This window comes from Cuculus canorus, chromosome 19, assembly GCF_017976375.1.
Source record: "Cuculus canorus isolate bCucCan1 chromosome 19, bCucCan1.pri, whole genome shotgun sequence".
In the NCBI taxonomy this organism is placed as follows: Eukaryota; Metazoa; Chordata; class Aves; order Cuculiformes; family Cuculidae; genus Cuculus; species Cuculus canorus.
The window spans coordinates 6,341,868-6,443,582 of record NC_071419.1 but is presented as its reverse complement, the minus strand read 5'-3'; the positions used below and the strand labels follow the sequence as shown (position 1 = coordinate 6,443,582).

Genomic DNA, 101,715 nt, shown 5'->3' with positions numbered 1-101,715 from the left:
AGACTGTACCGAGACCTCCGAGGAGGCAGGAGCTAATCCCAGCCACCTTGAGCGAGCCCCATGGAAGGGCAACTTGGAAACAAAGACGAAAAAAGGAGCAGGGAGAATATAGTAATAGTGTGTGACTGGAAGTCAAATGCAAAAGGCAAATTCCTACTTCTTCAAAGCTGTACTTCTGTGTTAATATGGTCTGTATCGTAATACTCATTGCAAAAGACACGCTGCGTATTTTGATAAGAGCGACTTACAGTGCTACTATAAGAATGAACAGAGTCATGGCTGAGGCTGCATGAGCTCTGCCATGACAGGTGGAGAGGAGAGGGGCAAGAGTGGTTACTGGAGCTCGCCTGCTCTCACTGCAGCGGCAGGTGTGACCTTGGAGCTGTGCTCCCACAATAACTGTGTGTGTGGGATGTGACTGACAGAGCCCTATGTCCTCGCCCTGGTGGCAGCGAGCGCAGTGGTTGTGTTCCAGCCCAGGGAACTCTGCACTGAGAGGGGGGTGGCTGTGGCTCCAGAGGAAAAGATCCCCCCTCACCTCAAGAGCCGCTGCAGGCACAGGAGGTGCCAGGGCTGGTTGGGCGGAGCCCTCAGGCATCAGCCAGGGGTCCCTCGGGGGTGGGTGATCCCCAGTGCTGCCTCCCCAGCCACGTTCCTGGGGACCAGCACCACCACACGAGGGCCCTGAGGGTGACACCAAAAATGCTGGCAAATAAAGCCAGCACCCTTTCTCAGGCCTGGGTAACACGAGTGAGTGATCTCCATCAATTGTGTGCAGCGAGACAAGAGCTGGGACAGAATGAATTTCCCAGTTACATGGAAGTGGATAGATCTTCCCAGAAATCTTACGCATGTTCTATAATGTTGTGAACCTCACAACAGTCAAATCTCTTGCTGATTTGGAGCTTTGGCTCCAGCTCTGCCTGACCTTGCCTTTGGGCTGGGGAAAGGCTGCAAACAGGGGATTCCAGCAGACACCTCTGTTCGGCACAGATCACACCGAGCACGAGGCGTTATCATCGCCAAAGGATGAGCAGCATCTGGAAAAACGCTGTTCGAAAGCAACCTGCCCTCGGAGGGACATCCTGCCTGCCTTTCAAAAAACACAACCACTTAGCTAAGACTCTACGTCAACTCAAACCGAAACACCCCTCTTTCCAGCCGCTCCTACTCGCGCCTCGCACCGCCCACGTGCCGCGGGCACGGTGGCGCGCGCGCCGCCCTGCGCCCCCTGCGCGCGCCACCGCCCTTCTCCCGCCTCTCGCGCCGTCCTCTGTGTCTCCGCGCCGCGCCCCGCCCCGCCCGCTCCAAGGGGAGCGAGGCGCGGCCAATGGGCGGCCGGCGGGGGCGGGGCCGGAGGGCAGGTTCTCCGCGGCTGCGCGCGGGCTGCTAGCTGCGTGGGGGCGCGGCCGGCGCCTGCGCGGAGCCGCGCGCCGAAGGGGGGAGGCAGCGGCGCGCACGCGCGTCACGCCGCCCGCCGCCCCGGGCCCCCGAGGGGGGCCCGACGCGCTTGCGCGCTGCGTCCGCCGCGCCCCCCCCGTGCCCCGGAGCGGGGGTGCTGCGCATGCGCGCCGCGCCGCCCGCCCCTCGCCAGCAGCAGAGGAGGAGGCGGCGGCGGTGGTGATTCTGGCCGCGGGGAGCGCGAGGCAGAGCCAGCGCTGCTGCCGCCCGCTGTGATCCGGCAGCACCAGATCCGGGCGGAGGAGGCGGCAGCGCCCCGGCGGCGGCGGGAGCCCGAGTGGCGGAGGCGGCAGCAGCAGCAGCAGCGGCGTCAGGAGGAGCCTGTGCCCGCCCCCCCGCTCAGCCCCGTTACAGCCCCCCCCTCCCCCCTCCGCGCTCCGCAGACTCCAACATGTCGGCGCCGGCGGCCAAAGTCAGTAAGAAGGAGCTCAACTCCAACCACGATGGGGCCGACGAGACCTCAGGTGAGGCCGCGCCGGGGACGGGCAGGGAATGGCGGCCTCCGCCTCGCGGCGCACCGCACCGACCGCCATTTTCCCAGCCGGCCGGGCCGGGCCGGGGGCGGGAAGCGCGCGGGGCCGGCCGGGCGGATGTGCAGGCCGCGGCGGCGGCGGGAGGAGGCCATGTTAGCGCCCTTTTGTCTACGCTTCGCGGCCCGGCCTCCATCCTCGCGGGCGCGGGCGGGGCCGGGCGGGGGGCGCTGCGGCCGCGCCGGAGCCGCGGGGACCCCCGCGCTCCCCCCGCCTCCCGGAGCAGCATCCGCCGCGCCTCATTGTGCGCCGCCGCCGCCATGATGCGCGCCCGGCGCCGCGTGGTGCCGCCCGGCCGCGGAGCGGGGCCCGCCCGCCCCACGTGCGATCGCGGCGCCGCCGGGGGGTTTAAAGGTGCCGGCGGCGCGGGGCCCGCTCGCGCACGTGTGTGGCGGCGGGAGTGGAGCCGAGGCGGCGCGGAGCGGGTTCTGCCGCGGAATGGCCCTCTCGGGCGTTCGGTCCGGTTTCGTAGGCGGCGCGTTTCCAGTTACGCTGCTGCCGTTGGTATTTCTGTTCCCTCTAGGTTTAACCTTCCTTCAAACGCGTTTGTTTTAGCGAACGTGGCTTACGACGTTTTAATTAAATTGTAATTAATTGATTACGACTGGCTTGTCGTTTCAGTCGAGTTGTGAAGCTGCGCAGGGGGCTGTGAGCTGGGATTTCTGGGGTGAAACTTGCCCGCGCTCGGGAAGCGGCCGAAGCTTTCGGGGCTGGTAGCGCTGCCGGCGCTCGGTAGAAGTACTTGGTGCTTCTGACCTAGAGGAGCGGAAAGATGTTGGGCGAACGGCCCGAGTAACTCCTCAGACCGGAGAATGAAGGAATTTTGATGCATTTTCGTTTGTTTTTTTTCAGAAAAAGAGCAGCAGGAAGCAATTGAACACATTGATGAAGTACAGAATGAAATAGACAGGTAAACACGAACAAACTTCTGAGATGTTCTAGGAAAAGTCAAAATGTAACTTCTGAAAATAAATATATTTAATGAAGTAAGCGCTCAGTAGTGGTTCTCACTGTCTCTAAACTCCACCAAGATGTGCTTCTGTTATGATTTGATTAGATTATGTACGATAAAAAAATTGTAGTATCCTGTTTTCTGATTAATTGTGGGTAGTTAAAAAGGTAGAACTTGAATTTAAAGTTCTAAATTAATTGTGATAGTTTTGATAGCAACTCATTTCTTACTGTTTTTTCAAGTTAGTGCGTATCCTACTTTGCAAAATATTTTCATGTTTGTAAGCAGAACCGAAAAACTTGTTCGAGAAGTTAGATTTTGTTATATGTTTTTTTAAAACTATATATTCGTGTGCTTGTAGAATAATATGTAGAAAGTGTCCAGGAAACATTAGTTTCGTATCCCAAAACTTTCTGTGGACTCTGTGCTGGTGTTTGCCTGTGTTTTGTCTCTGTGCACCCTGTCCTACAAAGGCTGCAGGCTCTGCTGAGGCTCTGGCTTTGAGAAGTTGTTGTGGGATCAGGGCTCAGCATTTTTACAAAATCAATTAACTGTTACAACTTAAGATTTCACTTGCGTGGGGCACAAAATTGCTGTGCTGTAGCATGCTTGCTCGCCTGAGTTATGAAGAGCAGGTGACAATGTCGCTATCCATCCTCAGTTCTTGTGCAAGCAAAATGTGTAAGAAGTGAATACTGCCTTACTTTGCATAAATAAGGATCTGTCCCTCCTCTAACGGTGCCAAATGTACAGTGTGTTAGGAACATCTCATTATGATCAGTGCAGTTGTTTCTGGTGGGATGTTTCTTGAGTCGCTACAAGTCTGCACCTCAGTGTTTTGAGATGCCTCATGTGTTGAACGTGGCAGACTGGTCTCACCAGACCCATTCAGCTTGTCCCATAGCTACAGGTGATGCCTCTGTACATACATTTTGGTTCTCTGTGGTTAACATGGCTCTTTCCATCACAGACTGAATGAACAAGCCAGTGAGGAAATTTTGAAAGTAGAACAGAAATACAACAAACTCCGCCAACCATTCTTCCAGAAGAGGTCAGAATTGATCGCCAAAATCCCAAATTTCTGGGTAACAACATTTGTCAACCACCCACAAGGTATAGTCTCAATAACCCCCTTTTCCTGTAAATTCAGTGTTTGCTTGCTTGTTCTGTGAGTGTCTTGCAGCTCTGAGGGTTTGCTGGAATTGTTGCTGGGTACACAGTGGAGCAGAAGCCTGCTTCATGTGCAAACACTTCCTTGTTGGCCTAGAGTGCATTTTATAAGCTTTGTTTCTTGCACTTGTTGACCACAGGAGCATCTTGGTCACTAAAATCCCATGGGGGTTTCCTTTCTGCATTTTAAATGTCAAGTTTCCTACTTTTTTAAGTCAATTGGGTCCTTTAAAGGGGAAAAAATTGGTGTTATTTGTTTGGTTTTAATTGGAGGCGAGCTCTGTAGGGCTCTTGACAATAAACTGTTTGTACAAAACAAGTTTGTAGACTACTTGGGTTGAGCAAACTGCATGCGTGACAGTGTGTTCCAGAGAGAAGGGCGGATGTGCGTGAATAGCTTTTTCTGCTTTTTAATATTGAACTTCAACAAATGCAATGCAGTGTAAATCACGTAAATGCCAATAGTCTGCTGGCTGGTAACTCCGAAAAATGGTCCACGAGAAGTTCGTTGGACCAAAGTGTTGCTTTTCAAGTCTTATTTGCTATCAGTTTCCTGTGTTTCACCTGCATGATGCACGGTTCATAGCTTTGTTAATGTGGGGTTCCTAATTCTGCCTTAGTATCTGCACTGCTCGGAGAAGAAGATGAGGAAGCACTGCATTATTTGACCAGAGTGGAGGTGACAGAGTTTGAAGACATCAAATCAGGTTACAGAATAGATTTTGTAAGTACATTCAATAATTCCTTCTTTTTTGAGTTGTTTGTAATGTAATTGCATACTGGGTTGTAGTTTGCAATTAATCTCCTTATTTACCCATTTAGTACTGGGTTTGGCTTGATCTGTGTATTTGTGTTTTGTGGGTTCTAACTCTTGGCTTTCAACTCTGCAGTATTTTGATGAGAATCCGTACTTTGAAAATAAAGTTCTCTCCAAAGAGTTTCACCTCAATGAAAGTGGAGACCCATCTTCAAAATCAACTGAGATCAAATGGAAATCTGGGAAGGTATGGATCTGTGCCTCTGGGAGAGATGATCACTGCTCAGTGTGGTGCTATCTTTTTAGTTATGTTTCTTTTTATTTTTTTTTTAATTAAAGCTGCCTTGTCATCTTTTAGCTGTTAAATTAGGAATTTCAAGAACAGCAGGGTTTCAGGGCGGTCTGATGAGGTGTGCGATTTTGTTGTTGATTTGTAATTTCCAGACATGTCATCTTTGGAGAAATTGCAGCCATGTAATAATGTGGTCATGTCTTTAATCCAGACAGTGTTCAAACCTAATTAATTTGCTGTAGTTAGTTTCTGTAAAAGTTTGGAGCACTTTCCTGTTACCCTGAAGATCTTGAAATGAGTATTTAACAGCAGAACTGAGGGTTGCAGTTAAGTCACTGCTTGTTTTGTCACCTGCAGACTGTGAAGAAAATAATCTGTTTTCATTGAAAGTAGAACTTTTCTTCTTGTGCAAGAAGTTAATCTGGTACAAACCAGCGGAATGATCTTTACCACATACCGTGAAATGAATGTGAAGTCCAGTATTCTTCATTAAACAGTCCAAACCTATAACTGTTGTGATTCTATCAAGGAAACAAACACTAGAAGTTGGAACTACCATATGATCAGAGAAAGAGTGGATTTAAATACCAGATAGTAATTTTCTTTTCGGACTTAGCATACAGATTGTTGCAAACTTATTAAAATTCTGGGGTGAGGAGGTAAATACAGGACTCCTGTGTTTTCTTGTGACTGTATGTTTTAGCAGTTTGTGTGTTGTTGTTTTTTTTTTTCACCTACTACAAAGAATAGGATGGAGACTTCAAAGCAGGAAATCTTAGGATAAGAAGGCTAGGCGGTTCTTTATCTCCAGTCCAATAAAGATAGATTGTAGAGGTGTGGAGACAAGTGTTTGTTAAATTGCGTGTATGTTGCAGTCTTAGCATTTAGCTACAATTACGACTACTGTTGGAGTAGCATTTAACCGTTGGGAGATCTTTTAAGTTCAGCGTATCAATAAACACTTGTCAAACTTTTGCTTCCCTGTGGTAGGGAAACATAAATTACATGCAAGATGCTGTGAATTCTCGGTATTTCAGTGAAGGTCATTGAAAGGAACAGGTGGTTTCACTGTCCTCATGTTCATGTGAAATGCAGTATCCTTTCCTGTGAGTCGTTTTGGTTCCAAGTGTTTCTTAAAGACTTCTTGTGTTTAGAGAAGTACATTTCTAAATGGTGCTTATTAAATGGAAAAAAAAAAAAGAAAGACTACATAAAGACCACTTGGGGAACTTTTTAACTTTCTTTTCAGGATCTGACAAAACGTTCTAGCCAGACACAGAACAAAGCCAGTAGGAAGAGGCAGCATGAAGAGCCTGAAAGCTTCTTCACCTGGTTCACTGACCACTCTGATGCAGGGGCTGATGAACTAGGAGAAGTCATCAAGGACGACATCTGGCCAAATCCATTACAGTACTACTTGGTGAGCGTAGCTCAGAGCTGTTTGCCGGTACCCACAGTAGCACTGTGCAAGTGGAAGTGAATGTGATCGCTGTAGTTAATGTGGCGTGTGTCTCTTTAAGGTTCCTGATATGGATGACGAAGAAGGGGAGGGAGAGGAGGATGATGATGATGATGAAGAGGAAGAAGGATTGGAGGATATTGATGAAGAAGGAGATGAAGATGAGGGGGAGGAAGATGAAGATGATGATGAGGGAGAGGAAGGAGAGGTGAGTAGTCTCACCCCTTGCCCTTCCTTCTGTGGTGTATGAGAGTTGAAAGAGAGACCTTGTAAGAATCTTGAGCTGTTCATTACAAAGGTAAAACAGTTCTCTGTATGATTGCTGATGAGGTATTTGGAAGGGGGAAGCAGAACCTTAACTTGTGGAGTGCTTTCAAGTGTAGTAATAAGTATGTCTGTGTATGTGAGACAGTACAGAAAAGGTAATTGTACTAAATTTGTACAGGAGGTGTTCTGGAAGAACTAGGGCGTTAGTGTAACAAAATTCTTATTGAACCAGTGTTCTAGCAAGGCTTTACTGGTAAATAACTTGTGTCAATGTATCCCATTCTGTCAACCTCCCACCTGTTGGTTAGTTTCTGCTTATGGCCAGTTCAGACAAGATTGTAGGGGTCAGGAATTAGACATTTCCATTAGTGTCCAGTGGGATTCCAAAGGCAGAATTGAGGCTGTTTGTAACTTAGTTTAGAATGTTTTGGTTTTTGTAATTGGGCGTGTTGCGTCTGAATTTCAGCAGCAATAAATGACTTTGATTGAGATAGGAGGAAAGTTGTGGACGCTGAGTACTGGGCTCTGTTATGGAACCTGGGTTTTAGCATCTCAAAGTTGAAGCATTTTGCTTGTCAGAATTTAAGAGGGGGAAAAAGATGACCCCTTCGCTTTCTAAATGTTAAACTTACGTCAGTATAGTGAATCTTAAATCACGGTAGCTTTTCAGACCTGATATTTTTCATTGGGACACCCAGTTGTTAACAGATCTCTGTTTAGGCAGGTACTTGCAGCGAGTCTAGCCGCTCCTTAGTGAAGAGGGAGCGAGAACTTTGCACAGCATGCCATGTGTAACACTGGATGACAGTAAAACAGTTCTGGTTATTGTATTTAAAAGTTCGTGCTATCTGAAGTTTAGTGATCAGATTTTTTTAATTGTTGCTTGTCTTTCAACAGGAGGATGAAGGAGAAGATGACTAATTGAACACTGATGGATTCCAAACCCCCTTTTTACCTTTTTAATTTTTCTCCAGTCCCTGGGAGCAAGTTGCTGTCTCTTTTTTTCTTGTGCTCAGTCGCCTTGTTCTCTTGAGGTCTCTTTTTCTCTCCTCTACACCATGGTTCACAATTTATTTTGGGGGAAAGACCTTGAGCAGAATATAGTGGAAAAGAATCTACCAGTTTCTGTTTCAAGTTCATTTTTATCCCTTTCTGTCTCAAAACAAAAACTGTTTATGGAATAAACACACCATGTTCTGTGGGAAAAAAGAAAACCTTCTGCTCCCTTCACTCTGCTGGAAGCTGAAGAGTGCTAGGCCCCTGTGTAGTAGTGCATAGAATCTAGCTTTTTTCCTTCTTTCTCTGTATATTGGGCTCAGAGATTACACTGTGTCTCTATGTGAATATGGACAGTTAGCATTTACCAACATGTATCTGTCTACTTTCTCTTGTTTAAAAAAAAAAAGAAAAAAACTGAAAAAAAATGGGGTTATAGAAGGTCAGCCGGGGTGGGTTTCAGATGTTGGGGTGGGTTAAGTGGGCATTTTGACACCATGGCTTCTTCTCCTTTGGCATGTTTAATTGTGATGTTTAACAAACATCCTTGCAGTTTAAGATGACACTTTTAAAATAAAATCTTCTCCTAATGATGACTTTGAGCCCTGCCACTTGATGGAGAATCAGCAGAACCTGTAGGATCTTATTTGGAATTGACATTCTCTATTGTAATTTTGTTCTTGTTTATTTTTAAATTCTTTTTTTTTTTTTTTTTTTGTTTCACTGGAAAGGAAAGAAAGATGCTCAGTTTTAAACGTTAAAGTGTACAAGTTGCTTTGTTACAATAAAACTAAATGTGTACACAAAGGAACTGGTTGGTCTTCACTGAAAGAAACAGTTTTAATGTCCTGTTCTGAACTTGCTTGTAGTTTCTTGGCATTTTTGGGGGCATTTGGTCAGTACTTATGTAGTGCAATGCAACTTTGTGGTTGTGTGGACTGATAACCAGTTCAGCTAGTTTCCACTATTTCAGTACTTGTAGAATGTTTCATTTGGTAGTTAAACTACTGCACACTCCATTTCTTGAATTACCTGACTTTGTAAGACAGGGCTGTTGGAGCATTTGCCTTGTGTGAGAACAGGTTTATATTATTATTGTTTTGAAAAAAGAAAAATCACTTGATTCTTATTTTTTTTTTTAAGTAGTAACTTGCAGTACTGTATCTCCAGTAAACCAGTTTGCATGAAAATACCATGCAAGCTCAGAATAAAAAGACCAAGGGGTCTTATAGGATTTGGATGTTTCTGTAAGTCTTTTCGGTTGAAAATAAATCTTAAGGGCAAGCTAATTCTTGGACTACTTCAAAGAGCAAGATTCTTAGTGAAGCTCATGCGTGTGAAAAGTTGCTCCTTCACTGCTGGCTTTCCTCGGTAGCAGCATGTATATATGCTTTAGATATCCTGTACTCTTTAATATTAAGAGGTTGCATTTGAGTAGCTGTAACAATTTCACGTAGAGGTTGTTGGTACTGGTATTCCACAAAGTGTAATGAAAGTTGTTTTAACATGCTGTGCTTTTGAAATATTTAAAAAAATGTTGTATCAGCTAATCTAAAATTCAAACAGCTTGTTCTCTTTGGATGTGTAGAAAAGACTGTCTTCTGGGAAGACTTGCTGTTATATTCTCTGATTCCTTTTCCTCACAGAATTTGCTATAGTCAAATTCAGCTATTTTTGATGCTTAAGAGTACACTTAGCAGAACAAGATTCATCTCTGTCTGAGACATGCCCAAATAACGTGCGTGGGGGAAACATTCTGTAAGTGTCTGGTCCAGCTTGGATTCAATCCAGTTATTGGAGACAATGCGACATCCAGTCTGCATGTGATCGATGCAAAAATAAGGCAACCCTTTACTTTATTCCATCTCGACAGAAGCTTCTGCCCTGATGTTGCCTGCAGAGCAATGTGAAACGTTAATGGTTTCTTACTGCCTAGGGAGAGAAGGAACGGAGCCTATGAAGTGTATAAATTTTTAGATTTTTTTTCTTCTGATTACTTTTTGTTGTAAAATTGAAAACTGCTTCCTGCTGTGGTAGAGGGTCGATGTGCTATTGCTTGCCCCGATGCCTCATTACTTAATTTTTATGTAGTCCTAATTGATTGTAGTTCTTTAAGGAAAATAAGTTTTTCCTAGTCTTCAATGCTTCAGGAAAAATACTGTGCCATTGTTGTTACACCCCTGTTGGTTACCAGCAGAAAACATATAAAAACTGTTCTGAAAGTAATCAAAGCTTCAGCTCTGTAAAGGCAAATGCCGTGAACAAGAAGTTAGAAGTTTGGAAAATGAAATGCTCCTTCTGAGATGTTTCTTGCACATTCTTTAGGATATTACAGGGTGCCAAAACACTCCTGCTACTGTTCTGATAATATTGAACTTTGGTGAAACTCCTGGCAAGGGCTAAAGAGCAAATGAGCGTGCTGAAAATAATATACCATCTAATCCACTTGTTAAGTGTGATCTTAACTTTTTTCCTAACAATGGAAATGAGTAGGGATTAACATATCTCTCTGCAACAGTGAAGAAATACTACAGATGCCCATCATGTGCTCTGACTGTTCACTTAATGTCTAACTTGGCTGAATTTATGTAATGAGTGTCCATTTTTACTTGATTTGATATGTACATGCATATAAAGAATTTAAAGGTAGACATCCACCGTATATAAGAATGGGAGATTCATTCTTCTTAAATTATGTTTGTATCTCATTAAATTCCCTGTGGCTGACTGAACTCCACCTCCGATTAATCCTGCTGAGTGAAATCTGTCAGCGGTGGATTCAGGTTTTGTGGCCTGGATTTCCCGGGTTAAAGTATGGATTTGGTGGTAGTTTAATGAAGGTGAAGTGACTGTGCTGAGGCTATATGACTTAAATGACTCGGAGGTTAACTGCTATAAAATGCAATCTTTTGTCTGTAATTTCTAGTGCCAAAGGAAGGCAAATACATCCATGTGTGTAAATACAGTTGAAAAGGTTTGGGTTTTTAAACGGTTTCTGTGTGCTTGTTCATAGTTGTCAACATACTTTTTTCCCTGTAAACAAGCATTATCTGAACAGATTTCTCCATCGTTTATGCTATTCATTTGAATCTGTAAGCTTCTCTTTGTACCCCACTAAAACAGGTGCATACCAATAGTGCTCTGTTTATTGGATATTGTTCCTGAAGTTTGAAGCCATGCATTTTTTTTTTTAAGAGACTGAAATCAATTAAATAATTTCTCTGATGTACCTTCAAGATATCCTTCAGTTCGAAGGAATAAAAGTACATTTAACTGTTATCTCACTGTACCCTTTCTAAGAGTCTTTTTCAAAAGAATCAGTTATCAGTCCCAGATTCGGTATTGTTTTTCACGGGTGAGGCCGATAGTGCTTGCTGCTCTTTGACAGATAAGTGCAATAAGAGTGACAGGAGGTCACAAGATGCTTGCATCCTCCGGAGAACAGATTTATGCTCCATCTCTTGCTCTCCTGGATTAAAAATTGAAATTATAAGATTTTTCTCTCCATCATCACCTTCTCGAGTGGAGTGAGTCCCGTTAAGCTCTAACTCCCGCTGCCTGCTCAGTCGCCTTCGCAGAGCCGGTGGGACTCCATTCCCCCATGCCCAGCTCCCCGAGGCTCCGTTACCACCCGGCACGGCGCTACCCCTCCCCAGGAAGGAGCGTGAAACGGGAGATCTGGCCAAGGTGAAGGGCGGCGGGCTTGGGGAAGCGAGGGCATCCTTCCCCTGCGCGTTCCCCTCCCGAGTTTAGCGCTGGTGTAAGCGGCTCTCCTGGAGCTGTAATTCGACTGCCAGCCGATGCCGATCCCGTCCCGGCTCCAGGTTCCGCGGTCTCTCGGTTGAACGGCGGCCGTAACTCTGCATCCGCCCGGGGGTCCCGCTCCCTGTTCCCGTTGGGAGCCGCCCGGCCCCGGGAGTGCCCGCCGTGCCCCACGGGGTTCCGGACAGGCGCGCTCTCAGTTGCGACGCGTTCTCCCGTGGGACAGGGGCTGTGGAGAGGGCAGGAACTGCCGATCCCACGCACCGGCCCCCACTATCCCTGGGGTCCGCGGGGACAGCCGGATCCTGCCCGTGGGATGCCGGAGGCCAGGGGCAGCTCTGACCCGGGGGAGGCTGCAAAGCGCATCCTCCTCGCACTGGGGATCAACCGCGCTCTGATCCCTCCAGGCTGGGAAGTTCTTTGGCTCCGGCTCCCCAGGCTCCTGCACCGCGCCCGCAGCCTCATCTGGAGGATAAAAGACCTGAAGGAAAGGGGGCAAAGGCCCCGCGTGAGCCGAGGGAAGCGGTGAGCAAACCGGCCCCTGCAGCGCTCCAGCTGAGCCGGCCAAGCCCGCATCCCTGTCTGCTGGAATAGGCTGTGTCCACTAAAGGCACGGCAGTGTCCCTGCTCCTCTGAAACTCCACCTACACCGGCTACTTTGACTTTCCAGCATTTCCACTAACTCAACAGCGTAATTAAAAATTGCTCCTTAAACACTAAACAGAGCCTGGACCATGTTACAAATAGCAAAAGGTTCCAGATGGGTTTATATTAATCTAACATACTTGCTTTGTTAACAGCAGCATCTTCAATGGTTTCGTAGAAGTTTAAGGCTTTATCAATTCAACTCAGCTAAGCTAGATTTAAATTTTACATTTACTGGTGATTTCCTTTTACTAATTATTCAGTTGCAGACCATTTACAAAATGTTTATGCCAGAAAAAACCTGTTCTAAATAAAACATTTCTGTTCATTATAGAATCATTTGGCTGGAAAAGATCTTCAAGACCATCGAGTCCAACCATACTTGTGCACTACTAAACCACAACCCTGAGCACCTCATCCACCCATCTTTTAGACACCTCCAGGGATGGGGACTCCACCACTTCCCATTCAAGTGCCTTACAACTCTTTTGGTGAAGAAATTTTCCCTGATATCCAATCTAAACTTCTCCTGCCACAACTTGAGGCCATTCCGTCTTGTCCTATCACTTATTCCTTGGGAGAAGAGACCAACACCCACCTCCCTACACCCTCTTTTAAGGTAGCTGTAGACAGTCATAAGGTCAGTGATAGGTATATTTTTAAATTTGTATGCGGGAATACCACCACCTCTGGATGCCGTCTGACTCCGTGCATTGCTCCAGGACTGAAAATGTGTATTAGTGGACTAATAATATTATGCAGCACTGCTAGGGAGGGATCTTACAGCTGTGATCTTCACCACCTGAAAGCAATGAGTGTCTTTTCCACTTATTTTAAACATCAGCCCCTGACACGGCGTGTATCAGTACCGGTCCCGCACCACGCATTGTGATGCAGCAGCATGGCAGGTTTTCACTCAGTGTAGTCAAGGGATTCTCCCAGTCCTGCCAATGCATTGGGATTGTTTTTTCACTCCAATATTTAGCTGAAACCCCAGATCCTGCATGTAGAGGGGCAATTTTGCAGAGAAAAGGTAAAAAAAAGAGCACTCCAGACAGGCATGGCCTCCTTTCAAGGCAGCATCTTAGGGAGGTGATTCCCCTCCCCTCTATTACTCTCTTGTGAGACCTCATCTGGATTACTGTGTCCAGTTCTGGAATCCTCAACATAAGAAGGGTACGGAACTGTTGGAATGGTTCTAGAGGAGAGCTACAAAGATGATCAGAGGGCTGGAGCACCTTCCATATGAGGACAGGGTGAGAGAGTTGGGGTTGTTCAGCCTGGAGAAGAGAAGGCTCTGAGGAGACCTTACAGTGACTTTCCAGTACCTGAAGGGGCTACAAGAAAGCTGGAGAGGGGCTGTTCACAAAGGTTTGTAGTGATAGGAGGAGGGGCAATGGGTATAAACTGGAGAGGGGCAGATTTAGGCTAGACATAAGGAGGAATTTCTTCACTATGACAGTGATGAGGCACTGGGACAGGTTGCCCAGAGAAGCTGTGGCTGCCCCATCCCTGGAGGTGTTCAAGGCCAAGTAGTCCTGGATCCAGTGGGAGGTGTCCCTGCCCATGGCAGGGGTGGAACTAGATGGGCTTTGAGGTCCTTTCCAACCCAAACTATTCCATGGTTCTATTTTGTTCCCTGTGGGAGAGGCGGAGCTCTCTCGCTCTGCTACCAACAAATGCCGGAGACCCAAACTGCGTTTGACCAAACAGCCTTTGGGGAACTCAAGCGGTTTTGAACTCAACAGTAACCAGGAAACTAACCCCGGCGCCTCAGTCCCGGCGGTTTCTCCTCACAATCTCCCTGAGGGCACCCTCCCCTGACACCCCCCACCCTCCCCTCTACCCGCGGCGGGAGGTACCTCGGGCTTCTCGGCGGCCGGCGGGGCAGCTCCTGGGCTGGGCGGGAAGGGCGGAGTGAGGGGAGAGAGGGGTGTGAAGGGGGGGCGCGGTGTGAGGGGAGAGCGCGTGTGGGGCGCGGCGTGAGGGGGGGCGCGCGCCCAGTGTGTGTGTGTGTGTGGGAAGGGGGGTACGCGCCCAGTGAGAGGGGTCGTGGAGTGAGGGGAGAGTGGTGCGCGCCCACCGGTGTGTGTGTGTGTGGGGGGAAGGTCGGGGCGCGCGCCTAGGGTGAGGGGTGGTGGTGGTGTAGTGTGAGAGGAGTTGGGCGCGCGCCCCCTCCCCTCTCACCGGGGGGGGGCGGTGTGAGGGGAGGGGGCGCGCGCCCAGTACGAGTGGTAGCGCGCGGTGTAAGGGGCGGGGGCGTGCCCAGCAGGGCTGAGCGTGTAGTGTGCGGGGAGGGGGAGCCGCGCGCTCAGCGTGAAGAGGGGCGCACGCAGTGTGTGTGTGTGTGTGTGTCGGGGGTGGGGGGGCAGGACGCGTGCCCAGCGTGAGGGGTTGGGAGGGGGAAGCCGCGCGCGCGCGCCCAGTTGGGGTTGCACGCCGAGAGGAGGGGACGCGCGGTGTGTGTGTGTGGGGGGGGCGGTTTGAGGGGAGGGCAGGGCGCGCGCCGCGCGGCCCGGTCGGGGCGGGGCCCGCGCTCCGGCAGGGGGCGCCGCGCGGTGCCGGTCGCCGCACGGAGCGCGATGGCGGCCGCGACCCCGCAGGTGAGCGCCGCGCTCCGAGGGGCGATTCCCCCTTCCCCCCCTCTGCCGACCCCGCCTCGGCTCCAGTCCCGGCCGGGACGAGGCAGCGGGCTTGGCGGAGTCCGGCGGGCCGGGAGGGGCGGCGGGAGCGGCCCCTCAGGGCAGCGCGGCTCGGGCTCGGGTGGTGCCGCCGAGGGGGTGGGAGGGAGCCGCCCGCGGGGAAATGCATTTGGTTGTGGAATAAACTCCCTGGAGCGGGGGAGATGGTAGAATCGGAGAGCGGTTCGCGTTGGAAAGAACCTTAGAGATGCCCCGCCCGCTCTCTTTGAGGCGTTTCGAGCCTCATCTGGGAAAGAAGGAATGGGGAAAGCGGCACAAAGAGCGCTGGGCTCTCCCCGTCCTGGTTCCTTGCTGCTTCCATCCTTTCCAGGAGGTGGGAAAGGCACTGGCTCCGGGCAGAGTTGTGATTGCCTTTTTTTTCCCAAACCTTGCGGTGCTTTTTTTTTCTTCGTCAGGTGTGCGTGTGGTGAGGCTGAGCCTGCCCCACGCAGCCCCCATCGCACAGCCTCCAGCTGCCGTGGGAGAGGCGATTTGCCATGGCCCAGTGAACGCCTGTGCTCTGCGGCGGGATGGGCTCATCCCGACTCATTAAATTGTACATCACTTTCTGTGCCAGCGGTGAAACTCTGAGGGCCAGGTCTGCTCTGGGTTTGTGCAGGTGAAGCTCGTTGCCAGGCTGTGAATAACTCGGAGGATGGGGTCTCCCTGTGCTGCCATTTAAAGGAGCAACTGCAGCTTAGATACTGCGGAAATTTCTGCTGGTTAGGAAGCGGTTGTTGAATCGCAGAATGGTGGAATAGTTTGAGTTGGAAGGGACCTTAAAGCTCAGTTCTAATCCCCCTGCCATGGGCAGGGACACCTCCCACTGGATCAGGGGCTCCAAGCCTCGTCCAGCCTGGCCTTCAGCACCTCCAGGGATGGGGCAGCCACCACTGCTCTGGGCAACCTGGGCCAGGGCCTCTCTGCCCTCATCGGGAAGAATTTCTTCCTAATGTCTAACCTAAATTGTCACCCTTCTGTTTTAAAGCCTTTAAGTCTAGACACTTTGGTACGACGTGGGTCCAGTGGAAACCTGGGATGAGTTCTGGCAGCCCCACTATAAGTACTGAAATCAAGCTAATTTAAGCTAGCGTGGGTGTTTCTCTACAAGTTCTAAATGTATCTTGAGAAATTGCATTGGAGACATATCCCGAAGGACTGACCTTCCCAGGGAACCCAGGAACAGCTGCAGCACAGGCTGTGGCGATATCCCGGCACCCCACCGAGATTCCCGAGTCAGAATGCAGCACCGATCAACGCAAATGCAAATTCAGCTTCCCCATCCTCCTCCATAGTAGAACATTTTATCTTCCTGGTGCAAACGATGTCAATGTTATGGCACTCTCTGATCCATAAAGAGGAAGGAGGATCCATTAAAACAAACCATGCTTGCATTCTAAATATATTAAGAGAATCGATGCAGTGCATTAACTGGTGTTCAGACTAGCTTTGGCGGAGAGGGATGTGGAGGAAGATTGACCCAAGAGCTGCCCAGACTGTACTTGTTCTCTGAATCAATACCCAGGTCTCTGTATTCAGCGCCCTTTATTGGTATTACTCTCGCACTGTTACTCATCCCATTGCTTTGGGCAGAAGCAAGGGGTGGATTGCTTACAGCCATTTGGATAGAAAATAAATCTGTGTGCTTTTTCTAGTTATTAATTGAGAATTGCAACTAGCAAACTCCTTTTAGTCGCTTTTAGACTGGATAAAAAGCTTTTTGATTTTCAGCTTACAGCTGGTAAAGGTTGCCTGTGACTCAGGAACTCCATGATTCAAAGTTCTTCCTCAAAAAACTTTGGATGTTTTTCAAAGCTCTGGCTTAGTTTGTTCCTGGCTCAACCAATTGGGCGAGAACTTCCTGGAACCAGGATGTTAATCTGAACCTTTTTGTTTTGTTACCAATATGAACAACTCCTATTTTGGCTATTGTGTATCTGCTGCAGACCCAACTTGGTTTTAGGCCAACTTTAAAATAGACTTTTTTCCTCCTTCTTTAACTATTTTGCTGTGAGACTGAAACTGAGCAAAAACTGGTCAAGGATGTTTGGTTTGGTCTTCAATTAAATAACTTTCTGTGTGGTGTAGGCTTTGGATGCACAGCACACTCTTGAAGTCAGCGATGTACACGAGTAACATAAAACCAGTGTGGTTTTGTTGGAAATGTGGTCAACCGATTAAAGAGTGTGAAAGCAGGTTGGGATTCCCGAGTTCTGTCTTGAGTCACTGACATGCAGTGTGACTAAGTCAGTCAGTGTAGTGGAGCTTGACTGCAACCGTTTCTTTTGCTTTTAAGTAGGGAGTGTGATGAGTCGTTTAATATATATTAACTGCTCTGAATGCCTTAAAGACACTCTTCCCATTGTAGAGAGAAACATAACCTCTTGATCGGATTGGTTTGTTACCATCCTGGGTAACATCCTCATGGATAAAGCTTTCCCAGCTCCTAAGTTCAGTGTTTATTTGGTCTGTAAGATGTTCCTGTGCTGCTCCTGCCTGTTGTGTGTGTATGCAGAGCCTGTAAACAGAGCATCTCTGTTGATGAGGCATATATCACTGGAACAAGTAGTATTGAAAAGGATGTAAAACAAAGCCCAGCACAAGCTTGAATGCTACGAATGCAACTCAAAATAGTGTTTTAACGCGGCCTTACTGCCTATAAACCACAGGTAGAGTAGACGTTGAGACAGCAGTCTGCTTACCTTTTCAGGTGAAGCAGAAAGTTAAGTTTACTCTTTTCCCTGCTTATTGGTAGAAACAACTGTAGCGTTTACATTTTTCTTTATCAGTGGTAACAACTGGGAGTTAATGTGTGGTTGTGACATTCCTAAAAAGCTCTAACAGGTTAGATGAGATGTGTCCTTGAGCAGTGAGCACCAAGCCATATTCAGGTAAAAATCTATCTAGTACATCATGCTAATAAAATTTAATGTTGATCAGAATAAGCATAAATATTGACTGGGCTTTGATACTTGGAGAACAAAGATGTGAGTAGACATTAAATAACAGGGAGACAAGTAAGGTGAAGGTTTTTCTCCATTATGGTTTAAAAACAAATTAAGGCACCTTAAGGTCAAAGTTGTGTCCTGTCCTCTGCAATTTAAATGTAAGTCTGGTCTCCTTGAAAAATGGTGAAAAGGTTGTTTCAGAACTCGTGTAAACCAGTTTCTAAATGAAATGGAGTGGAATCTTATGAAGGTGTTGCTATATCCTAAAAATGGGTGACCCATGTAGTCTCTTAAATCCTCTTGCCCAATGCTTGTTTGCAGGGCAGCTGTCTCCTGCAGCTGGGCAATGGTGTGAACTTAATGGATCCAAGCTTCCAGCAAAAACTGGAGGGGGAGAAGGAACTACTTCGTCGTGCTATACAGAAAGAGCTGAAAATTAAAGAGGGAGCAGAAAACCTGCGCAAAGCAACAACAGACAGAAAGAATCTTGTTCATATAGAGCATGTGCTGAAATGTTCCAACCGAAAACTGGAGCAACTGCATTGGGAACTTCAGGAGCTTAATGCAAGGATTGTAATAACAGACAAAGAGGAAAGTAAACCAGGTAGGTCTTAGGTCATGCTTGACAAGAAAATTGTGTTACAGTCCTTCAGTATTTATATATGTTGAATTGATATGTTTTTATGTTGGAGCCTCACAAGCAGTGGAGTTTCCTCTGTTCATATTTAACTGATGACATGTTCTGTGTAGTAAAAAGTTGAGAATGGGGCAATGAAGGTGGAAGTAGGCAACATGAGAGATCAGTGTAGGCAAAAGTCCAGCTGAGAATGCTAGGCGTGGACAATAATCAGGAGCAGGTTATAGGTGGGATTGAAGAAGTTTGAACAGAGCTCCTCAACAGTTGAACATTGAAGTATTTTACAGGATGAATGAGTGTAGAATTGGCAAAGTGCTTGTTAGGGTGGGTTCACTGATAAACTAGGATGGATATGAGTTTGAGCTTCATTTGAAAGTGTTTCTCAGTCAGTTTTGTAAAGAAGACCTTTTTGTATCTTCCTTTATAGCCTAACCTTTTATTGACTCACTCATCTGTAATCCACTGAAATGACACAAGAAAAGATGACTGATGGTGTTGATTTTATTGTTTGTGCAGATGGATCTGTCTCTCCAGATCCTTGTCTCTGGGAAAGAAACTCAGACCCCATGGCAAGGAAAATTGAAGCTCTGAAAAAGCAGCTACATGTTGAAATGAAGGTGAAACAAGGAGCTGAGAATATGATCCAAATGTATTCAGCATCCAAGGTAAACTTATTATGAAGCTTAATTCAGTAAGAACTACAGTGTAGATGGTTGTGTTATTTTGATTTGTTCAAAACCTCTGCTTACGAAGAACTGGAGGCACGGTTAACCAGCAAACAACATGTCTCGGTGACTGCAAGGTTTGGTATTAACTGGACATGTCCTTGACCTACCCTTTCCCTCTACAAACAGAGATCGCGATCTCATAGTCCTTGATCCTCAGCAGTATTTCCTTTACTTCACTGCTTATTTATGCCATTATTTATGCCATTTCAGCATCCCCGTGTGTGAACACATCATTGTAGTGCATTTTTAATCAGCATAGTTCTCTCTCTGCTCTTGCCTTCTTTTTGGCAGGAGCGGAAGCTGCTGGCTACAGCTCAGCAGATGCTTCAGGACAGCAAGACAAAGATTGAAATAATCCGCATGCACATTGTGAAAGTGTCTCAGTCAGCAGGAGGGATGGAAGATACGATGGATCCAGCAGGTAAGGTGTTTTAAGTAACTGATACAGGCTGGAAGACATACTTGGGCCAAAGCCCCAAGATCCAGAATACTCAGTTTTCATCCTCCCCATGTTTCATCTCCAAAATCCAACCTTGTGATTCTGTGATTCTGTGAAAATGGACAGTGCGAATGGGGACCACCATCAGTGCTTTGGAGCTGCGTATTGAGGAGCTGAGACATCACCTACGCATTGAAGCTGCTGTAGCTGAGGGGGCAAAGAATGTGCTGAAGATCCTAGGAGGAAGTCGGGTACAGGATCGCAAGTTTTTGGCCGAGGTAAGCACTTACTCAGGCCTTCTTGAGAGGGTGGTTTCATGCCTCAGCATCAGTGATTTGGCACAAGTGAGCATATTTGACCCATAGTAATTAATTCAGGAAGTTCCTGTCTCTCTGTGAGGACAGACGGACTGGGATCACATTCCCTTCAGGGATAATGTTTCTTGAAATTTCTCAGGAAAATCAGAAGTGACACTGATGGGGTGGTCAGGGTCTATGAGAAAATATTTAATCTTGTTCCTTTGCTAGTAAGATGTTATCTGGTCTTTTTTTGAAGCTTACTCTGTATATTGAAAACTTCTGGGCTGTATATTGAAAACGTCTGCCGGCTTTCTGTTCTACTTCATATCGCTAGGCTCAGGGTCGTTTGCAAGAGTCTTCTCAGAAGATTGACCTGCTGCGCTTGTCCTTGGAACGTCAGCTTAGTGAGCTTTCTCCTAATCACCCCAAAAGAGCACTTATCAAGCAGGAACTAGTGAATACTTCCTCCCTGGGAGCTCGGCATGGCAGCATCCAACCCGCTTCAGTCATCAAACCCACAGCCCTTACAGGTACATAAATCCTGCATGGCCTGTTGTGAAGAGGACAGAGATAAAAATGAGTTCTATTTCTTCTAATTGTAGTAATGCCTCTTGTTATATGGACAGTTGATTTTCTAGGAACTGGACTGATTTCTTCTAGGCCAGACGGTGCTGTCTGATTGTTGAGATTTGCAGTCTGTTAATGTGGGGCAGATTTCAGAAACCACGAATCTGAGAAATTCTTTGACCTCTGTGAGGACAGGCTGGACTGGAATCATTTCATCTTTTACATAATATTATTCTTTACTCTCCTAAAATTCCTCAGGAACGTTGGAAGTGAGACTGATGGGGTGCCAGGATCTACTGGAAAATGTCCCAGGACGTTCCCGAATGACCAGTTCTTCTCCCGTCTGTGGCAGCCCAAGTGATTTGAGGTCTCTTTCCCGAACACGAGTTGGCCTCGGTATTCATGGCCGTAGTGTTGCAGGAAAGTACCTGCGGAATGAAGAACCATGTAGTGAGTATGGAGTTCCCTGTTGAATTGTGAAAGGTGTGTGTGGGCTTCTTATCAAGGTGCTCTGTTAGCCTGGTATGCGTGTAATTATAAGAAACCTGGATTCTGCAAAACTGGGTCTTCCTAGTACTCTCCTGGAAATTACATTTGATTGCAATATTCACTGGAAATTACATTTGATTGCAATATTCACCTACAGCTTGAGAGATTTTCCTTGGTAAAATGTTATCATCAGTGTTTTCTCCTTTGTCCAGATGAGGTCCTTGCTGTGCTCAAAGTGGACAATAAAGTAGTTGGCCAAACAAACTGGGGACCGGTTAATAACCAGGCATGGGACCAGAGCTTTGTCATTGATCTGGACCGAGTGAGTCTGCCACAGATTCCCTGTGTTGTATTTGTTTTTCCATTTCACCAATTTGCTTGTTTAGCTGCCGTTGCACTTGATTTAGCTCTGTATTGCTGCTGTCCACACATCCTTTTATGTGCCAGTTATCCTAGTCTTCCTCTGAAGGCAGTGATTCAGCCTGAACGGCATCTGTTCTCTTCTTTCCTTGTCTGAGCAGTTTTATTCCATCTTGCTAGCAAAGTGGCTCTCTCAGGGGGTTCTGAAACGGGGAGCCACGTCGGCCAATCTCCGAGAGGGTCTGTAGCTAAGAAGATCTGAGAGCACCAGAGAGAGCAGGGAACAGAAGAATTAAATAAGTTTCTTAAGTACATGCTTTAGTTTGCTGATTTTTCACAATGTGTGTGCGTCATTTCTAGCATGTAACTCTTCTGCTTTTTTTCTCCCCACCACTCTCCCATCCCACCAGTCTCGAGAGCTGGAAATTGCAGTTTATTGGAGAGACTGGAGAGAACTGTGTGCTGTGAAGTTTTTACGTTTGGATGATTTCCTCGATAATGAACGTCACGGGATGTGCCTCTCACTCGAACCGCAAGGAGTGCTTTTTGCAGAGGTATAAATGTCAGCTTTCTTTCTGTTTCAGAGAACTCTGTTTATGTTTAGGGTGCCTGCCCTGAAAGCAGTTGTTTAACCCAGAGTACAAGGAATGGAAGTAGCAATAAGTGAGAAGGGTAGAATGACACCTGAAATCCTTTTGCATCAGTATCACATATAAGGAACAGTATGATATAATAGATGTACATATGCCATAGCCTGGAGTGACTCTTCAGCTGTTCTGTTGTAATTATACCTATGTGCTGTGAAATCTGTTGGGTTTTACTTGCTTTCACTGTGACTCATCAGTGACACTTTAATTAAATGTATGACTTAATGGTCAGAATTGAATCACACAGAGTGTGGAATCAGAGATCCAAATTCCCTCTGGGTATGCTTGTTTTATCATCTTTCTGAGGCTAATAATAATTTGAAGCTCCATCAATGAAGAGATCATCTGATAATCCTTTAAAAGCTGCTGTACTTTCTCCTTTGTGTTGTGGTGGAAGCTCCTGTGGTTATCTTCCCAAAAGTAGTAGGATCTTGACCTCATGTACCAAAATTTGCCTCCTCCCTCTGCCTTCTTTTTTGTGGTTTTATTTTGTAGGGTCAGTTTTATTTGTTTTTTGTTACTTCTGTGCCACAGACCACTACTTCTATTTTACCCTACAGGTGGCTGTGTTTTTTATGCATGGCTTTACAAATCAGATTAATTTTGTTTGGGATATGAATTGGTCCTGATTCTGGGGGGGTTTGCATTTCAGGTAGTGGAGAATTCCAGCATCTAATCCCACAGTTGAATTAACAGATGCTTAGAGAAGGAAAATAGAATAACGCAGTCTGGAGTCTATGGGGGTGACTCCTAAGTTACCAGACAGAAACAAACGCAGAACTTGATGAGAGAACAGGCACATGTGAAAGTTTGTTCACAGTGTAAATGAAGGATCCTGACAAATCTCCTTTGCTTCTCTGACAGGTGATGTTCTGTAATCCCGTCATTGAGAGAAAGCCAAAATTGCAGCGGCAGAAACGCATTTTCCCCAAACAGAAAGGTGAGCTGCTGGAGCACTGATTGCTCATTATCTAGGGTGTGGAGGCGAGGGCAGAAGTTTGCACGAGCTGGCTGGCATGCGCTCCCATCCCATTAATTCTGTGAGACATTAAAATGCTTGCTAATTACTGTGTGTAAGTAGGTGGGTTTTATTGGAATGTGAAAGTTTGTTCAGTCACAAAAAGGCAGGCAGCCTGGCTGCGGGCATGGTGTGTAATGTGATATTGTTATGGTGTTTCCATTCACAGTTAACGTTTTTAGGAAGATCTAATTACTAGTTATTTAACAGACAACTTGGCAAGATCCAGGACTGAAGCCCAGGGACTCAATTTAACCAACAGTACTGTTACTGATGAACAGATATTGGAAGGTTTTCTGGAAAACTCTGAATTATACAAGACTGTAGCATGAACAGGCAACTGATAGCGAGATTTTTAGAGCTGGAATCTCAGATTAATAGTTTATGGACTGGAATAACTTGCATACTTTCTTCTTTTTATCTGCAAATGCTTTCTTGTGAAGCTCAATAAGGTAAGATTTTACATACATAAATGAGATTTTATGTTTGTATTCTTCAAGAATACAGTAGAAACAATGAAAACATCCCAAATGTTTTACTTTTTTTAAGACATTTTCAGAAACTTTCTGTTAACAGGCTACGTGGTGAAAATGGAATGTTGAAACAGAAGAAAACGTGACTCAAAATAAATTTGTAATGTCTTATGCAATTTCTACTTGAGGGTTGTTATGATATTATATGGAGCTGAACTTAGGTGAAATAGTAAATCTGTCTCATCATCATTATTAAACTTCCTTCCCTGAAAAAAGCCCATTCTCTCAGGGCTAGGCTCCCTTTTTGAGTACCCCATTAATGTTTGGGTGAAAACAATAATTTAGCTGTATGAAAGATTATAATTTGAGCGTTGCAATCTCACTGGTGTTTTGACTCTGCCTCTTCCAGGGAAGGAATTCCTCCGAGCTCCTCAAATGAACATTAATGTTGCTGCTTGGGGTCGCTTGATGATGAGTTTCCTCCCTCCGTGTAGTTCCGTGAGCACTCTGAGCCCGCCACTTCATGATCCCATTCACACCGACTTCTCTCCAGGTCCTCCACAAAGTCCTGCTGATTCTGTGTCCAAATTGAGCAGGTTAGTCATGTTCTGAGTGCTGCTGAGTGATGCTCTGAAGTGGCTGTAAGATAGATCTTAAAATTCTCTTGCACCTTACTAAGGTGGATGAAGATACTGATGAGAAAAATAAATCTATTTGTGGAATTTAATTCAGGATTTTAGGACAAGCCGATGCTGCCTGAAATGATGTGGTTGTAGTGAGGTGTTTAATACGCCATGGCTGGCTCTAGTTATTGTTAGCAGTTGGATCGGTTTCCAGAATTACTGTCCTAACCAATTGTGTGTTCCAGAGCTAGGGGAACATCAGCAGCTTTCTTTTCCTCTGCAGTGAGGTCTGTGGGCGTAAAAGTGGTGAGAAGTAAACGCTGGCATACAAAAAAACCCCCACAAAAGCAGATGTTCAAAAGTTATTTTATATGCACTAGAAGGTGTACTGTTTTTGTGCTGTAAGGGAAAGAAAATTCCACTCATTAAATGTCTTCACCGGTACAGAGACTGAACTCTGTACAAGGTCACAGTGTGATTGTTGTGGTAAAAATGCACTCTTCTTTCAGGAGGTTACATGGACCAAACCAGTAGCATTGATGTAGCACTTGGAAGGCACAGAGCTAAGCTTTTAAGTGTGCTGCAGAAGAAAATTCCCCCAAAATAATGTTTTTAAATTGTTGTAAATAGTTTTTACAGAATTGGTCATTCTAAAAGTGACTGTTCCCCCTGATTCGCAAGAGCTAGAAAAGAAAAAAAATTGAGTCACAGAATCACATAATGACTAGGTCGGAAAAGACCTCCTGAATCATTGAGGCCAACCATTCCTATCAACCACTAAACCATGCCCCTGAGTATCTCATCCACCTGTCTTTTAAACACCTCCAGGGATGGTGACTCCACCTCCTCCCTGGGCAGCCTCTGCCAGTGCCCAATAACCCTTTCTGTGAAAAAATTTTTTCTGATGTCCAGCCTGACCCTTCCCTGGCGCAGTTTGAGGCCATTCCCTCTTGCCCTGTCCTCTGTCACTTGGGAGAAGAGGCCAGCTCCCTCCTCTGTACAACCTCCTGTCTCCTGTGTTGCTGTTAAAATCAAGACTTCCTTTAAGTTCTTGATGCTAGTGACTTATTTCTACACGCCTATGCTTCCTTTATTTTATAACATGTAAGAGCTAGTGCTGCAATGTGACTCTAACCATTGCCAACTTAATAGCTCGTTTACTTTTCACTCATTTAGGGAAGCATACAACTTGTTGGTACTTCAGTCACACGATGTGAATCGGGGAGTTCTGGTGTCCAGTGTTTGGGGCTGAGCTAAGCTTGGCTCATATAGCAGAGGTGATACTGGGGTGTCTGTGTGCAGTGATCTGCCCTAAGGTGATCTCCTTCAATTTTGTCTTACCAATGCAGTGACTTTCCTGTAGCAAAGCTTACATTTGCTGATGAAGCACCACCCAAGCCTCCGCGCCTTTTTCTTGTGGGCACCTCCAAAGAATCCACACCATCTCCTGCAGATTCTCCGGTAATCCTCTGGGCTAATAGGGAGACTTTTCTTTGTTGGTTGGCATTCTTTCAAGGCCTGGTGGTTCTTATTTGTGTATTACTAGAGAAATTAACTGTACTTAAGGCAGGCACCTCCTTAATAGCTGGCTCATCTCCAGAGATTCAGAATCCAATGAGCTATTTTGACATGGAGTCTTCATGGAAGTGTTGCACCTTTATTTTTTTTTTTCCTTTTTCCTTGTTCCTTTTATCTCCCTTCTCCCTTCTCCCTTTTTTGTTTTCCCTTCTTTTTTTTAATTATTAGTTGCTTTTCTTGGAGAAGCAAAATGAGAGGGAGGCCAGTGTTGGGAATTCAGGGCAAGAGTACAGGACAGATAACTGCCCGGAGAAAATGGGGAAGGAAGGTCAGCAGGTTTTTCAGACCACATTAATTCTTTGTCATTAAAGAAACTGGGCAAAACCAAGAAGAGCTTTACTTTTCTGATAGGGACGAGCAGGAAAATTGTTTTGAGTAGTATAGTGGTTAATGACCTATGTTATGCCACATCTTACCCTTTCTCATTTGGCTTTGGTGGTAAAAGCTGCATTCTTGATCATTGTGACTCTTTCTGGGACACGAGATACCTTTTTTCCTGTAAAGATGTATTTTATCCTAGACTTCTAAAAGTGTTTATTTTAAAGGGTTTGACCCTGTAAAAAGTGTTGTATGTGAGAATAGTTTTGTGTGACCACAGAAAATCTGTTTTCGTGCTGCTTCCCTCCAAGCAGAGGTGAGGACCAAATACAAGAACTTGTCTGTCGTTATGCTGGATCGTGACAGCGGAGGAAATGTGTATGTAGGTGTTCAGGTCTGACTTGTCATTTCCAGAGGCTAACACACTGTAATTTCCTTTCTATTCCTAGTGCCTGAAGAGGCTGCATGTTGAGGAGAAGTCTTGCAGCTCTGCAAGAATAACAGAATTCCCAGTCCGGGCATCTCCAAGGTAACTGAACAGCATAGGTTGTTGGGTCACACATTAAGGAGGTGCTGGGCTGAAATTTTTTAGCTTGCAGTGTAAAATTCTGCCCAAGGTGTGCTTTGGTTTCTCAGCAGCAGACTCCTAAGGCTGGGGCTAGACCAGAAAGGTTTGCTCTGTACTGTACTTGTCTGCTGTGTCTTACCTGCTTACAACACCAATACCTGGCCTATTGACTCTACGCTACAATGTGTAGAGGGTAAAGTCACTTAACTGTCTTCAAGTGCTATCTTGTGTTTGAGGTTTTATGGTGTAGCATATATAGATATGTCTGCACTCTAAATAATACCTTTCAGAAACGCTTGGCATCCCTCAGACTCTTCTATTTCTATTGATATGCAAGTTAAGCTGTCTTTCGTTATGCAGAGAGGCATAAAAGAGCAAGTTGTTTATAGTCTGTGGCAGTTCTATACACACAATTTGTTTGTAACAAGGATACACAGCAGTAGGGGTACTAAAAACAGGACAAGTGGAAAAAAAATTACTACTGCTGAACAAATACTGACTGAACAAGCACAAATAGCAAAATATGTCTAGGCTGATCTTGCAGTTCAGATCATAGAATTATGTTCATAATTTCGTTATCACTTTCGTGGGATCTCATCTTTAAAACCATGTAATCAGGGTACAGCCAGACACCTACCTACCTTCTCTCTGAGAAGGCTGAGGAAGGAGTCAAGTCTTAACATGGGTAGATACTGAGCCCTTCATTTCACTTTCTGGAGGAGTATGGAGTGTCTGCTGCCTTTTAAAGATGATCGTGGACTAAAGTGTTTAGGGTGTGGGTTGGTATTTTTCTCTTTTTAAATTCTTCTCAAGCAATTCTGAAGCCTGAGTTTCCTTGGTAACACCTTCTGGCTGACATAACATTCTGTAGCATCTCTTTATTCAGCTACTTTTTTCCCAGCAACATCTTATGTCTGTTGTCTCACCGTGTTTCATTTCCAATTCCTGTTTGAGAACTTCTTTGTCCTTATCCCTTTTCCTGGTGGCACTTGATATACATGTTCATGGCTGATTAGCACAATTGCTGTTGAGTCTGCTGGCAGAAGTGGAGGTGAAATTGAATTTTACTACCTCAAGGATGGGGGTGGAGAGGAACTAATCCTGTTACGGGGAGTAAGAGAGCGCACCAGCTCTGGTGGGTCAAAATTGTTGTTCCTATTGCCAGTACAGGTAGAATTCAGACTACTGCCACTGGGAGCAGTTTCCTCACCTTATGGTTACCTGTTCCTTTCTTCAGTGGCAGAATCACAGCAGTGAGCCTAAGTTTTTAGGATTTCAACTTAGTCCAGAAGTGGCTGACACAGCTGTTTGATTTCCCTTTTCCTGTACAGCACTTCTGCCCTAACACGAGTTATCCTTTTATATCTGTTTATGCATCTTTTGGGTATTGTCTCAGCCATTCTTCTTTGTTTGTCTGCAGGAAAAAGATGGTTCAGCTTGAGGATTTTCACTGCATTGCTATGCTGGGACGTGGCCACTTTGGGAAGGTAGGAGAGAAGTGTGCACCTTTGGAGAAGGGCAGGGGGGTTGTGGTTCTGAAAATGGTATTCTGCTTCAGAAACTGTCAGCTTCTGGACTGGACAGGTGCACACTCTCCTGAGTTGAAAACTGGTTGGATGGCCAGGCCCAGAGAGTGGTGGTAAATGGAGTTAACTCCAGCTGGAGGCCAGTTAGAAGTGGGGTTCCTCAGGGCTCACTACTGAGTCCAGTCCTGTTCAATGTCTTTATCAATGACCTGAATGAAGGCATTGAGTGCACCCCTAGCAAGTTTGCAGATGACACTAAGCTGGGTGGAAGCGTGGATCTGCTGGAGCGCAGGGAGGCTCTGCAGAGGGATCTGAACAGGCTGGACTGCTGGGCTGAGACCAATGGCATGAGGTTTAACAAGGCCAAATGCCGGGTCCTGCACTTGGGGCACAACAACCCTATGCAGTGCTACAGACTAGAAGAAGTCTGGCTAGAAAGCTGCGTGGAGGAGAAGAACCTGAGGGTGTTGGTTGACAGCCAACTGAACATGAGCCACCAATGTGCCCAGGTGGCCAAGAAGGCCAATGGCATCTTGGCTTGTATCAGAACCAGTGTGACCAGCAGGTCCAGGGAGGTTATTCTCCCTCTGTACTCGGCACTGGTGAGACCGCACCTTGAATACTGTGTTCAGTTCTGGGCCCCTCACCATGAGAAGGATGTTGAGGCTCTGAGGCGTGTCCAGAGAAGAGCAACGAAGCTGGTGAGGGGGCTGGAGAACAAGTCTTATGAAGAGCAGCTGAGAGAGCTGGGGTTGTTTAACCTGGAGAAGAGGAGGCTGAGGGTAGACGTTATTGCTCTCTACAACTACCTGAAAGGAGGTTGTGGAAAGGAGGGAGCTGTCTTCTTCTCCCCAAGTGACAGGGGACAGGACAAGAGGGAAATGGCCTCAAGCTCCACCAGGGGACGTTCAGGCTGGACATCAGGACAAAATTTTTCACGGAGGGGTCATTGGGCACTGGAACAGGCTGCCCAGGGAGTTGGTTGAGTCGCCTTCCCTGGAGGTGTTTAAGGGATGGGTGGATGAGGTGCTGAGGGGCATGGTTTAGAGATTGATAGGAATGGTTGGACTCAATGATCTAGTAGGTCCTTTCCAACCTAGTGATTCTATGAGTCTATGGGCCTCAGAGTCTGAATAGAAATGCTGCAGTGCAGAAGAGCTTTGTTGCAATGCAGATGCACAAAACAGACCCAGCCCAACCGCACAAGCAGCTGGTAACTGTAGTTAACAGTCAAAACTCCTGAAGATTTGTGGCTTTAAAGCCTGGAGAAAACCATCCTGGAAGTGCTGAGTCATTTCATAAAGCATACCATTAACCATTCCTTTCATTATCATGGTGATCACTAGTGGAATAGCTCCATTCCCAAAAACTGTGTGCGTAGTGGTTTGCTGTGAGAGCTCCGAGGTGCTCATAAAGCGCTGGGCCAGCTGTGATACTACTGTTTGTCAAAAGAGTATAACTGGAACTGACATCCTTCTGGACTGCTGCAGCACAAGGAGCAGAAGAGAAGTGCTCCGTTTCTGGAGTTACTTGAGCTTCGTTTTGAGAATGAGTGTCTGGAGTGGATGGAAATATTTTGTGTCAATGGGAGTCAAAGTAATCTGATAAGGAAATAACAGATTGGTTTGAAGTGCAGCTTTCCTGTTGTCTTTCAGGTACTGCTGGCCCAATACAAGCCAACTGGGAAGCTGTATGCTATCAAGGCCTTGAAGAAGAAAGATATTATTAGGAGAGATGAAATTGATAGGTGAGCTTTGTTTAGAGATGGTACTATTGCCAGAGGCTACGTCAGCACACCTGTAATCAAATGTTAGTGGGTATGGTGTGTACTGGTCATGGTAGCTGTTAAGGTTAAATGTGACCTTAAGGCTTGGGGAACTAAAATTAGGAATAAAGAAACTTATAACAGTGCTGCTTCCTGGGTTATGGTGGAATAACACCTGCAGAACCCTCTAAAACTCAAGGCATAGAAGTACATAAGATAAATATTGTATTAGCGCATTTTATTTCTGACTTAAGATGTAAAGATGTTTTTTCTTCATTCTGCCTTTCTCAAAACTGGCTTTTCAGCCAAGTTTTAACATTGACTTCTTTGTTCTTTGAATCCTGGCAGCTTGAATTGTGAGAAACGAATATTTGAAGTAGTCAATTCTTCTGACCATCCATTCCTTGTGAACATGTTTGCGTGTTTCCAGACACCCCATCATGCTTGTTTTGTGATGGAATACACTCCCGGTGGTGATCTTATGATGCGCATACATGAAGATGTCTTTCCAGAGCATATGGCACAGTGAGTTAGAAGTAGTCAAGTTTCCAGGCACTATTAAATTTTAATGTGGTTCTCACTGATATTTCCTGATAACTCTTTCTCTCTTTTAGGTTTTATACAGCCTGTGTAGTCCTGGGGCTCCAGTTCTTGCATGAGAAGAAAATTGTCTATAGGTAATGCAGCAAAGAATCAAATATAAACAGTTCAGCAAGTTAAAGTTTATTTTTCCTGTAGTTGTGTCTGGAGCTCACTATCTTGCTGGGCTTTCTAATCTTTCCATCTGTCTCTATTTTCCCCATCGCCTGTTGCTATCAGCATGTTCATCGTGCTTACAGTAAAGAAAGTCATCTAGAAGCTATTCCTCTGACATGTTGCAAGTGATTCATCCTCTGTGACTTGTCAATACATTCTGGGGGGCACCTGTAAGTCACTGCTTTCTTTTTTCCATGATAGTCAAGCCATTTGTCATGCTGTTGTGGGATGGTCTTTTCGAGATGAATAAGCCTCACCCAGCTCTAAGGTGCTTTGTGAACCTTTCGTTAAAGAGGAATTAAGGGGAATCTTTGAAATAATACCTTATCTAAACCAAATGTAGACTTTACTCAATTTAGATTTTATTCTCTTTATTAACATCTAGTTTCTGCCACTTGCAAAAAAAAATACGTTGATGGCAGCCCTCAGACTTCATCCACCATTTCCTTTCTTCTCCTTTGCCTGCAGGGACCTGAAACTGGATAATCTGCTTTTAGATGCTGAAGGATTTGTGAAAATTGCAGATTTTGGATTGTGTAAGGAAGGTGAGTGACTTTGGTGAAGCCGGAATTGAACCATCAGAACCTGCTTAGGATCTGGGCTTTAGGAATGTGTTCACAAACGCAGGTGCTGAAGTGGGTTGTGTGTTTGTATTCATTGTATTCAATGTATTCATACACTGAATTTGTATTCATCCCCATTGTAAGAATGAAACAAAACTCACCAAAACAAAAAGCTTCACCTGTCTGGCCATGATGGACTTGGAAAGAGTACTTTGTTCTTTAATCTTCAGGAAAGTTATGAATGTGCTTGTTCACTCAGAGAAGCCAGAGTATAGGGTACTGCAAGCTACATACTTGAGTAAATGAGCAATGGAATCTGCAGGAAGTTTCCATGGTTTTGCTGTTTATTTAAGTATTGTCTGTATATTCCTTATTTGGAGTTTTTAGAGGCCCCAGATTTCACACTTATTGGCATTTACAGGCATTGATGAGAGCCCTTGCCCGGTTAACAACATTAGAATGTTAAGCGATAACCTGTGGCTTTCAGGTGAGACTGCGTGTGATCTGTTTAGTAATGTTCTGGGTTTTACAAAAGCATTCTTTTCCTGCAGGAATAGGTTTCGGAGACCGCACAAACACCTTCTGTGGCACCCCTGAATTTCTGGCTCCAGAAGTCCTGACTGACATCTCGTACACTCGGGCAGTAGACTGGTGGGGACTGGGTGTACTCATTTATGAGATGCTTGTTGGTGAGGTAAGGCTGCCTTTCCCCAAGAGAATCTCATTAAGCAGTCTTGGGGAGAGCAGTACCCAACCACCGAATGTAGCCAACTATTTATTAGTACTTAAATTACATTTTTCTTATTCATAGTGCTTGCCAAAGACTAATGAATCCATACAATTCCCTGCTAGTCTCATCCCTATTTAATAGTGAGGCATGGATTAAGTAATATAATATCACAATTGCAGTCACCGTTCCCTGGAGATGATGAGGAAGAAGTCTTTGACAGTATTGTCAACGATGAAGTCCGCTATCCACGATTCCTTTCAGCTGAGGCGCTTGCTATAATCCGTAAGGTAATGGGCTTGATGTGTCTTTGGGAGCCTGAGGAATTTGCATTCACTGTCTAAGTGGATCCAGAGGGACCCTATTAGGACCAGATAGCATCTATATGTGTAATCCGGAGCTGCCTACACAGGCTAAGGAATCGTTTAAAATTTACGTGTTTTTCCTTTCTATTTCTTTACCCACATGCTGCTCTTCTGTCTGAGGATGAATAAACAGGCTTCTTACTGAAGTCTGTTGCTGTTGACTCTGAAATGGAAAAATGTCGATTCAAGGGCAGGAATGTTGGAGTCATTCTGTGGAGGTGGTTGGATTCAGTTTATGAGTGTGACCCAGCAGTCACAGGTGCACAGTTAAGATCAGATGCACCATGCGGTTTATAGCGGGTCTCTTAGGAGCTGGGTCTGAGCTTTTACTGTGCCAATTATGACCTTGCTGCAAAGTGAGAATGAGAAAATACTGAGGGGTCAGACCATTTTGTTTCTACCTCTGAAACACTATTTCTGTCCATTCTTGTCCCCACTGTTTAATTAATTTAAGTGGTGTTTCCTGCAGCTTCTTCGGAAATGTCCAGAACGTAGACTGGGAGCAGGGGAAAAAGATGCAGAAGAGATTAAAATCCAGCCCTTTTTTAAGGTAGGAACTTGTATTATCACCCCCCTGCCCATCTCTTGTGTTTGAGCTGAGAGGGATTTGCCTTCTGTTGGTATTTAGGTTTAGTCCATCAGTTATCAGTGAGATCTTTGCTGCAATTTCTGTTGCACCTCATTGCTCTAGTCAGGAAGATGCGTTGCAGTTCATGTTTGAAATGGCATCTTTTCTGGGACCTGTAAGCTCCAGAGCTTCTGATTTGTGCTGCTTGTGTTTACAAACACACCTGCCTTTTGCGCTATCAACAAATGCCCCTTTTCAAACCAAACTGCAGCAGTCAAAAATGCTGACTAGTGACAACAGTGATTTGCAGTCCATTTCTTTGAGGGCCTTGGGCTGTAAGGAGTCTGTGCTGCCTGGGCCTGTTTGTTTGGGGCCTTTTCTCAGTGTTCTCTCTCTCTCCTTTTTTTTCTTTTCACCATTTATTTAATTTATTAGTAGAAATAAGACACATTGCAAATGATCTGGAAGGGAGCTGCAATCCTCTCTTTTACTTTCACATTGCATAAATAATCTTAACATCAGTCTGGCTTGTTCCCTTCTTTCTCTTACAGGAAATGGATTGGGATGCCCTGTTTGCCAGGACTCTCAAGCCCCCTTTTGTGCCCACTTTGAGAGACCCCGCTGACATCAGCAACTTTGATGAAGAGTTTACATCCCAAAAGCCCATCCTTACTCCTCCAGAGGAGGTTGCTGTCCTAACCCGTAAGGATCAGACTCTCTTCAAGGACTTTGACTTTGTCTCCAGACACCTTTTAAATGTTTGATTCCCGTACTGTAAGGAATATGAACAGATTGTTACCACCTTGAGGACTGTAGAGAGGACTTGACATGGACAGTGGAAAACAGAATCAACAGAATCCTGAAATTGGTAGTGCTGATGGTCCTGGGAAGAGTGTGCCTTGCAAACCAAGTTAACCTTCTGTGGGGTTTTCAGCCTCTTTTGTTGGATAGATACTGGATGTCAATTATCTTTAAGGAGTAATGAATGTTTGACTGCGTGTATCTTCTGCTGCCACTGAAAATAGATGAAAATTTGGAATTTAAGCTGGATTTAATTTAATGAAATCAAATAATCTCTACAACCCAAATTACTCTTTGCAAAACCTGAGTAAGTAGCAGGGCTTTTTAGAGTTGCAGAGTAACGGGGAATGGCTGCTTCTTACCTCTTTTCTAGAAGAGGTATGCAGCGTTTCCTCTTTGTAACGATTTTATACCTGTTCCCACTCATAATTATGTGTGCCAGGGAAGGAATGGATTTTACCACAATGATCCAAGCAATAGATCTTAAGGAGTCTCTTTCTACTTCTTTGAGGATGCTAAGTCTTAGCTATTGTTTTTAATGATATGAAAAAGCCACACTTTTGCACGTGCTTTTTTTTTTCTTTTGAAATAAAGATACCTTTTCTTATAATGAAATCTCAGCTTTTCATCTCCTTTGTGTTAGCTGAGTGTTTCCCAAATACAAATATCGTTTCAGCCTCCTGCTCTGCCTTGCAGTGTAATGGCCATTTAAAGCAGGACACACGCTTTCCTCACTTAACGGGTGGCTTGTGGTGCCCTTGCAGCATTCTGCGATTTTTCTGGAGGTCAGGGCCTCTGTGAAGTGGGAAGTAGAGTGGATCGTGAGCACAGGTGAAACCTAGCACTTGGGTTCAGAGAGAGAGAGACATAAAGAATCAAAACCAATGTATTATTTAATAATTTAATTCATAGTAAAGTAAAAAGACTGTGAATTGCCATCCTGCTGCATTTAGAAAAGAGTTACCAAACAGAGCAAAACTGTGTGTTTTGAGCTGTGGTACCAGCTAACAAACATGTTTGACCGATAGATGAAAAAACCAGAAATTGTGAAGTGGCAGAGGAACCCCGCGACAGCAGGCACTACACTGACACAGACAGACTGCGGAATCCTTTCTGGGTGCTGTGGCTTTGGTATGAAAACAATCCTTAGTGTTCCGATATCCCTTTGATAGGAGTTTCTGTCCTGAACAAAGCAGACTGGACATAGATTACAGATCTGAGTTGGTCAATTAAACAGCTTTTGGACGTCTGGGCAGTATTAGTGACTGCTCTGCCCTTTCATGAGGACACATCAACTGTAAAGCCTAAGTGCATCCTACCAGCTGGCCAGATGCACTCTTGAGCTGATATTAATTCCTGAGCCAACGCAGTTAAGGCACAAAATAATTTAAACTCATCTCTATGGAACAAACAGGACCTAGAATCTTTCCTTTTGCACTGAAACTTTGTCCTCTTATTACAAGGGTGCAGGTACATTGAGGTAGTACTGCCACTGTTACTTGAGCCGAGGAAGGAGCACCCACCTCTGCTACTGGTTCTCTCCCCACAAGTGATAGGAGAGGCCTGACCATGAAGTCACCTGCAGGAATAATTCAGTAGGTAAGCATTACTTTGCTGTTCACAGTAAAGGGGATGGCATCATTCTTTGCTGACTTCATTCAAAAAAGTCTGAATTGTTAACAGCACCATCAGCTTGAAGGAAAAGCTGTTAGGAAGCTGGTCAGGGCATCGCAAAGCACTGGCTAATTATCTCCTAAGCTGAATTTGGTGCCTTACAGCTGTTTCTCATGCACATTAATGCTATTAAGCCTCAAATCCTTGTGAAAACCATGAAGTTTAGGCACATGGTCATCAAAATGAAATTTGCTTTTGACTGTCCAAATATGTACTCAAATATTTCTATTACATGGCCAACACTATTGACAAAAGGCACCATAGGTCTCACAGGAATATTGATCCTGGCTGGATCTGTCTGTATTAGCTGCTGTTCTCTTACAGCAAAAGGAAAGAGAAACTTTGGGGAAGAGAAGGGAACATGGGCCCTCACGCTACTCTGGCATCTCTTCTGGAGAGATGTGGATGCAGGTAACCAAGCAAATTTAGAGAGATACCTTTGCTCAGTCCCCAAATCGGCCCTGCTGGCCTTCCCGGAATCAGTGTCTCCCCTTTATCAGTGTTACTCCCATTTAAAAAATAACCCTGACTATCCTTGATCTATAATTTACAGGTTGTGGAACAGGTTGCATAGTTGCACGTACTGATGTTTTGTGCAAGGAAATGGCAACAATTGCATCAGCAAAGCTTTACCCAGCAACCCACAGCTGTGTGGCCTCCACCAGGCAGGCACAATTGCACCTAGACAGGCTCGCTGTTCCTGTGAAAGTATATTTTCTCCCATGCAGTGAGGCGGCATGAACAGAAGAATCTCCAGAGATTGAGCAGCACCCCCTGGTCAAAGGGATTCTCCAGCTCAGATTGTCGTAGGTAGGAGATGCGATGGTGGGACATGAATTCCCAGGTGGTGGTGTTGCATGAAATCAGATAGAGGTGGGAAATGAGCAGCAGGAGGACAACAATGGTGAATATGACTATGAGGAGGAAAGACCCGAGGAGGAGAGCGTTGTGCTGCAGCCAGTCCCAGGACTGTTCAAAGTGGAGGCCTGACCTTTCAATTCAAAGAGAAATAAATTCACAGTTAAAGATGTAGAACTAGTTACGCACACTAGGCAAGCTTGATGGCACATTTAAGTTTCATTCATAACTAGGGAGCTTCTGATAATCATTTAGTACATGGAGAAATTTGTTAAGAGACTGTAACAGTAGTGACTTGGATTCTAATAAGTTTAAAAGGTGCCAGTTCCCCTGACAGCAGAGAGAGACCATTCTCTCAGTTAACTCCGCTGAGTGGGTGAACAGCTGAAACCCCGCTGGAGCTTCCAGTATTGAAGTTGTAAACAAAGATTGTATTACAGTACCTGGTACAAAATAAGTTAGCTTTTGTACTGTTCTTAATTCTGTTAATTAAAGCTTAAAACAAAGATGACCACTGAAACCCAAATTATCAGATTCTGCACAGCTACTGATCACCTGTGTCATCCCTCAGCAGATTAGGGGACCCAGAACAGTCTGATATCCAGGATGTGAAAGGGTGAAGATACACAACGAACCCAGTCAGTGCTGTGTTCCATTACACAGAAACCCTTCAGTGTGGCTTCAGGAGCACCAAAACCTTTAGCAGTCTCTGCGATCGAAGTGTTGCCTTCAGGCCTTACCAAGCAACGTGACCTCCCCACAGCAGAACGACAAGCTGCACGCTCAGGTAGACAATGAAGAGGGGGTGATTCTTCTCTCCTACGCAGTTCTCGATCCAGGGACAGTGGTGATCGTAACGCCGCACGCAGTGCTGGCACAGCTGGCAATGCCTGGCTCGCATCGGTTGCTGCAAAACAAAAACCACACCCCCCATAGTCCACTCGTTCAACTCCCTGTTTGGTAGAACACCATGCAATATCATCTTCCTCCACAGCAGTACTGCCCCCAAAGCACTCCATTTTGAGATAGCAGCACTACATAAACATGAAGACAGCTAAAGAGGATCGTGATTCCCCTGGTACAGATCCAAGTGAATGATATTCAAATGAAATGACTCCCACACTACTCCCATCTATACATTTATTATCTACCTCTTTATGGGAAGTCTAGTCTGCAGAGAAAGGAGATGGAGCCTGCCTGTTCTGTTCAGGAAAGCACGAGCAGAGTGTTGTGGTGAAAAACTAGGACCACAGTTATTGAAGCAAGTGTGCAGGGATGGGATGTCCTAACGGGAATGCATGGAGGAGGGAAGTGTCTCTGCTTCTGTGCGAATACAGGACGCTTGCACAGGAGAGCAGCTGAAGTACCAGGAACAAGGAAGACAGAAGACCTGGGAGAGGAAAGTAGTGTGAATGTGCCTCCCAGGATTTGTTCCCTGAAGCGTATGTATGTTTTGCCAGCTTTTCCTCTTGCAATAAGCTAGCTTGTCCTGGTAGATATTCCTCAGGAATTTATGGAGGCTGGGATAATGCTTGATTTTATTAAACTGATAAGGATCATGCTGGAAACAGAAGCTTCTAAGCTTTAGGCAAACTGTTTTAAGAGATAATTTAAGAGATAATTTAAGAGATAATTTAAGAGATAATTTAATTGCTCTAATTTTTCTCCATGTTATCTTTTACAACTCAGGGTAATGTTCTGTTGGTTTTAGGTCTCCGAACAAGCTCGCAGCTACCAGCAGCTCCGCTATGTTACGCTCAACTGCTTTTCTGAGTCTCTGTCAAGGTATCCTCAAAACAACCTTTTTGCCGCTACTGTAAGATCTGACTGACATGGGAGTAAGAACGTAGAATACAATTTTCCCATGGCAAAAGAAGATCCTTGTTCCTATGAGCCAGCAAGGACTCGCTTCACCCTTGGAAAACTAGCATACATGCATTGCCATCACTACTACACCTTTAGCTACATGATTTGTTTGGATCACTTTTCAGTTCAGGACTGTATCTGAATTCAATTTGCTAGTCATATTTATTTTTTCTGTGGTTTTTCATCAGGAGGATGACCCTGTGACAGACCTGCCATGCCTCCAAACCATCGGGCAGCAAGCAGCAATGACAGAGCAGAAAAACACTGGCAACAGCAGCTGAACAAAGAGGTTGCTGAAAATATAAGCCTGCAAGGGGGCCATCCCACTCTCTCCCAGTATGGTACAGGTGCCTACCTTCACCATGCAGTAACCGCAACGCCGCATCTGGATGCCACTTGGAACTTGGGGTATCACCATGCTTTGTTCTTCACTCTTGCCTGCCTGCACAGACAGGGAACGGGGAGTGACTAAGGAGACTTTGTGCGCGGCCATGTGAGCTACAGCGGCGATACCACAGCTGGCACAATGAGCTGCCTGGATCCTTTCAGTAACAGTTACACAGTGCTGGCTGTCTCTGTCATTAGGAAAGTCAAAATGCGTCCTCAGAATTCCTGCAGAAGCTGCTATATAAATACCGTGGCATGAAACTCCGCTGCAGACAGTTAAGGTATAGTGAGAGAACAGGCTACCATAGCCATCAAAAGAACATTTGGACAGAGGCAGAAATAACTGTGAACAAGATACCAGGCCATTCCCAGCACTACACAAAAATAAACAAGGTGAGGCTTCACTTCCAAACACAATAACGATGTCTTTTCAGTACAAGCAGTGCTACTTATTTGTAACATAGCCAACGTTTACATCAACGATGGATGATTTAAATGGATAATGCTTTTGTCCTACAGTCTGTAAGGCAGTGAACCTGGAGTAGACGATCTCTCAGCTGCTGAAACTTTGCATTGGCATTTACTTCACTGTAACTTTTTTGTGTACGCATCCTCTGAGAGGGCAACAAATCTATAAACAGATCGATAAATAGAGTTGTAGAGAGCACTTTCTTTCAAGCTTGCCATTCAGTTTGGGCATTTTGCACTTGCACCACACAGCAGTGGTCAGCACAATCTAGGTTACGCATACAATTCCATAGGGAACTGCAGCCTCTGATGCCAGAGAGGACTTCTGCTCAAACAGCACAGTGCATTACAGCTGAAGTGTGGCATAAAAGACACTGTTACAGTCTGTGAGCCCTACTGCAGTTACAGAATAGGAATTGGAGACTGTCTGGACTCATGATCAATGGTCTGTGTGCATTTCCTTTATGTCAAATGCAGCAGAAACTGTTTCAGATTGTTCTTATCTAGCAGAATGGGAAAACGGAAAAAAAAAAAGCCTATAGATTTCATAGCCTCACCCCTGTTTTCCATTCCTGAGGTGATGTACCTTCACTTCCTCGTCATCCTTAACAAATCCCGGATCCATGAGGGACACCTTAAAGTACAGCAGGACAGAGCACAAAACCAGCAGGACGAAGATCAGCGGCTGCAGTAGCTCTCCATGCTCCTCCTCTTGTTCTTGCAGGTCTGAAAGGCACCCCGAAAGAAGAGAACAGAGTTCCTTGAGAAGCGGTTAGGATGATCCCTCTGGCCTTAACACAGGGGTCCTGCATCCAAGGGGTGGAATCGGTCAGTGGGTGAGAAGGGGCAAAGCAGGGAAGGGGTGGGGCACAGAGCCCGCAGCCCCCAAGGTCCTACAGCCACTGGGGCAGCTTCCAGGAGCCCTGCAGCCCCCATGGCAGCCCTCCAGCACCCTGCTGCCCCCACCCTCCCCAGAGGCCTTGCAGCCCCCAGCAGCTCCCAGAGCCCTGCAGCCCCCCACTGCCTCCCAAGAAGCCCAGCAGCCCCCAGAGCAGCCCCCCAAGGTCCCACAGCCCTTAGGGTAGTCCCGCAGCCTCCTGAGCAGCCCCCCAAGGTCCCACAGCCCTTAGGGTAGTCCCGCAGCCTCCTGAGCAGCCCCCAAGGTCCCACAACCCTCAGGGCAGCCCCCCAGGATCCTGCAAACCGCCAGAGCCCTTGCAGGACCCTGCACATCCCAAAAACTCCACAAGCCCCAGGACAGCCCTCCAATATCCTGCAAGCCCCAGGACAGCCCCCCAGGACCCTGCTGCCCCCAGGGCAGCCCTCAAGGTCCCCCAAACCCCACGGCAGCCCTCCAGGACCCTCCTGTCCCCAGGGCAGCCCCCAAGGTCCCACAAACCCCAGGGCAGCTCCCCAGGACCCCGCAGCCCCCCCAGAAGCCCTACAGTTCCCAGAGCAGCCCCCCAGTCATAGAATCAGAGAATAGTTTTGGTTGGAAGGGATCAAAGATCATCTAGATCTTAAAGATCACCCCTCCTGCCATGGGCAGGGACACCTCCCACTGGATCAGGCTGCCCAAGGCCCATCCAACCTGGCCTGGAACACCTCCAGGGATGGGGCAGCCACAGCTTCCCTGGGCAGCCTGGGCCAGGGCCTCACCACTCTCAGAGTGAAGAAATTCCTCCTCACGTCCAGTCTAAATCTGCCCCTCTCCCGTTTATCCCCATTGTCCCTCATCCTATCACCACAACCCTTTGTGAACAGCCCCTCTCCAGCTTTCCTGTAGCCCCTTCAGGTACTGGAAGGTCACTCTAAGGTCTCCTCGGAGCCTTCTCCAGGCTGTGAACAGCCCCCTCACCTCTCTGGAGCCGGAGCAGCCCGAGCGCCAGCCCCGCGCTCAACCCCGTGTGCGCCGCCCGCACCGCCAGCCCGGGCCGGGCCCCCATGGCGTCTCCGCGGGGCGGGGAGAGGGGGCGGGGCAGGAGGGCAGCGGCGGGGTGGAGAGCGGCCCGAGAGGCCGACGGGGCTCGGGGAGGGACTGCGGCGCTCGGGGCCTCCCCGGAACTCTCTGTGGTTCTGGGGTCTCTGCAGCTCATCTGGTCCTGGGGCTCCTCCTGGTTTAAGGGCTCCCTGGAGTTCCTCCTGGTCCTGGAGCTCCCCTGGTTCTGGGATTCCCTTTGGTTCTGGGGTGCCTGGGTTCCCCCTGATTCTGGGGGTCCCTGGAGCTCCCCTGGTTCTGGGGTTCCCTTTGGTTCTGGGGGTCCCTGGAGCTCCCCTGGTTCTGGGGCTCCCTTTGGTTCTGGAGCTCCCCTGGTTCTGTGGCTCTCCTTGGTTCTGGGGTCCCTGGATCTTCTCTGGTTCTGGGACTCCCCCTGTTTCTGGGGTCCCTGGATCTCCCCTGGTTCTGGGACTCCCCTTGGTTCTGGGGTCCCTGGAGCTCCTCTGGTTCTGGGACTCCCCTTGGTTCTGGGGTCCCTGGAGCTCCTCTGGTTCTGGGACTCCCCTTGGTTCTGGGGTCCCTGGAGCTCCTCTGGTTCTGGGACTCCCCTTGGTTCTGGGGTCCCTGTAGCTCCCCTGGTTCTGGGACTCTCCTTGGTTCTGGGGCTCCCCTTGGTTCTGGGGTCCCTGGAGCTCCTCTGGTTCTGGGACTCTCCTTGGTTCTGGGATCCCTGGGGTTCCCCGTGATTCTGGGGCTCCCCTGGTTCTGGGGGCGCTGAGGGAGCTGGAGCTGCTCAGCCTGCAGAAAGGGAGGTGAGGGAAGAGCTCATTGCCCTCTGCAGCTCCTGGATAGGACACTGGGCTGAGGTCGGTGCTGGGCTCTTCTCCCAGGGAATGATAGGACAAGAGGAAACAGCCTCAGGTTGTGCCAGGGCAGGTTGATATTGGATACTAGGAAAATAAAGTCTTCACTGAAGGGTTGTCAAGCCCTGGCAGAGGTTGCCCAGGGCAGTGGTGGAGTCTCCATCCCTGGAGAGGTTCAAAAGATGTGGCTCTTTGTGTCATGGTTTAGCAGGGATGGTGGGGTTGGGCTGGCGGTTGGACTGAATGAGCTTAGAGGTCTTTTCCAAGCTTAATGATTCTCTAAACACAGAGGTTGTTTCTGCCGGGATGTTTTTACACAGCCCTGTTGATGGAAACGGAGCTTGTGAAGTGTCTGGATGCAACATTGGTGGGCGGCTGCCCCATGGGATTTGATCCGATTTCAGATGTCTGCAGCGAAACGCTCGTATCCGAGCGAGGTCGTTGGATTCTCCAGCAGTGTCAGAGGGAATCGGGCACATGGAGAGAATGGCCCTTCTCTTCTGAAAGGGGGCATCTAAGAGTAGTTGAACTGCACTCTAGAAGGGTGTTTATCTTTGACCTCCAATAAATAAAGCCAAGCAGACAAGCTTAGGTATGCATATACACACGTCCATTTAGAGGAGATGAATCTCACCACAGGCCTGCAAAAGTTCTGAAATTGGTGTTTTCTCTTTAAACTCCTTTCAGTTTTAACATAGATGTATCTTGCTGCATTTGTTACCTTCTTTCCCAGTACAAAATTGGAAAGAAAAATCACCTTATCTGCAAATCTATCCTCCAGCACCTAAAAAACAGCTGATTATTTGATGACAAAGGGGGTGTTCTTGATTATTTCAGTCTCTTTTAAGGAGCTGGTGGCCACCTGTGGATTCCAGGAAGGCACCTGGCTGCATGAGTGACTTAAATGGTTTATCTGAAACAGCTGTGTTGGAATGCTAATAAAAATTGCAGCCTACATATCCCACAATCACTAAAATCCTTTTGTTTTCTTCTTTTTATCCTAGGTAAATGCAAACCCTACAGAAGTCCTACCCCAGACACCTCACGCCCAGGGTTTTTGTGCGAGATGGCCCTGCTGCTCTCTGCCTGCTTTAAGTAGCCCGAAAATCTCTCGGCTCTGGAGCTGCAAAGGAAGCCTTTCGATACAGGGGGATGCTCAGGATGGTAACATCTGCATCTGTCTACAAATGGAAAGGAAAGGTGGGCAGTGGCTTTGTATTCTTTGCAGAGAGGTGTAAATGTTAGAGCTTTATGAAAGCGTTTGAGTAGTAACAATAGTACTCTCTTGGAAGTAGAGACGTTTTGATGTTCTAGAATAATCTACCCAAAGGAATGTATGTATTCTTGCCCTCTTTTTGCGATTAATTCTGTGCATGTTGCTCTTTTTATCTCTTCTTACGCTTGGAAAACTCCCCATGCAGAGATCAGAGCTTCTCTCTGTCTCAAGGGTTTTAACCTAAATGACTGGTTGAAATTAGGCTTAGGTCCAGAAAGCCTCTATTAACAAGTTTCTGAGTGGAGAATCTGGATTCTCATGGCATTCCAGCTAGGAATTTCATGCTGCTGGAAGCCTAAGGTCTCTTTCACTTTCAGCTTCCTAGAGGCATTCGATTCTACATGATTCCTCCTCCTATTTCAGCCACCGAGAACCTGATCCTTCACAGTGTTTACAACAACCACTGAATTAACAGGCAGTTGAACCCCTGCAGGACCAGAGTCTTAAGAAGGTGGTCACACTGTTACAGCAGACTGACTCTTTTAAGCTAAGAGTCTTTTCTTAAGCCCTCAGCTTCTGGCCACTTGCAAAGCTTAGGCAGTGGGATGCGTGCCACAGACCTGTTACAGAGCTCAGAGGCAAGTGTACAGTCAAATATTGTTCTGTGTTTTTTTTCCTCCTCTCACATAATTTCAGAACAATGCTCTCTTTCTCCAGGCCTCTTTTCTATTGACAAAAAGTATTGTGTTCCTTGGAGCGATGAAAGGAAAAGCCACTGAACTGCACCATCAATACATGGCAGTTCCTTTCATTTTTAATGTAATTTATGGCTGCAAACGGACCAGTAATGTACCTAAATAAACCACATTCGTAGACCAAAGGAAGGTGACATTGCTAAGCACTAGGTTTAATACACAGTGGGTATCCAATGGATACAACAGGAAAGTTAAGTCATTCAGAATTGTAAGGAAGCAACAGTTGAGCATTGGGTTTTGGGTTTTTTTTGCTTGGTTTCACCATGTACAAACATTTGAACCAGGCTTCTCAACGAGAGGCAGGTGAATGGACAGAGTAAAAGCAGACACTTGCTCTTTATAACAGGTTATTTTCTTTAAGCAAAACATGGAGATACATGTTCGGTTAGCTTAAAAACTTTTTTTTTTTTAAACAAGAAAAGAATTACAGAGAGAATCAGTGACAATTAAATGAAATCAAAATACAGTCTGCTAAAGCAGAAGTGTTTCACTTCAGCAGGAAATCTTCCTCATTCCTTTTTTAAGTGCTGTCTTCTCATCCAGCCCCCTCGTGGCTTTTCATCCATTCCTGACAACCATTACTCTCTGTGCTCCGTACATGTGGTTGTCGTGGAGACCAGCTGTTTCCCTACTTTTAATTCTCCTTTTTTCCAGCACAAGATACCCTCCAACACCTCTGCTGTGGTGGGCTCCTCCCTCAGCAGTCTCTTTCCTCTGGAGTCGTGCCTGAACACAGGGCCCCTGTAGCTCTCTTCCTACTGGTAATTAATTGCGTCCTTCAAGTGATGAGAGGGGAACAGGCTCACAGCTCCAAGACTTTTCTTCCCACTCATCTTCTGCAGAGAGCAGAGTGACTGCAGCAGAAGCCCAACTGGGGCGACAAGCTGCGTAGGATGCAATGCTGAGCAGATATCCTTTCAGCTGGTAGGAAGGTGCAGGGGAATAGCAGCTATGAGGCAGATGAACTATCTGCAATGTTACCAATTGCCACAAATATCAGTGCTAAACTTTCTTGGCTTGATCTAGATAAGAGAGTCTAGTGCTGCTGGCTGTAAAGCACCGTACAAGAGATGCCAATCTGTTCAAGCGATTCCTCCCACAGATCTTGTACGATGGAAGCACTTGGGGAAAGTTGCCTACAATTTGCTCTCTTATCTATTGCAGAGAAGTGGTGGAGAGCTGACACCCTGAGCACCGAGGACTGCTCTGTCATCAACCTGGCTGCTGAACCATCAGGCATTCTCCAGCCAGGAAGGAAACCACATACAGTCAAGGTAGAGGGTTCCTTTGGTGGCATGGGCTCTGCAGAGATCCTCTGAGCTACATTAGTGCTCTACTTGCCGAGCATTTGGATATTAAAGGAAAGGTAGTAGTGGAAGCATGGATGAGTGTGAATGGGACAGTAACTACAGAGTACAAGGAGCCCCTCTGCCGTACTTTTACGCACTAAACTTATTTCCAGTTGGATTTGCATTTGACAGATAGAACCCTGTTCTGGTTTTCTGGGCAGAGTTGGTTGTTTGCTCTATAATTGTGTGTGGAGTTGAAGTCTCCTGGTTCATTCCCTGAGAGGTTTCTCTGTAACAGTCAAGCATTTCAGTGCTTCTGACTTTTCCTTTTACATTAGACCTTTATAAAAAAACAGCCACTTTGCCCTCCCCTCCTGTGCCAAATATTACTACGATGGCTGCAGACAACTACTCTGTTCTGTCTCGAGCACTGGATCTACGACGACAACAACCAATTAACTCCTCCTTGCCTTGAAAGAGAGCCTTCAGGTCACGGTACGTGCTTTATGCCTGGAGTTCAACAACTCCTGGTGTTCCAGTTCTAGAAACCCAGGTACAAGCTACTTTCAAACTTTCAGTTACAGGAATTCCTGGATTACACTCAGGTGTTCAGAGAAGACCTTTTTCTCTTTTGCTCCTCGCTGAAAGTAAATGCTATTTTTTTCAGCTCACAAAGTTTATTGAAGCTTGTAGCCAAAGCTCGTATTACTCTTAACAGGCTATTTCTTTTAAAATACTCTCTCAGTAATTTACCTTGCTGCTGTCCTGACGCAAAATTTTGTGTGTAGTGGGGTTCAGAGCAGTTCTAGTTCCCCCGTCCCCTGGGATCAGTGTCAGGTTTTGGAAAGCTAAGCTTTTCTGGCACGCTGGCCCAAGTCCATTCATCTCCATGTTGCTGGGAATTTTAAACCTGATAATCCTAGTTCAAGCTCAGGTACAGCCGGGTATGAAAGCAGGGAGGATGGAGGTTATCTTTATGTTGTGGAACAGAGGTTTGATGCAGCTTGGATCTTGTTAGTTTGGGATCCCACGGTGCAGCTTGCTGCAGCTGAGAGTTCAGTAACAGCTGGATTTATAGGGACACTGGTTTGAAAACCCCAAACCTTTGGGAACTTGAGGCAGACAGAAGCAAACCCTCAGCTCTTCATGAACCTTGATGTGGCTGTGCCAAGATCTCAACATACAGCCTGATTGGCTCGGATTACAAGGCAAGGCTGTGGTTGCTTTAGCCAAGACAGGTGTCCCTAAGTCCCAGCTGCCTCCCCAGCAGGGCTGCTGCATTCTCATGGGCTCATGGGTTTCTGATCCCTCTCACAATCAGTCGTGCATCCCCTCCTGCTCCACTCCCACTTCACCGACATAGTCAGGATGCTGAGTATTAAATGCTTTTTGCCACACGATTCAAGATTTTAGGGGTAGGAGCTTCTACCATATGAGCATTAGAAGAGAAGGAAGTCTAGCGGGTGGCACTGTCACATGAAACAACCTCAAAAGGACAGCAGCACCGAATGGAAAACTAAATGAGCAAAGCCCGACTACCCCAGCACACCAGGCTGGCCGGCAGTGTTTGCAGCCTCTCTTAGTTTTGCATCTAGAAACAAGATTAGCGAATATTACACAGAAAACAAATCTTGAAATAAGCTTCCCTGTCTCAAAGCTTATAGGGACACAAATTCTTGGGGAACAGGAATAAGAGAGAGAAAAATACATTTCAATCAAACGACTGCAAAAAAAAATGTAATTTGTCAAGTTTTGCAAACCATATGAAAACAATTCAAAAGTGACACAAAAATATATATAAGATTGAAAAATACTTAAAAGAAAAAAAAGTACAGATCTCACAATATCAAAACAAATGACGTATGGTTAAAAAGAAAAAAAAAAGACATTGAATAACACCATATTGGCAGAAAAAGTAAACCTTTGCAGGGTAGCTGTGTTCTGTCATTTAAAGTGTCAGTTTGTGTATCTAGGATCTGTCTATAACGTGCTCAGCAATGACAACATCAACTCTGAGCATTAGAAGAACCTCGTAGCAGCGAGTAAAATCTGAGAGCAAAGTACACAAGGGAAGAGAGCAGCGAGGCTGTGCTCAGAGGCCTGAAATGTCCTAACTCTGTGGCTGTGGTCTCCTCTTACTGCTACCGGACATAAAATATCTTCTAAATCTCTCCTAAAGGAAGATTTTTTTAAAAGAACTGTGGTGGGGAGAGGGCTCTGAGTGTGGACTGCGTGCTGTGCTGTGGAGGGCCTGGCTGCGAGGCAAACCTTGTCCTTTGGCTTCCTGAGCCCCTACAGGTCTGGAGGCCGGCAGGTGAAGCCCACTGCAGCGGAGCTCTCCTCTCTCCAACTCGCTCGCTGCTGGTAAGTGCTAGTGGGGGTCAGAAAAAGAGTAGGGCCTTCCGCTTGCCAGAACAGGATGGAATGAAAGCTGCTGTTTCTTGGGATGGCCCTCCAAAGGGTGCCTGGAGATTCCCCAGTCTCAGAAGAGGACTTTAGCATCTCCAGCTGCAGCATTAGAGTGAGCTTCCTAGAAAGGGAGATTACTTTGCCACTGAGCATGGCTTGCACTGATTAGACTGAAAAGAGCAGCTCTCCAGTCCGTTACCAGGACTCACACAAGTGGCATGAGCTGCTCTGGACTGGGGCCCAGAACAGCTTATTATGCAGAGAGGAAATACGCTCTCTGGCATTTGTAGCCCTTCCCCGTAAAACTACACAACTAAAAAGGTGGTAAAGGACTGGAATGAAGATGTGTAGCCCTTTGTGAACAAACATTGTTCCTTGTTGCACAGGTTCCCTTAGAGAGAAACGCTCTGTGTTGCCAAGAATGTCTAACTTTTGACGGGTCAGCCCTGACCTTATGCAGCTGGGCGGGCTGGCAGCTCCTACGGCATCGCCAGAGGGGACAAAACAGACCCTGGACTTTTATGGGAATGTCTGACTTCCAAACGACCCACATACAGTCAGCAATGCTTCCACTAACATGAATCTTCTATAAAACCCCCTTAAGGGAGTGAATCGACTTAAAAGAGCTTCCTTCCCCACTTACAAATATCACTGAAAAGGTCAATTATTTTGGTCTAACTCTCTGGTATTGTGTCCCCCAGCCTCTCTAACCAAATAAATAACTCGGTGCTGCCTGCAACCCCACAGAGCAGCCAATACCGATTCAGGACTGGTGTTCTTGGAGACATTACAGGACCTCATGCAATACAGCAAAAGGGGATTTTCTAAAAATTGGGAAATAAAAACGTCACACTAGCGATCACACAACTAGGTCTTCAAGCTTAGGATCATGTGAGGCTCTCTGTGTGGTCTAAAGTAAAAAGGTTAAAAGATACATAATGTAGTTGTCTTTGTTTTTTGTTTTCTTTTTATACATAAATCATACACACAGAACTTCAACCTGAAACTTCATAACAAAAAAATTCCACTAATTTTGTTGTGCAAAAAGTCCCTCCCCCCTCCCCTGTTTCACCTTCATCTACTGAGGGTCTCACACACACACATGAAGTTTCCTTCCAACAGGCAAGTTGGTAAGAAAGAGTCCTCCCTATATACAGTGAATTAGAGAGAAGCTGGATACAGTGCTGGCAAGAGGCATTAGCTGATTGCCTCTATCTGGAAGTGTCCATGTTCTCCTCCTTAAAGTTACTGCAGTGCTCTATAACTTTCCTAGGGATAAAACAAGGACAAGGAGAAAGGGTTTAGTGTAAAGCTTATTGCACAATGGTTGTGGGACAGTAACGTAAGAACTGCCTGACGCTCGATCTCTACGTAAACGTCTGCTATTCACAGCAGGCAGTCCCTTCCGAGCTGTGCATCAACTGGTGTTTGTATCGAGACTGCTCACTCTACAAAAGCAGCTTAGAGCTCACAGTTCATCTCCTCAGAATTTCATCACGTAAGCATACATCCAGATCTGTATGTTCATCCATCAACCCCCCTATCCAAATCGCCAAGCAACTCTGAATCCCATCAGGAAACAGAAGCATAGAGAGGTGTCTGCTGTCATCTGCCACTTTTCATTGTCTGTTCCTGCGCTGTCCCATTGCCATACACATGCGTCCCTTGGCTGGGGACTTCAGGCACCCCTGATACTTGGAACCCTTCTGGCCGTGGGCAATACTGCTGCCCACCCACACGCTACGTGTTCCCATCTGATCACCACCTCTCTTTTATATTCCCCCTGCAGGTATCGAATTCTAGCTCTCTGTTTGCCACCGATTAGAAACTGCAGCTGGCTTCTAAAACTCGGAAAGAACAACTCCAAAGGAAGGTCACATAACAGAGTAAGTTGGGGAAGCTCACGAAGGTAAGAAACCCTCTCATTCTAACTGTGCGGTCAGCAATTTTAGCGCCAGGCCGGTAGGATCCTGGACAGGGAGCCCACACAAGTACAGAGAATAGTGATCACTGGAGGCTGTTGGCGTAAGCGATGCAATTAGCAATATGTCCCCTGTCCAAAGAACCACTTCTAATTTGCCTGGCATCCACCAGCCCTCAATGATCAGTGTGTATCGCCCATTTACAAACATCCCCTTGGCTTCTGTTTTCATCATCTTTTTCCTGCTCTTCTCCTGTGTTCACTTCTAACCCCTTACACACAGTACACGCCTTTCTTTGGTTCCCTTATGCGATGCTAAAAACTAAACTAAAGCTTAGCTGGTGTTCAATGACAGTGCAATGGTTTCCTACCGGGCCATTTCCTTGGTCTCTTGCCGTGCCGAGGCCATTTTAATTACGTCCTTCAGCAGAGGAATCCCACCTTCTTTGATCAGCAGTGGGCAGTACTTGTCAGCTGCAGAGAAAAGAATAACACGGGTCCTTGTGAACCTTCACAAGAGTGGTAGAGAGGGTGGCAAGTGGGGAAGGAGAAACCTGTGGCCCGAGAAGCCATAAAATGTTTCTTTTTTATGGAGCCAGCCTGCTACGGGTGCCCTGGCTGTGAAAACAGCAGATGCAAAATGGCTGAGAATGTAAGAGCATGACCAGAAGGATCAAAACATTGAAGGAATTTCCTACGTGCTAAAGTCTCATTGTTTTTTGTTTGGCTCTGCTGCTTGGACATTCCTGCATCATTCAAAGAAAGTTCCTCTACCAACACAGCTACGCTGGAAAGAGTTTTTCACCTGACAAGCTCAGGTCCCCACCCTCACTTTTCCAGTGCCGTGGGTGTGATTTTAAGAGGAGAACTTACGGTAGACTGAGACCAGGTTATAGAGTGCCCAGGTGGCCCAGTGCTGGCTGACCGGGGAGATCCCTTGTGGAAGAAGTCGAAGGATCGGTTCAAACGACCTGCAGGGAAACATCACAGAAGTTGTTAAAAAATCCAAGAGCCACTTCTTTAAGCGCCTTTGCTGCTCAAAGCAATAGAAACTCTGTGCCCACAGACACCACAGCAGTAAATCCACTGGCACACCAAAGCTTCTGGCATCAAAGACCAAGCCTTGGCAATGCCGGCAGGCTCAGAGGCCCCACCACTAACATCGCTTCCCAGAACGCAGCCAAGTCCAGGAACTGGTTTCCATCCTCCGACAGTCATTTCCTCACAGCAGCTGAAACCCAGCAGTGCTGATCTTGCTGTAGAGGAGCCAAAGCAAAATTACACCCAAAGCTGGCTGCTCACGTGCATTGATTGCTGTGTTTCTTCTGACACCAATCACGTGTCTATACTGTAGCTCAGACATTGGAATGCCAGGCACTATGGGAATACAGAGTACCTGATACCCTCTCACACAAAGGGCTCTGGAGGATTCCACGGGTTGTATTAATCCTTGAAGGGACTTCTGGGAACTATGTCTAAATAATCCCCAGAGGACAGCAAGAGCTATAGCAATCCATGTGACTTCCAGAAGCAAAGAGACTTAAGGAGGTGGAAAGGACAGCAGTCTCAGAGGAAAAGGTCCCAGTCAGATTGTGGGTTTCTTGAGCTATGCAATTTCACCAGATGATGCAGGAGAAATTCTGCCGGGGTCCCACACCTCTCCCACAGGAATTACCAGGCAAGGTGTCTGATTTCAGCAGCCTGAGTAACATGTTTCAAAAGAAGATGTAAAACCCTCTCTACAGAATATGTCCCCAAGGATGTTTCTCCTTCCCTCTGAACAGAGCCTCCATGCGGGGCTACACCTCTTCCCTTCTCTCTGTTGGTGCTTGCTTCATGAGACAATCTTGGCTCTGACATGAGCAGGGCGAACTTGTCTGTTCCTCACCTGTAATTGATATTTCTCCTGGAGTTGATATCCCAGCTCTGGATGGCTGCCCACATCCTCTTTACAACTTCCTCTCGGTGAGGCTCACATATACCCCAAGCCTCTGGACCATCAAACATGATATGGGAGAGCACTCCACAGGCATTATAGGACACCTCAATCCCATCTGCTTTGCTCTCCAGCAGGTTGCTGCCAACACAGAAGAGATCATTTAGAGGTGCTGATGCACCACCACATGTTTACGAGCCTCCAGGTGATTGAGGAGCAGAGCTCCAGAGCACTCGCCCTGCCCTGGCCCTGCTGCTCGTTAGCCAGGCACTCACCTGAACACACTGATGAACTGGGAGGTCATGAGCTGTGGGCGGAGCTCCTTCACCTCTGCTACATTGCCCAGGAGGCCCAGCATGTTGCGATGCAGCTCTTGTTTCTCTGGGAACTCCTAAGTGAGCAAAGAACAGGGTTACACAAAAGCAGGGCTGCAGTGAAACTGAGAACAAGGAACTCTGGAGAGAGATTGTACAGCACATCTAGTAGTTTTGGGTAGTCAGCGGTGATTCTTTAGCAGGTGCCAAATGGGATCTCTGGCGTTCAAGATATGAGTGAAATGAGAGATTCAAGGCCAGGGCTGCTGCTCTGTGTAAGGGAGACTGCGTACAAGATGGGGAAAAGATGCGTTAAGTGTAAGTTTTTCTGTTCCTTGACTGCTTGGGTGGATGGATGTGAGAAAGAAGAAAATATGTAAGCTTTTACTTTTCTGTTTGTGCAATGTAGGAAATGCTGCTTATAGACTAGCGTAGCCAGGGGTCCTGCCCCAGGACTGCATGTCTACTGCTAGTGCCAGCAGTCCTCTAGAGGAAACCAGACATACTTACTTTCAAGCACTCCAAGAACAGTTTCATGCCGCTGTAGTTAAGGAACATCTCACAGTTATCAGGCGTTTCATCAGTGATGTTCCAGAGGGCACTCCAGGAGAACTCCATCACCTGATCACACTACAGAGCCAAAGAGAAAGGGACAAAACTAGAGCTTCGCTATTGTGGGGGCCCAGTGCAAACCAACTTCTTGTGTTGCCTCTCTGGTATCACCCTGGATGGCTCCAGAGGTAAGAAAAGCTTGTTATTCACTTTCAACTCGTCAGCAAGTGGGTTTTATTGTTTAATATTTTTGCCTCCCTGGCACACTGCCCTGCTCCCGCCCTGGGACAGGAAATTCTGCAGTGCCAGCTGAGATCTCTTGTGTTCCTCAGAGAAGCTGAGCTGGCTCTAGACTCATCTCCGTGGCCAGGTCAGACTAAAGAGAAAATACCCTGTGTACAGTTTTGGGGGGAAAACACTCACCGTTTTATCAGCCAACTTCTTCTGAATCAACTTGAGCATTGTCTGTGGGCAGAGGAAAGGGAAGAGTGAGAAACAGTTTGAGAATCACAGAGCTAAAACTGACTGCTGTAGTGCTGCAGGGCTGGCTGCACTGTTTGATCCGGTTTGGTATCTCTTTCTCTGAACCAGTAGGATGGACGGGGTTATGGTCAGTGTTGCACGTTTTGACAGAGCTGAACTACATCGCAGTCCAGTTTTGATCTATATGACAAAGTCTGGAATGTGGTGTAGCTGCTCCAAAGCAGTGGTCTTCACAGGTCTTTGAAAAGATGAGAGATATGGGCTGACATGAGCTGGGAAGCTGATGCAAACTCAGACTGATGCAGGAGGAGCTGGTTACAAGATGGTACCAGTTCTGGAAGTAACAGGATGTGGTATAACATTACTGCTTGCTTGCTCTCTGAGATCATGAATTCCCATACTCCAAGCCAGTAAAAGATGCTACATGGAGGGACAGGTTCCAGGGAGGTAGCGGTGCTAGGACACTAGTTCCTCCTTGTGGTACTGTAAGGTTGGATCAGTGGCTGGATGCATTTGGTGGACTGCTGCAAGGGAATTGTGCTAACCTGAGTTAAGGATAAATAGACACCTTGGGACCATACCAACCATGACAAACCCCATCTTGCCCACAGCTTCTTTATGATCGTTGTCCACCTGGCAGACTAAAGCATTACAGAGGTGCACAGCGATGCGCTGGATAGACTCATCCTGCCGGCTCTGGTTGAGGATGTTCAGCAGCAGCTCATTGACCCGGCGGTACTGGAATTCCAGCTCCTCAGGAATGCTGAAGTTGCACAGTGTCAGGCAGCAGTTTCGCTGTACCTGGGTCAAAAAGAAGCAAACGCTGGGCTTGGTGGCTAAAAAGACACGGACTCATCACCTCACATTCCCTTGCTGCTTGGTACTGAAACCATCTTCTTACTTGACTATGACCACTAAAATTTCTGTGACCCTCTGATCTAGCACTGTGCTTTAGCTGCACTATGTCACCCCCCTCTTCTCTCTGGCTGTCACTGCAGCACGGCCACATGATCACTCAATGCCCATTACTTCCCAAGCTAGTGTTTCCCTGCCTGTAAGCTCTCTATGCAGCAATGGCTGTTCTGCAGCCTGGTGGCATTGCAGTGTGGGATGTCAGCCAGCTTCCAGGGCAGTACGGAGGCACGATGTTTCTTTCTGTTGACTCGACATCCCCAGTGCCCGCACCCTTTCACCCCACAGGCAGTGCTGGACGCCTGTGCAGTGTGACTGCTGTCATCAAGTAGGAAGGGGCCTTGCTAGAATAGCTCTCCTCCCCTCATTCTGGAGAATACAGTGTGGATAAGGAGCATCCTGTGTGCGATACCCATCACTGAGTGAAGGGAAGGAGCAGATGTGGGCAATAACTTGTCCGATGTCTATCTTCGCTCATATCCTGGAGTCTTAGAAGACCCAGATGCTAACACCGGGCTAAAGACGTAATACAAGGAAGGACTGTGGGAACGGAAGGACGGACGCAGGGCTGCTCTTACTGTGACTTCCTGGTAGACCTCCATGCCGTTCAGCACCACCTGGATGACCTGGCGCCGCAGCTTTACGCTCTGCTCCATGCGGTACTCGGAGTTGGTCAAGTAGAACAGCGCCGCACTGCCTGTCACCTGGATGTTTTTGTCATCCTTGTGGCACTTGAGGGCCGTGATCACCAGCTGTGGGGAACCAACAGGAAGCTTCAGTGCCACTGACTTGCTGTCAAGTCTTGCAGTGACTGTTACAAAGAACACATGGCCCGGACACTGCAGGAACATGCTTATGAAATGAAGGTAGTCGGTTCTGCTGCACTACTGAGGCTTTCTCCAGAACAGCCTGATCTGGTGTTCTAGGGCGAGGAAACGACTGGGACTGCAAAACTTCCCTTGTCAGGGTGAGGTAAATGCTAGTGTGGGGCTTACCTGGAGGGCTCGCAGCAGCTGGCTGCAGCGTTCAATACGAGCAATGTCAAAAAGGAGGTTGATGGCCCGGGAAGTGATTTCTGGCCGGTGTTCAGTGTAAGCCTCGATAGCATTCAGGACTTGCTCTTCGTTCTTGTCTCCACTCACCTGGCACAGAGGAACAAAAAGAGTCAGCGAAGAAATGATGAAGAAGGAAAACCAGCACAAGAAGGGAATTCTGAGGGTAGATCTGGAAGGTTGAATGGTACAACTTCCCTCCACTCTGCTACTAAGATTAGGCCTAGGATGAGAGCAAAGAGGTTGAGTCCCTCCTCAGCCCAGAGGGCCAAGAAATGGTATTTCTGAGGAAGAAGGATGCTATTCCCAGGATTCCTATTGCCTTAAATACTTTCTTTATAGTCACAGACAACCTGGTCCTTCAGGCAGGCTGATTTTTTTCCATGACCTTCTCTGAAGACATGGTTTTTAACCCTTGTAAAAACCATGTAGGGAACAGGTCTTGCCTTCTGGCAGTTTTCCTTCATTATCAAGCACCTATTGAAAGGTCAGTGCTCAGTTGTCACACTTGAGGCCCTAAGAACTCCACTCTACTGACAGCCAGTAATTTTCATGTTCTTTCAACCTCTACTGAGTACCTGCTGCCAGTGTTGTTGTGCCCTCATTACCTTGTAGGCTGGAATATGTGTCAGGCGGCAGAGAGATGTTTCAAACAGGCCCAAGAACTGGAGCGGTCTTTTCAGACCCCGTAAGGGAGCAATGCTGCTCTTTGCTGGCTCAATGCTGAGAGGGGAAAAAAAAGAGAACTCGTGTTGGTACCATGTTTCTTCAGGTGTCTCCTGCCACAGAGAGCTGTCAGCTCTCCATTGTCTCTGACTGCACTGCTCCGTAACTAGAGGAATTGGGTTGTATGCCAGTCAGCTTCTCTTAAACATAACTTTAAACACTCATCCCAGGTGATCCTGAGTGAAGGGCTATGTGTGTTTAACAGAAACAGCAGTAAGATTTGACAAAGGCAGAACACACCTTTCCCAGGTAGGATTTGTTCTGGCATTTTTCCAGGTAGGGTGAATGTTTCAGGGCTGTGGATTTCATGCAGACTGGACTGCGTGTCATCCGAAAGACTCGCTTGTCTGCTGCTGTGATCATGCCAGGACACCAGTTTTGCTGCCGTGCTCCTTATTGACCAAGTGCCAGTATTTTTTTCACCAGCTCTGGAAAGGAGCCAGTACTGTCACACTTGTTTTGCTCCTGTTCAGTAAGTGCACGGGGAGTAGGAGGGTGGAGTTCTTGGCTGATCTGGGAAACCAGACCTCTAGGAATGCTCCTAGTGAGGCACACCAAGGTTTTCAAAGGCCGATCTGCCCAGTATCCAGCTCCAATCTGAAAATCTGCCTTTAGATCCTAAGTTCCTAAATCACTTGGCCCTCCTATGAACAATGGTGTGTTGACTCAGCGTAGAAATGTTCTGTCTTGGAAAAGCCTGGATTTCACTGAGGGGAAGAATGTTTAGTGTAGAAATACATAAAGGGCTCTGGAATTCTTTGAGAAGAAATATAAACCACTGCAAGAGATCCTGGAAGAATGTGTGCAGAAAAGGAGAACTGAAATACTTCATACTCTACATATGGGAGGCAGATAGGATGAATTCTTTATTACTCTTGGAAGTCCTTACATGTGACACCTACAAGAATCACAGCCAATTCCCATACCAGTCTTTAGCATTAGGAGAAACAAGCAACATTCGCATCCTGCTTCTTAGTATTTATTAGACCTATAGAATTTGGAATCTCAGAAGAGGGAACTGTTCTCAATTAATCTTTGACTACTCTATCAATGCAAGCAGATCTCAGGAACTGCTGTTTCCTTACCTTGTCTGGCCCATCTTCTCCTCCATGCTCGGGATAGTGCAGTTCTCCAGCATGGTGTGCCCTGAGATATCGAGCGAAGTGAGGTTTACCAAGTTTTCCACAAACAGGTTTAGAACCCGCCGGGTCAGCTTGAATTTGTAATAACTTGACAGATGGTCTCGGGAGATATCCAAGTGCCTGCAAATGACAGAGAGGACCTCAGAGCCTGGGAAGCGTTACCTGGGGCTTCTGCCTCTCTACCAGAGGAGGATGACAAGCCAACTGTCATTATCATTATTTATTTAATTATTATTTCCTTCACAAGATACAGCAATGTGGTTCTGTAGGATGGGGCAGCAGGATCTGGCCCTGTGTCTAACCAAAGCACAGGGATATCTGGTCGAGGTCTACTCGGAATGGGGCACAATGAATCATTTGGCCGCACATCACAAAGGATACTGCTCCAGGCTCAGGAACTGCTTTTCCCAAGCTCCATCACAGCAGCCACCTGGGCATTTCTGCCTGGTGACTAAGATGCACCGAGTAGATCTTTGCATCCCCAGAAATAGATGTTGCTTTATCCCACGTATTAAGTTACAACAAGTTTTTGTCTGCTTCCCCAGTCTTGTAACTTTTTCCATACCAGGCTATTTCGCTGTCCTGATTCTATCCAGGTATTTAAATACTTTGGGAAAATCCCAATGCTGGGAGCCGTGGCACAAACTGCCCAGCTGTCGGGTGTGGTGGGGTTCCTGAGAGGCCAGGGGCTGCTCTTGCGAGAGACTTTTCTAAACTGCCTTAGTCAGCAACCAACAATCCCACTCGCTAAAGTGTCTTCTCCCCATTGCAGACCAGGTTTCATTGTGAGTCACTGGGATTTAAAGTACTTGGATTTAGAAAACGTTATCTAGGAGCTTCCCTAGGGCTCTAGGTCGTATGTTAACGTGGTACCCCCTAGTGTCTGCAGTCAGTAGAGATGACGCTAAAGCCACGGCAAAGCTTCCTTCAGGTGGATAGTAAAGCCCTTCTCTTTGGCTTGGAAAGCCTTGGATCCCTTTCCTGACGCTGCTGTGCAGTCTGACTAGCAATTGTTTTGGCTCTGTGTCAGGAAGTCTTTTCACTGTCAATACCTGTTTGTGCTTACACTGCTTGTTCCCCTGGTTGCCCCACCCGTGCACAGAGCGCTTCTACGGAGCACGGCAAGGAGACAGCCTGGGCTGAGATATTGCTAGTTTTATCTCGGAGCCAGGCTTACACTTTGGACGTCCCTGTCTCACAAGTGGTTTGGAGGACTGAGTTTTGCAGTGTGAGTATCACTGTTAGTACGCCTACATAACTGTCGTGATTTTTTTGCCATCTCTCGGGTATTCTACTGTTCTTTGCTGTTTGGCTGGGGGAACGTGGTTGGTTTGGATTTTGGGGTTTTTTTCTATTTTTTGGTGTGTGCGGTTGTGATCTGGGTGTTTGGGTTTTTTTGGGGGGGTATTGGTGGTGGTGTTTGCTTTTCCAAGAGGGAATTTGTTCTGAGTGGTGTCCTTTTGTGAGCAAAATGCAGGCTGGCTTTAGACATGTCAGACGTATATCGAGTGAGACTGGTCAGGGGAAGGTTTATAACTTGCAGCCAGCTGTGGGTGGCTCTCCGGTAGCAGGCGAGCAGACCATTTCTAAGGCCTTTCCCTATCAGTGGGAAAAGGATAAACAAGGAAGAACAGATCTGCTGACCTGAGCTTGCGAAGCTGTGCGATCACCTGGATATGCTCCTCTGAAAGGTCCATGTTGTAAAGCACTAAGGAAATCAGCGTGTCCTTCCACTGGGTCAGAAATCCCACATCATTCAGCTGGATCCCAGAGAGATCAAGAGCTGCGAGGGAGGCCAAAGGCCGAAGCAACGTCTCCACATTTACCCCTTCGATCAAACGGCCCAGGTTCAGGAAGCGCAACCGGCTGAAGCCTTCAAAAGTAAAGTCCTTGACCAAGACCTGGCGAGTGGGGTTCACCAAACAGTCATCTTCACAGCCTCCAGGGTTCTCCTCCTCATAGAAGATATTGCAGCAGCCAAAGAGGCTCAGGGAGATGAGCGTGTGGCTGAAGCTCACCAAGGTTTGCAGACTCTTGGCTGTCAGCTTCTCGCAGTTAGTCAGGTAGAGCTCAACAAGATCCTGGAGGATGGGAAATCAAAGTTAGAAATATCTTGTGTGCCCACTCTGTTTGCTACACCACCTCCCACCGGGACTGCCTGGGACCACCTATGACCGAACTTGACTGGTGTCCCCATCCCACTCCCTCCAGAGACTCTGGGAGCCTAGAAGAGAGAAGCTGAGGTTCTCCCAAAGAAAATTTGACCAGCGGAGGATGGATTCTGGGAGATCTCTGGGTGCCTGGGATTCTAGCTGGTGCTCATGCAGCAGTGCTACTGTGGGAAGTGGCAGCTGGAGGTTCTCAGTGCAAAACCACCTGCTTCCTGATGGCTTCCAGATCCTGGTCCTGCACAATCTGTTCCTGCAAATGGATCCGAGCTAGCCTGGTGCTCCGGGGATCTGAGAACAGCGTGAAGAAGCTTTCGTGGGGTTCAAAGATGCTGTCTGTCTTCACCAACTCCACGTACCTGCATTGAAGCAATGGCATTAGCACAGCATGAAGGAAAGGCTCAGCTCCAGCACCTTTGCTGGTCATGAGAAAACATGACCAAGAGTGTAAGTGCACTTGGGCTCCCTCGTGATCATCCAAAACAACCTTTAGGATAGTGGGAACTGTATTACCTCTTTTTGCACGGAACAAACAATCCTTAAGAAAATCTTGGGCAAAGATTTGTGCAACGTCATGTGTGTGTGTGAGCAAACCAGATCCTGGCAAGCGTGGACTCCTGCGTTTCCCCTTGGCTGTTTATAGCTAGCAGTTTGATTTTTTTTTTTCATTTTCAGAAAATTGGCTGGCCACAGCTCCCTGCCAGACTTCGGGGGCAGTTCAGCCAAGACAGACTGCGCTCGCCAAATTATAAAATCCTGGAAAGAGTTTGCTTTTGTAAAGGTATGGGAACAGCAGCCTCAACATTTAGCATCCGTTAGCACTTGGCACTCTTGTTTCTCTGATTTGAGAGTTGCAGTGCTTCGGTGGTAGGAAATGGGAAGGCTCCTTGTTTGCTTACTAACGTTTTTGGAAGCAGTGACTGCTTCATTCTGAGTTTATCTCTGTGGAAATGGTGATTTCCACAGAATCACCAATGGTGATTGATTGGTGATCACCAATGGTGATTTCCACAGAAACTTGAATGATGTATAGTAGTAAAATGACCCCTGGGGACACCTCCTTCTGAAGTTCATGCAAATCTTATTTCCAATATGAGGATCAATGATAAAAACCTCATCCCTATGAATTCTTCCCCATTTTTTATCCCCCCTTTCCCATCACTCTTTTTGGAGAACTCCCCCTCCCTGAGCTCCCGGCTCCATCCCAAACCAGACAACAGCTCTTCTACAGGCCCGAAACGTACTCGTTGACAAGTTTGTCACAAATCTCGCTTGGCAAGAAGATGTCGGGATGGAGCCGGAGGGTTTCATTGTCCAGCAGGTAGCAGAGAGTCCCTTCCAAGTTGCGAAGGCAGTAATCTGTGCACAGGGTCATTAGTGACTCAGGGCTATCGGATGCCATCTTGAGGGAAGTTCTTGGAAGGGGAACAGCAGAAGGAAGCCTTTGATTTAGTAGATCCTTTCCTCAAATGAAGTTCCAGGATGAATTTACAGGCATATCAGGAGAGCTACAAGCAGAGGGGGGGAAAAAAAGATGCATTTAGAGAAGCACATTGGCAAGTGTCCTGCAAAGCTGTTGCACCAACAGGATGTTGATAGTCTTATTTACAGCCCATTGCTTGCTGACCTCAAAAGAGCCTGCAGTATTTTGGCCTCTCTGGCAGTATGCCCTTAATTCCTCGGTATCTCTATCCCCAGGAGATGCTGTGGAAATGAGTTAATGCGAAACATCCTTGGAAATGAGGCTACACAGCAAGAAACTGTTTAGTCATTACAAGGGTTATCTGTCTGACAAAGGCCCTCTGAAAGGGAAGTGGCAGAAACCGCATTGCTTGGTTTCTTTCAGAGCAGGCTGGATAAACCAACAGAAAACTTACTGTCGGGATGATCAGATCCCCAGTGGGATCTGGGGGCCCCACATCTTGTGCCTCTGTTTCTATTTGCCATCCTTCCAAGTGAAATTTCATGTTCAAGCTGAATGTTTCTCTGCAGCACCAATCCACAAGCTTCCTGCAAGTCCCTGAACCAGACCACGAAGTGGATCAGAAGGCAGAGAGAGACAAAGTGGTTTGGCTTCCCTTTGAGTGCAAGGTTTATGCATGTGCTGGACACGTGTACGTCCAGTTTCCTGCGATGTGCTCACCCAAACTATTCCAAATCTGTCACAGAAGTATGAGTGACTGACCTGGAAAAAGTGAGATACTTTTGTCCTCCTTTGTTTCTAGTACAGGATAAAGAAGGCAGATAATGGGGGGAAGCTATTCCCGTCTAGTTTTGTCTCTGCCGCGCAGTCTGGCTCACTGGCATGGAAGGAGGGCTGGCTGGAGTCCTGGAGGTGCTCAGGGGTGGCTGAAAACCAACAACAGCATTTTGCTTTTAGAGGATAAAATCACATTAGAAACAACCCTGATGATGCTTCTCTACATATCCATGGATGAACAAATTCTGTTGAAATGCTTGTTTCTGAGGCAAAACCCTTCTGTCACTGAAGGAACCTCCCTGCTGGCAGTGAGAACACCCGTGCTGCAGAGTCAATTGTTATTCTCAGTGCCACTGCTGGGGAAGCTATTGCAAAATGTCCTTAACTATATTCCAGTTCTGATCTTTATCCTGCAGCTGCAAAGATCAGAACACTTGTCTGGGTCTCCGATTTTGAAAAAGAAGGTAATCCATAATCCCCAGCCCTACCCTTTGCTGCTAAGTCAGGAGAGAACCAAGGGTGCAACTAGCTGCTGAGTGCGGTGTCACGGGCCATGAGGCCCCGGCAAGCGGAATGCAGGTGGGAGAAAGCCGTCGCGTGCTCTGCACTGTCTGCTTTGGAGACAAATCTGCTTTACCTCCAGAATGAGTCCCTCTTGCAGATTTTGCCTGAAGCTTGCTGGAGAGAATCTTTCCAGAAAGGCAAAGTCCCTGCAGCCAGTGTTCTTCCACTGTTTACTACCAATGGCCAGAGAACTCGAAAACAAATTCCCATTGAACATCTTTCATCACGTGCGGCTGGAAACAGCCAGTGCTTGGGACTTGTCCAAGCAGCTTAGAGCACTAAAGGGCAAGGACTGCCTTCCTGCGCTCTGACAATCCTCTGTTCCCCCTCTGCTGAGACCAGCACAATGCAGCCGGTTGATCCTAGCCCTGGAGAAATCAGCTGCCCTTTAAATCCTGCGCTCCCCGTGATCCACCAACAAAATCCCACGCAGAAGGTTAATATTGGTGATTAAATAAAGTCATTAAATCGTCCCAGTAAAACAACACCACAGCAAAGCGCTCATCCTCCTGATTTATTATGGATGTTTGAGTAGAACTCAGCGCTTCTACTGCGATGTCTGGCACAGGACACAACACAGACCAGAGTCTCCTCCTTGGTCGGCCTCAAGAAATGACATGTGGGCAGGGAGGGTGAAGCAAGTCAATAGCGGCATTATCAATAGTGGCTCTAGTTACAAGCTCAGTGTGTTAATAACAAATGAATGAGAGATGCTGACAAATCATTAGCATTTGCCTAATCATCATCCAGCAGCTCCCCACAGGCACAGCGAGCTGCCTGCCTGGCAGGAGGCTCTCACCAGTGCTTCCCAGTGATGGGCAATCACCTGTCTGTGGTTCTGTCAAAGACAGAAACATGAAAGGTGCTGAAAATCCAAGAGCAGGAATCGAAAGTGACTTAGACCCAAGGCTGCCAATAGCTTTTCCAATTTATTTTTCTAACAGATTTGCTTCTGTCCTAATACCTAAAGGAACGGAGTCCCTCGGAGGCAAAGGAGTACCCTGTACACCCAGCTGCCCTCAAAAGCAGCTGTCTCCGTGCAGTAATGGCACCATTCATGGACCCAAAGAAACCCACAGGACACGCAGCTCAGCACTCCACTGCCACCAGCCTCCCCTGGCCTGCCAGCCCCTCTGGCAACCACCGCTTATTTGCAGGCTGCATCAGTCTCCCTGCAGCATTTCAGGCTGCGCTGGTGCGTGAGGCTCAGGACCGCTCCTGGGCCAATATTCTCTACCTTGGACTTCAGACTGATCTTCTCTCGCAGCCGCTCTCTCCAGGTGGCTGCCCAAAGCCAAGCCTGACTCACTGTGGCTCCACGCCAACTGCAATGTTCAGGCTGTTGCTAAAACATGATTGGCAAAGCTGCCTTTTTCCAGCATCAGGGATTCATCCAAGGAGAGGGCCAACAACCTGCGCTGATGTGAGCCAATTGCGACGACATCTGAGTAACAAATTTAACATCAATGCCAAGTTTGGCACAGGTTGCATTTTGAAGAAAAACTGCTCTGTCATTTTAGCTAGTGTTTCACAGCTGCAAATTCCTTTGTTTTTATTAATTAATTAATGGGTTATTGCAGCTTGTGCAGGGAAACGCCACCCGAAGTGGGAGCAGGGACACCGAGGTGGGAGCAGACTGAACTGTTCTGGCCCAGCAAAGCCTGTGCTTTCCAAACCTGTCAGCCAGACTAGGCTGTGGTGAGCAGACCCGTGCTAGTTGGGAAGCATCCTGATCTCCATACCGGCCTGCGGTGAAGATGCTCTGCTGCCCCACTGAATTATATCACGGATTTTCTCTCTAGAGCCCCCCCCCTGCTCCAGAGGACACCCCACAATCTGCCACCGCCACCGGACTGTGTAGTCTCTGCAGCCCTGTGAGCTGTTCCACCACCCTGCAGGTAGGGCTGGATTCAACCCCAAATCCTCTCTCCCTCCCTGAGGCACTGTTCTGTCACCTCGCCTGGTCCTGGCTGGGCTGCAGTGGCGCGGGGGAGCATGCATGGGGGCTCCTGGGGAGAAATGTGGGCTCTGCTATGGGGTCAGCAGTCAGCGCTGTCCTCCTCACCCTCTCCTCCTTCCCTCTTTTTCCTTCCCTCCCCCTTTTTCCTCCCTTCCCCTCCTCCCTCTTTCTTCCTGTTCCCTTCTTCCTCCCTCTCTCTTTCCTCCTCCTCTCTCTTTCCTCCCTTCCCTTCCTTTCTTCCCTTCCTCTCTTCCTGTTCCCTCCTTCTCCCTTTGTTCCCCCTCCCTCCCTTCCTCTCCCTTCTTCCTCCCTCTGCCTCCTTCCTCCCTTCCCTTCTTCCTCCCTTCCTCCTCCTCTCTCTTTCCTCCCTCTCTCTTTCCTCCTCCCTTCCCCCCTTCCTCCTTCCTTCCTTCCTTCCTTCCCCTCCTTCCCCCCTTTCCCTCCCTCCCTCCCTCCCTCCTCAGTGGGGTCCCCGGTCAGCGCTGCCCCCCCCCCCCCCCCCCCCCGGTTTCCCCGGCGGGCGCTGCCCCGTTGCCGGGGCGGAGGCGTTGGGCACTGACCTGGCCCGGCCCCGGCGGGCCTCGGGGCGGGCAGGGGCTCCGCGTTCTCCCGGGCCCCACTCCCCCCGCCGCGGCCGCCGCTGTCAACAAACCCCGCCGTCACTTCCGCCAGCCGGCCGCGCCGCACCGGAAGCGCCGTCGGCTCTGGTGTCCTCGCAAACACCGGTCGGGACGGAACGCGGGCGCCAAGCCACGCGTGCCGGGCTCTCCCAGCGCCCACCCCCTCAAGTTATGGCCTTATTGCTCTCTACAACTACCTGAAAGGAGGTTGTAGCGAGGAGGGAGCTGGGCTCTTCTCCCAAGTGACAGGGCAAGGAGGAATGGCCTCAAGCTGCACCAGGGGAGGGTCAGACTGGATATCAGGAAAAAGTCTTTCACAGGAAGGGTCTTTGGGCACTGCCAGAGGCTGCCCAGGGAGGGGGGGGAGTCACCATCCCTGGAAGTGTTTAAAAGACGGGTAGATGAGGTGCTGAGGGACATGGTGTAGTGGCAGATGGAATGGCTGGATTCGATGATCCAAGAGGTCTTTTCAAACCTGGTGATTCTGGGATTCTAAGTTGTGCCAGGGAACGTTTAGACAGGATATTAGGAAAAATTTCTTTAACTCAATATTAAGTGGTGAAGCCCTGGCAGAGGCTGCCCAGGGCAGCAGTGGGGTCTCCATCGCTGGTGGAATTCAGTAAATATGCAGATGTGGCACTTTGGGATTTAGTTTAGCAAACACGGTGGGGCTGGGCTGGTGCTTGAACTGGGGGAGCTGAGAGGCCTTTTCCAACCTTAATAATAGACAAGAGGGAATGGCCTCAAGTTGCCCCTGGTGAGGTTTAGAGTGGATATTGGGAAAAAATGTCTTCACTGACAGGGTTCTCAGCACTGGCAGAGGCTGCCCAGGGAGGCAGTTGAGTAGTCCCCTTCCCTGGAGGGATTTAAAGACCAGTAGATCATAAAGTCAATAGAATCATAGAACTGCTTGGTTGGAGGAGACTTTTGAGACCACCGAGTCCAACTGTGCCTGTTCACCACTAAACCACATCCCTGAGCGTCTCCTCTGCCAGTCTTTTAACCCCCTCCAGGGGTGGGGGCTCCACCAGCCTCTGCCAGTGCTGAGATCCCTTCTGGGGAAGATATTTTCCCTGATATCCACTCTAAACCTCCTCTGCCACAACCTGAGGCCATTCCCTCACGTCAAGAGTTAAAACTACCTGGCATAATTTCCATCTTTCAGACTAACCCGGGATCAGTTGCTGGAAGGAGACTTCACTCTGAACATGAGGCTGCTACAGGTTAAGGATTAAATATAGTGGCCAGGTTGGATGGGCCCTTGGGCAGCCTGATCCAGTGGGAGGTGTCCCTGCCCATCGCAGCAGGGGTGGAACTGGATGGCCTTTAAGGTCCCTTCCAACTCAAACCATTCTATGATTCTACGATTCTATTATTAAGGTTGGACATGTCCTCTCAGCTCCCCTAGTCCAAGCACTGTGTTTGCTAAACCACCTCCTAAAGTGCCACATCCACATGCTTTTTGCGCCCCTCCAGCGATGGAGACTCCCCCACTGTCCCGGACAGACTGTTCTGACGCTTCACCACTATTTAGGTAAAGAATTCTTTTCCTAATAGCCAATGTAACCCTCCCCCGGCACCTCCTGAGGCCGCTCCCTCTCAGCTGCCCCCGGTTCCCCGCCCAGCCCCGCCTCGCTGTGCCGTCCCTCCCCGGGGCGGATCCTCCCCCCTCGGGGCCGGTTTCCACCCGGAGCGCTTTGGCGACGGGGCGGGGCGGGGGTGGCGATGTCGCGGCTGCACCGGAGCCGGTGGGGACGGGGAGAGGGGTTGGGGGTGTGTGTGTGGGGGTGTGTGGACACGGGAAACGAGGGGTAACGAGCGCTCTAACGGCTCCGCTTCCTCGCAGGATCGCGGACTTCCAGGAGGTGCTCGGCGAACCCACGGTGGCGCTGGGCAAGCTCCGACACCTCTGCTTCAGCGGTGAGCGCCCGCGGGGCACCGGCCCGGCCCCTGTCCCCCTGCCCCGATCCTTGCCCCTGGCCCGTGTCCCGGTCCCAGCCCCTTTCCAGCTCCCAACCCTGATCTCTGCCCCAGCTCCTGCCCCGATCCTATCCCTGGCGCCGTCCCAACCCCGATCCCAGTCCTAGCCCCGGTCCCTTCCCCCGATCCCAGTCCCTTCCCCCAATCCCGGTCCTCTCCCCCGATCCCGGTCCCTCATCCCGTTTCCTGCCCCCGGTTCCAGTCCGTGCCCCGGTCCCAGTCCCAGCCTCCCGGGCGGGCTCTGGGCACGACCTTGGCACTGGGGTCAGAGTCGGTCCCGGCCGCGAAGCCTCCACCTCCGGGATATGTTGGGAAGCGGGAGATGTTGGGTTTCAGCGCTTCCCGCCCGGCCTTTCAGCACCGCCAGCAACTGCCAGGCAATCCCTTCCTTCCCCCTCTATGAAAGCTTGTGGGTTCCGTTGTTTCTGCCCTGTCCTGTCCACCAGCTTCTGCTTCCAGTGCTGCGCCTGTCCCCACTGAGTCTCACCCCTGTAAAATGATTCCATTGCTTCGGTTCTGCCCTGTCTACCCCTGCACAGCCCCAGCGTCTGCTTCCAGCCCCATACCTGTCCCTGCCATCTCTAATGCCCACGAAACGGTTCCATTGCTTCTGCTGTCCTGTCCACTCCCTGCTCATCCCAGCCTTCTGCTTCCGGCACCCCACCAGTCCCCACTGGGTCTCACCCCCATTTAATGCTTCCACTGCTTCTGCTCTGCCTTGTCCATCCCTGCGTGGCCCCAGCCTTCTGCTTCCACCACCCAGTCTAATTCCAGTGGAGCTCCTTTTCCTGGCGAGTAGAGGTGACTCCCCACCTGTTTGTGTGCCGGCATTCACACTACACAGCGAGGAGACCGGGGCTAACGTGGTGATTTCTCTAACGTGGTGGTTTCTCTGCCTGTTGTTTCCCAGGAATCCCCTTTGACGGTGGGCTGCGCTGCCTCTGCTGGAAGGTGGGTTTTGCTCGGGGTGTTTCTGTGTTTTGCAGATGATGCTTTGGGTTGTGTGTATACTATTTTGGGACACTTCAAACTCTAAACAAAAAATCCAGAGCTTAAAAGCCACTCAGAATTGTCAGCGGTTTGTGGAGATCAGCACTGGCACAATCGCCGTAGTGTTTACTGACACAGGACAAGTGTCGCTTGGGACGATAGAAAGTGGCCTCTACTCTGTGCATGAACAGCTCTCAGTATTGAGCCGGGAGTGCATTTCAGTTAAGTTTGCTATGGATCAATCCTACAAATAGGTCTGTGTTGAAAACCAACCCCTGAAATATCTCTGCCAGTCGCTTGGTGAAGCACTAGGCTCTCTGGAGAAAGCTCCCAGTACTTTCAGAGACAGCTCTAGCCACTGCGTGTGGTTTGCTCGCCTTACAGCTCTAACAGCTCCTTCTCCAGATCCTCATTTGTGTGTTTGTCTCCTGTACAGATACTTCTGAACTACCTCCCTTTAGAGAAAGCCTTATGGAGCTCTTTGCTGAAGAAACAGAGGTGAGGGTGTGGGTGCTTGCTCCTCTATTTCTAACAATGCCTGTGGAGAAGGAGAATAGTTCCTTAAATAATTAAGTACCCTCATAAATTGAATTGTTCTTGTCTGGAATGCGCTGTTCCTTAGACTGCCTCCTGGCTCTGGTGGATTGACCTTCTCAGCCAAACTCAAAAGGAAATCAAATGTGCGTTCTGGCTGAGCAGGGTGGGACAGTGAGATCTGTTTGAACCCAGCTTGGGTGCTTATGTTGAATTTATATTCTGCTTCGTTGTAAGTGCCTCTTTTCTTCCTTAAGGGATCTGTATTCCCAGTTCTTAAAGGAAATGATTATCCAGCCTGGGATCGCCAAAGCCAACCTGGGTGTTTCAAGGGAAGACGTGACCTTAGAAGATCACGTAAGTGCTGTTAAGCCTTTCTGTTGCAGCAAATTTCACGGGGATATAAACTTGTTCTGGATTCTGGACCCCTGGGCTGCTCTTGGCTCAGTTCTTGGTCGGAGAGAACTTTGTCCTCCTAGCAGGAGGGACGGTTCCTAGGTACCAGCCTGGTGCTTATGTCTTAATAATGCGCGCTGAAGGCTACTGGCAAAGCACCAGGAGTTCTGAAGAGAGCTGTTTTCAGCTATGCAAATCCCTTCTCCGTCCTTTGGGGTTGGCTGCCCAGGCTGTGGTTCTCCTAGGGAAAGGGAGAGACTCACAAGAGGTGCTTCTAGCAAAGAGACACACTCCTGGGAGCTCAGGTCCATGGGCGGCTTCAGAGCAGGCTACTCCAAACAAGGGATATAAAAGAAGCAGGAGAGTCAGGTTGGACTGTGGCATGAAAGGCAGGAGACTCACTTATTTCTGGTTCTGCTGCTGGCTTTTTTTTTTTTAATTGATTTATCCTGCATCCCTCTTGGGTTTTTCCTTCTCTGAAAACGCTTTTAAGAGTGTATGTGTTGGGGGAGGGAGTGCAGTAACCGATCAGAAGATGCTGTAAAATGATACAGCTGCTTCCATGACTGGCCCTGGACGTTACTTTCCCTGCTAGTGTGCTCTCATCTGTGCCGCTGTGACCCTGGAGGCCTTGGTGCTGTGATCCAGCGTGTTTATAGCACTTCACACGTTGGCCGTGATCTTTGAATCTTGTGAAACACTAGGGTTGCTTTTTTCTCAGTTAGTTGTTAAGTCTGCATGGATCTTGACCTGGAGAGAGGAAAGTGTGTGTGGAGGGGGAGGGAAGTTTGTTGGATTAGAAAACTGGTCAGATACAGGACAGGCTGTTCCTATCACTGTGTATTTCCTTTTTCCTGGGGAGAACGGTGGAGATTAATCAGCTTCTCGGAGCAGAGATCCAGGGGGATCCTTGCAACTGATAACTGTCGTGCCTGTGGGCTGGTAACTAAGTACAAAGACCGTCTCTGTTGTACAGGTTGGAGCTGCAGTTGCAAATCTTGTTGATATAGGACAGGATATCTGATTTGGGAACAAAGTCATTAAGAGGCAGATGAAAAGGGACTGGAAATGTTGGCTTCTGCCTCTCAAAGTGAACCTGTGTGCTCACTTGTTTCACCCATTCTGGTCTGCTTCCCGCATGCTGTCTGAAGAAATAACACTAAATGTAGCCAGGGAGGGGAAAAAAATTAAACCTGATATGCTGTGAGTGCTGGCACTGGATGCCGGAGGGACAGCAGAAATGTTAAACCAGTGTGTATTTACTGAGGATTTTGATCCATGTGGAACGTGCGTGTTCTGTTTCTGTTGTTTATTTCTTCAGCCTCTCAATCCAAACCCAGACAGTCGATGGAATACTTACTTCAAGGATAATGAAGTGCTTCTCCAGATAGACAAAGACGTCAGGTACGTGAGGCGTAATGACTCGGGTGATTTAGTTAACACTTTGTACCTTGCAAATGCCATTTAATATTAAACCGAGCTTCCCGCTCAACATGGGGCAGGTACTTCCTTCTTCTTCTTCTACCTGATTTCGTTCTGCACCCGCTCTAGGAGGCTGTACCCCGACATGGCATTCTTCCAGCGCCCAACAGACTACCCCTGCCTTTTAATCCTGGACCCCCAAAACGAGTTTGAGACGCTGCGCAAGCGAGTGGAGCAGACCACGCTCAAGTCACAGACGGTGGCGCGAAACCGCAGCGGGGTTACAAATGTGAGATCTGGGGGCTATCCTCGGGGCAAGGCATCTCAGCTGATAAGCAGAAGGGTGTTTATCAGGCTTTTTTCTGGTTCTCTCTGCTTGTCTGGTGGAATTGGGCAAATACCCAGCACAACCTGTGTATTCTGGTGGCTGGACGGCTCTGGGACCTGTTGATGTGCCTGATGGTTGGTAGGGAATTAGAGATGTATTTAGTCTTAAGGGTTATTTTTTCCTGACTTCTGGTGGAAGTTGAACTTGCAGGAAGTTGTATTTTATGCTTGACTTGCATTCCTGTCTGGGAACAAAACACTAAAAGGTTAATTTAATGAAGTCGAATTTTTTACATAGTCTTTCAGAACTGTGACTTATAAACCTGCAGTTAGGAAAAGAGCCAGATATCTGCCAAAATGTGTGTTGTCTTTCCTCTTTCATGAGCAGAAGTGCCCTGTGCTGGTGGGGAAGGTGCCTTCTACCACAGCAGATCCGTACTTTTCCTCATACTACTAAAAAAAGTGGAGCTGTTGTGGTTTTTTACTGCATGGATCGAATGCTTCTGTGACTGAGGGGAACTGTTTGTTGCCGCACAGACTGCTTTGTCCTTCAGGGATAGCCAGCACCAGGGCTTCAGTGCCTTTGTGCTTCCCCAGTTACTTGTCTTGTTTCCAATCATTTGGGAGGCTCTGTGTGTTAAAAGCCAAGCCTGTCGCGTGTACAAAGCTGCCTGTTGCCAGTTGGTTATCCTGGATCAGCCCTAGCCTTGCCTTGCTCTGCAGGTGAGCTCCCCTCTTAAAACAACTCCTAATTCTCTGAACGAGTATGAAGTTCTGCCCAACGGCTGCGAAGCTCACTGGGAGGTGGTGGAGCGGATCCTGTTCATCTATGCCAAGCTGAACCCTGGGATAGCGTACGTTCAGGGGATGAATGAAATTGTGGGGCCTCTGTACTACACTTTTGCTACAGATCCTAACAGCGAATGGAAAGGTGAGGGACTCTTGGCTGCTCAGGAATGGCTGTTGTACTGCATACTCTCTGCATAAAGAACTGTTTTGGGAATGAGACTCATAAATAACTCTGGCTTGACTGTTTGGGGCTAGAAAACAAATACAGGAAGAGATGAGGGGTTTTGGGACAGCAGACTGAGAGAAACTGAATGGGCTGTGAGTGGTGAGGGTGTGGGAAGTGAGGAGTTTTGAGGGGGTTTTGTTTGGTTTGCATGGATCTAAGTTGCACTTTGTGAAACTTAAAACCCCTTTAGAAGCTCTTGTTTGCTCGTACTACATACACCTGGTAAGAAAAGAGTGGAATGGGAGCATTTTGCTTGTTGCTTTTTCATGGGAGCTCCAAGGGCGTGTGGAGAGCAGATGGTGTTCTCGGGCATAGATAAATGGTTTGTGACCCCATGTCATGGAAATCTCACATTGCACACAGGGTCTGTGTTTGCAGTGGCTTTGGAGACATTTCTGTTTCAAAAAAAACGTGTCTTGTCTTGTCCCAGGCCAAGCAAGCCAAGATCTTGTGGGATCCATTGCTTGAATCCAGTGCAGCAATGGGATTAGGGAGCCAGAGCAGTTCCAAGCCTGTGTGCCTCTGCCAGCGATGCTTCCTCTATTCACCCATCATTTTTAATGTTTTGTTTTCCAGAACATGCTGAAGCAGACACTTTTTTCTGCTTTACCAACCTAATGGCTGAAATTCGGGACAACTTCATTAAGAGCCTGGATGATTCTCAGTGTGGTATTACCTACAAAATGGAGAAAGTCTACTCCACTCTGAAGGAAAAAGATGTGGAGCTCTATTTGAAACTGGTGAGGAGCTAGGAGTTTCGGTTGGAATGCGAGGAGTGGAGCTTAATAGTGCATTTAAATGTCAACCGGTTTTGTTAAACTGTTACTGTGCTTGAACAGAAAGGTTTGAGGGAGTCTCTGAAGGGCTTTGCCTGCAGGGCCCGGAGGCTTTGTCATCTGTGAGCTGGAACAATCCCTCCTTGGAGTAAGCCTGGAGTGAGCTTACACAGTGTGGCTTTCCTCCCCTGCCTGACTGTGAAAACAAACAATAGTTGTTGCAAAGCTGCCAGCTGGGAGTCCAAGGTGTCTTGGCCACGTTCCCTGGTCACCTGGCTTGAGACCGGGTTGGAGATGGAGGCTTTAGTCTCTTGTAGTCATCAGGCAAAGCATGGGGTTAGCTGTAGAGTTCTTGGAGTCTGAGGTTACAGGAGTTGTGTAAACAAAAACGATGCCACCCCCAATGCTTCTCTTGCCACTGGATGCCCTGACAGCACTAAAACTGCATGGAGATCATTCCAGCAGTAAACCTGAATCAGGCAAAGTGTCCCATCCCACCAAACCAATTCTTTTCCCTTCATGCAAGGGTCTCACAGTGCCTTGGGTTGCTGTGGGTTTTGTTGAAAACATCTTCAGTCCTTGCAGGCCATTCCATGTGAAAGTCTAAGGAGAGTCGGGGAGGGAAAACTGTTCTTGTTACTCCAACCTTCACCAAATCACACTGGGGGGTTTTGTGTTTAGAGAAATTGGGATACATTACTTTTACAATCCTAAAGATGGTTTGTCAGCACAGTGACACAACCCACGGCACTGGCTGGCGGATGATTCAGTGGGGGAGAACAAACTGCTTACAGTTCAGTGGGCAGGAAGTGGCTTTGGCCACGCAGCAGCCAGTCCTTAAGAATATCAGGAAGATCTTGAGCTTATTTGACCTTGATTAAATTCATGGTCCTTGGATCTAACAGCAGGAAACAAGGAAGCTTCAGGCTAGAAGTGCTTACAGTATGTTTTGCTGATCATCGGCGTGAGCTCTGTTCCATCTTTGTTTCTTTTTGCAAATAGCGAACCTTTTGATAAATTCAAGGCTTCTGGAAGGGAGAGGAAATCCTGACCGACAGCGCCTCCGCTAGAGGGGGAGGGCTGTGGCTTTGCAGATAAAATGCTGCTTAAATGGGAACGTTAAAGCTACTTGGCAAGTTTAACGGAACTAACACAAATAGTGCCTTTAGAAGTAACAGCTTCCTTTGCTCCGTGTTGTGGGCAGAGGATCATTTTCTGGCTTGTTTGTAGGCATGGAGCGCAGCTACGTTTAAAATCTCTCAGCCTAGCCTGAATGTGAGAGGCTTCAAAGGAGGCAGTGGGTTTGCTGATGCTGCCGTGTGAGCTTAGAGTGGTGTCAGGATGGGGATGGGAACTTGGGGCGCATTGGCTGAGAGCATGTGTTCATTCTTTGCCTGGTGCATGTCCGACAGCAAGAACAGAACATCAAACCCCAGTTCTTTGCCTTCCGCTGGCTGACGCTGCTCTTGTCCCAAGAGTTCCTGCTGCCAGACGTCATCCGCATCTGGGACTCCCTCTTTGCTGACGATAAGCGCTTTGATTTTCTCCTGCTCGTCTGTTGTGCCATGTTGACGTAAGTACAGAGCTAGCCTTCCTGTTCTTTTCTTTCCCTAATTTACCTAAATCCATGGGTCCATGAGTCTTCCGTAAGCATGCGTTAGAGCGTCTGAAGCCTCTACAGGGGCACAGTGTAGTCTGGCTTAAAAGTTCCTCTGTAAAGAGTTGAAAGTACCTGGCATAATTTCCATCTTTCAGACTAATCCGGGATCAGTTGCTGGAAGGAGACTTCACTCTGAACATGAGGCTGCTACAGGTGAGGATTAAATATAGTTGCCAGGTTGAATGGGCCCTTGGGCAGCCTGATCCAGTGGGAGGTGTCCCTGCCCATCGCAGCGGGGTGGAACTGGATGATCTTTAAGGTCATTAAAAGAAAAACAACCCTTTTGGAAGGGTATTGAGGGTTGATCGAGTACAAAACTGGTCACTGTTGGCTGTTAAGTGAGTAACTGATCATGGCAGTGTGTTACAGGCCACAAGTGCTGCTGTCAGGGTTTGCTTGGCTTCAGTGGAACAACGTGTAGGAGAAATGCTGGGCAGTCACTTACATCCCTTTGTTTCCTTGACAGGATTATCCTATCTCTGACGTTCATCTGATTCTGAAGAAGGCAAAGGAACTTCAAGATTCCAAGTAGTCCCTGAGCCCAACAGAAGGTGTCAGAGAAACTGTATGGCAGCAGATCCCAGGAGATGCCCCCACGCAGTGGTGAGGCATTAAAGCTCCTCGTGGTCTCTGCAGGGCTTCAGGTTTAGTGTTTGGGCTCCAGGCCACCTTGAAGACTTCCTTCTACTCTATTTATTAGGTCAAGCAAGGACTGATTACTTCCCCATCTTTTTGGGTCCTGCACTCCAGGTTTTTTCAAGTCTCAAATGCCTCTGTGCTGCTAAAAGCAGTTCTTTGTATCTTTTTTTAATGACACTAAGTTTGAGGAGAAAGAAACTGTCTGCATATCCCTGAAGGAATGGACTACTGTATTGTGGAAGTAACCCACGGACTATCTTCTGATGAGGAAGGGACCATCTGAGTCCAAGTGGATTTTGGTGGGCAACTATGGAAGGATCTTCCTCCTGTGAATAGAATGTATCCCAATGAAGTCACACATCCTGCTCTTCAAGTAGTTTCTGGATTCTTCTCCTTCTCTGCACTTTGTCAACCCCCAGGTGTGCAAAGAAGATGATCGGAACAGCTTCTTGTGACCGTCATCTGATATCTGGGAGTTTGGACCCCTTTGCCTGGGAAAAAGACCTTGAGAAGCTGAGACAGGAGTACACGATAACAGCTGGCAGCTTTGTGCACAGAAACTGCCTGAATCCGGAATTGCCTTATCAACAAGGTCTCCTTGGAAGCAAGACTGTGGTGGTTTTAATCAATGAGTGAAGCGCAGTTTGAAGTCAAGTCTTACTACGCACAGCCTTAGAGCAGGAGCTTGTTGCCGCAGGGAGGCCTCGTGCTGCTTTCTCGGCTCTGAACTGGAGCATATCCAGCTACAGTCAGGATGCTGAAATACAAGGAATGGGCATATAGTGATGTGCAATGAAGACCGCTGTGTTTAGGGGTTTATACAGGCACGGCACCAGGATTTCTGCCTCAGTGGCTTGTGTGACACTACCCTGCATAAACTCTGGTCACGGTAACCTCGATGTTGTCTCACAGTCCTTGCTAAGTGAGACTACAAGTGAGAGTTTCTGGTACAATCCAGTGGGCATAAGAACATTTTGGTCATTAGTTGGCTGCTGGGGCTGATCCATTTCTCTGTGTACCGGTTCTGTACCTGAGCTGGAAACTTGTCCCTCCTGAGAGGGAAACAGCTGCATTTCAAACACAGGCTTCGGTGGGCACCGACTGGGACAAACCTCAAAGAGAACTGTTAACCTGCCAGCAGTGTAACGCTGATCGGAAACTGTAATCCTCAGAGGGAGAACTGCCAGCACCCGCGTGCTGCAGAAGCTCTGAACACTAATCCGGCGTGCTTTTCCCTTTCTCTCTGTGCTCTGCTGGCTCCCCTCTGCGTAGCTGTTTGACACTGCAGATTTTGGTATTTATGGGTATTGATTTGTTAAAGGTCAGTTTTCTTTGTAAGAGCTGCTTAAGCTGCTGGTGGCCCAGAATCGCCCTGGCAGGAGGGGGGTTGTCAGCCTTCAGCTTTTTTACTAATGTTTTCTTCCCTGAAGGCCGGTTCTTTACGGGCTACTGAATTCTCGCAAGGGTGGATGGGGAGACCAGAGCACAGATTGATGCGTGACTTTATGTTTCTATTGGCAATCCCAAGCAATTTCTGCCTCTTCAGAAGATGCTCGAGTGACACTGGTGCAGCCAGGCTTTGCTGCTGTGGTGGAGCAAGAGCAACTGATGACTTAAAGCAATCTGTAATTAATACCGGTGGCTGACAGCGTCCCTTTCTGCTGCAATCCTTTCTGGAGGATAGAGTTTTCCCCTAAGAAATGTGGCACCAGGACATCTGTGTGATGGATCATCTTGTCTGCTCTGATCACCGGGCACATGTTCTTCTTGCTGTCCTTAAGCCCTTTTGGGTGGTCCTATGGTCTCAGCTCTTGGGTGCCCTGCCAGTAGTCAGTATGGCCAAATGGCCAATGGGTTGGCACAAAGGTAGAACCAGGGCATCAACCTCTTAGGCAGAATTGGACCTCCTCCAAACACAGCTGCCTCAGAATCGCTCTAAATACTGCTGTAGCGCTCTCACATTCCACGTACAAGCTCTGCTCTCACCTCCCCAAATACCTTGGCTGTCCATTTCAGGTCTCTATTCATTTCAGATCTCCCTGGCAAGTGCAGGGTTGCCTTACGCTGTGTTTTCTCACTGGTAACAGCACCATCCATGAGGGTGGCATCTCCTTAACATCACCTGAGAAGGCAGCAGGCAAATTGGCATTAAAGCATTACTTGTAGATGAACTTTGCTTGTTTTCAGAGTAGCGCTGGGGCCCTGAGGTTGACCTCCTGCTCCAAGTCCGGTGCTTTGGGGACCTTTGTGGCTTTGCCAGTGATGTAGAAGCAAAAGGGTAACAGAGATGGAGTTGGTGGTGGCCACTCAGAACACTGATGGTGAGTTTGTATTTTATGACCTAACCTGGAGTTATTCACAGTTTGACAGTGAGCAGAATGGAGGCTGGAGGTGGCTTTGGGGAGCCTGGGGTGTCTGGGAACACCCAGGCTGGTGGGAGCGGGGACTGTGCTGAGGGGACCTGCAGCGCTGTGGGGCCGAGCCTGCCTCCCTGTTTTGCCCTCACTGAGCTTTTCGCTGTCCCGTTTAATGCTGGTTGATGCCGCTCTCCTGTTAAGACACTGTTCCGTTTGATGCTGTTAAACATGGTTCTCCCATTAAACACAGCTTTCCTATTTAACACTGTTAAACATCGCTCTCCCGTTTAACGCTGACGCTGTTAAACGCAGCTCTCCCATCTCCCGTTAAACACCATTCTCCCGATTGACCCTGTTTAATGCAGCTCTCCTGTCTGATGCCATTGAATGTGGCTTCCCCGTTAAACACCATTCTCCCATTTGACCCCATTTATGGCTCTCCCATTTGATTCTGTTAAACGTGGCTTTCCCCATTAAACACTGCTGTCCCATTTAACCACATTTAATATGACTCCCTTGTTAAACACAGCTCTCACGTTTAACGCAGTCCCCCTGTTTAACACTGCTCTCCCATAAAACGCTGTTTGACGCCACTCCCCGTTTGATGCAGCTCTCCCTTTTAATGCCATTAAACGCAGCTCTCCCGTTAGATGTGGCTCTCCCGTTTGACACCATTTGATGTGACTCTACCGTTTAATGTCATTAAGCGCTGTTCACAGGTTAAACACCGTTCTCCCATTCCACGCTGTTAAATGTGGCTCTTCCATTAGATGCAGCTTTCCTGTTTGACCCTGTTTACACGCAACTTTCCCGTTTAACACCATTAAACACGTCTCTCCCGTTAAACCCCACATAACGTGCCTCTCCCATTTGATGCAGTTAAATGTTAGCTTCCCTGTTAAACACCATTCTCCTATTTTACGCCGTTTAACGGGGCTCCCCTGTTAAACGTGGCCCTCCTGTTTAAATCAGTTCTGCTGGTTAGCGTGGCTCTCCCGTTAAACGCTGTTTGATGCTGCTCCCTGTTTGATGTGGCAGCCGGTAAATGCTGTTCACCTGTTAAAACACTGTTTTCCTGTTTGAAGCTGTTAAACACGGCTCCCCTGTTAAACACCATGCTCCCGTTTGACGTTAAATGCTGCTCCCCCATTAAACAAACGTTTTCTCCTGTTTGACACCATTCTCCTGTTTGACACCATTCTCCCATTTGATGCCATTAAACATGGCTCCCCTTTTTGACGGTGTTAAACGCTGTTCTCCTGTTCGATGCCATTGAACACAGCTCCCCTGTTAAACACGGCTCTGCTGTTAAACACCCTTCTCCCACTAAATACAGTTTAACGTGGCTCCCCCGTTAAATGCTGTTCTCCCGTTTGACGCCGGTGAACGCAGTTCCCCCGTTAAATGCCGTTCTCTCCCATTCGACACTGTGGAACATGGCTCCCCCATTAAATGCTGTTCTCCCGTTTGACACCGTTGAACGCCGTTCTCCCATTAAACACCTTTCTCCCGTTTGACACCGTTCTCCCGTTTGACACCGTTTAACACGGCTCCCCCGTTAAATGCCATTCTCCCATTAAGACACCATTCAATGCCGTTTTACCATTTGACGCCGTTAAACACGTCTCCCTCGTTAAAGGCCTTTCTCTGCTCTTTGACACTCTTCAACGTCCTTCTCCCGTTTGACGCCCTTAAACGCCGTTACCCCGTTAAACGCTGTTCTCCCGTTTGACGCCCTTAAACCCAGCTTCCCCGTTAAACAAATGCTGTTCCCCCGTTTCGTTTGACACCGTTAAATGCCGTTTGCCCGTTTGACGCCCTCCAACGCGCCTTTCCCGCCCAACGCCGCTTCCCCCGCCCGCGGTGGGCCCCACCTACCGCCCCTCCCCACCCCCTTCCAGCGCCTCCGCCCCGCCCCCTCCCCGCTGCGCCGCGCCTGTCCGCAGCTCCCTGCCGCAGCGGCCCCGCCCCCTTAAAGCGGCGCTGCCCCTCCCCCTGTCACCCCCTGCGCCCCCTGCCGGCGAGTCCCTTTAACCCCGCGCGGCCATGGCGCGGTGGGTGCTGCCAGGCGCGGCGCTGGGCGCGGGGCTGGGGTGGGCGCTGGGAGCATGGCAGCGGCCGCAGGAGGCGGAGGGGCTGCTGGCGCGGCTGCCCGTGGTGCCCGCGGTGGCGGCGGCGGCGGCGGCTCCTCCCGCGCTGGGCAGCCCCGGCCGCGCCGAGCTGACCAAGTACGGGCTGCCCGGGTTGGCGCAGGTGCGGAGCCGCGAGTCCTACGTACTGTGCTACGACCCGCGAGCCCGCAGCGCGCTCTGGGTCATCGAGCAGCTCAGCCCGCACGGCCTGAGCGGAGCCTCCGAGCGCGCCCGCTGCGACTTCCAAGAGGATGAGTCGGTGCACGAGTATCACCGAGCCACCAACGGTGACTACCGAGGCAGCGGCTTCGACCGAGGGCACCTGGCGGCCGCCGCCAACCACAAGTGGAGCCAGAAAGCCATGCAGGACACCTTCTACCTCAGCAACGTCGCCCCGCAGGTGGGGTAGACCCGGGGTTCGGGGAGCCGGGAGGGGCTGGGACAAGGGGTTGGGGTGCGAGAGGGCGTTACTGGTGCAAAAAGTGGGATATTTTTGGTCTAAGCTAAAGCAGGGTGAAGTATCATCTAAGCCTGGAGAAGAGAAGGCTCCGAGGAGACCTTAGAGTGACCTTCCAGTGCCTGAAGGGGCTACAGGAAAGCTGGAGAGGGGCTGTTCATAAAGGCCTGTGGGGATAGAATCACAGAATCACCAGGTTGGAAAGGACCCACTGGATCATTGAGTCCAACCATTCCTAACACTCCCTAAACCATGTCCCTCAGCACTTCATCCACCCGTTCCTTAAACACCTCCAGGGAAGGCGACTCGACCACCAACCTGGGCAGCTGTTCCAGTGCCCAATGACTCTTTCTGTGAAGATAGGATGTGGGGCAATGGGTATAAACCAGAGAGGGGCAGATTTAAGCTAGACATAAAGAGGAATTTCTTCACTATAAATGATGAGGCCCTGGCCCAGGTTGCCCAGAGAAGCTGTGGCTGCCCCATCCCTGGTGGTGTTCCAGGCCAGGTTGGATGGGCCTTGGAGCCCCTGATCCAGTGGGAGGTGTCCCTGCCCATGGCAGGGGGTGGAACTGGATGGGTTTTGAGGTCCCTTTCAGCCCAAACCATTCTATGATTCTAAGTAGTTGAGTTCTTTGATAGGCAGAACGTCCCTCTGAGAGCAGGTTTCTTTCAAACAGCGTTTTTCCAGATGCTGCTCATCCTTTGGTGATGATAACGCCTCGTGCTCGATGTGATCTGTGCCAAACAGAGGTGTCTGCTGGAATCCCCTCTGTTTGCAGCCCTTCCCCAGCTCAAAGGTGAGGTCAGGCAGAGCTGGAGCCAAAGCTCCAAATCAGAAAGAGATTTGACTGTTGTGAAGTTCATAACCACACTAAAATGAGTCCCTGGAAAGTAATAGAATATGCATAAGATTTCTGGGACAATTTATCTATGTGAGGGGGAAATCCATCCTGTCCCAGCTCTTATCTCGCTGCACAGGATCGATGGGGATCACTCCCTGTTGCCCAGCCTTGGTAAAGGATGCTCCCTTTCTAACACTTGAAAATGAGCTTTAGAGAGTTTATTTTTCCAGCATTTTTGGTATCACTTGGAGTGATAGGGTGTGAGGGAATGGCTTTAAATTGGAGGGGCAAGATTTAGATTGAATATTAGGAAGAAATTCTTCATGATGAGAGTGGTGAGGCCCTGGCACAGATTCCCAGGGAGGTCACGGTTGCCCCATCCCTGGAGGTGTTCAAGGCCAGGCTGGACGGGGCTTTGAGCAACCGGATCCAGTGGGAGGTGTCCTTGCCCATCGCACTGGGTGGAACTGGATGATCTTTAAGGTCCCTTCCAACCCAAATCATTCTGTGATTCTCTCCTGGGTTCAGTTTTGGACTCCTCAGTGTGAGAAGGACATTGAGGGACTGGAGCACATCCAGAGAAGGGGATGGAGCTGGGGAAGGGGCTGGAGCCCAGGGTTATGGGAGTGGTGAGGGACTTGGGGCTGGTGTTGAGTCTGGCTGAGGGGCAACCTCATCGCTCTCTGCAGCTCCCTGAAAGGAGGATGTAGTGAGGTGGGTGTTGGTCTCTTCTCCCAAGTAACAAGCGATAGGATGAGAAGAAGTAGCCCCAAGTTGCACCAGGCGAGGTTAGGATTGGATATTGGGAAACATTTCTTCACCAAAAAGCTTCTCAAGCACTGGCAGAGGCTGCCCGGGGCAGTGGTGGCATCGCTATCCCTGCAGGAGTTTAAAAGATGTGATGCTCAGGGACATGGTTTAGTGGTGGAGTTGGCAGTGTTGGGTTAAAGGCTGGATTCGATCATCTTAAAGGTCTTTTCCAACCTAAACGATTCTCTGATTCTGTAACAGCAATCCTGCAAACGCAGCTGTCTGCGTGGTTCTCTCAAGCTGTGGGAGACGCTGCTCAGCTCATTGTGGGCACAAAGTTAAACAGGCAAGCAGAGATTTGCAAAAATTATGAGCTGAGGCAAGTGGGTTCTGTTTCTGGGTGTGCAAACCAAGACCCTGCCATACACAGCTTCCAGAGCAGGGGTTACAGCAGGGATCTCCTGTGGGAGGCACCTGGGGCGCTGTGGGATGTATTGGAGAAAAGGCTGGCGTTACTACTGTGAACGGTGAGGGAATTCCCCATGAAGTGATTGCCTGTGTCACGCTGGTTGTCTTTCTAGAATCCTCATTTGAACCAGAATGCCTGGAATAACCTGGAGAAGTACTGCAGAAGCTTGGCGAGGAGCAACAAGAATGTCTATGTCTGCACAGGACCTCTTTTTCTGCCCAGGTAAACATGAGGGCCAAGCTGGGACTGTGTAGAAAGATGCCTTGTGCTGGTTTTCTTGAGCTACAACGTAATCCAGCAGCAGTAGATTGCTGGATTATTCGGTGAACAGAGCAGACTGCAGACCCCTTCCCTGCAAAGCTTCAAGGTTTTATTTCCTGGGCTGTTCTCCACTTTAGAGCATGACTTTATTTGCAAAGATCTTCATGTAGCACCGAAGAGCTTCTGTCTCATGTTGAGAACTCTTCAGCAGCAGGAAATATCTTGCAGAGGCTGTTAAGGAGGGAGAGTGGGGAAGGGATTTGAGGAGAGCAGACCTGACACAGAGCTCAGCCCCATTGTATTTGTTATGTAGCGTCTGTTTCAGGACCATTTTCACAGCCCTACCACAAAAGTTGGGCTGCTCCCTGCCACGCTGAGGTGGTGGTGGAGGGCTGAGGGGGTGGATGTGGCATCAAGCTAGGAGGTAATGTGAGATGCTGCTGTTGGTGCAGGATGGAGGCCGATGGGAAGATGTACGTCAAGTACCAGGTGATTGGGAAGAACAATGTGGCCGTCCCCACCCATTTCTTCAAGGTGCTCATCTTGGAAAAGGAGAGTGGGGAGATTGAGTTGCGCTCATACGTGATGCCCAACAGCCCTGTGGATGAGAAAATCCCCCTGGAACGGTTCCTGGTTCCCATTGAGAGCATCGAGCGAGCCTCAGGACTCCTCTTTGTCCCAAACATCTTGAAGAGAACAAGTAACTTGAAAGCCATCACAGCTGGAAGCAAGAGTTGAACTCCAACTAGACGGATACAGGTACCCCACGGGAAGGGACTTGCAGCAGTTGTCCACAGAATAATAGTTTCTTGTGTGATTTTAGATATGGGAAATAAGAATCAAACCCATGCTTTTCTCTGCCCTTCCCCTCGCTTTGTTACAAGTGAAACACGCACACGGGGCAGGTCTCAAGGGCAGGTCCTGCAGGAGCAAGACCCTGTAGCAGCTCCCTAGAATTTGGGTAGTAGGGATTGTACCCCTATAATTGCTCCCTTTAAGCTGTGTTTGGCTTACTAAGACACAAAGGGAAGTCACTGAATTGCTGCTATTTAGCAGGGAAGGATGGGTGCAAGGGGAGGAGAGGTTCCTGTCTTTCTGTGGCCAAAGGATTTTTGGATTGTTTTGTCTCAGAAGATGGTTTTAGCAGTAAAGTTTTGAACACCCACAGCATTGGTTGTTTCTTATCTGCTCTTACCAAAGCCCAGAATACCTCAGCAGGAGCTGGGAGGACAGAGACAGCTTTTCCAGCTGTTTTCCTGTTTGAGTTTACTGTAGGCAGAGCTTAAGACAACACAGGTGAAGCCAAACTGTAACCAGCTTTGCTCGTGTGGTTTAGCCCTGAGGCCCAACCAAAGCTCCAATTTTTCCCAGGCTCTTGGGAAGGATGAAACCTTGGAGTCAAATGGGGACTGAGGGAGTCAGGCTGAGACAGGAACTGCTTCTTGGAATAAGGACCAAGTTTTGACTTCCTTTAAATCTGAAGGCCTTATGGTACCAGAAGCACTGAGCATGCAAGATCTCTGGACACCGAGTGCGCATCTTCCACAAGACACACAGACACAGCCTTCAGGGCAGCTGAGGTTCTGTACAGCTTTATTCCCCACCTCAGATGTCTGAATTACAGAGTCTGCCGCTGGGCTCATCCCAACTGCCGAGGGGCAGCAACCAGTCCTTGGCTGGATGACAAAGGCAGGAGGGCACAGACACTGGTCCCACAGGCAGCCAGACATTTGTTCAGGCAACACTGCCATCTTCGGTCACGCTTGGCCCCACCAAGCTCTTGGAGTGATTGGCCCCGCACCCCGCGTTTGAACAGCTGCTTATCAAGGCATTCCGCAGCCGATGGCAAGGTCAGTGGTTTTCCTTTCCCTCAGCTGTTGCTGGGTGTCTTCACAGCCTCATTGATGTGAGGTCTCAGTGCAGAGAGAGAGATCAGCAGCGCTTCCTGGAACAGACCCAGGTGGCAGTCAGAGCCGCTGCTCCCCAAGGGGCACTGGGCAAGCCAGATTCCCCGTTCCCTGGGAACGCCAGCCTAGCTGTACGTGGCGCTACCAGAGACAGAATCGCGGCGCTGCGCCGTATTGCACCCACCGCAGCATTAGCCACCCACCCTACCTCAGTCCGGATGGTTCGGCTGCCCTGGCTGGGACAAGTGTTCAGGTAGAAGTCAAACAAGACGCTTGGGTCGGTGACCTCCAGGTTTTGGTCTACGTCAACCCCAGCTTCCAAGCCCTCAAGCCCTCCAAACACGACCAGGGCGTGCCTAGGGGAGAGCAGAGGGGCAGGGTGAGAGGGGAGGCTGGCTCTTAGCCAGGTGCCGAGGCACATGCTACAGGCTTCACGTAGAGAGCCGCTCATGTGCCTTCAACTTTCAAGAACTGGCTTTTCAGAAACAGTTCTTGGCTTGACCTACAAGAAGCAGACTCATTTCTTTTGTTCACGTGTCTGGGTCTGTGTCCAAGCTCTTCTGTGCCACAGAATTGGGAAGCTGTGTCCCTTGCTGACAGTGCAGCTCCCCAGCAAAGCCCCACAGTACTTGGCCAAGGTGACAGGCCTTGCTACAAACTGCATTGGGAGGATCGACTCTAGAGAAGCAGGAAGGAATTTGCCTTGTCCTGGGGCAATTCCCCCAGCATCTGTCAGGCAGAGGAACACGCCTTGTGGGAGAGGGAGCAGCAGAGCGCAGGAGGGAGCCTGCAGGCAAGCCTTGTGCTTGTATCTGGGAGCGTTCTCGCCCAGGAGAACACTGAGGCCTCAGTGCAGCTCTGCTGCCTGCACCAGCCCTCACCGGGGGCTCCAGTGGGGCCAAACAGGCAGGACACGAACCTGAAGGAAGGGAGAGTAGCCTGGTCTACGGAGCTGCCCCGCTCTGAGGTCCCAATAGAGAGATCGTAGCCTTCCTTGAACGGGCACTCCGAAAAGACAGCACCTGGGAAGCAAACAGTCTGGGGTTATTCACATGGTGCCCTCACCCACGCTGTGTGCCTTCTGGACAGGATCAAACGGTCCACAGGTGAGTGAAGAAAGAATTGCTTTTCAGTGCCACCAGTGCATTAAGAGACTGAAGAGTGATCCCTCTTTCCTACGCAATTCCCTTGCTGCAGGAGTCTCTGGCACTCAACTGCACCCATTTTTCTCAAAGCTCAAGGAGGTGCCAGGAGCCATTCCTTGCGCAATGGCTTACAACTTTCCTAGGAGGCTCTCGAGGTCAAATGTCACTGCTGGCCTTGATGTGAGCGAGCAATTATCATGGAAATGGAAAGCACCGACTCGTCTCCTGCCACAACATGGACGACGTTTGGCACAATAGTGTGTGGAAGCACAGGGCAGAGGACTGGTGGTGCCAGGTGATTCACATCCCTGGCTTTAGCCCTTAAATTTGGTAGCCACATGGCTGCATGTGTAAGCTGCCTTTGAGATCAGAGATTTCAAAGAAAAGCAATGTTAATGGGTGCTGCAGATGTACAGGCAGCAGGCCTGAAACTGGTGTGGAAGGCCAGGCAGAGAGCAGAGAACTTGTGCAAATACTTACTCAAGCACGAGGCGAGGCGCACGTTGTAGCCCCAGTACAAGCCCGACACCGTCCGAGGATGGTGTGAGGACACCACGGTGCCTTTCCGCACTTTGGCTTCTGAAAGGGATGCAAAGAGGTTACCAGCCCCTGCGATCAGCTGGGGAGAGGTGGATTTCACCACCCACGTGCGGCGGTTTGTCCCAGGGTAGGACACTGCCCGCTGTACAGCCAAGAACTGCCCTTTGGAGCACATTCTGAAAAGCGTGCAGTTATATTTGGGCTGTTTATTGTTGGCCAAAGAGCTGGTAGTTCTTTTCAGTTAATCAGGGAGCTATGGTAAGGGTCTCACTAAAATTGTGTGTGTAGTGAAGGGCGCGTGCAGAGCTGCTGAGTGCCTTCAAACATCAGTAACCTGAAGGCTCTGATACGGAATAACCAACTCCTGCAGGACTGAGGTGGATGGAGCAGTGTGTTACCTGGCTTCTGGGGTTCCTCCAGGCGCACGGTGACTCGCAGGCCGGGCTTCAGCTGTCTGTCGATCTGCACCTCCTGCAGTGACAGTCACCATCAGCGTTAGACATTCTGGAAGTACTGGGGAAAGTGGGGAAGGAAGGGGACCCTCTGAGGAAACGGCATCTGTTCTGGCCTGGAGTTGGAGCGAGAGGCTCTGTGACCGGGGCCTGTATAGTTCATGCAAGACAGGCTCAGGGTGGCTGGGTCGGCAGTCTGAGACTTAGTTTGCTGCTCAAAGGTTCAACTCCAGCAGTGAAGCAATGATAAGCTAGAATGGGCAGACCTGCCAGGACTTGGGAAGCTACAACCATTACCAAACCAGAAGGGAGAAGACAGCGACAGTATTAGACCCCATGCACGCCTGTGACAGCCTTTAGGAGCTCGGCATTACCCACCCTGTCTGCTTCAGATCCGCCAGAGAGATGGGGGAAATGGTCTGGAATCTGTGGGTAAAAGACATACCTTCCTCATCCCACAGTTCACAAAAGAGCCTTTGCCTGGCTTAGTTGGTCGGTCCAGCACTACCCCTTCTCGGTACTCCGAATCCTCATCCACCCGCATGTGGTGGGGGCTGTCCAGGGGGTTGAGCAGCCCTAGAACAGCACAGGGAACAACACGCTAAGGAGAGGCATAAACGGTGGGAACACCCTCCCTAGCCCAGCATCTCCCCTGTGCTCCCAGTTCAGGGTATCCCATGCAAAACCAGAGCCTGAGCGCAGCGAGGGGGAGCCAACAGCTTGGGACAGAGACAGCGGAAACGTTACCTGCAAACTGCAGATCCTCATGTTTTGGAAAAAAGGATTTCCTCAAGTACCTGTTATCAGAAGGGCAAAACATGAAAGCAGTTGTTTCTATGGCATCCAACCCTCAATTCTAGCCCTGCTCTGACTCAAAGGAGTCGAGTACAGAGAAAAGCTCGCCTGATCTACCTCTATGGTAGATCTACACCTGTATGGTGCAGGTTGTATCCTGCATTCGCTCCTGATCCAGACATGTCAAGAAATTGGATCCTACGTTCCCACATAATTATGTGGTATGAACAGAATGTGCCTCCTGTGCCAACAGCCTCTACCGTGAGATACCCCGAAGTCAGTTCTGATGTGGTGTCTGACTGTGGTGGACTTACTGAGGGCACTCCAAGTACTGCAGGATCCGAGCCAGCTGCACACAAGCCTTCCCTCTCTTCCCAATTCCTTCGAAGTCCCCCTCCACAGTCCTGAAAGAGAAAGAACAGTCTGTGAACTCAGCGTGAGACTGCACAGCCCGAAACAGCCAGGCCTCCCGTAGACCAACTCCTTAATCTGAAAACAGCAGCACCCTCCACCCCTAAGAAATAAATGAGCCACCTTATAGAAGGGCTATTGCAGAGCCTGTTAACAAATCCTCTTTGGGACTCTCTCTGTAAGCCAAGCATCTTTGTGTACTGACACAAACCCACAGATGGATGCAGGTTCAGGTTGAAAAGGTGAAGGACATGCATTCATTTTCCAGAGGGATACAGGTGTGCCCTGCCCTGGACCTACACAGCAAGGTTTGAGAGCACAGGAGAACTTGACCTGCTGCTCTGACATTCCCATGCTGGGATAACCGACCCTGGTTGCCACAGCAGTTAAGTCAACATCTTTGCCCCGTGGCACAGGGTCCCTGTATTCCTGCCCTCTGAGAGAGGCTCAAATGTCTTCAGGTACACACAATTCTTCCCTGGTTTGAGCTTAATAAACGACTGGAGAACCAGAAAGCAGAGAGGAAACGCTTTCTGCAGAACAAGGTGGCTCCTCCTTACTTTACATCTTCCCCTTGCTCGTCAAACACCACGATCTCATCCACGCAGAAGATGGCACAGGCCCGAGCAATCTGCCCAGCGAGGTATGTCCGCAGCTCCAGCGATTGGGCGTTGTTGAGGATAGAGCCCGGCAGGGCTACACTCAGCGTGTAGTGACGACCTGGGGAACAGAGAATGATCAGAAGAGAGCCACAGCAGGATTTTATTTACTTCCCTCTGCACTTGTGGTGGTGGGGAAAAAAGCAACCACTAATCCTGAGATTTTAACCACAGATTTTCTTTTAACCAAGGTCAGCATTGCCAGGCAGTCGAGGGTTTGATTTTCCTGCTTTGCTCTGCTCTGCCCCACCTTGAGCACTGGGTGCAGTTTAGGGCACCAGAGTATAAAAGGATCTAAAGCTACTGGAGAGTGTCCAGAGGAGGCCACAATGTTGGTCTGTTCAGCCTGGAGAAGAGCAGAGTGAGGAGAGACCTCATTGCAGTTTACTGTTTCCTTGCAAGAGGAGGAGGAGCAGACGCTGACCCCTTCTCTGTTTTGACCAATGCCAGGACCCAAGGGAATGGCAGGAAGATGCCAGGGGAGGGTTAGCCTGGACATTAAGAAAAGATTCTTCCACCAGAAAGTGGTGGAGCCCTGGAGCAGCTCCCCAGGGAAGCAGACATGGCACCAAGCCTGACAATATCCCAGAAGCATTCAGACACTGGCCTCAGACACACGGTGTGAGGGTTGGGGTTGTCCTGTGCAGGGACAGGAGCTGGACTTGATGATCCTGGGTCCCTTCAAACTCAGGTTATTCTTTGACCCTGTGGTCTCTGTACAGCGCTGGCTGTGCCGTGTTCGTGCCTGCTGATGCACAGGGGCTGATCCCAAACAGACCAGGACCCTCTGCACCACCTTTTACTGCTGCACAACCTTGCCGGCCCCCAGGGCCAGGCTCCCAGCTCTCCCTGCTTGGGCTGGCACAGCAGCATCACCTGCGTCTTCCTTCTGCTCTTCCTGCTCCTTGGGTTGCTTCTCTGCCAGCTCCTGCAGCCGCTGCTTCTCCAACTTCTTCAGTAGCTTCATTTCCTTCCATTTCTTCTTCTCTGCTTTCCCTGGAAGGCAGAACCACATCTGGCTTTAAACACTGAGCAGCCCCTGGGTGCTCCAGGCCCCTCACCCTGCTCTTCCCGGCCCCTTGATAGCAAAAACACAAGCAAATAAACTCTAAGGCTTGTTTTGGAATTTTAGAAAGCGAGCAGCCTTTATCAGGGCTGTGCATGAGGGAGTGATCCCCATCAATCCCGTGCAGCGAGACCAAAGCTGGGACAGGATGAATTTCCCACTTACATCCACATGTATAAATTTTCCCAGAAATCTTATGAATATTCTGTTCCTTTCCAAGGGCTCATTTTAATCATAGATTCACAGTTTGGGTTGGAAGGGTCCTTAAAGCCCACCCAGTTCCACCCCCTGCCATGAGCAGGGAGATCTCCCACAGGATCAGGGGCTCCATCCAACCTGGCCTTGAACACCTCCAGGGATGGGGCAGCCACCACTTTCCTGGGCAACCTGGGCCAGGGCCTCCCCACCCTCATAGTGAAGAAATTCCTCCTTATGTCCAGTCTAAATCTGCCCCTCTCCAGTTTATCCCCATTGCCCCTATCGTATCCCACAGGCCTTTGTGAACAGCCCCTCCCCAGCTTTCCTGTAGCCCCTTCAGCTACCGGAAGGTGGCTCTAAGAGATCCTTCTCCCTGCCCGCCCTTACTCTCCTGCTTCCATCGCCGCCAGTCCACCTTCCTATCCTCGACCTGCGGGAGACAGCGACCGTTAGGGCCGGGTTCCCCTCAGGGCACCGGGGGAGCCCCCTGCCCTGCCCCAGCCCGGCCCGGCCCAGCCCCACGCACCCCACGCGGCCGCTTCGCTGCACCGCCCTCCGCCATCTTCCGCCGCCACAGACCACGCCCCCAGCTACAAACCACGCCCATAACGCTAAACCGCGCCTATTATGAGATCACACAACTACAAAGCCACGCCCCTCCGTGTGAGGCCACCTCCCAACTGAAAACCACACCCCAGCCACAAAGCCACGCCCCTACAGCAAAACCCCCAATCAGACCACGTCTTCTTCCAAAGCCACGCCCCCACTGACAGGCACGCTGCAAGCCACGCCCCAAACTAAACCACGCCCATAGACAGACAGACCACGCCCCCAGCGCCTCCGTCACGGCCCCGCCCGCGCTGCTGATAGGGGAAGAGGCTCACGGCAAAGGCGCCAATCGCCAGTCAGGGGCGGGGGCGCTGTGAGAGCCGAACGTGGAGGCGCTGAAGTTGTGTGGGGGCTGCTGCGCTTTGCGAGAGGATGGGAGACCTGGGGGAGGTTGTGGGTGTAGCTCAGCCTCTCCGGGGGAGTTGGGTAAAACCTCCTGAGGGTCAAGAAGGCTGAGTTGGAAGGTCCTTGGCTGGGTTGGGGCAATCGTCATTTTCAGTACAGGCTGGGGCATGTGTGAGCCGCTCTGAGGAGGAAGAGGACTTGGGGTGCTGATGGATGAGAAGCTCCATGTGAGCTGGCAACGTCTGCTCACAGCCCAGAAACCACCCGTGTCCTGGGCTGCATCCAAAGCAGTGGGACCAGCAGGGAGAGAGGGGATTCTGCCCCTCCGCTCCGCTCTGAGACCCCACCTGGAGCCCTCAGCACAGGGAGGGGCTGTTGGAACAGGTCCAGAGGAGACCAGGGAGATGATCCAAGGGCTGGAGCACCTTCCCTACAAGGACAGGCTGAGAGAATTGGGGTTGTTCAGCCTGGAGAAGAGAAGGCTCCGTGGAGACCTTATAGCGACCTTCCAGTATGAAAAGGGGCTCCAGGAAAGCTGGGAACAGATGTTTTAGCAAGGTCTGTTGTGACAGAACAAGAGATGGTGGATTTAGACTGGATATAAGGAAGAAATGTTTTACAATGAGGGTGGTGAAACACTGGAACAGGTTACCGAGGAAGGCAGCAGAGGCACCATCCTTGGGAATGCTCAAGGTCAGGCTGGACGGGGCTCTGAGCAACCTGATGTGGTTGGAGATGTCCCTGCAGGGCGGTTGGACTGCATGACCTTCCCACCCAACGCATTCCATGCTTCTAAAGTCCAGACACCTGTGTCTGGGTGCCTTTGCCCAAGCGCTGCCTGTGTGGTAGAGGATGGGGAGAGGCACCCTATCCCTTGTGTCACAGCCCAGAGCGAGAGCCCACGCACGTGGGGATGTTGTAATTAATCTTTATGCTAATCATCTAATCTCACAGTTGTGTGTTTGTTTTGGTGATTGCAGCTTTCCCAGTACTTGGCAACTGTGTGGATGCCAGAGGACCTGCGAGCTGCTGCCCGCTAGCCCAGGTGGGATGAGCAGCCAGCACTGCAGGACACAACACAGGTGACAACAGCTCTCCAGGAGAGCTGCGTCAGCCTTTTAATCATTACAAAGACATTTACTCTTCAATAATTGCAGTAATTAATCTTTTAATAATTTAACCACCACAAATATCGCACAGTCTGTTGCACATAACACTGCGTGGTTGATGATGCTGTTTTACATTCTTATCCAGGTCAAAATCGAGACTGATGCAAGAATTTACCTTTCAAAATGCTGCATGTGTTGCCTCACCAGTGCGTGGCAGGCCCAGGGGAGCCACCAGCAGCAGGAGCAGCCTGGGGGTGCTGTCCCTGTCCTCCCTGGCTTGAAGGTTTCACTTTGCAGCCTGGGCGATGCTGCCAAGCCCTGACCAAGTGCCAGGGGTGGCTAGGGGGATGTATAAGGAAGATTTGGCAGCAGCTGGGCTATTTATGGAACACTGTTTTCCAGGAGGAGCCAGTTATGGTTGCCTCCCCCACAGATGCACCGAGAAAAAAAAACCAGGAAAATTGTTAATTGAGACAGCATTTCATTGGGTTTGTAATTTTCAGGATTATAAGGATCACAACCTGCTGATGAGTGGTGATACTGCACAGTCCTGTGGGAAACTGGGTGCTGGTAGAGATGCTGTCCTGCGTCCTGGGGCACAGGAGTGGGGCTGGGGAGGAGGAGAAGCCACAGCAACCCCCCAGCACAGCCTGTGAGGTAGGTCCTGACACGCCTTTTCAGAATCTGGTGGTGGAAGAGACTCCAGGAGCCATCCTTACCTTGTGTGTTACTGGATGCATCCCAGAACTGATTAGCAAAGTCTTTAAATGTAAGAGGAAGAAATGCCAAATACTGGCAGCATGCGTGAAGACTCATTTCTTGCAAGGAACAGTGCAATCATTTAACAGTGACAGAAAGCATCCCCCACGCCCTGGGCCTGGCAAACCTCTTACCATTTGGCAGAAAATGTGGTTGAAAGAACAAAAATAAGGATGTATCAGAGTTTGTAGTCGAGCAAAAGAAAAGGAAGAAGAGCAGTCATGGGCAGCTGAGGACTGAGGAGAGCTGGTTTTCTCTACAGTGTGCTCAGGGACTCGTTTTCTCCTGTTTCCATTTTTGCAGTATGTCATTTGCTGCTTTCAGTGTGGCTTCCTCCTAAACAAATACAGCAGGTTTTGTCAATGGCTTCCAGCCACCTCCCCTTTCTCCTCACTGCAGCCATCAGTCATAAATATCCTGTTCTCATTCTGGAGCATCGCGAATGCCCCGTGTTTAGTTTGACATGGGCTCAGTGTCCCCAGGGCAGGCACAGCCACTGGGCTGCTCAATGTGCACCCCCTGCCTTGGCCAGGAAATGTGGGATACTGACAGAGCAAAGCTTAGGATGGCACTGGCACATCCCTGTTCCCAGTTCAGCTCCTGTGCCTGCAGGTTGGACAATCCCCTGTGCCATGCTCGGGCTGTGGTGCCCAAGGCGCTGTGCATTTCATGTCATTCATCTCATTAAAACAGCCCTGACCTCGCCCTCCTTCCTGCCGCTCACCTTTGCGAAGCAGAACCGGATGAAATGGTTGTAGTTGTTCTTGTGGGCCTCGCTGTAGAAAGCGGAGAGCGGAATGGCAGCGAGGCCCTGGGAAGAGAAACACATGGAGCTGAGGTTATTGCTCTTGGGCTGACGAGCAGCCTGCCGTGCCCCAGCGTGGGTGAAGCCGTCCACTCCAGGCACGCCCCTGCTGGGAGCTGCTGGTCCTGGTGTGCTGCTGGTTCCCGTGAGCGCAACCAGCTGGGAGGGCACAACCCCAGCCAGGGGAATCGCACTGGAAAGGGCCAGGCACATTTACCTTATTCTTGACCATCCACTTTGCAAATCTGGAGTCATAGGGCTCATCGGAGTCAGGGACATCAGGGACATCAGATTCTGCAGGAGAAGCACAGCAGTGCAGAGTCTGGGGCTGCTGCTGGGTGTCTCAGCCACGCCTAGAGCCTCTGGGAGCTTGGACGGGGAACATGCTGTTGTCCCTCCCCGCTTTGGTAGTGGTTTATGCATGTTCCTGTCCCTGTTAGAGCTGCCCCCCATACTCATCTTCCCCTTAGCAAATCCTCAGTGTTGACTCACTGAACTTGGAGATGTCAGCTACCAAGAAGTAGGTGCCCTCGGGGACGATGGGCTTCATGCCCACAGCATCCAGGCTCTGGATCAGCCAGTCTCTCTTCTGCTGCAGCTCCTTGGGCAGTTGGATGAAGTAGCTGTCTGGTTTTCCATAAAGCTCAAGCTCCCTCTGGAAACCCTGAGCCACAGCATCCTGTGAGGAGAGAAGCACCCAGTGGGCAGATGGTCAAGGTTCACTCGAGAACTGGAGTCTTTGCTCTGACACAAGTCACAGGTGACTAGGGAGCAGCGAGTGATTTCTCACTGCACCGAGCTGAGCTCTCTGCCTCCAGCCCCTCCAAATGGCCCTTTAGGTTTGTCAGTGCGAAATAAGGAATATTTCCCAGCAAAGCTTCCTCCTGGGCATGGAGAGGGGAAGGAAGCCTCTCCAGGGCACCACACATCAGCCTGTCTTTGGGTTTCAGGTCAGCTGTGGGCAGAAGGACCCTCTCTCACCCCTGCTCAGGGGTTTGGGAATCGCAGGGCCAGTCACAGGGAGCTGCCTTACTTGGGCGACGGTGGCACAGTGGTACACTGAGTTCTGGTGCACGGTACGGAGGTGCTGCAGCAGCCGGTTGGGTCCCACAGTCCAGCCCACCTGTGGAGAGGAGAGAGGTGGTAAGTCTCTGGGTACCTGCTCAGGCTCCCCTTTATTCACTAGCATCACTGCATTTTCCAGACAGAGCGTTGGTACTTTCAGAGCTTGAGTTTCAAAGCCAAGCGTGCGGCAGTGGTGTCCCCGGTGTAATGGGACCTATGCCCTGGAGCAGAGGGCCAGGGGTGGGAAGAGCACAGGATACCACACGGGGGAATTCACCTTCCATCCAGTGGCACTGAAGGTTTTCCCAGCACTCCCAATGATCACCGTACGGTCCCACATCCCCCGCAAGCTGGCTGGCAATGAAGAGAGAAAGACAGATGACAGAGCTCAGCATGTTCGCTTCTGGGCTGCACGAATAACATAGTGGGAGCTCTTTGCCCACCATTAATGATGGCCTTTTGTGTTCACAACACATCCCAAGCAGGCAGTCAGGTTTCTCAAGAGCATCTCTTTGTAATTAATTGTTTTTGTATGCATCTACCCAGCCCCAGAGGCTCCCAGAGGCGCTAAGCACCATCACCCTGCAACAGGTGATTGCGTATTACGCCAACAGGAAGAACAGGCCTCTGAAATCATGTTGAAATGGATGTCCCAAAACTAGAGACACCTAGAAAGCTGTGGTTTTACAAAGTGGGGGGAGGGGGGGGAATCCAGTTATCCTGGAGCCAAAGGGCTCTTTGCCCTGGATCTCACACTGTGAAGCCAAGTCTCCATTTCCTCTGACTGGCCCTGGAAGTCAGGGCTCCACTTTAAGACCTGGTTTGGATGCTGAGACTGAAGTGCAGCAAAATACCTCTAACAGGGATGTGTGCCTGTTCAAGCTGTGCATGCATGCAAGCAGCCCAGGTAATTTCCAGGGGACCCCAGTTAAACCAACAGTTCTTTCCCTGAAGGTGCTGTGCCGATAGAGGACACCCAAGCTCAGCCAAGCCATCCTCCATACCGATGCGGATGTGCTCCTTCCCATCGTAGACCAGCCACTCGTACACTTCATCACTGATGCACAGGACATCATGCTTCACACACAGGTCGGCAATGAGCTCCAGCTCCCCTCGGCTGAATACCTGCAGCAGGCAGGGAGTGCAGCAGAGATGCAGCAGGAGCTTTTCTGAGCCCCTGCCTGTCCCTGCCCCTTTGCAAAAGCTGCACGCACTGCCTGCCCCGTCTCCCAGACCAGGCTGGGCAGGAGCTGGCTGCGATGGTCTAACAGGTCAAAGTCACTGCTGGCATAAAAGACCAGGCTTAAAATCACCAGAAGAGCGAGTGCAGTATGTGGTTCTGCCACCAAACCTCTTTCCCTTGTGTCCAAAGAAAGTCAAGCCACTGCCACACTGCCAATGTGGCCAGCCACACCGAGGCCAGAGGCGTTACCTTGCCCAGAGGGTTGTTTGGTGAGTTCAGGACGATGGCTTTTGTCCGTTCATTGAATTTAGAAGCCAAATCATCTGGGTCCAGCTGCCAGTCTGCACTAGACATCAATTTTCCATCTTTTGGAGCTTTCTAGAGAGAACAGAGGGGAATCTTGGCTTGCTTTGCTACCTCTGCACTTTGCTTACCACTCATCTCCTTGCTCACTTTGCTATGACTCTTCTTTCCTCAACAGCTTTGACTCCGACCCACTCACCGGTCTCAGTGGGACAAACACGGGCGTCCCACCAGCCATTTTCACCATCGGTTCATAGCAGTCGAAGAAGGGCTCAATGATTATCACCTGGAAGAACAGAACATGTCAGCACCCTCCTGGCCCTGCTCAGGCCTTCCCCAATGGAAGAGCAATGGAAGGGACAGAAAATTTTAATCCCTGAATTACTGTAAGGATAATATGTATTGCCTGGGGGCAGTGACAGGGAAGAACAGCACCACTCAAAGCAAAAGGGTTTTTTTGCCTTATGCAGAAATGAGACAGTGCCCTGCAGAAGGTAATTTTTTTCCCTTTGGAAGCTCAGATGCTGGAGAATGGGGATAAAACCATTTCTGCTATGGAAAAGGACAGCGAAAGCCAGCCTGCAGCTGCTGGCAGACCCACAGCCAGGATGGGCTCTCCTAGGGGAAGGCTGCCCATGCAACAAGCCCAGATCTTGGTTTACCTCGTCTCCTTCATCAACGAATGCCTGGAAGCAGCAGAAGAGAGCCTGGTATGCCCCCACAGTCACCATCACATTGGTCATAGGATCCAGGTCTCGTCCAAGCAGCTTCCCAAAAAACTGGGCTAGGATCTTCACCAGAGGTGGGTGGCCCTGTGGAGTGAGAGGAGGGGTGGGAATTGGGTTGTAGAAGCCTCCTAAAACATGGATGAGGCCTTGGAAGGGATCTAAGCAGCCAAGCTCCGTGTGATGGAGTGTGCAGGGCGCCTTCCAGCCTGTCTGCTTCAAACACCCTTATAAAATAGCCCTTGATGGCGGGGTGGGCTGAGGCTGGCTGTGTGTTTTGCCCTGTTTATTGCTGCCATGAAGCAGAAAGGCTAACGGGGAGTGAGGGGGGTATTGCTGAGGAGCAAGGTCTGTCCACGCACAAAGGCACGGGTGTACTGGTGCAGCATGTGGTTCTTCCCGCTGAGGGCTCTCACAAATGCCTCCTTCAGAAAATCTGGTGGGGGAAAGTCAGGGAAGCCCTGGCCCAGGTTCACTGTGGAGTAGGTGGCAGCCAGTTTTACAAATTCCACCCTAGAGAGAAGAAAGGAAGAGAAAGAAAAGCATTTACAGAGGGTCCAGGCAGCACAGTGGCACCAATTCTGCTTGCCAGCATCCCTTTGGAAGTGAGTGAGGTTGGTGTCCCTCCTGCTGCTCACAGGTGGACAGGACCAGCAGAGGTCATTTCAGACCTGTTTCAACTCAAACAAGGATGAGGCACGATTACACTGGGGAGTGGTTTTAATTTGTTCCTGAAGGAAACAGCCATCGTGCTGTCTGGATGTGTGGCCAAAGCTGAAGCAATGCACCACCACTCATGAGACCAGAGCAAGCAGGAGAGGTCTTAGAGGTTTGCAGACTCATATCAGTTCTGCAAAATTTAGCATCTAGAAACCATGAAGGCCTCTGCAGAGGGAAAAGCAGGCTGAACTCAGCGCTTGTCTCCAACTAGAGCTGTCTCATCGGCAGTTTGCATCTTGAAACCAGGCACGGCGGGGCTTTGAGACAAACCCGTTTAAATCTCTCCTTCAAGCATGCAGTTTGCCCAATGCCTGTGCCTGGCAGGCTGGGAGCAGCGTTTGCAGCATGTCTTCGCCTGCCTCTGCTTGTAGTGCCCTAGGTTGGCCTTAAAGCAGACACTGAAGCCCGTGGGCTGCAATGACTTGGTTTGGATTTAGGTGCGGCTGGGTTCATTCGAGTGGACAGGCTAGATGGAGTGCAGCGCACTACAAGGTGCTCCCACCTGCCTTCCCACAGGACGGTGCAGGATACCTGGTATGGCATCAAATGTGAGCAGAAGGTACAGAGCTCAGCCAGGGTCAAGTCTCTTGGCCCAAATCTGTCCTGGTGTGCTTTCTAAACAAATGCAAAGTAGCCAAGGGAGACTGTGCTGCCCTGTGCTGCAGTGGTTTCTCTCTGGTGTTAGGCTGCCTAAACCCACATTTACCACCAGGGTTAACCAGATATTGTCTTAACTCACCAGATATTCTTATCTATTCCCTCCAGCCTCCGAGCTTGCACTTGCCTTGACATTTTTGCCTGCAAAGAGAGAGAAAGAGACTGACTTTAAAGCTTTTACTAATGACAACGAAGGGGATGTTTTTCCCAATAGAAGGTGTGCCCTTTAGTATTGCTTCATGGGTTGTTGCTGACCCTACAGCAGTAACACTGATGCAGCAGCTTCTGGAAGAAGCTTCACACGCTTTTTATGAAAGATCAAACAGACAAGAGCTGGCAGAGAAGGATATTTCATTTACAGGTTTCAACAGGAGTTGAGAAAACAGATGAACAAAAGAAGTGTGTGAACGCTCACTGGGGAGTTGGCAATACCTTAAGCTCATTTTCAGTTGCAATAAATCACAGGGCAACTGAGCTCAGCCAAGCTGTAAGAGCCTGGCCAATGACTTCAGGCTTTAGCCTTCCGTAGCTTTTCCTGTCCTCCATCAGAAGGACTTGTTCTCTACAAGCCACAAAAATATCCCATTTTCCTAGAAGAAAAAACATTTTTATTCCACACTGCTCTAAGGAATAGCAGAAGTTGTATTTGCTCCTTTTCCCCCTGGAACCCTTGATGAAGGCAGTTGCTCTCAATCCTAAACAAAACACTGGTTTCTGCACCTGAAGTTCCTGGAAAAACCAGGCAGCAGGTGGGTACAGGCAAGAGGGGAGAACAGCACCAGGTCAGTCTGATGTACGGAGACATCAAGGTACCGTTCGCCTGACTGATATCTAATTTCCAAGTGCATCATGGCAAAGGAGCGTGGAAAGAAGGACAGTAGGAAACATTGAGAGCAAAATCCTTCCAGATGGGTAAGCACAGTGGGAGAAGGTAGGATGTGCTTGATGGGGAATTTATTACAAGGATGATGAAAAGCAGGAAAGGTAGAATTTAATAACTCAGCAGTGCAGGGAAAAGGCAACCAGACAGCAAAGGGACTAGAAACCAGAGACAAATGATGCTCAGTGCACCAAGAAAAGCCACCGTGGGGATATGAGGTGAGCATCTCTGAAGCAATAAGCCAAGAAAACGATTGTCACCACAGCAAATAAAATACATTTGAACAGGGATGTGAGAACAGCTGAGATGTGAGTGGCAGAGCTGGGATGTGAGGGGACAAGGTCTGTGCTCTGCTGTGCCAGGTGAGGATACCAGGTCAGCCCTTCTCCCCAGGCTCGGCTGTGGCAGTAATTCCCCACTTACCTGCTCACATCTGCTGTTCCCAGAGGGCCGCACCAGAATGTGAAAAGTGCCCCAATGATATTTCTTGTTGAGGTCTTTGGATTTTTATACAGCTTCAGCCCTCACTAAGGATCTTTACAAACAACTTGCTGAGGAGCCCTGGGTTTCAGAGGACACCAGGTGGACTCTGTGCTCCCCGTGGTGCCAGGCAGGCAGCCAAGGGTGAGCAGAAGTCGCTGCCTCCCTGAGTGAGGGAAGCCCCACTCTTCTCCCCCAGCCCCTTTCCTTGCTCTTTCTGTACAAGTTCATGGATATTACAGTCAGCAAGACCCAGTGCTGAGCTGATTTTGGTAGGAACAGAAGGATTTGTGGCTTGAAAAGTAAAAGACAACTGGAGGTGAAATATTAATGGCTCCAGCACGATTCTCTTGTGGTGGGGCTACTGCTGGCCACAGTTCAGAGGATTTAACAGCTTTGGCGAGTGTGATGGGAGTCTGTGGGAAAAAGGTGCTTTAAGCCTAGAAATCCTCATTTCTGAGAAAAGGCTCTGACTGCTCCAGCCCTTTCAGGAAGGGAAACGACAGATACTTTCTTTTTTTGACATCCCCTCCATCTCATCCCCAGCCTGCGTACTGTTGACATGGGCAGCTGCCCATTAGGCTGGAGAACAGCCCCAAATCGGTTTCAGTTCTTCTCTCCAAACCAAACTATGTGTGTTTCTCCAGTTGCAATTTGCCTGGCAGCCAGGCAGGATAGTTGAGTGCAAGTGTAGACGACTTAGCGGCCCTAACCTTCCACCACTGACTCCCTGCTGTGCGTGATTTCCTTGCTCTGCTTGTTTGTATCTCTAAGAGGGATGTTGATATTTCCCAAGTACTTTGCAACCCAAGAGGCTTTAGCAGAAGAGACCATCAGGAGAGGTAACTCCACAAACAATGAGCTTTTTTCCTGTATAAAGAATATTCTCTTGCTTATGAGATGTTCCCTTTCAACACGCTACCTGGAAATGAGCACGTACAGAGGAGATTGCACGAGTGTGGCTTTTTGTGACGTGCCTTATCTGCCATCACTGCCAAGGAGAGCTCATGGGTAGCAAGTGCTGTGGGCTCTACGCCACTGCAGCCTGAGCCAGGGACCAGGCTGGAGGCCAGGAACAATCACGCTGGGCATTCAGTACCTCGCTGGAGTATAAGCTATATCCAGCGCTGCTCTTTCTCTCCAGCAAGAAGTGACGCAGAGATGGTCCTGCTCTCCTGAGCATGCCACGGCTCCTGCTGTCTCAGTCCTGCGGGCACGGACCTGCATTTCCCCCAGGGACAAAGCAAAGGGGTGAGAAAATTGCTCAGCCACAGTTAGGGTAAAGCAAAGGCTCTGTGTAGCTGGTGACAAGGCAGGTTCAGACCCAAAGCTGTGGTTATGGTGCCATGGAAAGGGAAAGAGGGAACGAGCTGCCTCGTGCATTGTCGCTGCAGTGTCAAACAGGGCTGGGACTGTACTTTGTGCCTGTGACACAGAGGAAGCCAGGATCACACCATGGCTTCTGCCTCCTGAGCTCCCTTTTCTAGGTTCTCCCCACTTTCCTCTGCACTGGGGACAGTAATACAAGCACCAGAGAGAGGGCATCCTCTGAGAATTCACTATTCAGCATTAGCTTTCCATCCAGTTCCATTGATCCCAACTCTCTCTCGCCTCTGCCTTCCTCCCTGCAGCACCTTCACCCTCCTCGCTGGTGGAGCTGTGCTTTGGGCTGTTTGGACTCCCTGCTTCTTGGGGCTGGGAAGTGAAACAAGGGGCCTTAGGGATGTACGCTGGGCAAACCCACCTCTTCCTCATCCTTCACGTTGTTAAGGTTAAAAAATACAATCAAAGCAAGAGTGCTGCTGGTTGAGAGAATCTCTGGCCTCTCAGCTGCGGCAACTCAAGCCTGTTTAATCCCAAGCTTTATTCTGATTAACAAGATGTCAGCTTCCACCTTCAAAGTGATTTTGGTGTTTACCTTTCCTTCAAGGCGCCAAACAAATTAATTTCTGTGCCCGATGCAGCCTGTTCCTTCACCTCTCTGAGGTCTTCTCAGCTATCCTACAGCATTGCTTAAACCCGTGGTATTTAAGCTAAAACAGGTTAATGTTAGTTTAGGTACTTCAGATAAAAGCGGTGAGTCTGGAGGATACATGCACCCTCATTTTGACCAGCTGTGGATTAATGAATTACCCAGCAGCCAAAAAATAAATTAAACCAGGTTTGAAGCTGGCCAGCCTACAGGTAAGTTCCCAGTACCACTTAGTGTACTTCCCATCCTTACAGGCAGGATGTGTCCCCTCTGTTTACATTTCATGTTATTTCTAACAGGAATGCAAAGCAGCTTTCAGCTGAGACCAGGGGGATTTTACATCTCTTTGCCCAGGTAAGAAAAAACCAGCACAATTTATGGAAAAATGGGAAGTCATGGCATAATATTGCTCAAGACTGCAAAACACCCACCTCGTCCCTGTGTGCGGGACAGCTGCGTGTTGGGGACAGGCACTGAGATGGGGAGACACACTGTTTTGGGGTGCAAAGCAAATGCAAATTGAATGAGGAGACTAACGCTGCAGGCGACAAAATAAAAGTGTAGCTGAAGAAAAGGCTTTAGCAGATTACAAAAAACTACAGAGCTGGTGTGAGAGCTGTGCATAAGGCTCCTGGGAAAAGACAGGGTCAGGGTGCTACTGCCAATGGGATCAAATGACTGAGGCTCTGCCTCACCTTCCCAGCCCTGGACAATGTTTTGGAGCAAGGTGAGCCACTAGAGAGGCGAAAAGCCTGGGAAAGGCTCAGGGGGGCTCTCACCTGCTTGGACTCTTCAGGATGTGCTGTGTGTACGCTCCCTGCAAGGAAGCTGGGGCTCCTCTCACTGTGTTGGGGTGCACGGTTTGGAGCACAGTGAGGATTTCAGAGGTGACAGCAGGAAGGTCACCGCGGGGACTGGTCACTCACCACCTCCTGCCCTCCAGCCTGCAGGCACCAGCCGTTTCCTCCGTCCTGGTGCTTCCCAAACACCTCTTTGGTGCTGGCCAGCCTGGCCACTGACAGGGCTCTGGGAATGAGGGTCCCCCTCAACCTGTCACAACGGGGGTGCAAAGCCACAGTAGGAGAACAGGCAAATACAGCAGCAGCCAGCAAGCGCACACACGTAGGCACAAGGCAGCTTTTGGGAGTTAAAAACGACTTACATCAAGCTGGGCTACGCTGCCTTATGCCGCGAAAGCCTGGCACAACCGCCCAGGCTGCATTTGCACTCATACCGCTTTCTGCCTGTGTCTGAAATGCTTCATCTGCACTTGGGACTTCCTGGGAGGAGTCGGAGAGGCTGCAGGGAGGCAGGAGTCGAGCTACAACACTGATGGGGAAAATCGTACCGGGGAACAGGAGATCTCGGATGGCTCTTGGAAGCACCAGGGGTGATAAAGGGCTTTGGGGGGCAGATCCCTTCCTCCCAAAGGCTTAGAGCTAGAGCTGCCAAAGTGTTTTGGCTACCTGGGAAAACGTCTCAGCATATCTTTCAGACGAAGGCTCGTACTGGCATAATTAGAGTGGGATCAATTATGTGGTATAGCTGTAATTACTTTGGCATGGTAATGGCTGGGGATTTTCCTTTGAGTGTCATTCCTTCAGTCATTTGGAAAAATGAGTTTTTAAGTCAGTCACACACTCTTAAAAATCTCACCTTGAAGGTTTAATATTATTAGAGAGGAGAATGGGTCACAGGTACAGCAAATGAAGTCATCACCGTTAGGTTCACCAGAGGATGTTGACCTACTGTTACCATACAGCCTAAAGTGAGATCCTGCAGTACTGTCTGCCCCCTGGGCTGTGGATGGGCAGGGAGGCAGCAGACTCGGAGGGGGATTTTGGTGCTGGGATGCAGGAGTTAAACTCCTCTTCGCTCCTTTGAGAGGTGACAATTGCTTAAGTGAGGTGC

The 101,715-nt window shown here is 48.8% G+C and overlaps 8 protein-coding genes and 1 long non-coding RNA gene across 18 annotated transcripts; 4 read left to right on the top strand and 5 right to left on the bottom strand.

Annotated features, from left to right (window-relative positions):
- The first annotated feature begins 1,584 nt into the window (after positions 1-1,584).
- On the top strand, positions 1,585-8,336 carry SET (SET nuclear proto-oncogene). Its single transcript, XM_054084379.1, has 8 exons — positions 1,585-1,925; positions 2,844-2,901; positions 3,914-4,056; positions 4,734-4,837; positions 5,004-5,117; positions 6,412-6,582; positions 6,683-6,829; positions 7,786-8,336. Exons 1-8 carry the CDS (start codon positions 1,853-1,855, stop codon positions 7,807-7,809), a joined length of 834 nt encoding a protein of 277 aa, XP_053940354.1. The 5' UTR covers positions 1,585-1,852; the 3' UTR covers positions 7,810-8,336.
- Positions 8,337-9,944: 1,608 nt separating this feature from the next.
- Positions 9,945-14,242, bottom strand: LOC128854113 (uncharacterized). Its single transcript, XR_008453013.1, has 2 exons — positions 14,154-14,242; positions 9,945-12,127 (listed from the first exon to the last, which is right to left on the bottom strand). It is a non-coding gene; the product is annotated as an uncharacterized LOC128854113 (long non-coding RNA).
- Positions 14,243-14,791: 549 nt separating this feature from the next.
- Positions 14,792-34,468, top strand: PKN3 (protein kinase N3). Of its 2 annotated transcripts, none has more exons than XM_054084257.1 (22): positions 14,792-14,894; positions 18,242-18,524; positions 19,074-19,222; positions 19,577-19,706; positions 19,851-20,002; positions 20,358-20,553; positions 20,849-21,040; positions 21,292-21,401; positions 21,850-21,993; positions 22,951-23,026; positions 23,987-24,173; positions 25,550-25,661; positions 26,546-26,625; positions 28,085-28,151; positions 29,846-29,937; positions 30,304-30,480; positions 30,570-30,632; positions 31,180-31,256; positions 31,826-31,968; positions 32,184-32,291; positions 32,836-32,916; positions 33,486-34,468. In XM_054084257.1, the coding sequence occupies exons 1-22, from the start codon at positions 14,874-14,876 to the stop codon at positions 33,696-33,698; spliced, it is 2,853 nt and encodes a 950-aa protein (XP_053940232.1). In that variant the 5' UTR covers positions 14,792-14,873; the 3' UTR covers positions 33,699-34,468. The 2 variants fall into 2 exon arrangements, with proteins under 2 accessions (XP_053940232.1, XP_053940233.1); XM_054084258.1 differs by having other exon boundaries at positions 14,856-14,894; positions 18,247-18,524.
- Positions 34,469-34,622: 154 nt separating this feature from the next.
- Positions 34,623-40,979, bottom strand: ZDHHC12 (zinc finger DHHC-type palmitoyltransferase 12). The gene is made up of 5 exons (XM_054084259.1): positions 40,847-40,979; positions 39,575-39,714; positions 38,489-38,575; positions 37,008-37,174; positions 34,623-36,400 (listed from the first exon to the last, which is right to left on the bottom strand). Exons 1-5 carry the CDS (start codon positions 40,932-40,934, stop codon positions 36,091-36,093), a joined length of 792 nt encoding a protein of 263 aa, XP_053940234.1. The 5' UTR covers positions 40,935-40,979; the 3' UTR covers positions 34,623-36,090.
- Positions 40,980-43,902: 2,923 nt separating this feature from the next.
- Positions 43,903-64,087, bottom strand: ZER1 (zyg-11 related cell cycle regulator). Of its 3 annotated transcripts, none has more exons than XM_054084219.1 (16): positions 63,950-64,087; positions 59,910-60,173; positions 58,874-59,024; positions 58,142-58,578; positions 56,441-56,617; positions 55,238-55,352; positions 54,573-54,719; positions 54,156-54,329; positions 53,251-53,466; positions 52,606-52,647; positions 52,141-52,260; positions 51,592-51,707; positions 51,269-51,457; positions 50,254-50,351; positions 49,752-49,854; positions 43,903-48,728 (listed from the first exon to the last, which is right to left on the bottom strand). In XM_054084219.1, the coding sequence occupies exons 2-16, from the start codon at positions 60,065-60,067 to the stop codon at positions 48,671-48,673; spliced, it is 2,301 nt and encodes a 766-aa protein (XP_053940194.1). In that variant the 5' UTR covers positions 60,068-60,173; positions 63,950-64,087; the 3' UTR covers positions 43,903-48,670. The 3 variants fall into 3 exon arrangements, with proteins under 3 accessions (XP_053940194.1, XP_053940195.1, XP_053940193.1); XM_054084220.1 differs by having other exon boundaries at positions 59,910-60,175; positions 63,947-64,070; XM_054084218.1 differs by lacking the exon at positions 63,950-64,087 and adding an exon at positions 60,851-61,008.
- Positions 64,088-65,675: 1,588 nt separating this feature from the next.
- Positions 65,676-77,330, top strand: TBC1D13 (TBC1 domain family member 13). 2 transcript variants are annotated; one of them, XM_009569451.2, is made up of 12 exons: positions 65,676-65,757; positions 65,856-65,929; positions 66,900-66,940; positions 67,416-67,477; positions 67,771-67,870; positions 69,231-69,313; positions 69,461-69,620; positions 70,382-70,589; positions 71,250-71,413; positions 72,862-73,022; positions 73,205-73,262; positions 73,576-77,330. In XM_009569451.2, the coding sequence occupies exons 1-12, from the start codon at positions 65,735-65,737 to the stop codon at positions 73,639-73,641; spliced, it is 1,200 nt and encodes a 399-aa protein (XP_009567746.1). In that variant the 5' UTR covers positions 65,676-65,734; the 3' UTR covers positions 73,642-77,330. The 2 variants fall into 2 exon arrangements, with proteins under 2 accessions (XP_009567746.1, XP_053940320.1); XM_054084345.1 differs by lacking the exons at positions 65,676-65,757; positions 65,856-65,929; positions 66,900-66,940; positions 67,416-67,477 and adding an exon at positions 67,538-67,659.
- An 807-nt stretch (positions 77,331-78,137) lies between these two features.
- On the top strand, positions 78,138-82,174 carry ENDOG (endonuclease G). The gene is made up of 3 exons (XM_054084280.1): positions 78,138-78,637; positions 80,871-80,980; positions 81,472-82,174. The coding sequence occupies exons 1-3, from the start codon at positions 78,152-78,154 to the stop codon at positions 81,755-81,757; spliced, it is 882 nt and encodes a 293-aa protein (XP_053940255.1). The 5' UTR covers positions 78,138-78,151; the 3' UTR covers positions 81,758-82,174.
- Positions 82,175-82,615: 441 nt separating this feature from the next.
- On the bottom strand, positions 82,616-88,825 carry SPOUT1 (SPOUT domain containing methyltransferase 1). The gene is made up of 12 exons (XM_054084279.1): positions 88,719-88,825; positions 88,580-88,622; positions 87,805-87,924; positions 86,830-86,989; positions 86,173-86,262; positions 85,811-85,860; positions 85,509-85,639; positions 85,010-85,082; positions 84,552-84,650; positions 83,846-83,948; positions 83,135-83,282; positions 82,616-82,964 (listed from the first exon to the last, which is right to left on the bottom strand). The coding sequence occupies exons 1-12, from the start codon at positions 88,797-88,799 to the stop codon at positions 82,890-82,892; spliced, it is 1,173 nt and encodes a 390-aa protein (XP_053940254.1). The 5' UTR covers positions 88,800-88,825; the 3' UTR covers positions 82,616-82,889.
- Positions 88,826-90,322: 1,497 nt separating this feature from the next.
- Positions 90,323-101,101, bottom strand: KYAT1 (kynurenine aminotransferase 1). Of its 6 annotated transcripts, none has more exons than XM_009569453.2 (14): positions 100,967-101,101; positions 98,932-99,053; positions 96,555-96,613; positions 95,458-95,608; positions 95,033-95,182; positions 94,570-94,656; positions 94,317-94,445; positions 93,889-94,009; positions 93,162-93,238; positions 92,853-92,942; positions 92,312-92,498; positions 92,037-92,113; positions 91,739-91,825; positions 90,323-91,350 (listed from the first exon to the last, which is right to left on the bottom strand). In XM_009569453.2, the coding sequence occupies exons 2-14, from the start codon at positions 99,013-99,015 to the stop codon at positions 91,282-91,284; spliced, it is 1,368 nt and encodes a 455-aa protein (XP_009567748.2). In that variant the 5' UTR covers positions 99,016-99,053; positions 100,967-101,101; the 3' UTR covers positions 90,323-91,281. The 6 variants fall into 6 exon arrangements, with proteins under 6 accessions (XP_009567748.2, XP_053940249.1, XP_053940250.1 ...); XM_054084274.1 differs by lacking the exon at positions 100,967-101,101 and adding an exon at positions 100,731-100,933; XM_054084275.1 differs by lacking the exon at positions 100,967-101,101 and adding an exon at positions 96,905-97,062.
- Between the last annotated feature and the right edge of the window lie 614 nt (positions 101,102-101,715).

What these genes read in the sequence shown, in the direction of transcription:
- SET (XM_054084379.1), top strand. Translation starts at nt 1,853, where the DNA reads ATGTCGGCGCCGGCGGCCAAAGTCAGTAAGAAGGAGCTCAACTCCAAC. An exon ending in ATTTGTCAACCACCCACAAG is followed by an intron (nt 4,057 to 4,733) that starts GTATAGTCTCAA and finishes ATTCTGCCTTAG; the next exon opens with TATCTGCACTGCTCGGAGAA. An exon ending in ATCCATTACAGTACTACTTG is followed by an intron (nt 6,583 to 6,682) that starts GTGAGCGTAGCT and finishes TGTCTCTTTAAG; the next exon opens with GTTCCTGATATGGATGACGA.
- PKN3 (XM_054084257.1), top strand. Translation starts at nt 14,874, where the DNA reads ATGGCGGCCGCGACCCCGCAG. An exon ending in ATCGCAAGTTTTTGGCCGAG is followed by an intron (nt 20,003 to 20,357) that starts GTAAGCACTTAC and finishes TCATATCGCTAG; the next exon opens with GCTCAGGGTCGTTTGCAAGA. An exon ending in CGCTTGCTATAATCCGTAAG is followed by an intron (nt 32,292 to 32,835) that starts GTAATGGGCTTG and finishes TGTTTCCTGCAG; the next exon opens with CTTCTTCGGAAATGTCCAGA.
- ZDHHC12 (XM_054084259.1), bottom strand. Translation starts at nt 40,934, where the DNA reads ATGGGGGCCCGGCCCGGGCTGGCGGTGCGGGCGGCGCACACGGGGTTG. An exon ending in GCTGCTCCGGCTCCAGAGAG is followed by an intron (nt 39,715 to 40,846) that starts GTGAGGGGGCTG and finishes GGTGCCTTTCAG; the next exon opens with ACCTGCAAGAACAAGAGGAG. An exon ending in AGGATGACGAGGAAGTGAAG is followed by an intron (nt 38,576 to 39,574) that starts GTACATCACCTC and finishes CTGTCTGTGCAG; the next exon opens with GCAGGCAAGAGTGAAGAACA.
- ZER1 (XM_054084219.1), bottom strand. Translation starts at nt 60,067, where the DNA reads ATGGCATCCGATAGCCCTGAGTCACTAATGACCCTGTGCACAGATTAC. An exon ending in CAGTTCATCAGTGTGTTCAG is followed by an intron (nt 51,458 to 51,591) that starts GTGAGTGCCTGG and finishes CTGTGTTGGCAG; the next exon opens with CAACCTGCTGGAGAGCAAAG. An exon ending in GAGACCAAGGAAATGGCCCG is followed by an intron (nt 48,729 to 49,751) that starts GTAGGAAACCAT and finishes TTTTATCCCTAG; the next exon opens with GAAAGTTATAGAGCACTGCA.
- TBC1D13 (XM_009569451.2), top strand. Translation starts at nt 65,735, where the DNA reads ATGTCGCGGCTGCACCGGAGCCG. An exon ending in TCTTTGCTGAAGAAACAGAG is followed by an intron (nt 67,478 to 67,770) that starts GTGAGGGTGTGG and finishes TTCTTCCTTAAG; the next exon opens with GGATCTGTATTCCCAGTTCT. An exon ending in TGAACATGAGGCTGCTACAG is followed by an intron (nt 73,263 to 73,575) that starts GTGAGGATTAAA and finishes TTTCCTTGACAG; the next exon opens with GATTATCCTATCTCTGACGT.
- ENDOG (XM_054084280.1), top strand. Translation starts at nt 78,152, where the DNA reads ATGGCGCGGTGGGTGCTGCCAGGCGCGGCGCTGGGCGCGGGGCTGGGG. An exon ending in TCAGCAACGTCGCCCCGCAG is followed by an intron (nt 78,638 to 80,870) that starts GTGGGGTAGACC and finishes TTGTCTTTCTAG; the next exon opens with AATCCTCATTTGAACCAGAA. An exon ending in GGACCTCTTTTTCTGCCCAG is followed by an intron (nt 80,981 to 81,471) that starts GTAAACATGAGG and finishes CTGTTGGTGCAG; the next exon opens with GATGGAGGCCGATGGGAAGA.
- SPOUT1 (XM_054084279.1), bottom strand. Translation starts at nt 88,799, where the DNA reads ATGGGCGTGGTTTGTAGCTGGGGGCGTGGTCTGTGGCGGCGGAAGATG. An exon ending in CAGCGAAGCGGCCGCGTGGG is followed by an intron (nt 88,623 to 88,718) that starts GTGCGTGGGGCT and finishes TGTCTCCCGCAG; the next exon opens with GTCGAGGATAGGAAGGTGGA. An exon ending in CAGTACTTGGAGTGCCCTCA is followed by an intron (nt 85,861 to 86,172) that starts GTAAGTCCACCA and finishes TTCTGATAACAG; the next exon opens with GTACTTGAGGAAATCCTTTT.
- KYAT1 (XM_009569453.2), bottom strand. Translation starts at nt 99,015, where the DNA reads ATGCTCAGGAGAGCAGGACCATCTCTGCGTCACTTCTTGCTGGAGAGA. An exon ending in GAAGGAGCACATCCGCATCG is followed by an intron (nt 93,239 to 93,888) that starts GTATGGAGGATG and finishes CTTCATTGCCAG; the next exon opens with CCAGCTTGCGGGGGATGTGG. An exon ending in AGTGGATGGTCAAGAATAAG is followed by an intron (nt 91,826 to 92,036) that starts GTAAATGTGCCT and finishes TTCTCTTCCCAG; the next exon opens with GGCCTCGCTGCCATTCCGCT.